A 110,927-nucleotide genomic window follows, 5' to 3' on the forward strand; every position below is an offset into this window, starting at 1 on the left:
TTTAATTAATTTTTACCTAAGCAGAACATATCACGAATACACATTTTGTTAAAATGAATAATGAGCAATGTCATATCAAGATATTTACAGGATTTAAAATAACAACAAAAAAAACATTCATCCATCTGAAGCAAGAGCAGAAAACCCAAAGTTTTTGATGTCAGAATCAAAGTGCAAATGATGGCATATTTCTACTGGAAGTTCACAACTTTCTTTTGCAACATGTCACTCAAGAAGAGATGCACTGGAGAAATATTCAGATACCTTCATAAAATATAGATACTTAAATCTGTTTTCAACATGCAGCTGCTTTTTCTACAAATTGTAGACTGTATATACAGTAATTGGATACAAATTCCTAAAAAGTGTTATTTTTTAAAATTTTTTAGCACAAACCATATCTTCCACAAATCTTTTAGGTGCATGGTTGTATCTGAAAGCATGCACCAAATTTAGGATATGACAAAATCAGGGATTGCTTCTGTGGATCTATACATACTTAAATTATGAAAACATGAATATTTTGGAGGCCCCCTGGTGGCTGAGGTTTGGTTATACCTTGTCCTGTCTTTGTCCGCTGGACACACACTTGACTGGTAGGTGTTTTCTGTCTGGGAGAAGTTATATTGCTGCCTTTCCAAAAGAATCATTGTTACAAATTTCACTGACAAAACATTCATGAATCAGCTCACACCGGCTGCTAACATACTGTTATGATTCATTGACCGTCTATATGGTTTTGAAGGCTGATATTTGTTTGAAGGACGACATCATATACTGTGCAGTGAAGCCGGCATAGAAAAGGAACCTCGAATGCCAACAATTCAAGCTGCGGAGCTATAATCTGTCTCCAAACACAAGAGTACTGAATGCCACAGCAGGCAATACCCAAACATGTACATATGTGCAGCACGAGGCTAGTATGCAACACAGATAGGAGGACCAGAATACTCCTTAGTCACCGTAAATATTCCAATTTAGCAATCATAACTCCCGGGCAGGCTTTGAGTAGTCCCATGCTGGGAAAATCTATCACACCTTGTTGATACATAGCAAGGCCTGGCATGCTGACCTGCTGACTGCATTTTCACATGGCTGCTACCAAAGATGACTGCATGAATATTCCCTCTGTTTCCCACACGCAAGCTTGATGGGATTATCAGAGAGTAAAAAAAATGCACGTACTCTCTTATAACAAGCTAAATAACCCTGGCGGAAATGTTAACAATACCCACCGTATGCAGCCTTTTTGGAAACAGAGAAAGGTTGATGAATAAACCACAAAATTAAGAGGTCGTATTTTTAATTCGTCTCAGAGCCGTGGATGTAAATGCAGCATCATGCTGTAAGTGACTCAGCAGCAGAGCGTAAAGCATAAACACCAAAATTACTGGAGCATGAAACCCTTAATAAGCTTTACTCCAACATACAGTATATGTGACCAGCAGTTGCCTTAAGTTTGTTGAAATGTGCTTGTGACCAGAGGATTGGTGACGTGAAACCCTAGAATGACCCCAAAGCTCCACAGTGGAGCTATTTGCTGACCCACAATAGAGGACTGGGTCCATACTGGGACTGTACTGGGACTAGATTGGACCACAGCAGCAATTTTCTTTCCTTCCTATCCTGTGATAGCAACTGATGTTCTGTCCTCTCATCCCTCTTCTGCCTGTAGTTCGCCTGATTAAAGTCTGTATGAAAACTGTCACTTTTGCGTTCCCTCCACTGTGTCTTTGTTGTTGTTGTTGTCCACTGGCAGCCCAAGTGTTGTAGCTATAGTTTAAAAACATAAAAAAACCTGTCTGATTCCAAAACCAAAGCTTGCAGACAAAGCAAGTGGAACTGCAGTTTAACAGGCCAGACGTGTGCTATTTAAACCTCCAAGCAATGAGCGCTGAACCATAGTAAGCACACTCATTTAAAGTGCACCACTGAACATCCACTATGCGGTCATGTTTGCTTAAGTTAAAGATTTGAATAATCCTGCCCTGAGACCTTCTAGCAATATTTATTATATACAACAGAAGTAGAGAATTTGTGATTACGATACATTTTTACCTGGAATATCGTCTCATTTATCTCTAAATAAGATAAGATAAGGTTTAAAAAAGAGACAAGTCTAGAGTTTAGAAAAATGGACAAGAACCCTGACCTTACCATGTAGCCTTTAGCAGTTAATGTTAATGCAAACAGTGTGTCTGAGCCTCTGTTGGAGATTTAGGACCCAAATTACCTACAGGACCCAAAATACCTACAGGCCTATTCAGGCCTGGGATGACTGCAAAGAGCACACAGAGAGGAGGGAGATGGAAATATAGAAAATGGAAAGTGATGCACTTGATCTCTACGTCAATCTTTAATAACGATAATGCTATTATTTTACGCTGCATCTGAGTGAATGCACTTACTCACCTAATGACTGTGTGCTCTCTGGGCTTACATATTTGCAGCACATTTAGTGTTTGTTTTATCTGTGTACAGTGAAACTCTGATATAAATCAAGCACCTCCGATTACAGAGAGACTCGCCAGTGCAGCGGCATTGTGACTGATTCTGTATATACTGAATGTAGATCAAGGGTGTGACTTGAGTGGGGAACGCAGGCCTGCAGCACACAAGTCCATAATGACTCATGGGGATATTTTTGTAAGTGAAAATAGGGTCTAATATGTAGGATATATGACTTTGAGCAGTTTTCCTGGCAGTTTCTATTGTAAAATACAGCTTTGATTAGACTTAGGATAAAGAAAGCAGCAGTTGCAGCTTGATTTATAATCTCTACAAAGTATCCTCTAATTGTAATGTTAGGAGAAGCTCTTTATCTTGCTAAAATTTACCTTGCTGAGCAAGTGCAAGAGTCCAGGAAGTGTTTTTTTTTCTCCAATGCACCACTGTCAGCATTTTCCCCCTGAAGGCTGCGCACTAATAAAGAGAACAAACAGCCAAGTTTTCCTCCTCAGCTCAGTGCTCTGATCTGCATCACCTCTAATGCTCTGCCAGAGCACAGCTCAGGAAGGCAGTCAGTGTTCAAATGCAATTTGGATAATGTAATGGTGTGAGTATGTTAGATAGATTGAAAAAAAGAATATCTAGTTTACTTCCACAATAGGGACTTAAAGTGTGTCAGTGACAGACGTCAAGGTATTTTTATGTAATAGGAAAGTATGTAAACTCTGCAGTAGAATATATAATAGATTAGATTTCTTATCAACCTGAAATATAAAAGTGAAATAGAATTAAATTAAAATAAAAAAAATAATAAAATAGTGGAGCAATAGAACGGGCTGATCCAGCAGTCAGGGACACGTGAATCTGAGAGATAGATGCTGGATTAATTGGGATGTTTTCATTTCTCTCTGAGGTTAATTGCACTGTGACTTGCTTTGTGAATGGAGCAGCCAGCCAACAGTTTCTCCTCCTCCTCCTCTTCCTCCTCCTCCTCCAGGAGCAGCAGCGCCAAATTGGAGCGCAGGATGCCCATGTGCCAGCAGTTTAAAAAAAAAAGGGGGTGGGGGGGGATTAGATCACAAATCAGTCAAGCACGGAAACAGGCTCAACTTATTTCTTTATTTTTTATTTCCAAGCCGCAGATTCAACCCATAGCTCCATCCCCCGAAAGCTCTCTGTGTCAACATACAGGAAGAATCAAGGTTGGGTGCCAATCCCTCACCTCGCTCGCCGTGCGCCCTCCCTCCCCTCCCCTTCTCTTCCTCTCTCCGTGTAATACAAACCGCGTGATCACCCATTCAGCGGTGCTTGCGTCTGCTGCTTTGGGGATAAAATAATAAGCCGGCTCGCCGTGGGGGGGGACGGCAAAAAGTGTCCGGGGGACAGACAGGTGTCGCGGAAGTTCACACTTGCGGAGGCGCATCCCTCCGCGTCTTTTTATTTTATTTTTTTTATTTTTATTTTTTCATTATCTGGGATAACGTGAAAGAGACTGTAACTGGCGGTCATCCGGCTCCCACTGATCCTGTGTAAGTGATTCTCCACATCAACTCACTGCGAATAGGTGAACGTTAGCCTACTCCAATGAGCAGGAGATAGAAATATGAACCTCAGCGTCAGGTGTCTGCTTTAGATGTGTGATTTAGAGGCTCCGTGCGTGCTTGCATACCTCAATATGAAAATACACGTTTCTGTGACATTTCCTTCATCACCTCTTCACTGCCGTTTGCTGCAAGCTGCCTAATTCACTGTCCATTTAAGGCGCTAAAGCTGACATTTGTCACCCCTTGATTTCGCGCAAACAGTCCCTGCAAGCGTGGCACTCTTGAATGAGATAAATGGGCGCTGTTTTGAAATGAGGGAAATGCGGCGCATTTGTGAGGTGGATGTAATCAGGTACATTTGCTTTGCACAGTTCGACATAGTCCGGAGTGCGGAAGGAAAGAAACCTAAAACCAGGTTCAGGAGGTGCAGAATGTGACTCATCTCTCCCCGAGTGGAGACACAAACACGTTTATATTTAATTAGAAGGAGCTATTTAAAAAAAATAAAAAAATAAATAAAATAAAGTCATGTTTTGTCTCAGAGCCATGGTTGCAGAAAACCTTTAACCCAAAGGAATGCAAGCAGAAAATCCTTATTTGGCAAACGCCTCTGAGTGGGTGTGCAGTTAGGTGAACTGGGCTCAGTGCAGTTTATTGCAGTTGTTGTTGTGTTTTGTGGTGATGACTTTCACCTGTTGACAATAACACCAGGTCCATCCTGGGAGGCTTTTTAGGGACACACCACGAATCCGTTCAACCCACATACTGGATGAATTAGTCTGCTATTCCTAGCAATTCATTCAAGGAAAACAAGACATCATTTAGCCAGAATTACAACCCATTCTTAGTATCTGTGTTACAGTAGTTCTCAACACTTTGTCACATGTGCAGTGACTCAGAGGCAGATTCAATTAGCATCTGTTTTGATTTTAACGCTTGGGGTCGTAATGTATTTGCATGCATGTGTGGTGCGTCTGCAGTGTGTGTGTGTGTGTGTGTGTGTACGTCTTCACAGATCAGCTGCAGCATTCTCACCTTCCCAGCCTCCTCTCTTGCTCTGCATAGAGTGGTAATTGGGCAGGTAGTGATGGATGTGACACAGTAGGTGGATGTCAGTCAGTGAGGGATGATCAAGGGCACTTCCTCATGCTGGTTCTCCGGTGGAGATTTGAATGCTCACCAGTGTCTAATATTTGGGTACAGTAGAGGAAGTGAGAGTTTTTATTTGGTGTGCCTTCACCAATTATGATATCTGTCACTTTTTTTTTTTTTTGTGCTGTAACCTAAGCTTTATTTTATGTAACAGTCTTCCTGTTTACAGTGTCAGCTAGGCAAAAAGCAAAAGTGGCTGACGCTGTTTGTTAGCCACACCTGTAACCATTATTTTCTAGTCCATAGTGACTGAAAATTACACATATACAATTATATACAATTTTGGTACATCTGCAGATGCAAAGCCGGTTAATCTTTTCAGGCGTTTCTTATGCAATTTTTGTTTAAGAAGTGGCCATAATAAATATTCAGCACTACTAGTGTTATAGTAAGCCTTATTTACAGTGGACATTTTGACTTGCTGCGGTAGAAAAACCACAGGTGTTACTAATAACATTAATGGTGGCTCTCCTCTGCTCCGCTGAGCCAGTAGGCCGTGACAGTATGACAGTGGCCTATAGCACAAATATTAGCAGTAGAATAGGATATAAAGGGTATGCATGTGGCATTTCCATGTGTGGAAATTGCCACTCACACACATTCAGTATCCACAGGGTACATCCACATTGGACAGTTGGTGCCAAAACCTGGATATGTATTTGCCATTCAGAATCAGGTACATTGCATTTTTGTTTTTCCTTCTTAGCTTTCCCTACCCATTGCAACCATAGCAGGATTGTTTCAGTGGCGATGAGGAAGGTTTTACCACATAAAAAAGGTGATATCAGTGCATACAGCCTGTTAGGCTGTTAATAATATTTCTTCATAAAAGTCATATCAGCCATCACTATGCTAAGACTGCTCTTCCCTGAAGGATGTTAAGTATGAATAAGGTGTTTTTTCGTTAATTGGTGTTCTCATAAATTCATTGCTAATGGTAGGCTTGTTCACGCTATGTGCTGTGCTTCTTGCTTTACAGCCAGTCAGATGGTGGAACAGTTGGAGGAAACAGAAATCTTGAGTGCAGTATATATATGTGCCCTTAACTAAAAGCTGAATCTATGGACATCCATAATCCACATTCTTTTTGCTTTTTTTCTTTTTTCTCTGACGACTCCCCTTGATGTCATCTTGACGGATAGTGGTCATATCCTGGGTTGCAAAAACAACTCGTGCACCTATGTTGCTGCTGTCACTAGGTTGTCGGAAGACAAACGACCAAAGAGTCAAAGAAAGGCTCACACACAAGAAAAAAAGAAAAGAGTTTGTTTTTAAAGGACATATTTTCACGCACAATGTAGGACAAATATTTAAGGCAGAATACCACAAATAGCTATAAATGCAGATATGCAAAGTCAGTTCACTGTATTCACCTTCGGTCCAAATAGTCATTTCACTGAAGTCGTTCTCAATCTCCTTCCCTCTGGCTGTGACGAAACGCTGATCCAATGGAGAGTGTCTAAAACAAGCAGTTCATTTAGCGCTTGGCTGCACCTGCCCTTTTAGTGCTCCAACAGGGCCTTGTCCTCAGCTTGCCTATCCTCTGCTACCTCTCCGAGGTGATAGACAGAAGCAGAACCAAGTACTCTGCAGCACTGATGTAGCATGTGGTGCTTTTTATGTGTATATGAGCATATTTGGGATGATTTAGTATTTGTGTGCCTTCATTGAAGACATGGTTGATTGATGCACGTGCTACGTCTTTTGGGGAAAAGACAGGTTTTTGTTCATACTCCTGAGAGATGCATCAGTGTGACGGTCTGTGACCTGTTTTCCCTCTTAAGCCATTCTCTCTTTCTCAGCTCTGACAGTGTCAGTCTGTTACTCTTGTAACCTGACAGCATTCTATTGGCGTGCTTCAATGTAGTGCCAGTCAAAATGTGACAGTGGTGACCAAAGTTGTATTTTTAGATTTTGTCATAACTGTCATGTGTGTTTCAACTCAGATAATTTTGCTGTTAACCGTAAACCTCTTGTCTTCATATAAAGATTGTTCAAAGGTTACAAATGATGAAATAATGAGCTGCAAAAGAGCTAGTTAGTTTTCACCAGAACTGATAGTTTTCACCTCCAGTGATCTGACTGATTGGTATCTATAATCGACTGTAACTTTACAAGGCAAATCAAAATCATTTAAATCCCAATAATTCCCTGTATGCAGCTTGGAGAATAATCTGAAATACCAGTTCCTCATGGGGAAAATGAGTTGTTGCATGACTTTACAGAAAATAAAAGTGAAAATAAAACTAGTATTTTCAATGGAGTTATACAAGTTTGGCGGTTTCATCGCCAGAAAGGTGTTCAATATAGCATTGTAGGTTGTATCTAGAATCAGTACTATGAAACTGCACCATATAATGTGTGCCAGGAAATCATATTACAATATATTTTGTATCAATTTTTATCTTATATTTGGGCAAATATGGTACTATGGGACTTTTCATGACATAATTATATTCATTTTACAGATATACACAATATAATGTACCCTATATGCAATGTTCTTGCAGGTCAGAGCCCAGTATTCAACTCTGGTCATTCTTCATCTTTGTCAAAACCTCACACCTACATTACCCACAATGCTATAGCCACAGTCTTTCCCTCAACCTAACTATACTGTAGTTTTCATGTTCAGATATATAATAATCCAGAGTGTGGTTTGTCTGTGTGTAACAAGGCTTCTGCAGCCAAAGTTATGGCTAAAAACAAGACAAGCTTTAAAGTCTGTGGTAAATGTGTAGAGCTCACTTTTGCATCACTTTACCAAGATAGTGCTTAAGCTCATAACCCGTCTTCACTAAGAAGACTGAGCAAACTGGTGAAGCTCTGAACCACTGAGCCATTCTCCAATCAGTGTCAATGATGCTGCAGGGCCAGACTGGGATCACCAAATGGCGTACGAATAATTAATTCATTTCATGTGTTATCACAACACCTTTTTTGCATGTCATTTCACCCCATGTCATTTCTCTAGTGACTAACCCCTAACCAGAACCAAAACAGCATTAAATAACACGGAGGTTTAAATGACATGCGAAAAGCTTAAAAAGCGATGACTAAATGCTCAAAAGTGATGTGCTATTTATAAGCCATCACATGAGATCACGTAGGCAGGACAGTGACAATGCTTTATAAAGAAAACATGGATTTGAGACATCATTTGCATATGTTTATATGTGTATATGTTCATGTGTTTATTATTCTGTGCGTCTCTCTGTGAATTGCCACAAGTGAAAATGTATGTACTTGCTATCTGTAGTGTCTGCCTCTGTCCCCAAGCCTGTGTGTCACTAAAGCTTCAGAGGCAGACACCCTCACAGACATAAATGATGCTTCATCCCTGTCCTTGACACCACTCACTATAAAAAGAAGGCCTGAATAATTGCTTTCCCTTGTGGCTATAAAATAATGGCCATATAGTAATGGTGCATTAATCTCCTCTACACATTAGGAGAGTAACACCGACAAAAAGACAAATACTGTATGTTAGACCAGCCAGTCGCGGTAGGTGTTGCAGATGGACGTAGCATGTAATGGTAAGTCGTTTACTAAAAGATGATATGAGAGTAAAATAATTCTAAATCCTTAAAGAAATAGTTCAGTGAGATTGATACCACTCTCATATCTGTGTGATATAAATATATGGCCATGGCTAGCAGCTGGTTAGCTTAGCTTAGCATGAAGACCAGAAACAGCAAGGGAGACATGAATTTGTTCAGTTCTTATTGAAATGTGAAGTTCAACATAGCCTAATATTTATTGATTGATTGACTGATTGATTGATTGGTTGATTGGTTGATTGATTGATTGACCCCCAAACTGTAAATACATGCAGCAATGGAATTAGGGTGGAAGTAAATAGAGTGCAGAGGCTAATGCTCATCCCTCTGTAAATGGAAACGTCATTATCACACTTAGTTTGCCAGCACACAAGCTCAGGTGATACAGACAAATCCATTACCTGTGATCTGTAGAATCACTCAGATGTGGTAAAAGTAGAGAGAACATATTCGATATGTGTGGGTACATGTACGTCCACATGTGGCTGAGTGTGTATTTTAACATTTTGTCAGACTGGGTAGCCTTTCCAGAGACGAGGGCAAGGTCCAGACCAGCTGAATGAGGAGACTTTGTGAATGGTATTGTGACAGCCAGTATTTACTCTGTGTGATACCAGATGTCTGATACTGAGAGATTTTACAGCTTTATTTTTTTTCCACTGTAGCAGAGAATGTGACAAAAGCTCTCATCAAAATGACAAGCTCACTTCAATTTTTGACAAATGAACTACACTTTATTTTACTGCATAGGTTCTCTATGAAACCCAGCAATCGTTCATAATATTAAAAGAAAGTCTTTGGAATAAATGCAGTCAAAACTTATCATAACAAACATAGTAAAAGATATAACTTCTTAAATTCTGAAAGATAAAACATAACTTCTTGTTGTAAATAAACCAAGGACTAGCTCAGTTTTTGTTGTCTGTTTTTGAAATGTAAAATTTGACCAAGTTGAACAGCAGTCTGTCCTGGTACAGGCCCTCAGCTGAAATGGGAATGAGTGATAGGCTGAGCGTGAGGAGAGGTGCTCTGTCAATGAAGCTATTGGCCCAATAATAGCACAGACATAATTGTCTGGCCTTCTGAGTCATCATTGCTCACTCCACCGCCAGTGCTCTCCCATCTTGTTTAGACTCTGCAGTTAATGGACCTTCTCCTTCTGTCCATCTCCCCATCTGTCTCTGCTTCTGTCTTCCTCCTGCCATCCCTCTGTTTTATTTTTATGGGCCGCCCCTCGATCTTGCCTCTCCATCATCCTTTCTTTACCTCCTCCTCTGTCCGGATTTGCTTATGTCCGTCGCACCCTCACAAATATCACGTGTCAGGCTTCTTTTGAAGTTTGGTCAGTCACAAACTAAATGAGATCCCTTAAAATATGAAGCCATTTACTGTAAAACCTTTATTAAGTGTGATTTACAGTGCGGTCCTTTAAAGGTCAACCATCAAAAAGCCAAATACCAAATGATATATAAAAATTTCACTAATATGCTGCATAGCTGAATATTATATTTGGTCAAAGAACATGAGCTAGTTAATGTTAGACTTGCAGCTGGATTACAGCCAAAGTGTATACAGTATATTTGCATTAGAGCACTCACGGTGCCACATGCCAGACAAGATGACCCATTTCAAAGATTAAAAAAACAAAACTGTAAAGTTACAAGCTGCTGCACAGAAACACGGCATCTGTTATTATGTAGCTATCATGTTTGTTGACAGAAAATGGACTTGTGCTCTTCACAGCTACCCGCTTGCTTTGCATGTTGTATGCAGAAATAAGATTCTGTCACACAGAGGGGCATACAGATACAAATGTACAAATGTAAATGTGTGAGATCTTACTGTACACTCTCTGGTTTAGTGCCAAATACTCTATCCATGAAAACATGAGCCAATTTCAGTTGTACTTTGTGTTTTGTGCTAATTATTAAATGTTAACATGCTCAGTTAAGCAGGTGAGCATTGTAAACATTATTGCTAAACATCAGTGTATTCATATTGTCATAGGGAGCATGTTAGAATGCTGATGTTAGCATTTAGCTCAAAACATTGTTGTGCCTAAATACAGCCTTGCAGAGGGTAATGGCTGCATGTAGTCTTGTTTGTATTTGACCAGAAAATGACACATCTTTACAACAGTTTCAACAAAAAAACTTTTACAACCTTCATTAAGGTAGGATTAAGACAGGACTGTTGTATTGGGCCTTGTTTTATTTTATACAACTGACTAAATCACATTTTAAAGATCATGATTACTGTTTATAGTACAGAAATAGCCTTAAGGCACCATACAAATATCAGAACATTTTGAATTTATCAACTTTGACTAGGACAGTATAAGTTGTTTGGGTTAACTTTTTTCTTTTCTTTTTTTTTCTTTTTTTTTTTTTTTTTTTATTCCTTCCGGGGATAGTTCAAGTATCACATTAGCAATGACCTTAAACAGTAGGAAGAAAAATCTTTCCATTCACTACACTTTGGTTTGGCTACAAACCCTCATCCAATTTTCAGCTGCTCAGAGATGGAGATTCATGCTGCAGGCAAACAACTGCATGGCGCCACAATATATTTTGTTCCGGAGTCGTAAAAGCAAGCATTGCAGTATTATTTGCATGGTGAGATAGTTCATTTTCAGTGGACCTTTATGTTGGATCTTTCTTATAAAGATCTGTTGTGGATAATGTGACTGTTCATAATAATATAAGCTGTGCTAGAGACCTATTTTGTTGTAATTCCTTAGCTCATAGAAGCTGATGAAAGTCATAAATTACTGAATGCCAGGTGTATGAGAGTTCTTTCAGACAAGTTAAGTGTCGGGCCTATTAATATTTAGCTCAAAAGGTGTGAATCGATTCCACAAATGCACGCACTGTAAATTTCTCTATCTGTGTTACTTTCTCCAGGGTTGTCCCAGCCTCGGCCCCCAGAGCAGCAGCGCCCGTGCCTCTCCTCCTCCTCCCGTCTTGGAACCAGCAGCAGCAGCAGCTCATTGCGGCGAGGCCAGGAACGATGGGCCGGAAACTGGACCTGTCGGGCCTGACAGATGACGAGGCGGAACATGTCTTGAAGGTGGTCCAGCGGGACATGAAGCTGAGAAAGAAGGAGGAAGACAGGCTGAGGTGAGACGGGATTACCCTGCCAGCGGGTTTTCTAGTGTTTTGGCACATTTGACACACACGTGGCAGTTTGAGAGGAGATGATGAGGTGGAGATGACATTTGCCTGTGAGCAGAAATGACCAGATAAAGTAGTGTACAGCTGGCTCAGAGGCACCTACCATTTATTGCCAGTGTCTAGGGTTCAAAGAGAATAGAATAGAATAGATAAACTTTATTAATCCCCAAGGGGAAATTAGTTTCTCTCTCTTACATGATCATTGCCTGTCCGGGACTGGACCATTTGACCATGTGGGAGTCACAGTGCTAGTATATGAGAGTTTAGAACTGGTGAGGATGCTGACTTTCATTTTTGGGATATGCAACTTTAGCCTCAAGTGTTTAGCGTGATATCTTTTGTGTATCCATCAGGTGCATATTCAAAACCCTTGTTTCAGGATTCTCATTTTAAAACAATTTACCTGCAAGCATTAAAAAGTCAGCAGGAGACGGATTTTTCAACTAAATCACTCTATTTTAGTTCCGCAATTAGCTTATGCTTGTTAGAGCAAAATTACTGCAAATTTCAAGTGGCAAATTTGCCACTGGTATCATAGGAACTGTGTGCGAATAGAAAGCTTAACAGGGGAACAAGGCTTGGCAAATAGTCAATTGCAGGTTTCCAGCAAACTAACAAACTAGCAAATAACAGTGGGCTACATCGGCACACCATACTTCATGGTAAATGTAATTATTCTACATAATCTGTTGGTGAAAGTAGATGATGTTACATGCAAGTCATTTATTTTAGTCCTTAAGATGAGTGTTTATCCTGCCAGTCATTCCAGCATAAAGTCCAGCGGTAATTATTATGACATCTCTATGCATTTGCAGTCAAAGTTTCACAAAGCCAAAAACACTCCTGTCTTTAAATTGTTTATTATATACTATGGGCTTTGATTGCCATGTGTAATCCATAATATTCTTATCACAGCTTGTACTTGTGACATCTGATATAAACGATGTAAACAAAGCTTCTGTGGAGTTTTGAGCTGCAGTTATTTCATGGTTTATTTTCAGAGTCTGAGGCTTTAAGGAGGAAGATGCTTGTCTTGTGTTTTCAGCTTGTTGACTGTCAAGTCTGTGGGGGGTCAGCCTGGCCAAGCCTCAGCGCTCTGCTCTGGTGTCACAGCTTCTTACTTAACATGCGACAAGTGCTGGCCCGTATCTCCTTCTCACCTCCTGCCTTTCACTCCCCCCCATCCCACTCTCCCTGCCCCTGTGACAGCCCAGTAGTCAGAGGGGATTCAGTTCAGTTGTGACAAGCCTCCATGGGGGTTTGGCCATCAAATGTGTGGTCAAATCAGTGTGTCTGCTTTGTGTTGTTTCAGCAGGACAACAAGGGGAAGTTTTAGTTTTAGAGCTCCAGTCTATCTAATGTCATGACAAAGTCCAAAATATGTTTTTTTTTTGCTGTGTTCTAAGTGTGGTTGTACCCTATAATTTTGTAAACCCAAGAATGCTCCTTTGACTACCTACCAGGCCCCAGCATCAGTTATTTTGTTGTGGAGTTTGATGTCTTTCTTCAGATTTGAATGGTGTTCCTCAGCGGTTTTGTGTTCTGGAGTGAATGCCATGAGTGATTAGGCTGCTTTACTTGGAGCACTAAACATCTTAGCTCAACTCTGAGGAGCAAAACAAAGTTGCTACACAAACCAGACAGCAGCCATTTGTCGGCGATGCTTAAAACTCAACTTATTTTCCACAGAATCAGTTTCAAAGCAAAGACGGTGTATTCCCAAATCACTGGGCTGTGAAATGTTCTCCCACCAAGCTGTCATGTATGATCAAAAATAAATGTATGCCTCTCAGGCTTGCTATTACTGCTGTTTACCACAGAAAGATGAGCAGATTAGTGTTGATGTAATCACGGGCAGATATTTATTAGACAACAGTTCTTCATAATAACAATCACACTTTTTATTTGCAGCCTTACTGAGTTATTATGACTTGTTTCCAGAGCAGATATTAGACGCTAACAGTCAAATTTGCTTGTTCTAGCCGTTAAAGCTGCTCATGTGTCATACAATTACACAACTGGCAGAGATCTTTTACCTCTCGCTTTTCTTTTCTTTTCATTTGTGTTTTTGCTGTTGTGGTTAGATTTCATTAGTTTCATCAAGCAGTTACACACAAGCTGTAGCTGATCACCGTGGAGCCCGTTTTTATATATAACCAAGATTCACTTCAAGATTTTAAGCAGTAACAAGTACTTGGTGCCGCTAAATATTGTTACTCCATCTTAAGAATAAGGACACGTCTTCCATCTGTTTCAGTCTCTGGTGAGCTGTTATGATTTGTGTTTTGCATTCATCACATTTTTATACTTATATCTTGTCAAAAACGTGCTGATTTTTTTCATACTTATGTTTAATACAATGCAACTAGCTCAGAAAGCTCAGCAAAACAGCAGGAAAAAAAAACAGTGAAAACCTATTTGCCTTTCATATGAACTGTAAAGTACCTCACAGTTTACAGTATTTGAATAGGAATATGGAAGCTTGTTTACAGCAGATGGTAGCTGAGTGTTGCAGCAGGTAGCTCTGTCGCTATGAGTTTTTCTCTTCCATGCATGGCTGACGTTTGTTTTTCTTCCTCGAATGAAGTCAGCCCTGCAGAGTTGTAAATTACCCCCGTTGAAGGATTCATGGGATAATTTATAAGCCTCAGCTGGCACCTTAAATGCTCCATTTTAATTTCCCCCCATGCTGAATAATAAGAAATGTTGAAACACTTAACTGATATTACCTTCTGTCTCATAAATACTCAGTGTTTCACATACTTTGATTTATTTGTGCCGGTTCGCCACAATATCAGCATTGACCACAACATATTGATTTTCTATTTTTTTACTAGTTCACATTGGTAAAATGTTATTTCATTGAAAAGCTGCGCTCAGTGCATTGATTTACTTGCCCTGCTCTTGCTCGCTGTCACTCTCTCAGCAACATCAGCTAGCATAACTGCTAGTCAATATGTACTGCAAGTGGATTACATTAATGTTAATTCTTTAACTCTGACGCTACATGTTTGCTCCCTTAAATAATGAAAAAATATTTTATTAAGACTCAAAAATGCTCGTGACAAGGAGACGCAAAGACAGTCTGGGACCAGAGTTGTTAGCAGAGAACATAGAAACTTAAGAAACCACACGTGGGAAATCTGAAAAGTCTATTAGCGATCCAGTTTGTTTGTTGCTTTGTTGTTTATGTCTTCTCTTGATAAGTCCTCTTATGCTTCCTTCTTTTGTCCCTGTTACTATCCTGCGTGTTTGATGTTTTCTCCTAATGGCTGTGAACCGTGAAGCACTGTGTAACTTTTTAGGAATATAAAAATAAACCTTTTGTAACTTCTGTTTTCACCCCGCTTGCTCTGCTATTGAAAGGTGAGAGCATGATTCAGCCAATTAGAGAGGGTGAGCAGCTCAACCTCTGCCCTCCACCGTCTCAGTGGCCAGCCATCCAGCTGGAGAGGCTCATTAAGAAGCAGCAGGAAGCTCAGGGGGACCACAGGCGTGGGCCTACTTAACAAACAGCACAAGCACTCCCAAGGGAGACAGACTGGGAAATGATGATAGATAGAAATATCTATCCACCACTGTCACTGTGTGAGCAGGAGATGGCTGGAGCTCCAGCAACTGGTGACTCTTATGGGTAATTTGCTTTTAGTGTTAGGAAGGATCCACTTTACACATGTGTCTGGCAAGTCCTTGTGCGGATAAGCCAATTACTGTACCTGTAATGCTCACTCCAAAACTCATTTCAGTTGCAGCTGTGACAAGTGTATCATTCATATGAAAGGCTCTGCGTTTCTCCGGTTTCCCCGTGAGTGTTGAATAAGGCAAAAAAATGATTTGGAAACTGAACAATGCTCTGTGGATAAGTCTCAATTATTTGTGAAGCCGGTGGGGGCCCGTGCTGTCGATAGTCATTCTTTCTCCATTGTAATCGTTCTCTCTTTCTTTGTGTGGAGTAATTCTTGGCTCGAAAATGCAGCCCTGCCTCCCGTAACAATTGTACCAAATTACCAGACGGTGATATTTTCCATCAGCAGTTTTAATTTGTCAGTTGAAATTGTGCATGTTTTGTAAATAACGTTGTGATGTTGTATTCAGACAAATGAGATTGAGCACTAACCACAAACATCTTTTTTTTGTTATTGTATTGTTATTGTAAAAGTAACGTGTTATAAAGTGTTTGAATATAGATTTTATTTTATCAGACTGTACCAGCAGGTCTAATATCTCTCAAGCATCCAAAGGCTTTATCTTTTTCTTTATGTCATTTGTTGTTTCTTTCAGCTAGGGTGAATGTGACAGGCAGGCAGGCAGGTACAGGGAGCAGGAGTCACACAGAGAGGCCAGGATCATTTTGAAAGAAGGTGGCAGAGGATGTCACTCTGTCAGGGAAGGAGCTGACCTCTATTTCCTCCTGTATTTATCCTCTTGCCTCTGTCGTCTGGAGACGACACAAATACAGACACACACAAACGCAGGAGCTAGCCCTGTAGAAAGACAAGGAAGTATTATTTTTGAGCCAAGGTAGAAGTCAGTCAGGTTCTGTTTGGTCCAAACGGCTCTTTATTCACGACGATCGATAAACTGATGTAATTGGATTTCAGAGCAGAAGCGGTCAAAGAATATTGCCCTTCGTTGCAGGACAGTCCCCCACGGCTGCACTGCCATCTCCACTATTAAAACAGCACTAAACAGGGACAGGGATCAACCTCCACTTTCAGGCCTGAGGTCATTTCAGGCCTAAGGTCGTGTCCTTTCATAGTGTATTCTCAGATTTCAGTTCAGGAGCTTCATGTATTAAACATTCCTTCTCCCAGTACATTCAGTAGGCAACTGTGGAATACTGAACAGTCTGTGTACTAGCTTGTGTGTTGATTTGATGATGTGTTTCTTTAATGAGGCCATTTTCCCAGACTAGTGAACTAATGACCCCAGCTTCTCTCTGTTAAGGGAAAATCCACAAATTGTGTAACTAGTCTAGCACAGCTTTATGGGTGGTTGAATAGCTCCATTGTGTTAAACAGACATGTATTATTCCTTTCTTCTTGGCTTCTAAGGTGTTTATTCTGTGCCATAATCCAGTGTTGGGTCCTATGTTAACATGTGATGTTCTTTCACATGAAACAACCCAAAGCTGCAAGGATGTAAAGTGCAATTGCACAAATGCAGATATGCCCCCCCCCCCCATCTTTATCATGAATGTATTCTTATGTAGCAGCAGAAAAGCAGGGTCTGGGTGGGGTTAATTTCAGTCTGCATGTTGTTGTGGCAGCCGTGCTCTCTTGGCTGTGGTTCTCTTTTGGTGGAGATTAGCTGTGTTACGTTATTAGTGTGGGTTATTTGTCTGAGTCATGTTGACGTGGATAGTTTTTGATGTGGAAGCGCTGTGTACGTACACTGATCTCTTCTGCACTGAGGGTGTACGTGTGCACAGTGAGCAGGAAGGGCAAATCTTTCTGACCTTTCTTTTTTTTTTTCCTGTGGCCGCATTGGCAGGTGCATTACCAGTGTAGTTGTGTGAGTCATCACATTTCATGGCCTGCCAGGGATAACATTATAATTGATACAGTACCCATTTACGCTTGCAGTGATGGGCTTGAACTGTTTACAACTGCTCAAGTGTTTTATGTGAAGACCCTCCTTTTGTCTTACATTACATTCACACATTACTGACTGCTGACTTTGCCGGTACAGAACTATAGAACCGATATTTCTTTTATCAGAGCTTTTATGCAGTGATGTTTTGATAATGTCATCCTCTCCTTGTGAGACAGGACCAAATTTTCTTGTGGACAGGAAACCAAGCAGATTTATAAAGGTCAAAGTGTAAATTACCTGCAGTGGGAAATGTTTATTTCAAGTTGTTTGCACAGTTTTAAGAAAATATTGGAACGACTCTGACATTTCCAATGACAAAATAAGCAACCCCCCCACTTCTACTCCCTTTGCTATTTTGCAAGGAGGGTTTGAAAGCCTACGGAAACAGAGAGAGTTTCCTTGCTGACTGATCAGTGCCGTTGTGCTTTAATTTGCTTTCATGTTTTCGGGGCTGCTGAGGTGATCTGTACAGCTGCCACAGACTCTGTGATTTCTAATTAGTTTTTAATATGGCCCTTAGTAGATGATATTTAATATAATTAAACTTAATTAGCAGACAGAAATATAGCTCCCCTGACCACAGCAATTATACATGGGCATGCTTATACCTACTGTCTTCAGTCTCTCTGTCCCATTCTCTCTCTCTTTCTCTCACACTCAGACAAGCATAAGCTAAACATCGTACCTCTAAAAATTAGAAAGGTCAAATGTATTTTTTCATTATATCATCCATGTATGAAACATGTTGAAATATGTTCTCATTTAACAACTGAGCACTGCAGTGAAGTGTAAGTAAGCTACATCTCTGGAGTGTTAGGATAATATGTCTGATTAAATCCTTATTTCAGTAGTAGAGCATTGTTTATGGCGCTTGCAAATTGAGTTTCCACTTTATAGCCAACAATGATCAAATTCACAATACATTTTAGCATAATTTAGACTGCGTAATATATGTAGATGCATCATATTAAATCTAACTCATTTGGATAGCTCTGTTGTTTGGTGGGGAGTCTGCACAACTGCACCCGGCTTGGCAGTCATGTGGATAATTGGTCACACAAAACAATTTTACTTCAGCGTAAAAAGAAATCTGTGTGGAGATATCAGTTTGTGTGTGTGTGTGTGTGTGTGTGTGCAAGTTACCAGACTCTCCTGAGCTAAGTGTCCTAAACATACGCTGCTTTACGACGTCTGATGGAGGAAGATTCTGATTTCCCCTGAGTGTGACAAATCAGCAGCTGCACAGCGCCGACGTCCTCTAGAGCTGCTGAGCCCACGGGATCGGCTGATGAGATAGTGAAAAATAATCCACCCCAGCTACTTGTGGCACGTTCGCTTTCGTAGTTCGTACGCCGTTTTAGCGTTTCCAGCTGACTGAATAGATAGGTTTGTCCTCAGTAACCTTGCCTGCATGAAGTGGCATTTTAGCCTTTGCTGACTGAGGGTCAAATGGAGGTGAACGGATCACTGCTCAGCTTTGTCTTCCTCTAGATGAACCAGTATACATTACCACCTAGATAAACTTTGGAGTTATCAGCAGGAAGACTGAGGCAGATGCGGAGCAATCATTTGACCTGTTACTTTCATATTTGTCCAGGTCTGCAGTGATTACTTCTGCTGCTGGCAAAATGTCAAGTGCTGTTTTGAGTCAGAGGAACATAGTTGGTTGCAACAGGAAGATGGTGTTATCTCACCCCCTGCCTCCCGAATCTATCTAGTTTTCTGCCTCTCCCCCTTTGTGATTTTCTCATCTATTCTATCTCAGCATCTGCCGTTCCCTCTCCCGTTTTCCATTTCAGTTGTCAAATCCTACCTCTGTAGATCCTCATTAGCAGTGTTCAGGTTGTGTTGAGATTGAAGTCCGTATTGGACGAGCTGCTCTCCGTCCAGGGGGGACTGAGTGATGCTTGGCAGGACAGCAAGGAGACTTTCCTTTGTCTGAATAATTGCCACACTTTTCTGACCCAGTCTGGCTCTTCATTATGTCCAAGCCAAGAGACACAAGACTCATTTACTTCCCAAAAAGCGGCTCATTCATCCCACTGGCCTTATCTCCCTGTGTGATATTGAAGTGATTGAACTTAGCCGGCCGTGTTAATTTGGAGGGTTTGTGCTGTTATGGAGGTGGGGTGGGGGGGTGTGGGCGCTTTTGGCAGCAAGACATGGTTCAAGTGCTCGGACACAGTAAGTTACCCACAGCTTCAGAGAGGGACTTTGGGTCTTTATGGGAGCACTGAATGAGAGAAAGTGAAGGATCCTCTGTGGGATTACAGCGTGAGGAGGGAGACAGGCAGTACACTCTGTACAAGGTGCAATCTGGCTCATTACAGAAAAGGAATCCTCCTCTTCCTTTTGTATGACCAGTGCACTGTGGTGTTCTTTAAACCTCTCTGTATTCAGGTAATGTTCTTCCTCTGTGGTATTTCTGCAATCATCCACTCATCCAATCATCCAATCCACAAGCATTTCAGTAAGGTGTCTGACACCATATTGGTGATGCTTTTGTGAGGAAGAAGAAAATGGACTTTACATACAGCTGTATCGAGCGTTTTCAGTTTCTTTTTTTTTTTTTTTCATTTATTAGAAAATAGCCTGTGGAAAAAAAAAATGAGTTGTTTCATATATTACTCTCTTTTTCATTTCATTTTTCTTCGGAGATTGTGTAAACAAGAACTACGTATTATAAAAATATACTATGTCAATTTGATACAATAAAAAGCTGTATTTTTACTTAATCATTTCCATCATTTTCAAAGCAAAAATGACAAACATTTGTTGGTTCCAGCTTCTGTGAGGATTTGCTACTTTTTTTTTCCATATATCATTGCAAATTGAATATCCTTAAATTTTTTTGTTTGTTTATGACACTTCACAGGCATTCACAGACTAGGATTTACTTGTAGATTTGTTTATATAACCCCCTTGAAGCCACCCTGTGAGTGGTAATGAGAATGCAAAGGAAGAATGAAGAATTTGACCATTCTTCGTGCTTTACGTTCGAAAAATGTGTTTCATATAAGTGTGCTGCAGATTTTAAAAGGTTTAGAGGCATTGTCCTTACTAACAGGGGCTTATCAGGCCTGTGGACCAATTAACTAGTAAATGCTTCATTCCCTGTGAAGGTTCTTGAACTAAGCAATACATCAGCTGAGGCTTTGTTGGCAGCAGAGGTAATCTGCTTACACCATGTCACATCATAGATGACGAAGCAGCAGAGAGATTCTGCAAAATTCTAGTTAGTAATATGTTCTGGCTTTTGCACACATGCCAGGACACACACACACACAGACAAAATTAAGTTAGCTTTCCCGATAGTCCTGTGCTCCATCCACTGAATTAAAAGGGGATCTCTCTGTCTCTGCTCCAGCATCTTTAATCCAAAACCTCAAGAGTTTTAATTTATGAGATGGCCCCTGCACACTCACTGTGTATATGACAGAGAGGCTCTCTTGTAACATTGATCATGGAGCTGATGGCGAGGTTAGCTATTAGTAGTGGTTGTGAGAGTGCCAACAGATGAATGCGGAGGGTGGGGCAGGGGAATGTTTTGCCTCATGTTAAAGACCTCTCCAGTTTATTTTTGACAGTCATTGATCCTCACTTTCTCCTCTGCTGGATACTGTGTGTGTATATGTTTGTGTGTATGTCTCTATTGTAAGCTACTTTTGGGGAGAAATTTCAGACTAAAGACTGGTTATTAAGGGACAAATTGCCCACATGGGGACAAAAGCTTTGTACCCAATTTGGAAAATGCTAATTTTTAAGTTAGTGGTTAAGGTTAGAGTTAGGTTAAGGTTAGGGCTAGGCAAGTGGTAGTTATGGTTACAGTTAGGGTAAGTCTCCAGGAAATGAACGCTAGTCTATGTAATGTCCCAAAAGTGGCCACGATCAATGTGTGTGCAACCAAGGTGTTGGGGGTCGGCTCTACTGTCACCCTTTGAGGAAATGGACAGGACCTGGACAATATCTCAATGTCTCTCACTTTTTGTCTTTCTCTGTCTCTGCCTGTGCTTGTCTTCCACTGCGGCCTGACATAGCTAAAATTCTCACATGGCTTTGCTGAGCATAATGGGCTCTCCCTTGTATTTAAACACAACACTTACAGCAAGACTCACATAAAACACATCCAATTAAAACAAAGCCACTTCATTTTCTGCTTTCTTCTCACCCTCATAAGGATTATGAACTATACTTAAATCACCTCTTAAAACCCTTTTATGATTTATTCCTGCTTTTATGTGCAGTTATGGGTTTTGATCCTGCCCACTTTTAACCCGGTGTTGTTGATTTTTAATTTTATACATCTTATTATTCCCATTTTATTATTACTCTTTTTTTTTTTTTTAGCCCGTGCTTATTTTAAGCTTTTGTGCTTCACAGTTCTGGCTTTTATTAGCAACCCTGTAAAGCATTTCATAAAAAAGTGCTTTTAGATTAATGTGCTATATTTAAATTTGTTCCTCTGATGATACAGTTTATGTTGGTGATAATTGGAATTAGTTGTTTCGCTGTTAATACATCTAGATCTTTTACAGAGATTGACTACAAAGTAACAGTCTTCTTTTAACTGCACATTTTAGGGTAAATGTAATAGAAGCCATTTAGTTGCATCAGCCCCTTTTAAGCCCTCTGAAGAGCTGTCTCCCTTCTGTGCTCTTACCCATAATTCCCTGGACTCATCAAACTGTGGCTTCTCAAAATGTGATGTTTGAAATTTTGACAGAACTCTGAAAATCTAATTAGTCTCTTGGTATTTGTTGACTCTTCAAACGTGTGTGTGTGTCTCCCCATGTTTATGAAAATGTACAGTAACTCACAGTTTTCTTGGAGCATAGCTGAAACAGTCCCTGTGAAAACTAAACAACTCTCCCTACACTTCTCATGACCTTTCAACCACAATCAGATTAAATACAGAGAAGGACATACCAGATCATTGCTACCTCCAGTTTATCCAAATTAAAGATGTCTAAAGTAATGTGTTATTGTTAGAAACTTCACTAACCACTGTCTTGCCCTCTAATCAAAGTAAAAATCCCATAAACTTCAAGAAATTTTTACCTGAAATACGCAGAAATCCAGATTTATAGATTTATTTGTTATATAAACATTCATATTTTAAGCACTCTGTGATGTTGAGTGACCCAGAAATGTATACATATATTGACATATAGTAAACAACGTGCATTTGGACTTCAGTTGGCCAGACATGCATGAAGATTTTATCCATGACTTGTAATCAAAACAACCCAATAATGACAGTATAAAGTCATCCAAAGGATCAACATCACCACCATTAAGCATTACTGCGGTCTGAGGTGAGAGGAGCAGGCGCCGACCTTTATGGCATAATATGATAGGTTAAGACACCTGTCAGTCAATACTGTCATACTAATGAAGATGTATGTAACTCATACATTAGATAAGTTTACTGAGGCTTTTTCTTTTCATTTAGAGGAGGGAATGACGTTTACTTCCAAATTTCACTCTGACTGAAGGTGGTGATTTAAAACCTTCTAAAATATGTTCAAATTCATGCTTTAAACTCTCATAGCAATTACCCTGTGTTTGTTTGAATACCTGTAATTTTACCGAACATGCTCTGCCACATGAATTAAATCAAAACGAGGTTCACTCGCTCTCTATTGTTTCGTCATATTGGGGGTGCCACTCTACCACCGGTGGCCCGTTTTTCAAGTAGTGTGTGTTTCCCAGGGGAATCATCACTGGTTTAGAGACTGGTTTCTGGAAATTATGAGTCACAGCTGGGGCTGCGGCTGGCTCGCCCTCCTCTGTTTAATGACTGCAGGAGTTGTGTGTTCTGATAAAGCTGTTGCTTTGGTAATAAACCAGCAAGCTAAACACAGATCCTGCTTTTTTTTCCAACGTGTTTGCTGATGGTGGATTGCTGGAATTCGGTTCATTGCAGGTTTTAGGACCTTTTAACCTTTACCCCAGATTACTTGCTGTGTAGAATTGTATCTAGTTCTTATAGAAAATAATAAGGGGGGGGGGGGATTAACATTTAGATTAATTTTATTTGGAAAGAGCATTTAATTATTAAATTTTACATGTTAATGTCATTTTACTAGTCATGGAGGGTACTACTAAGCCTCAAGCAGTTGATTTCAGTCGAACGCTGTGTTGCCAGTAGCAACCACTACTAAAGCAGTTACAGTTTAACTGACATTGTTTGCTACATCCACAATTTCGTCAGATCAGTGACTGAGCAAATACTGAGCAAATATTGTCTTTTATTTACTCCACTGCCTGAGCATTGTCTGTAGGTATTCTTTTATTATAGCTGTTCAGTTTATTTCTAATCATGCTATCCATTATAGCAGCGTCTGATGCTAATGTGTTGCTTATACAACGTTCTAAGTGCTTGTTGTTGGACTATTTGTTACTCTTTTTAGTGTTGTGGTCTCTGTTTATGTTTATTAGATTAATTACTGTATTGTACTTCCGATTGGTACTTAATGGATCTTTCACTGAATTTTCATTCTTCCTGGCATGAGGGACAGTGTGACATATTTGTCATTTATGGGATTGCCGTGGCACAAGTACTGCAGAAATGAGTTGTTGTTACATATAGGGAATTTGATTAGCAGTAAGCCTCGGGGCTATACCCGCTACTTACAGGCTGAAACATACACTGATTGCTATCGGTTTCTGATGATGAAGAAAGGATGTGGACCTTTCCTGAACCCCAGTGAATTCAACTCGTCTCCTTCTTTGTCTCCATGGGAGCTGGGCCTGATATCCTCTTGTACATTTCACACACAGACACAAACTAAACCAAAATTCTTCAGGAATGAGGGCTATTATTTATTGTCCATCACAGTCTGTATCCAACAGACTTTTATTGGATAAAACCTACCATTTGGAAACTAGGCAATAGGACAATGACAACCACGGCTATGACAATATCTTTTCAATTTTCCTGATTAATCTGATTGATCACCATCATTGAATTGTGTTTCTCCAGTACTGGGTAGTGCATGACCCAGCATAAAACAACAAAACAGAGTAAAAGTCAGGATATCTTGACCTCTGTGGGATCAACTTTAACCATTCTTTTGTTGATCTATGTCTCAGAAGGCCCCAAACTTTTTGTCAAATACTAAATCACTGTGCTCACCACTGTGCTTTTTTAAGACTAAATACAAATCTAGCAGCTCTTATCAGCTGCTCGGTAGCTATTATGGGAGCTTCTGTACAGTTCGACCTCCACTATGTTATTAAGATCATTTTAGATGGTATTCTCTGCTTTTAGATCTGCGTAGGATAGGATTTTAACCTTCTTGATGTCACTTATGCAGACATTTTCCGCTCTATTAAATCCTGCTCTGTTGTTGCTCTGTTTGGGTTTGTTCTTTCATTCATCTGCAGATTTATTATATTGTATATGCTTGTAGCAGTCAACTGCAAAATACAGACTGACTGTTTGTTGGAGACTGTCACTACTGGACAGGAGATGAGCTACAGCTAAACTGCGAAGTCTGTCAGTGATATGTGGTTTGTTGAGAATGTGGTGACTACAAGGACAGGCAGGAGGAGGGATGGACAGTTAAGAGTCGGAGAGAGAGAGGTAAAGGTAGCGAGAGGATGGATGGGAGAGAGGAGGGAAGTGTTGGATGTTCTTCATCTGCCCTTGATGAGACACAGGAGATGCAGATGCTGCAAGCTCTGGCTCATTAGCTGAGGCTGCTGCTGGTTTGTTACAGCAGCTGCTGTGCGTTTGAGAGTAGAAGAGTTCCTGATCAAATTTATGCTTTATATATATGTGTGTGCGTGTGTGCTTTTCCATAAACACGTGTATTTGTGTGAAGCATCTTTTTTATGGATCCAGAAAGATATATAGGGCTTTATCCTCTGCTTGATATCAAAATGAAGACGTATAGTGCAACATTTATCTCTAACTATGATTAAGTGCACAGACTGAAGGCCTTCTCTGAAAGCATATTGCATTAGATATAGCGGCTGCTGTTTTATCATACGTCTTGGGATACTTCAGGTGATTGATTACGGAGGACTGATTAGGAGTCACACCTCCTGCTGTATAATTGATTGAGGTTGTATTTAAGGGATGCAGCTCTAGTGGCCTGAAACCTGCTTGAAAGACGAAGCGTCTGCTACGATCCTCTGCTGTCATAATCCATCCCGACATGTCAGCGAGGCAGCGAGATATAGCCATGTGGCGAAATACCACAATAATAAGGAGCTGTGCATTGTTGCAGAAACAAAGTCTTCTAACTCGGGCCACTCCTGGCAGAGGAAGACTGACAGTAGAGGAGCTCCACGCTGTGATGGAGCGCCACACTTGCCTCCAGTTACTCTCTGAGTCAAAGAGTCACAGCTGATTAAAAAACTCAGGACTAACTTGAACTGTAGCAGAGCTTCTTTTGGGATGACTCTGCGCAAAGGACACCATTACACACTTTTGGTTTTGTCACCTGATCGCTGCGTTTCCCTCTCTTCCCTCCGGTTTCTCTATTGCAACTTTGGCACTGTTCTTCTATGGTCACTCTTTCCATTTCTCTCTTCGATGATGATGGTTTTGGCAGGACTGCTAATACCTTCCCCCAGCATATATTCCATTTTAACATGCTGAGTACCCTGCATTGAAGCCAGTCCATTATCCCTCGCTCTCACACCTCTGTAGTCCATCACTCCCCTCGTAATGTTCAGCCATCATAAACACTTGGGGCCGTGCAGTATATCATAGCCTACGTGGATTAAGCCTGGGGTGCACTGCTCATCTCCTGGTACGCATACTGGATCCCTGCAAGCTCTGCATCTGCAATTACGGTTGTGGTCAGGTGAAGGAAAGCAGTGGTGTAGTCGAGGACATCTGGAGACATGTGGAGTACATATGCAGACTTCTCTTTGTCATTTAGGGAAAGCCAACATTCATCTTTAATTGCGATTAAATATATAGCAAGCCTGATTTTTTTAAATCATTATTATTATTACAGTGAGACTGTGTAGGAGTCAAACTGACTCTGTCCGTTCCCTCTGTTTTATTGGAGGCTGATTGTATTTTATGACTGTGTCCTCTGTATTGAGGGTTTTGCACAGCTGCACTGCTCAGTTGCCAGGTTGTGAGAAGCTAACCCAAATATGTTAATGGGGCTCTGCCACTGCACTTCGAGGGGTTGCCAGGCACGACCGCAGGCTGGATTGTGAAAATAAAACAGCAAAGAATATGTTCTGTAAGTGAGTTTATGATCTTAAAAAAACATGCAATAATAGCATACAGTTCATTGAGTAGGTATTCAGACAATTTTGTTTTGCCTCTGACTCCACGCGCATTAGATTTGAAAGGAAACAATGAGTCTAAGTTTAAAGTGCTGACTTTCAGCTTTATTTTGAGGCCGTTTACATCTGCATTCTATGAAGGGCAAAGGAATAGTAGCCCTTTTATTTATATTTATATATGTATATATATATATACCTCCTAAGGGTGTAAAGCACCGTGAGTCCTACTGTTCACCAAATATAGATGTGAAAACCCCCAAACACCTTTAAAGCTAAAAGTCAGCACTTCAAATCCATTGTGTCTTTTGAAACAATGAAAGTGTGCTGGAGTAGAGCCAAAACAATGAAAACCATATCACTGTCCTAATACCTCCAGACTGTACTGCTGTACTCTGACTCAGACTGCACTCTGGCCTATTTATGTCCAGCAGTGCATTTTCACTCTCTCTCTTTTTTATTTTTAGAGTTTCCTTGATTAAGGAACAGCAAATAGGAAAGTAAAATTCCTCATAACCATTCAAAATGCTCTCTTCAAAGCTTCTCCTCTGTGTGCAGGCTTAGAAACTGACCTTCTCTGTTGGGCCCATAGGGAGCACTGTTGTCCATGTTAGGACAGAGCTGGACCGTCTACACATGGCTGCACTTTGTTCGTCCCGCTGGCTGACCACAGGCCTCAGACCAGACTGAGTGACACACAGTGCTCTTTTCTGTCTCTTTTTAAACCACAGCCTCAAATCAGATTTAAAAAAAAAAAAACCAAAATAAACAACTATTTTCAAGCCTAAAACAGTCCAAGTCTGTCCGTTGTTGCTAAAAAGGAAAATGCTGTCAAGATTTGCTGTCAAGACTATTTTTCAAATGTCAAATGTCCACTTATGTGAGAGAAATCTTTTTTTTAAGCCCAGTGCAAAAAGGGGTTTTTGTTTTTGCTGATTCAGAATTCCTCATTTTCTCTTTCTCTTTTTGTTACCTCCTTACGATCAAAAGTCCAACAGCTAATGTGTCATTGGAGGTTTTTATCATTTCCCTAAGAGAAAACTGTTTATAGTTTATAGCAACATTTTAATGTATAGTCATATTAATTCATCTTTAATGTCTTTAATGGGTTCTTTACTGGTTTTAGTGCCCTCCTCTGGAGTCAGGTGTCATTGCACATTTTAGTCCCCTCCAGTAGCTGTGTTTCCCCCCCCCAACTTGGCCTAATTAGCTTGATGTTTATTCATGTCTCGGGTGATCATACTATTATACGGCAAGGCTGGTTATTATACTATCAACACTGTGTGAAAAATGAGAAATGACTGTATCTGCACTTTGTCATTAGGCTTCAGTGGGGTCTCTAAAAACATATTTTTGGGAATTTTAACTGAGATGTCACCCTGAAAAATGAAATAACTCTCTTAGTAGTGCTTGGTCATGCTCATCTTTCTAAATGTGTGTGTGTTTTTAGGGAGTCACACAGAAAGCTTCTGGTGGATATTGTCCAAGTGAAAGCTAATAATGCCTCCCTACTTTCATTTCCGGGGGTCTGCTGAGGATAGACAGATACACACATACACACAATTTTGCTGTTTCAAGGATACATTTCTAAAATCAAACAGGCTCAGGGTTTCTTGGGGTTGCGTGCAGTTTTTGTTCATATGCGTTTGAGTCTGGGCTTGTGTGTTTTTCTTGCTGAAAGCAGACAACAGACAGATTGGTAAATCTGTGAAGAATTTCAGTTTTGCCTTGAAAAGATTGAATTAGAAATGCTCTTACAAGGCTAACACTAACACATTAAAGCATTTCAATCTCGTATCTATGCAAAGGCAAACTCTAGCAGACATCCAGTCAAACTTGACCATGTTTTCACTTGCCGCAAGCTATCACAGTACAGACAGGCTGTTTGCTTTGCTCAAACACAAATAGGCAGTGAATCGTATCTTTGAGCTGTACGGGATGATCGTAATAATTAGCAGGCCGAAAGAAGACACTCATATAACATAGCTCCAGACGACAGTGTAGCTTGAAATAGCCAGTCATTGCCTGAGTGCTTGAGCAGGCAGCACACCGCAGAAAGGAAGAGAGCGGGGAGGATGTGGGTGAGGAGGAGTGGTGGAGGAGGAGGAGGAGAGCAATAATTAGCTGAGCTTGTCATTCTAGTGATTAAACACTGATTTAGAAGCGTGCTCAGTGGGTGCGTGGAGTTAAATTGGCTGTACTTCTGTTAGCGGTGATGTGACATGTGAGGCCTGGGTCACTGCACTGCTGTGCGGGCAGGAAGTAATGTGAACGCACCAGATCAAGTTTGGTCCTGAACACACATCCCTTCGGTAGTGCTAGTTTTTCTACCTCAGTTTTCTATGATGACAAACGATTTTCATTAATGCTGCAGAAGGAGCTTGTTGTTCTTCTGTGTTATCTTCAAAATGAAAGATGAATCTGCTGCCCTACTCTAATAAGTGTATGTGTTCATTCCTTCAGGCTAAACTCTCCAAAAGGTAATGTGCCTACGTGCCTTCGTGGTGTCTGTGGACAATAAGTAATATTAGCCTTCTCTACAGATACCCAACCCTGTCTGACATTAAAAAAAAACAAAAGAAAAAAACTGGCAGCCCTCTCTCATAACGTTCACATTAATAACTACTGGCATTTTATTTTAGCTCCTTTTTCTCTTCTCTCCACACTGTATCCTTGAATAAATGTACAGCTTTGAAACAAGAACCTTTATTCCTAAGCCCAGCCATATTGATGAATATTGCAAGAATGCATCAAATCAGCTGTTCTCCTTATTTTCTCTTTTCTCTTAATTGTGCGAATATTCTCTGCTTTTATTTTATATGCATTTGCTCTCCCTAGACAAACTGCAGGACTAGTTTTTAGCTTAGAGGAATGTTGAAACAAACATTGTTTTGTCAACCTGGTGCCTTTAGGAACCATGAAATGTTTCCCTTATGCACAGATGCTCTTTTCTGTAGTCTGTCGTAGGCGGCACAGTATCACTAATGGCAGTTTTAGCTATTTAATGAGAAACCCGGTGCACTGAGCTAGCCTCTTGAGACATCATTCATGATTAATGCCAATGAAAACAAAAATGATATCCGCAAAAATAAATAGCAGATGCAAGTGGGAGGGATGGATTTTAACATCTTCTGACTCAAAGAGCAGGAGATGTTGTGATTTTGGAAGAATTTAATCACTAGTTGGAGTGTTCTAGTGTTTTCAAGCCATTTAAAAGTTGGTATCGGCATTCCTGGAATGATCAGGGCTGATTTTGCACCACTGTGACAAACCTAAGGCCTAGATCTCATCTCCTAAAACAGAAAATATATTTCCTCTCTTTAACCTGTCTTCTAGGACTTCTTCTTGAATTTAAAAGATTAAAATCAACAAGGCATGAGAGTTTTAATGTGCGAGACACCAGCGAGAGTTTCATGGAAACTGACACTTATTCTCCACTTGTACTTTTTGAGATCTTTTACTTCTAGTTAGACCTCTGAAAAACTGATGCAGAAATAGTGATACCTCTCCTTATTTGTAGAACTACTTTTTAAAACTATAAACACATGATTTACCTCTGGCAGAGCCTAAGGGTCTGTGCAGCAGAGCTCTAGATATTATTTAATAAATTAGGAATCATAGTCTTGTTTCTGGTTTGTCTCTACATGACATGAAGACCGAAGTTGTAATTTTATAGCATCAGTTCCCAAGGTAACACCGAGCAAAGTTGCATCCTCCACCTGAAGGAAATCATGCTGTAGAGGCTCAGATAGCTGGGGTGCACTGTAATTTATGGCCCCACTTTGTACTAGACACACTTTATTATCCTAACATGCTCCACCCAGGGTGTTGTAGCAGCAATAATTATTCTCTCTTCACCCACCCCCTCAAGTTCAAGTTGGATATATTTATGAAGTCATTTTAATAAGAGATGTGGTTTACAGAACATTCAAGTGATTTACGGAACAGTCAAGGACATAACAAACATTCTCAAACATGAGAAAACCAACTTTGTGCAGTTGACGGCACGATGTTAAACACAGCTTTTACAATTAAACACTGTTTGACTGTGGTATTTATATAAAGGGATGATTTGCCTTACATAATGTGATTAGTACAGATAAAATGTATAATAAAGTTGTCCATCCACTCTCATAGGCTTGTGACACTCCAGCATTTGTCCACTCTCTCTGCCCAACCTCTCTCCTTCCTTATCTCTCTGTACCTGTTGGTGTTGTCCTCTGAAATCATTTTCCTATATTATAGTCATGTTTTATGACCTCGGTTTGGGCTAACTGCTGATACTTTATTGTTTTGTACTCGCTGGCAGAAATTTTGTTTACCACAAGTTCCTCTGGGCCCCACATATCCTGCCATACCTGCATAGTGACTTGCATTATGATAGCTATGTTATGACCCTTACTACAGCCTGGGGATATGGGAAGTTGCAGTACAGTATAATGTAATAGCTTTGATGATACTTCGTCATAATGTCAAGGAGGTGTGATCTGTTCCAAGCAAACCTCTTGCTCTTGAGGAGCTTTGTCAACTCAAAAATTACACATATTCAACATTGGAATCATTTGCATTTTGCAGAAAGTGAGATTCTAAAGAAAAACATTATTGTATTAGATTTTGATTCTTCTGGAAGTCAGTGCTTTCAGAGCCTGGTCCATACTAGGGTCTAAGTCAGGATGTCTTAGCTGCTTTTTGATTACCCCTTTACTCCATAATATAATGTTAATGCTAAGCGAACTGGATGTTGGAGGTAGCTTCATTTTTAGCATTCAGACATGAGTGGTTTTGATCTTCTCATCTTACTGTCAGCAAGAAAGTGAGTTAAGTACCTTTCCCAAAATGTCAAACTGTTACTTTATTTTTTCCCTATCAGTCCAATAAAGACAACTGTTTGCACTTTTGCAATGGTCCCTGTCGGTTTGCTGAGAAGACAGCATAAATTTGGACCTCACAGTTTGGTGTAGAGGTGTGAGGGGTGTGAGGGCTCAGAGGTGACAGTAGAGAGGGTTACGGGGGCTATTAGGCCTGTAGCACTGTGTGAATCGAACTGTGTGGGACACAAGTGTAGCTACAGTAGCAGCAGGATGTACCAGTGATTCATACAGTAATAACAGCCCACCACTGTGCGGAGTTTCAGGCCTACAGAGCGTTTGTGTGTAGGACTGTGTGTGTGTGTGTGTGTGTGGAAAAAAAAACATGAGACAGAATGAGAATGATATTGATGAAGGAATACAGAGAGGGCAGATTAGAAATGAGGGGGAACTCCTAAATGTATACATACGGGGTTGTTTTACTGTAGTTGTGGTCTGAAAACTGGGAGCCCACTATACTTGTAATGGTTCAGGTTAGAGTAAGGTCTCCATAAATATAGTAAAACAAGGGTGTGTGTGTGTGTGTGCACACATGCAAAAGTTTTAAGAGCATGCTCCTTAATTACCCTCACTTCATCTCCGACTCATACTTATGCTACCTTGTCAGTCATTTCCTGTTGCCATAACGACGGTGGCACCTGCTAATGAGATTGGCTTCGTTTTCATGTGTCAGGAGATTTAGGATTAAGATTCATCAGCATGGTTGACACGTATGAATGCATCACCACAGTGACATGATTTTTTTCCTCATTATTGTATTACCAGTCCAAATGAAGACTCCCTCCCCTGCGTTACGTACACCACATTTATAACCATGATTATCTCAAAGAATGGACCTACAGTCCTCCAGATATTGGATATAGAATTTTGCAGATGTCTCTTGTAGAAATTACTTGTTGAAATTGAAATTTCTGTCTTCTTGTCAGCCTAAAATTATATTTGACATGCTCATACCCAGCAAGGTAGGCTATCATTACGTTGCAGCTAAGCCTGTCTTAATATAGGGATTAATGTCTAGATAAGGATTTGTTCAGCATTAAGCTGCAGCGCATGGATGCTCATCTCTGCATGTCATCCCAACTACGTGTGCACATGTCTGGTGATACAAGAACAGATGTACACATATGCAAGTGTGTGTGTTTTGTCTATGACAAACGCTGAATATTGGGGGAGGGTCTACGTTAAAACATTAAAACATTACTCCCTTTGTAGAAATCCAGATGTGAAAACCTCAAATGTGATAGAGTACAGTTTTGGATCAGGTTTATGGAGCTATTTCTCAGTACTGTAGCAAGCAGCATGAGTCCGGCTATGACTCATCCATGTGTGTTGTCTGCTTCCTGTACACACACACACAAAAACACAGACGCGCAGTCTTTCCAAATGATAATCCGTTTTCTTTTCTGCTCTCTACCCACTTTCATCTGGAAATCCCTGTTTGTTTGCTCCAATCCACTGTTCCTTCCGTTCCCTCCGTTTCACCCTACAGCAACCTTGAACTTTTCTAGACATTACCCAGAGGAACTGCATGTGTGAACGTAAATGCCCGAATCGGTTGAACCGGACATTAAACGGACTTCACCCTGCCAGCTCCTCAGTACAAAGTCGGAACGAAGCAATATGTGAATAGAGCAGGTAAATGTCCAGAGAATTCACAGACAGCAAGCTGGGTTGTTGATGTTGTTTCTATCCTGCCCCCTGCATGCTCTGCCCAGGCGCCATTCTTTGCCTAAACCCAACTGAGCAGGTGTGAACGTGTCTCACACGGACAATCTCTGGTTGCGTGCTGCACGTGTGAAAGGGCAACTCTGGACAATGTCCATATCTGAGTCTCTGAACATTATCTGTAGTTCATGCGTAAAACAAACAAACAAAAAAACCTTATCATTTCCCCTCCTCTTTTTCTGTCTTCCTTCTTTTATCTCCCCAGTGCCCATTGTCTCTCACTTTCTCCTGCTGATTGTCCCCTGTCATCCGTATCTGTCATCCTCTGTCTGTTGCAGTGTGTCTGTGGCTCAAGGCAGCAGTGTTGTCCTCTCATCACCTGTCATAACACTGATAGTTTAAGGACACAAGAAACCCCATTCCACCCCAAACAATATGTTCAGACGAGTGCAACAATGGACAAGGGGTGATTGATATCTGCCAAAGGAAGAAGGAGTCAGTTGTAGAGAACTAGCATATTTCTTTTTCAACACCGTCCCCTCCTACATTTATACACTTAGTACAGGAGTTCAAAGCTAATAAGCCTATTTCTTAAAATGTAGATCTCTTCCTTTAACCGTGAGTCGTTAATAGGATATCAGATTTTAAACAGAGAAAGGATGTAAGAAAGAAAACTCATTGATTTTTCTGCTTCTAAGTAGTCGACTACATTTTAAATGGCTGATAAGAGCCCACATTATCTGCAGTCATGCTTCAAGAGATGTGTCCGTTTTTGAGCCTATTGCTGGTGAGATAAATCAGAGGCTGATCTATAGCACCGTGTCTGAACCCATTTTGAACTTTCCCATGGAGGAGGCCCCGTAATTCTTTCGGCCTGTGTCTATGCCAGCCAAGTTAAATCCTCATTAACTCTTGGGGGGAACAATTTGTCATATGCATGTGTGTTGAGTGTGAGTCACCCACACTCTTTGTGTACACTTCCAGTCTACTGTAGGGTCTTGCGGTGTTTAATGATGATTTATTTATCACCACAAATTAGGAACCACTCATAAGTTAAGATCCCCTTTAAAGCAGTGAGATAAAGCAGCAGCTATGGCTTTAATGATTGATTGTTATGTTTGGTGGAAAAAGGGAAAAATTGCAGAGGCAGCAGGAAAGAAAATACTAACATTTTTGAATTTGCATTGAAGCCTGAGTAATTTAGTTTTTAAGACTGCTATGTGTTAAATTGCATTAGCTGTGCACCCTTTCTGGCTATAATGGGTGCTAGGACAGAAAGTGACAGAACTTTCTGTGGATGTGGAACTGTCTACCAATCCCTCCAGGGAATAATTAAGCTGCAACACAAAACAGTTTTTAATGAAGTTACACTTTGAAATGAAGTTAGACTCATTAAATGCAACTTGTAGAGAACCAGACCCAGTGTTAGTTACTGTCTGTTTACAAGCTGTGTTGCCCTCCACAGCTTTTCTCCTCTGAGGCTGGATCATAATGAATGGGAAAAGGCTCTTGTCACTTTGGAAGGTCACTTTCAGACACAGCTGAATTATTAGAAGCTATGGTCGATACACACAGTTGAAAGTGCGAACAGTTTTTTGTGGGTGTGTGATTTTTTTTTCTCTCTTATTGCTATTGTTGCCTGACATTTAGCTTTGTTTATCATGTTTTTTTTGTTTTTTACACAGCTACATTCTTGTGTAGCCGTTCAGTCTTAAATGTACATCTAATGCCATTACTGTTTTTAAAGCTAAATAAATGATCACAGCAGGGCTAAATGACCAGGATACAAACTCATAGAGGCGCAGCCCTAAATTTACATTACCCAGCTGTTGTTGGCTAAAAGCAAACAATTGCCTACAAACACATCCAGCAGACACAGACTAAAATGAGCATCCCATCTGAAATGGGTTTCTTGCCACTTTACCACTCTAAGTCCAATGTTTACTAGAGTTTTCTACCAGTATAGGTCATTGTTGTTAAATTGGTATTGGTGTAAACTGGACTACAGAAATGCCAAAGATATGTTTTGAAACTATGCCATAGTTCTGCAGTTTGCCCACCAGGGAGGAGACATGTCTTTTTCAACTGTGAAATGTCCTTTACTGCACATCTCTTGGTTGCAACTGTTTAAATTTAAGAGAACCTTATCGAATATGTTTAATGTTAAGCGTTATGTAAAGAAAATTTATATCAGCCAATATACCATTATCTGACTTTTTAAAATGATTATCTGTATCAGCCTCTACAATCCTGTGTTGGTTGGACTATATTACTCATTTTGGTTCATTGTTTAACCTTATTCTCAAAAAAAATCCTGGGTTTTTTATCTTGTTAGATGCATCACTTTCTTCACTATCCACCACTTTACTTCAGATTTTGGCCAAAACAATGAACTAAAACATGCTAAAAGACGCTAAGATGGACTTAAGAGTCCTCTTTTTATATAAATTTTATGATGACATAAACATGTTAATTAGCTAATGCGGGGTTAAATATTTTCTCTCAGTGCATACTCTCACATTTATACATTTGTTATGTCTTTCCTGCCTCCTCTCTATTTGTTATACTTAAAAGCAACTTAACTGAGCTAAGTAGTTTGTTGCTCCTTGGTGTCATTTTTTGCCCTTTCACCTATTACTTACACAAGGATTTAGAAAAGCTGTTTACATTACAGTTTGCAATCAGTCGGTGGTATTTTGCCCTTTTCGAAGGCAGCCCCATTGCTTGGCAGTGGGAGACAGCTAACGGCAATCAGATGGGGAGATAAATGGCTGCCATCGAGCCTGTCTGTTCAGTTGAGAGTTGGGGTTGTGAAGGTTGACACTCGCTGATGGTGAAGTAAACACACAGCGTGCCCTTGCATGCAGACTAGAGAAACCTGCCAAGTCTCTGATCTGCCAGTGTTGGATCGCAACTGAATGTTCAAGAGATGTGCCATATCAGTGTGAATGGAGTGTGAGAATATGCATGAGAGAGAGAAATTACATTCTTGTTAGAGGAAGAGGTAGGTGCATAGTTGTACTGCGACTAGAATATTATGAATGGTTATTGTAATAACTGTCAAAATCCTTTAAATATGTCAGTTCCTCAAATGCTCAAAAATGTTATAAAAGCTAATAGTTAGATAAGGTAATGACATCCCATTACTGCAATAACTAAAAATTGTTACTTAATAAAGAATGTAGCTGACTTAACTAACTGTATCATTATAAAAGTGCTTTTGAGGGTAATTAAACCAATTAAAATACATTAAACATATAAAGTAAAAACGCAGGGATTTATTTTATTGCCTTCTGACAACTTTATTTTTAAACATTTTTAAACAGGCTAACTCCCTGCAAAAAAGCAGCTGCTACTGCTTTTTTGTCTAAGTATGGAGAAAATATGTTTGCAGCCTGTTTAAACATTTCTGCTACACAAACTCTCTTATACACCTCCCTGAAAAACACACACAGTGGGACCTGTACGCAAGGAGCTCTCTGTCTGTCTGCTCTTTAAGGCCATAAGCTACAGTGTGACCTATGAGTCAATGTCAGGTTACCAATGACGGGGGATGGATGGACTGTCAGGGCTGTGTCAGTCCTTGTCATCGCTGTCACTGGGGTTTGTTACTTCTTTAAATTTAATTATTGAGTGGATGACTTGCCGGGGACATCCTAGCCCCAGGGCTTCAATCAAGACCGCCTCAGTCCTAGTCTAAGACTTACCACAGTCAAGGCTGAGTCTAAATAGTCTTGGGACTGAAATTGGCTTTCATGTGTGAACATAGTAACATAAACAATTTAAGTATATTTCATTTGATGGATACTGTACCACAGCTTCCATCACTACCATTTTGACTGTGTTATCAAACACAGTGGGCGAAAGAGAGGAGAGACATATTATTCCCATGTTGATTATGACAGTATTACAAATAAAAATGACATATATTGAATTAAAATATATAAAATGAATGGTAACATACACTGCAACAGATCTCATTTCAGTTTGATTATAAGTGCTGCTTTCTCTTCCTACCCTGACTGCATATCATTGATGACTCGCGCTATAAGCTGACAGGCGTTTATGCTTTTTTGCAATGAGGCAGTCTGCCGCCATAGCTGAATGCCATGAGAAATGGTTTTCTGACTGCTCTGACCATCCTGTAATGGATGAGCCATTTTTTGCCTCCAGCTCAATGCAATATCATTGTCATTCTACGTGGCTTGCGGCTGCAGAGCGTGTGGAGTGTGTCCGAACTATGTGTACGCACATGCTAGGCTGCATGGATGTGTGTGTGTCCCTATGAAAGTATCAGAATGCATGTCTTTGCTGCAAGTGCACTCTGACGGGGGAATGCAGTGAGTTAAAATGCAGTAACTGCTGGAGCAAAACACTAAGTCTCCTTTCATCAAGCAGTAATGTCCCAGGTAGTACTGGTCATTCACCCTCTGCCTCAGAGGTTGAATAACCATCCAGCTGTGATAAATCTTTTTTCCCCCTACTCATTTTTTTTCTCTCTCTCTTTTGCCCTCTAACTCAAGAAACCCAAGGTGACCAAAGCAAGGGCATAGTGTGTGAATTTGCTCTCTATAAAGCATTTCCAGTTGACGCGCTCTTTGTCTCTTTCTTCTGTATCCTTCTCTGAAGCTTATGTTTTGGTTTGGCTGAACACTAGTGCCTCCGTGTAAATTTCTGGTGTCACTGCAAGATTACACGCGGCGGGCTTCTGTCTGCACACTTCCATCTAAGATGAAAAAACCCCTTTTATCGGTTAGAGTGCCTCAGGAAATAATAACCTCTCTGGAAATGAATGTTTATGGCTTGAAAGGACAAGACCACAGTGTGGTCTGGACTCCCTGTAGTGTAAGCTGTCCAGATATCATAAATAGAGTATTACGTGTGTGTGTGTGTGTGTGTGTGTGTGTGTGTATATGTGTGTTGAGACTGAGCTAATTGTATTTATGAGTGGTTCTTTTGGGTTATCTCAGGACACTTGAACATGAAAGAGTTCACTGCAGCTCACAGTAGGCATTATAAGAACTCTGTCTTACATTAAAGCTGTTTCAATAAGATAAGATAAATCTTTATTGTCATTGCACAATCATACTTTGTACAAAAGTACAACGAAATTGAGGTAGATAGGTAGATAGATAGGTACAATAGAATGCAAGGTAACTGTATGGTGAGAAAATGCAAGTGTTTTAATGCTAACTCAATCAAATAATGCTTGTACACTAGTTTAGATTCTCATAAAACTCAGTGTTATAATCTGATTTAGTTATATTCTAATTTAGTTCTGCCATTGCGACCAAGCTTTCAACTCCTGTCAGTCTTCTTTATGTTAGAATGTGTATTATAGCTCTTAGAAAGCCATTCCTTATCTGTGTGTGTATGCAGGGTGTGCTCTAGGTGCAGGTTTTGACTGAGCCACTGAAACAGATCCAAGCACTGTTATGTTTTTTCTTCTTCCCCAGGTATATGGATAAAAAAAAGTGAATCAAGGGGTTTTTTCAGATTGCTTTTTGCTTCCTTGTGCATTGCAGGTGTGAATGGCCTGCAGCAAGTTCATAATGCCTGACATGCACAGTATGAGCATGTCTGTCTTGTTGACTCTATTGATTTGCCACCTGCTCTGTATTATCATAAAGCCAATATGCATGTCTGTTAGCCATGGGAAGTGCATTAGGCTTGTTGGTTTGTTATCTACAGTGATTTGTGAGCAAACAGGACTTCATGGACAATCAGCGGCTCTCATTTCAGCATTTTGTTGGTTCCCTTTTACCTTTTATTTGTTAGGTTTTTTTCTTTATTTCTCTCTAAATGTTTCTTAGCACATTTCTTTCATTGTGCCTCCTTTTTAATTCACTCATATACAAGGACACCATTGTGGGGTTTACTGTTGTATTGAAGCACTCATGCAAAATGCACTCGTGCTGGAATCAAAAGTGCTGTGCACTTACAAACCTCCTTTCTCAGGCTCCAATCAATAGCTTGTCTTCTACATTCAATACCGTATTCTGCCTTGTCTTTCCCCAAATCACCTCTGACAAAAGCTGCTCTCCGTGGACCTGAAAATGAACCACTGGGGTGGGTTGTCACACAACCATCAGTCACACTGCAGCTGCGCGTGTGTGTGTATTTGATTCTGTCTCTGTACCTGTGTATGTGGAGATGACATGTCCTCCTCTCGCTGTTGCCGGAGTGTGAGGCCATGTGTAACGGATTGATTTGATGTGTTGCGTGTCTGAAAGAGAGTGAGAGTTACTTGATCCATGCACTGTATGTGTTTGTGTGTCTGTGTGCATCAGTGTGGGCGTGTGGTATAATGTGACAAGTGTCAAATCTGTCACAGATGCGCATTGACTATTCTTCATCTCATCAATACACACACACACACACACAAACACTCTAAGGTACAGCAGGTGGGCTGTGGCTGCCAGTCAGGCTGCCTCAGTCTAATAGGGATCTGGAGTCCTGGTCAGTACGAGAACCCCGGCCCGTCATTATGTCAGAGCTACAGCCAAACCTTCCTTCCCCTGTAATTGAATTGGCATCTCCCAAAAATAACTCCCTCCTCTCCTCTACTCTACTTAGTTCGGCCCTAATTATTCCTCTCTGTCTGTCTTCTCCTTGTTCATTCCTCTTTATTTTCCCTCCATGCAGCTCTCCTCTCATCACAGGGGAATTCAGTGAACATTGCTCTTCTGTAGCTCTGCGTCTTTGTTACCACAGAAATAGCCACTTGTTCCCTGGCGGCTATCCCAGGCCTCCTCTTAATATACAGCAGCACATCCTTTTACGCCCGGCATTCATAGAGCACGGCTAAAACAGCACCACGCAGCATATTGTGTAGTACAGTTGCAGCTAATATTATCGCTGTGCCGTGAGATAAAGGATCACAAGCTGCTGATGTTGATGAGATTTTAGGAGGACTTTAGGAAACATGGCTGTAAACATGAAAATGAAGCTGTTATGTAATTTCCTTAGAAATAGACTCTTTGGAGACACCAAGTTGTAAGGCTTGAAGTCGCATCAAAGCAGTTACATTTGAGAAAACACATAAAAGAACATGGGAATGGGAATGTGTTACTCTAACTGCCGCACTCACTCTATATGAAACATACTGTTGTGTATTTGCAGCATATTGTAGGCTGTCATGTTTCCCTTGTGGCAGCCATTCACCACAAAACAGTTCGTTCCCCCCTGATGGAGGCACTGGTGTTGCGGTGTTGGATGCAGAAGCCTCTGCCACCCCCCCCCCCCCCCCCCCCCCCCCCGTCTCCCCTCCCTTTTTCTTCCTCACTTGGCATCTCTTGGTGTGGTTGACAGTTAAGCTGCATTCTTGGCATATTGGGTCCGATTTTCCTGTGTGAATAGAGATTATTGAGCTGAGGAAAGAACAATCTGCGCCTGTTACTGTGGCTCGTACGGGCTACAGCTGCTAATCTGAGATACAGCCCGAGACATGGGGTGAAGGGATGAATGAGAGGAGAAGTGGAGGGTTTGATGAGGGGAGTGACAGGGACTGAAGTATGGATTAAAGGAGTTAATAGTGTGTAAGAAAATTGTCATTTGTTACAAATAAAAAATATACCTGCACTGAAGAAATACTCCTAATGTAGCCTTTATTTGCTTTTTGACCTTAGTTTGTCTTTGTCAGGTGACTGTGTTTATGCACCTGGTTTCTTCTCACTTCTCTAAATATAAATTCAGTAACTGAACTTTGTCATAAAAAGTAGCCCTGCAGTCTTGTTTTCCTGTTTTTCCTATCTTTTCTCTTACACAGAGGAAATCTTGTGCACTGCTACAGCTTCAATTTTCTTGAAAGTGATTGTTCCATTTCAGAGAGGGGATGGTCAAATTAAATAGGTATGACGTCCTTTCAATTTCATTTGTCAATAATGAGTAATTGAAGGGTTGAAACAATAATACCGGAATGCAAACTTGAATTCCCTCACTTCTAAATTATCTCGGCACCTTGCTGAGTTTGCCGTAAACTGTCTACTACGCTATTTTCTCCCACTCTTTATCTCTCCCTCATTTTCTCGCATAGTTGCTGTGCAGGCAGGCCATTCTGATTGGAAACGTTATCAGTGGAACACACATTCGACTTGGATTGTTTCCCAAAGTGAGGGCTCATTATTGGCCTGTTGGATAATCGCCGCCAGCCAAAGCTGGTTCAGAGAGAAGTCTCCCCGTCGCCCCGAGGCTTCGTTTTTAGCTCGGAGTTCACAGAGAGGAGGAGGAGGAGGAGACGGGGAAGAGGATGGGTAAAGAAGCTCAAGACCCTCTAGAGCTTAGTGTGGAGTTAAGCTATAGTTTGAGTGTATAAGGCACAAACTTATGTGCTTGCAAGCTTGGATTGATGGTATCACAGGTTTAAAAAGTTGAGACAGGTAGATGACAGAGGAAGAAATTAAAGACTGTGCGTGACATTTTCTTAAACCACTGTTAGCCTGATAATCTGCCTGGAAGCTCTGTGTAATTGATTCTTTTCATGCATATATCCTTTAATAATTGCTTTGACTTTGCTGTAAAGCGGTGGCTAAACTTAGCATTAATAATACATTTGGCTATGTCAATATTAACACTCCCAGTATATGCATATACTTTAATAATATTATCACTTCATATATGCTCAAACTGTAGTTGGACACTGTAGTATGGGTGCCAAGTTTTTTTTTTATTCAAAATAAAATCAGATTATACTAATACAGTTGATTATATCCTTAAGTGCTGTAAAAATCTCTGCAGATCGAATGCATCACCTGTATGTAATTCAGTGTTGCATGACATAGACGACTGCAGTTACTTCATGTGATGTTAATTAAGTGAACTGAATTGATTTGAAAATTTGATAATCGTCCTCATATGCAGCCTTGTGTGTACTCTTTCTCTTTGTGTGTCTTCTGCCGTGCATCATAGTATCAAAATGGACTGTGCTTCAGTGTCCCCATGGGGACAGCACCATCAGTCATGGAATAATCTATGCAGCCATGTGTCTTTAAAATGTGTTCATGCCTGTCATACGTGTCCTTTATCTTCTCTTTTTTCAAATTTTTTTTTATAGTGTTTACTAACATGCCTCTTAGCTCAATGGGCTGGAAAGCCTGTAGGGTTGATGTGATGTATGTGAAGAGATGGAGCAGATCTTTATGTGTGCTAGGTGAGGCTGCAAGAATGAGTCCCTGTGGAAAAACTCACCAAGAGGTATGGTAAGGGAGGTGGGTTCTTCCATTCTGAGGTTCTGTAGGAGGAACTCCGACCCCAGGGGCATAGTTACACATTTAGTATAAGCCTACGCAGTACACAGTATCCTTAAGTTGCAGGGAACACAAACATATGCTGTACTGTATGCGCACACAGTTGTTTGGGATTCCAGACATATAGAGAAGAAAGGCAATGAATATATTGCATATAATCATGTCTCTCTCACACACTCACACGCAGACAATAGGACTAGCATTAGCAAGTAGGCTGTCAGACTCAAGGAGAGAGCTGTTCTTGCATTTAGAGTAAAAGCATACTTCTGGGTGATGATATGCAGAATCTGAGTTTTGTGTGTGTATGTATGAGCTATCTTAGTTCATTTCAAGTGAGAGAGAGAGAAAGAGAATGGAAGGGAGAGCAACACCAGCAACAGCATCACGTCACACCATACTGTGGTCACCTTGAGCTTCTCTTACATTACCTGCAGAATGATTGGCAGGTGGTCTAAAAGAAAGAGAAGACATATTGTGAATAAAAAGTAACCGCTGTGCCTGTTATTAAGGATACCTTGAAGATGAGAGAGAGCGAGGGGGAGAAGCAGCAGGACAGAGAGAAAGGAGAGCGAGACTGTGTTTTCTCTTTATTCATGTAGTGGATGAATAAACCACACCAAGGCCACCACAGAAAAATGAACACGATTAATAATGTATGCTGTATAAATTAGCCACATTCCTCTACAAAACACAGAGAACTTTGAGCTCTATGTTTCAAACTTGGTTTTTATCCCAGTGAAATATATAAATAAAAAAGTAGATTCAAAAGAGGAAGGGCTGAGGAACCAAAAAGTGATTGCAGCCACTTTTTCACCACACCAGCAGTGTAGCTCTAGGGTCTGTGTGTCGGTCGATGTACTACCAGGAGGTTGATACTCAACAACTGTTTGGATGACACTGAGTTTAAGAACATGACTTTTGGTGCACACATTCATGCTCTACAGGATGAATTGTAATCATTTTGGTTATCCCCTGACTTTTGGTTCAGCACCATCATCATTGTCCGATACTTTGGTTTATTTCCATTGGCCTCAGTTTTATTTTGAGTTTTATGCTCATTTGCAAATTTTAATGTGGTAATATGCTAAAATATAAAAGTATAAAGCCCACAGGCTAGCAGTAATTAATTTATTGACTGCTGGAGGGATATTCTGTCTCTTTACTGCCTACAGCCTTTGAGGTTTCACAAGGCGAATATTTTACTTGGCAGACACATTTTTTGTGTTTCTGCTGACGAATATATTTTTGGATAATCTGTATGTAAATCCTTAATATTTAAATTATGACACTGCTCTCGGTCAGGTCATTTTTTCATTTCATGGGAACATATTTTCATTAAATAAAAGTAAACAAGATGTTGATACCTAAATGAAAATTACTCCCGGTCACTGCTGCTACAGTAAAAACACGAGTCCACTGTGTTTAGAGTGAGTAGCCTGCAGCACACAATGGAGCAATCCTCCAGATGTCAACCACAAGAGTTTGGAGGAAGATGACATTCTGGCAGTGATTATGTATCTATCTCCATCATTTCAAGTCTCTTGGCCCCTCGATTTGTTTAGATGCTACCGGTCAGAGAAAATTACCTTGTTGGCTGAATCTCAGCTCAAACCTCTCCTCTGCTGTCAGAGATATACTTGTACTGATAATCTGGAGACTGGCTATTTATCAAACCTCTCACAGATGAAAGTCCTGATGTATAGTAACAGTCAAGAAAGTTGTATTGTGAAGTGCGAAAGGGATTTTAGCACAGATAATCTTGCAGGGTAACAGGGCAGACTTTATTGGTTACTTCACCTTCTTGAGCTTTGAGTCAAATGTTCCAGAGCTGAACGTTGTTACTTGATATGCAGACTTTTCATTTATCACTTAGAAATATTTCGAGTGAATGTCTTTGCAGATGGGAGGGATCGTTTACCTACAAGCTATATGATTTCACCTCAGCTCACCAGCTTCCCTGCACCTGCTGCTCAATCAACAGCTTGTCCACAATCCCAGTAGTCGAGCATCAGAAACCCTCTACCTTGAAATTTATGACCCACGTGCCCGTCTGCCACTGCATTGCAGAGGTGAAAGAGAGTTGAGGTTGTCAGTGGCTCTCTCTGCGCTCTCTTGGATCTGGCTTTCAAGTTGGATGAACTGCGTAACTCGGCTTCACCCAGTCGGGGTCCAAATGCAAATGTCTCGCTTCAATTGAGCCCAAATTTGCTTCGTTCTCATAGCTTTTTTCACCCCGCAGCAGATAAAAATTCCTCTAGCTCTAATGCACACGCTGTGCATAAAGATAGAAATGCATGCATGCACACGTAACGCACATTCACAGGCAGAGTGTGCTGATATGTCACTTGAGGTTGGATAAAAGCAGGAAAGGATCCCTGCATACAGACTCAGACACAGATCTATACAGAAACAGGAAAGAAACATCCTCACACTCGAAATTGCCCACTTTCAATTAAAAGCACCTTAAGCGCTTGGAAAGCCCTCGATCAATTCACAATTACCAAGTGCATTTAGCTACTGTAACACTTGAAAAATGCCCATCGACCCAGATTAATAAATACACACACGTGAACACACTCACTACACACTCACACTCACTGCACACTCACACTCACTACACACTCACACTCCTCTGAGCCAGGTGTGCTCTCACATCCCTCTGCTCTGGGGCTGTGTAATTTACTGGTGTAATGGTGAACAGTAGATGCTGGTGTTGTGGGTTTCCACTGCAGCAGTTGGATCAAAGCGCTGATCAAAGACTCTCGGGTATTTGTATGCTCATTCTCTTCAGGATCCTTTACTCAGCTGTACTAACACTGGGTTACCATCACTACAACGTGGCTCTCTCTCTTTACTACTGTGTGCTGTCTCCTCCAGCTTATTCATCTTAACTGTAGTGTATGGCACTACATCCAGAAGCAAAGTCATACTATACATGGCAGAAAGACCCTGCATGTCAAGCAGTGTATTGTACAGTATATCCATTGTTAACTGTGCTGTTATGACCTCTTCTGTGCATAATACATTTCTCTGCCATGCTGAAAAATCTATGTCCACTGCAAATTAACTTTCACAATACTCTGCATGATATTCAAACAAGGTTTAATTTATGCCGTTTCAGATTTTATTTGACTATCAATATTTGCTCTCTGGTCGTTAATTCCTGTTCCTTATGCATGGAAATGGATGGACTGTTCTCTAGTTTTATTTGGTGCATCACAAAGCATAAAGGTATGCAATAACCTGTGTTTAGGAAAGGTGCTCATGCAAAGTTTTACAGTTAGGATTGTTATTCCGATGCTAATATCTCAATTATTACTTATGAATTCAGATAACGGCCTCCCCAGAAATGTCTTCTTTTTTTGCACTTTTTTTTGTGTGTGTGTGTGTGACAGCCTTGTAAACTCAATGGTGGATGCCAGTGCCAGCCAGCTGGCCAGTCCACCACTTGGGTCCAGACTGAAATATCTCAATAAATACTGGATGGATTGCCATGACATGTTTTTTTTTGTACAAAGAATAATATTCCCTCAAGGATGAATCTTAGTCAATTTGGTCATGTCCTGATTTTTTTTTTCTCTTGCGGCACACACGAGAAAAAATCAGAACATGACATGAGGTTGACATTTTTGGTTTTGAGTGAAATATTTCAACATCTATTGGAGGGGTTGCTCTTAAAATTGATGCAGACGTTCGTTTTCTCCTTCAGGATGAATTGCAGGAACTTTTGGGTTCTCTTAACTTTTCCTCTACTTCCATCAACATTTTAAGATGTCCAATACTTTGTGGTGTGTGTGTGTGTGTGTGTATACACATATAAGCACTGCTCTGCCTGGGCACAGCCTCACAGAGCTGGTGTCGACTGCTCTTTTTGTTGTTTCGAGTTGTATTGTATAAAGAAATGAATTAGTTGTTTAATCAGTCACAGCAGGTACATTGCACTGTGTAATGAAACTACACACTCATATATCCCCCTCTTGTATAGCGGAGAAAATCATAAGATTGGTTACTATAAATACCTTACTAGGTCCCATAAAAGTACATATTCTAAACACAGTGGTGCTTACTATGCACCTAAGCTGATTCATCACATTTTGTTTCGGTTGTGTGTTGGTTAGACATGCATCAGTTTTGAAAACTGTAACTCTTAAGCGCTGCACTGAACAGGAAAACAGCTGCTGAGAGGGCAATACATCATTTAAAAACACTGCAGTTGTTGTTGTATTTTTTTCTGGCGAGACTGCAGCTGGACCTCGAAATACCATTATCTTGATTACAAATCAGGCCATAACATAATTCAACTTCACCCGTAAACTTAAGCCTAAGCCGGCCTGTTTGCCAGCTGAAAGAGAGAAATGGACAGAAAGTAGAAGGAGAAATGAAGGGACTCTGAAAAATAACTATGTTAATAGATGGCTTGCAGACAGGAGAGAGAGACAGAGAGAGAGCGAGAGAGAATGAGAAGGAAAAGCAGGGCAGAACTGATGGAAAATGAAAGATGAGAGAGACCCGAGTTAATAGATCTTCAGCACAAACAATATTTGCCAGGAGTGACAGGCTGTCAGAAATACACTGCATATCATTAAATCCAGATATCATTCTGCTGCCCTGATTTGAAATTACAAAATGCATTGGTATTCAGCTGTGTGTGCCCTGCTCCCCTCTTAAACTCACTGTACCCTCAACACATACACTGCAGTGACATTATTTGCATAATCAATAGTTTTTAATTCAAAAGTCTGGGCTTCTTGTAAACTTTCGGCATGCACAAAACTTTTCGTGGTCCCTAATTTATCCAGAGCTGCTGCAATAGATCATGCTGACGCTCATGCAAGACTCGAGTAATTAATGGTCTAATAAACATGTGAAATTCCATGAGGTGGCATAGTGGATCTCTTTATCTTTAGAACGCCAGCATTCTTGTAAAGGCTTTGATCAGAGATCGAAAGAAACTTTAGTCACAATATCTGACCGTCTTCACTCTCTGTCTTTGTCCAAACTGCTGGTTTGGACAAAGTTCCAGTTTTAACTGTTTGGTCAAACATAATGAGCCATTTGAATCTATCATCTTGGGCTCTGGGAAATTATAAAATGCATTTTTCACTATTTTCTGACATTCTATTTGCAAAATTATTGTTTTGTCCCTGATGTATGTAACCATTGGTTGCAGCTCTAAGGCTGACCATTACCAGACTTTTGTAACAGAATTTCAATGCACATCTTGAACAAACCGAATCGCTGACCTTGATTAATAAGTAAAATTTTATGGTTTTCCCTTGACTTAAAGATGTAAATGTGAATGTTAATGAGTTCAACTTCATTCTTCAATGATATATAAATAACTTGATAACTGACTTGGCCATAAGCCATCACCAGGCTTATCTCTGGACTGAGCGCGAGTCTGCTGCTACTTTCCTCTTTAGAATTAAACAGCGCATAAGTAAGAATAACCTTCAGACTGAAACAGAGTACACGACATTGGTAAATAAAAAATACAAATATATCAGTGCTTTGAGTGAGTAGTTCCACCCGTAAATGTTTAAACTTCCCCTCTTATTGCACATTACAGCCATCCTGACCTAAGAATTGCAAGTTGAGAAAACAAACTCTCGTCAGTGTCCCTTTAGGAGCTTATTTTAGCTTAGCATTTAGTAGGATTTACTCTTAATTCATAGATTTACTTTTAAGTATTTTCACAAAATGATCTGTGTTGTTGTTAGTGCTGACACTACATTTCTATAATGGGAACATCTGTGTTGCTTTAAAGAACGACATTTGTTATTTCTTGTGAGCTAATTGTACCTTACTGGCACCTGGATGACCCACATGTATCTACAGACATGGCTACTAGATAAGCTCTGGTGTTCATGTCTCATTAACAGAGATGTGAGTTAATTTGAAGGGACGTCAGGCATGACGAACCACTATTGTCCTTGGATATAAGTGTACATTCACCCACTCATCATCCAACTGGGCTGTTCATTAAACCGGTATCACAGTCACAGAGAGAGAGAAAATGGATCCTGATCCTAATCAGGACTGAAGGAAATTATTTCCAGGCAATGGCGTCTTGGAGTTACTGACACAGAAGTGTATGCTGCATATACTGTATTTGGCTCGCTCTGTTTGGTGGTGTATATATATTTTGGAGCATTTTTGGATGAACCAGATGCTGCCGCTCAGATAAGCGGAGTCTGTTTTATTTTATATTGCTGGGAGGTTCTTTTCATTTGATTGAAGCCACCATTTCCCCAGCAGCTATGATCATGTATGTGAATGCTCAATATGAAACCACTTGATCATCTTGGCATATTAGTGTGTGTATATATCAGTATCCATGCATATGTGTACCGCTGCCCTTCAACTCCCCCCCGCCCCCCTCCCAAACCCACATGACTCATATGACACTGTATATGAAATGGTTTGTTCATCTTGGTAATATGCTGCATCTAATGATGCATATGAAAAGCAATCAGTGAGGCAGCAGAGGATCCGCTTGAGGAGCAGCGTTAATAACTTAGAGAAGCGGGAGATTGCAATGCCCCCGTGAGCTCCACAGACGCACGTACACACAGGAAATTCCCAATATGCTGCATTCAGCACGTTGTTTTGCTATACATTTAATTTTCCTTGTATGACTTGGTGGTTTTATCAAGGTGGGGACACCAACATAAATCTCTGGAACATAAGGAGATGTTTGTGTATATTTTATGTGTGTTGCATGTATCACACATGTTTGGATTGGCTTGTTCTCTCAGTATAAAGGATATTTTTTTGTGTCGTGCACATATATTTGTTTGGCATCTGCTCCGAGTCTCTGTAGGATCAGTGAGAGCGCTGTAGGCTGTAACCTAGCTGTGTGTGGTGTATAGAGGAGCAGCTTAAATAATTAACTCACCGTCCATTTTAGCCGAACCCACTTTCACACCTTCAGCAACTGCAGCCACAGCTCGATCTCTGCGTCTCAGCCGCCGTTCACACCTAATGACAACTGATGGCTGACGGTGCAAACATGGATAAATGTGTTACTTAAGCTCTCTCCCCAGTGTGTGTTATTCTAAATGGAATTGACACAAGTGCAATATGTACTGATGGTGATATGTTTGTGATATAAATGCAGAACATTACATAATTTATCGTAGCCTCTGCCTATGTTACATTGCGCAGTCAGCACAAATTCTACAGAGGAAAAAAAACCCCATGTACATAATTTATGTGAACAGTTGAGGACCGGCCATAGATCGGAAAGCTGCTTAACTGCTTAAAAGACTGATTAACAACTTGCATTATCTTCATTATCTTTTTTTTTCTTTTGATCAGACCTTGAATATCAAAACTTAGCTCAAAAGTAATGAGAAAATTGTGGATGAATTCATATAAAAGGATGCACAGTTAGCTGTATACAGCTGCCGGGATGTGGATTTTGTTAAATTTTTAAGCAAGCTTTGGTCAGGTATTTCACTCAATAATTCTGATAGTTCATTAGTCCGAATAATTCTCTTAGGTGTTGAGATTAGTGAAACTGTATCTCTCTGTCGTCCTCCCTTACTATTGTAGTTTTAAAGTGTAATTTTTGGACTGTTGCCCAAGCAGCTCTCCAATATGACTGTGGAGGGTTTTACATTAATGCTGTTTTTGCTCTCCAGCTAGTTTGTGTGTGTTGATAGTGAGGTCTTCAGCGAGTGACCTTCAACTTAGCACTATTCAAGCCAATTAGTTGTCATTATTCTCATCCTCATAACGCCTTAATCAACAAGGCTACAATGCTTTTTCATTGGAGGGAAGCGGGAAGGCGCGCATGCCGTGCTCTCCTCAGCTGTGTTTTGACTGATGTGGCCAAACAAGGCATGACAGGTCCTCCCAAATTGAAATGTCAGCCATCACGTTAATTCCACAGAATCAGTGTAAGAGAGAGAGAGAGAGAGAGAGAGAGGAAGAGAAATGGGGAGTGGGGAAGTGTTTTCGCCAAACTCACAACCCCCTCTGCCCTTCCCCCTTTCTTGTTTTATTACCATCGCTACCCCTCCACCCCCTCCATTTAATTTTTCATTTGCCACTGCTTCTTCAGTTATTCCACATCACCGTTCTCCGCCGTGTTCACGTTTCTACCCCTCGACCAGGCGCTCACCACCCTCTCACTCTCTCTTCCCCTCCCCCTCCTGTCCTCTCTCTCCCCCCCTCTCTTCCTCCCTCTCCCTCTCTCTCTCTCTCTGTTTCAGTGAGATGAAGCAGGAGCTGGCGGAGGAAGGCAGCAGATGCTCCATCCTCTCCAAGCAGCACCGCTTCAACGAGCACTGCTGCATCCGCTGCTGCGCGCCCTTCACCTTCCTGCTCAACCCCAAGCGCCAGTGCCTGGACTGCCAGTACAACGTCTGCAAGACCTGCTGCACCTACAGCAAGAGGGACAAAGCCTGGCTCTGCTCTGCATGCCAGAAGGGCAGGTTAGTGTTTTCACACACACACACACACACACACACACACACACACGCACACACACACACACACACACATTCAGATACACACTGGCGGCGGAGACAGGAGAGATAAGAGTAATAGCAGAGGAATGAATGGGAACAAGAGATACCGGAGAAACTGTGAATTGGTTGATTGGAGGACACTCAAGAAAGGGGAAAAGTGGGGTGGAGGAAAAATAAATTAGGGCCACAGGAGGAAAAAAGGAAAGGATTGAGAGCGGAGCAGGTTGAGGGAATATGGGAACTGTAGGAGGCAGATGTGAGGGGAAAAAAAGTGAATGAATGAGAAGAAACGGGGGACTTTGCCCGAGTCTGAGCTGCCAAGATGGGTGTTTTTAGGATTTTGTTTTTCTACACTTTTGAACATCCAACTCTGTACTCATTTCTAATGCAAATAATTGTTTTCAGTTCTGTTTTCTTGTCTTTTTAATTTCACTGCTCGTTGTTACAGCAAATGAGGGAGAAGATATGGGGCCATTAAGGGAGACAGTAATGAAAAGGGGGGGTGGGAGAGGGGAAGAAATTGATGGATATGTGTGAAAAGGGAATATACACAGTGCTACAAGGACACAGACCAAAATATGTAGACACAGCAGGGCAGGGAAGATAAATAATTAGGAATGTGTCAAATTTTCAAGCATTTTGATTTTTGGCATGCAGCTCCTGTTTCTTGTGGGAAATATTTGTTTTCTTGATCTTTTATTATTTCATTCTGCTGGGTTTGAGTCCCGTGGTCACATGCCTGTGAGTAAATATCACACTTTTATAGAAAAGAGGAAGAAAATTAACGTTTATGATTTATAGAACACGGGAAAACAATCTGAGGAGCGGAAGAGGCGAGGGAATGCGCTACAGCTGGTTGTATTTGCAAATGAGCTCTCTGTGTGTGCATGTGTATGTGTCTGTTAAAGCTGTTTATGCATGCATGTCTGTCCAAAGCCTTGGGAGTTGTTCTAGTGCCCCCGGCTCACCATTGGATGAATATTAAGCTCTCTCTGTCTGGACAGCAAGGGTGGGGTGTTGAAAATACTATTACACTGGGCTGTGTGAGTCAGTCTGCTGTGGATTTATGGCAAAATCAATTGAGGGATTGGAATATTAGACATATGAATGCTCGTCGTGTACATATATATGACTTTAATATGTCTTTTTGAGGGTCCACATGTGGCATTGCCATTAGTCAAGTAGTAATGGTGTTTATTTCCCACCAGAGCTTTTGCTTTTAAAGGCTGATGTCTACCTAAAAAATATTATATGACACTTAGCAAGTACACAAGTGTGATTTTGTACCTTTATATATTTAGAATACAATATCACAGGAGAGATGGAAAAAAGATAGAAATGCAGGTGTGCTGGTGGTGCGTTTTGGAGTTTCTGTTTGTGTGCCTTAAGATGGAGGTGGACAAGATTGCAGAGCACGTCAAAGCTGTCCAAAAATGTGTTGCCCCCTCCATTTGGCCTTATTTCTTCCCCCCCTGCTCCGTCTCTTTCTGTCTTTCATTGATTTTTGCTGCATGTTGTATTGAGTTAGACCTGCTGCCCTGAGTCCTGGTGTTATGAGACAAGAGGGAGGCGGAGGGGGCGAGTGGGAGAGCGGGAGAGACGGGGAAGAGGAGGAGGAGGAGGGAAAGGGATGATGGCACTCAAAAGAGGTGGCAAGGTTTGCATCGATCATCTCTCTTCTCACACTCTCCTCCGCTCCCTGTCTCTCTCTGTCTTTCTCTGTGTGTGTCTCCGCCTGGGGCTCAGTAATGTTCTCATTAGGGGTTTAGACTGAGTCACAGATGAGCCTGATGTCACAACATTGCTGACTACCAGCTACATACAAATACAGCACTTTTCATTAGCGCATTAAACAGGCTTAAATCTGGTTTTAGCATGAATTACTCTCTCTCCGGGTGGAGTCATGTCATGTGGAACGGTGATTTACAGCTCGTACGAGAGAAGCGCCACATTATTTTAGAAATGGCTTGTAGCCTACTGTCGAGGTGCATGATTGCAAAGAAAAGGCCTTGATTTGATGCTAAATAGTTGGGTGATTGGGTGTTGAGAAATAACGAATAATGAAGAGGGATGCTTTCTTAAAGAAGATCTAGTTAACTCATTGTGCAGTAGACACAATACTAATTGATTTGTAATTTTTTTCTTATTTATGCTCTCTTTTTGGAGAGAATACATAAAATAAAATGAAGGATCAGTCTATGTCAATTTATTTGTCTGCTTTTTGGGGTATTTTCGAACCATTTTTTGAAGGGTTTCTGCTGAACATAACTGCAACGTGAATTTGGGAGGGAACAGGCCGACAAATGGTCTCCCTCACATGCACCAGCTGTCCATCAACATTCACAGTGGCACGGCCACGCTGCTCGCAAGTGCGATGTGTCGAGGGAAAGCAGATTTGTGATCATCGGACACATGGACACACTCGGAGACTAAAGTCACCCACTCACACATGGATGGATGCACACGAGAATGTATGTGTATACGTCCTGCAAACAAACAGACATGTGAGCTCATGCATTGGTTTTATGTTGTGTAATTACATTTATGAGCAGCAGCTGTACTTGAGATGGACATTGCCGTGAGTGGTTGTTGTTATGAAGACAACCACTGGTATGAGATGTCTGCGTGTTGAACAGATGGTATATGAAGAGAAAAGACTCAGTGATTCAGCAGCTTTGTCATAACACCTTTCTAGTCCTGTAAAACACTCACACACACTCATACACATGCACCAAACTCAGCTTTCCCACCTGAACGAGTGGGACAAGCATGACCATTTGCAGTCTGGTGGGATTAATAACATCCTCAGCCCATGGTCCACGAGCAGTACGCAAACACTCCACACTTAAGCACACACTTTGTAACACAGACACACACCCATCACACACCAATGGTTTGATCAGAAAAAAACATTTTTAGTGGAAACTGAAAAGTCTTTTTTTTTTTTGCTTTGGCTTTATACGCAAAAGCAGTAGGGAGAGTGTTAAAGGGGAAAAGCAGGAGAGGAGAGAAGAAAGATGAAGGTCAAGAGAGAGAGGAGGAGGGGGTGGTAGGAGGATGAAAAAGACATTAAGAAAAGGGATGAAAGAGCATTAAAGGACCTTTCCCAATTATCTGAGAATAGAAATGCCATTCAATTCTCCTTTTGTTTTGACTCTCAAATTGTGTTGTTCCTCCTGCGACTTTACTTCCCCTTTTCCCCCCGCTTTCTTTTTCTTTCTCAGACTTTTTATTTTTTGGTCCTGTTCACTTTTATATTTTAACTCTCCTTCTCCCTGTCACTTCCCCCGCTCTCTCTACCTGATGAAGTCTCCATTTTCCGCATTTACATTTAAGGTGCTGCCCCTCGCTGTGCTTAATCTGCAGAAATGTACTGCCGGGTGCCTCCCTATACAGTCCTCAGGCCATAGAATGATGTACTTATACAGTGTGCACAGAAATAGCAATACACCAAAGTGACAGACTGTTCTTACCACTTTATGGCTTTCATAATCTCATCCTAAGGCATGACTGCGAGGAGATTATGGCATCTGCTAAAGACCTATACTATACTGTACATATATACAAACGCATAAATAAACAGGAGTGCCTTACACACAAGCACATGCACACTCTAACTTAAGTGCACACCCTTGCATTTTAATTCAAGTGAATTACATTTTTTTTACATTAAATTCCTTTTTAGATATTTTAATCAGTGCCGTTTAATTCTCCTTGCATGGAAGCAAACCATTGCACTGGTGGTTCAGTGAATGTGCCGTGTGCAAGCACAACTGCAAACAACCTGTGCATACACATGCAAACACAAACACAGAGCAAGACATACTTCTTTATCCACATAAACACAGACATGCGCACACACTGCTGCAGTTACAGTGCGACACTAATTGTCTGTCCTATTTTAAATGTGAGCCTAAGTGACCTTTGGCTTTGATATGGTGGTGTAAGCGCACTAGCTGATGAACAGCTACACACGACAACACCACATTTGGTTATTTGTTTCACTTTGCGATGAGGCTGCCTTTTTCTAAAGGCCAGGCAGAAGGTGATTGGCTCAGGGGCATCAGGACACAAGCTAACAAGCACGTACAAGCACTCTGAAATTGCGCTAGCAGTAACAGTGACTACCAGTAAATAGTAGTTTGTTTAACAGGCAACCACACAAATACACACACATTTACATGGATGTCACATCCATTTATTGTGACAAGTAGCGGCTCCTGACACTTTCTCAGAAACTGTTTGTGAATACAGGAGGTTTGCTGCTTGATTCTGGCAGAAGTGAATGGATGTATTTCACCACATAAAGAGGATTCAAACATGACAGGTTGTCAGTCACAAAACAGAATGTTGAGTAAGGGATAATCCACGGGGTGATCAAAATCATTTACAGCCGCAGAGATGTACCAGCTGATCATGTAAATCCTCTTTTTTTCAATTTAACAAAGTGTGCATCAGCAGCTGTGTGTGTGTGTGTGTGTGTGTGTGCAATTGTGTAGTTTTACATTAATTTAATAAATGACATTTGACATCTTGAAGCTATTTCTTTACCCATTTAACTCTTGTATCGATTTAATATTGTAGATGTTTTATCACTTGAATGAATCTCCTTGTGGCTACGTGCTGCTGGTTTGTTGTTTTCCACAAAGTTTTATATTACTGCAGTAAAACTTTCTTAGCTTTTCATAAAAACAGGTCCTATAACAATTTAACTGATATTCTTTAACTGGCTGACAAAGCCAAGGTCCTTTCTGGCGTACTAAAGCAGATTGACCTATGTACAGCTTTAGATTTAGCTTTTTTCTTTTTACAGTGTGTTATATTTGCATCTCAACACACGGTGTGTTAAGATGCAGGAAACGAACCTGGTGACATTTTCCTTGGACTGCACAATATTTATGACCTCTCACCTGTTAGCCTGCTTCTATCCCATTCATCTGCCACCATATTAAGCTACCTCCATATAAAAGTGTTTCTCTTTTCTTTCTTTATTTCATGCACCTGAATATTAATTTTAATATCTCGAAATGATCCCACAACAACAGCAGTCTCTGTGTATTTTATGAAGACACCAGTGCTGTAAACTCCATGAACTTGCTCGCTGCTGCCAGACAAGCACCTGCGGCTAGGAGAGGCAGAGAGTCACAGTGTTATCCTTTTCTGTCCTCCTCGCGGGGGTATTTTTATCAGTGTGGGAGAGCAAGGCTAGTCTTAGACAGAAGGGCTGTGCCCCACAGCACCGGGCTGCAGATGAAATGTGTGTACACCGTCGCTGACTTTTCAGCTTCAATAAGGCATTTACATGTCTGCATCAGCGTCTTTTGCTGCTTGTTTGCTCTGTGTTTTTTGTTTGGTTTTAGTAACTGGAGGGACCACGGATTGCAGGACTTATTTTTGTGTGTTTTTCCAATAAAGAGCTAAAACAGCAAGCTGCAGGACTCAGTAGATGAGGAATGGAAGTCTCTGCTCTCATTCGTCACACTGCTGCGCTATCAATTTGCAGGTGTGGAACTTTTAAATCACGCAAGACAACATTTGCGGCAAAGAAAGTTGATATATGTAGCCATATTTCATGTTACAGTCACGGCTTGCTACATGTAAATGTGCTCAGGGTTTCAAAACAACTATCTGATTCTAATGAGCACACAAAATTGACAACATCGGGTGTCTGAACATTTCCATGCTTGCAGGAAGCTTTTTATCAATTGAAAACAGCTTGAAGAATGTAGGGTGCAGCTGAACCAAGCTGCAGGCACAGGAAGGAGAGCCACTAATCACCCTCTCTCCTTCCATCCCCTCCACTTCTCTGCGTCCTTCTCGGCCTTGTCTCGTGTCCAACCCAGCTGACACCGGAGCCACCAGTCGATCGTAACTCTTGATAGTGATTTGCACTTTATACACAGTCAGGCACAGCAGCAGACACATACACACACACACACAGATATGGACCACAGTGGTGATTTAGGTTCCGACATCTCCAGGTGGTCCTGAGTTAGATATTTAAATAATTTGTTCTCATTAATTGAAACAGTTTCCTTTAAAACCAATTACTGCTGAGTTTTTCAGCCTTGAAGCAATCTCAGTGTGTATGCAGTACCTGTCTATGCGTGTCTATATTGTGCTGTGTATCTATGTGTACTGTATGAGTGTGTGTGGATGCCTGCGTTGTAACTGCTCCCCATTGTGTGACCCCTTGTGTTCCATGAAAGCATTTTTCTCTGTAGGGGATGAGGTTCTATAGCAGGTGATAAATCATTGCTATCCAGGTAAACACACACACACACATAGAAAGACACATGCACAAAAAAGAACCTTGAATGTTCCCTCTTGCGAGTGTGTTAATTCCTGTCAGTCGTGGGAATACCATTGTGTGTTATTTTGTAGTTATTGCTCTGAGTCATTAATTTCTCTCTGACTTCATTTGTCGGCCTCCAGCTCCCAGCCCTCCTCTGTGTGTGTGTGTGTGTGTGTGCGTGGTGGGTTAGACTGAATCAGTTCCACCTTTGATCTGAGTACCACTCCAGGTCCAGTTGTGAACTCAGTTACAATGAAGCAGCACAGTCTGCAGTTTCTGTGATGTGTACCTGCAGGTAATTCCAGACATTTCATGATTGAGGAAACCGGCCGCTGTGCCGGAGGGCTCCACGTGAATGGGGTCATTTGTGGCTCACGGTGCTCACGCAGCTGGCCTGCAGCACAGAGGTGATTGGAAATCTCATGATTCCTAAATCGGTTTATGCAGTAAGTTGGCTACTGGATCAGAACAGAAGCTAAAGCTGTAGTTGTTTTTATTGTGGGTTAGTGGGATTGGAGACAGAAATTGTTTGCCACAGCGTGGAGCAAGATGCAGGTAACACCCAAAAGCACTTACACCCTACAGCTTGTAGTAGCCTAACACCCAGTAATACTGCTTTATAGTTTTGTGTGTTGCATTCTGGGATAAAAAAAATTCATTTTGCTTTGAGTCTGATTCCTTTCTAGATGGGTGACATTGGTGGGTGCCATAACGTTTAGAAAGTCACGGGAACATAATTGGTACAATTAATTGTCTGTAACTAACTACTCCTCTTAATTTATTTCAATTATCTTAAAGTTGAACTGTAATTAAAATTCATGTTTGTGAAGAAAGTATTAGGGTATATGTATTATTGGTTTTTGTTTTCCCTTGTGAAATTTTATGGCTTAAAATTGTATTTATCAAAAACAAGAAATTCAAGTATCATTTGTTTTTCTACTGATAGCTCCCACCTACATTAGTGTTCTCCGGGGGCACTGAATTATGGTTCCAGCTGACAGCACCAGTTCTGGTAATTTGATTGGTGCAATATCTTTGTGGGCTAGCTCTGAAAATAGCTCCTATTAATACATCACCAGGAAATTAACCAGCTGGAGCAGTAGACGTTGCCAGCCATTGCTATGTTATTTTAATTCTTCCTATGTCACTTCCCATTGTGATTTGAATCTGAGGTTACAGGACTAACTGTTAGCTGTGAGTTTTCACAAACGAGATCACCACAACTAGACCATAAAAGAGAGATGGATAACGATATGGTCTGCGCTTATGCTAGCTAAAACACCAGTGCACAGTGGGTTCTCCTTAACGTTGAATGTTGTAAAGGGGCAGATGTCTTAAATCAGCATTTGTAAAGCTATATGACAATTGTAATTTTAACAGCGTGTCTCCTAGCAACGCTGGCCCTCAAATGTCAGTCAACTGCTGCCACGGGAAACACCCACTTATGGGCCTGAAACACACTATGCCCTCAGATATGTCCAAAAAATGCTCTTGTCTTCTTTTGAAAAATAATAGCTGCGGAATCATTATAGTTTCTTTCCTTACACATAAAGTGAGAAGACTTTAAATTTCAATTTGACTTTAATGTAGTAAAAATCAAGCAACATTTGTCCTCCAAGAAGGTTAAAACAGATACTACAGATTTATTTGCAGCTACTGTTTGATCCGGCTTCAGTGTATTGCTGCTGCGAAAGAACATAAGTCAGTTATGTTTCAATCATGGCATCAGAGGTCGTCACTTCTAATCCATTCTACAAACGTTTGCAAAAGGAGCGGCCTTGTATCTCAGTAACCACTGCACACACTGATTTACTCAAATAGAAATTTTAATGTCCATATTGAATCTCTATTCCCTGTGAATCCTTCCCTCCACACGCTGTTGGCTCAGGGCTACAGTGGCTGGTTCTGCAGATGTGATCTATCAAAAACATCTCCAGCGTGGGAGACGCCCCACAGCGCAGCCAGTCGTGTCTCACATCCTGGTGGGCTGGCAGGAGAGGATTTGAACTGCAAGATTGGCAGATCAATGAAGTGGATCTCCTTCTGATTAATAAACAAGTTTAGTGTCTTTCACAAAACTTTTGTATCACTAAATTATAACCCGTTTCGTCCTAGATAGAAACCTCTCTAAGGTGCTGCATGAATAGTAATCTTTCTTCCCCTCCCCTAACTTCATCCCTCACTTATTCTCTCTCTTGCGCCCTCGTGCCTCCCTCCGGCAGATCACACCGTCTGATCTGCTGCCACAGTGAACTCTCTGTAGCATGAAAGAAATAAGATATTGGCACCGCAGGATTTTCATACTCATTGCACGTTCCACGCCTGTCAGCTGTCGACCCGTGAACCCCCTTTAATGAATGAGAAATATTAGTTTTTTTCCAATATCCCAGTATTTGCACAGATACTGTCAACACTGGATTATTTTTTTTTTTTTTTATCAAGCATTGTTTAAGCAGCATTTATGATAAAATGACAGCTTAGAAGGATCCTTGGGTCCTGAACTGGCTAATCTGAATATGTGTCATGGATTATTTCTTTAAACCGTAGAACTACAAATCTGAAACAACAACAGCAATAATAATAATAATAATAATAATAATAATAATATATCACATCCTGATGACCTCATGGATCAAAACTGTATTTGGAGGACATTTTATGGCCCATTACTCATAACTCACGAGCGGGCTGAGAGTGATAATGAGGCCTCAGGCCGTCACAGTAAACAGTACGTAGGCTCTTGTTTTTTTTTTTTTAATGCATCAATAAAGTATTTGATATCTAACCACTAAAAGTCTTCTTGTTACACAATAGCACAAACCAGTCCTTATAAATATCACCATAAATAGGGCTGCAGGAGGTTTTTATTCTTATTTTATTTTTATTGGCTGCACCAAGAAAATTATGTTTTCACCCGTATCTGTTTTTTTTTTTTTTTTTTTTGCTGGTAGAATTATGCAAAAAGTACTGAGCCGATTGGATGGGGCAAGGACTGGTTAAAGGGGTGAATCCAGGAATGGCCCCTTCTATTAACATTGCGAGATTCCTCTTGGTGGAGATATGCTCTCTCCTGAGTGCCATTCTAGTTTTAACGAGTTTGATTTAAGAAAATGTTTTAGATTATATGTCTTTGTACCGTAGCGCACAATACCTTTGAAAAACCCTAAGAGAGCTGGCTGGGTTTTATGAGCTCTCTTTGAAGCGTAGGCACATGCATGCTGAGAAATATAATACACACATCTCATACATGGACTTAATGTTCTGGGAAATAGAGCCAGTGTAATTGAATAACAATTAGCTGAATATGCTAATGTCGGTCTCTCACTCTCCCTATACCGCTGGAGTTCTGAGGGACTTCAGATGGTGTGTATGTACACACCCTTATTGCTCCCTCTTTCTCTCACTCGGCTGCATATCAATGGTTGCTCATCGCTCCAGGCCTCTGTCTCATTGCACCTCCTCTCCCATTTTTCAGCGCTTTAAATGAGGCTTAGCTGGGCTTCGCTGCAGAGCTGACTGCACACCGCTCACCTTGTTTAGTCATGATTTCCCACCTGAGCGAGGAGTGCTGTTTGATCTCATTTGTTTAAAATCATTTGATGTTATTAAGTCTGTACCTCCTGGGCTTCTGGGACTTGCAGGTTGGTGCTGGCCAGCACCCTGTATGCTTGTATTCTTGCCCCCCCCCCCCCCCACATAGGCAACAATGAGAGTGTAGTCTGTGAAGATCTTGCATGTTATTCATGCCTTAGTCCTATTTAAATTTTGTAAATAGTGCTTTTTTTTGGGTTCTATGGCAACACAGCTAAGAATGAGAATTTTTTTAATTCATCCATATATTCATAAATTATTAGCCATCTGTTTATTAGAGTAAATACAGAAATAATACAGAAAGTTGAACATTTGTCATGCTTGGAGACACTCCATAATTAGGCTGGTGTTGATTGGCATGTCATGCATTTCACACCATGTTGCTATTTTCATGCACTCAAATCAAGCATAAATCATGTCATCAGTTTTCCAATAAACAAATAAACAGCGGAGAGGGTTCCACGACTCTTCCACCATCATTCTGCTGCAGTGGATAATAATGTGCAGCAAATTACAGAAATGCGCTTTAACTTTCTGTCCAGAAAATGAATGCCATATCATATGATATATATAAAGGGGGCAGATCAGTAGTATTAAGCATTTGCAAGCTTAAATACCACAGGACATCTTGCAGCATCTGTTATTCAACTGAAACACACAGTGGCCCAGAGCAAAAGAAAACAACTGGGAAACAATAGGAATCCTGGCTTCTGTCCCTCCCTCTCCCTGTCTCCGTCTCTGTCTTTTGGGCTATTTGTTCAGAGCAGCAGCAGAGGAACTCGGCTGATGCTGTCTGATTCAAACAGGATCAAAGCGGCCGTTCATATCAGGGCTGCCAATAGGAGAGATATCAAAGCAGCAAGCACACACACACACGTGCATGCATATCCAGTTGACACACATTCACACAACACAAAGTGAGGCACTGTGTGCACATTCAACCTGCAGACTCACATAAGCACACAAGCGCACAAGTACACAAAAAGGTGCACAAATGCACTACTGCTAAGTGTATCTGGTCTTAAATTTTTTACAAGGAAAACAGAGTTTTGGGGGCCAAGAGGAAAGAGATTTTGTGTATGACCATGTACAGATGTGTGTACTTGATTCTCCAGTCTTATTCAGCAGTGTGCTTTCTGATTTTTGAGTGATGTGATACTCTGACGACCAGAACCAACCCTGTCTCCTAGAAATTACATTTATATTGTACTAAATTGGTTTTTCAATGATGTTAGGATAGCAAATGTCATCACTGCCCGGATTATGTTTTTGAACGAATGAATAGAGACATTTACGCTCTGGAGTCGCAGGGATGCAGGTGGTTTGGGTGGATAGCAGGTGTACAAAGCAAGTACTGTGACACTAGAGCTGAAAATTGTTGATTTTGGGCTGTATACATAAATTTGACTTGACTTGACATAACCATAAAAAGTTTAATAATACTGTAGTTCTTAGAAGAATATATTGTATTGCAAGATCAGATACCAGATGCACTTTTTTTGGAGTTCCTTCAAAAAATATTTGCTGTTGCAAATGAATTGAGTGACTCTCTGACTGGCTAGCTGGTCCATTTATATATCGGTCATTTACCGTTTCGAGCTGAAATGATTAATCAATCGGCTGGTTGATTAACCCGTTTTGATAAATCATGTCAACATTTACTGATGACAGATTTCAGGCTGTCTTTTCTCCCGTTCATAACATTATGAATTGAATGCCTTTTTAGTTATTTACATGCTATCTTGCAAAGGGTATTTCTCACATATTTCGACATTTTACAAATGAAATGATTAAAAAATGTGTGCTGATCCCAACTGAATGATTTGTTGATAATGAAAGTCAACCATTAGTTTTGACCTTTACGTAGGTTCTTGCTGCACTTTATCTGTGCTGTACTATGTGTGTAAATGCCATTTGTGTCAAGTGTATGTGCTCTCACCTGCAGAGGTGAGCTGTGGGAGCCCTGCAGGTTCTGTAGTGACTTCCTCACTTGTGGTTTCATGCATTTTGAATGAAGGTCTCTCTGTACTTTCTCCGGCCCCTCTTTGTCTCACTCTGCCTGTTCTTCGTTCTTACTGTCTCACTCTTTCATTTCATACCTCACCTTTCCCCTCTCTGAAGCATCGGCTCGTCTCCACTTGTCTTCGGCTAAGATCAGTTTTCACGCCACCAAACAGCCGCAGGATGCACATCTCAACACTCTGTTTCTGTTTACTTTAACACTTTCTGAAACGTACACATCTTGAGTAAATTGGATTCCGCAAACTATTTTCCCAGCCAGGGAGAGAGAGAGAGTGAGTTTGGCATCCTCTGACCCAGCCTGCCTTCTCTTTCTCGGTTTGTGTTGATGCACTCATGGTAAATATCCGATCGCCTGCCTACCTGCAGTGGACATGCACCCACGTAATGGCCTCAACCTGGTGTCAGTGCCTCAAACCTGCAGGCAGATAAACACAAATCTCTGCTGTCTGCAAGCACACAAACACACACACACACACACATATCCTCTCTCGGACACGCAGAGATATAACACAACATGTAGAATAAAGTACAAGCTGCAAAAAGCATATTCAAACACACAGGAATCTCAGCACAAAGACAGAATGAAACAAACACAAAGACACAAGAGCACAAACAAGAAATGGAATGAAGAAATGAGACACAGAAATGAGAGTGAAGGCTAAACGTGTCTTTGGGTAAGCCTGTCATGCTCGCTAATCCCTTTCCTCACCACCTCCACACGCCACAAAACACACACTCACACACACACACATCAAAACACCTCCCTCCATCCTGTCATTGCTGTCGTTTTTGTGTGTGTGTGCGTGCGTGTGTGCGTGTGTGTGCGATAGAATTGAGAACACAGGTTTCCAAGATTTGTTTATTACTTCATCTCACCACAGACCACATTTACATCTGTTCAGTTGCTCAGGATCATGAAGAGAACATTTGCTTCCTCCTTTACGATACATTCAGTGTTTACATTCCTTCCTGTGGGCCATCACTTTAGTATACCGATCCTTACAGTCAGGTTTCCGGCATCTAGATTCACATTTTATGCATTTAGCTGATGTTTCCTATCCAGTAAGGAGAGTAGAAGACGAAACCACAACACCCAGATGATAAACTGTGGCTAGGCTTTTTAAATAAACATGAATCAAGTAGAAAAGTTAAATTTTCCAGGCTGTAGTAGTGAATTGTTCTGTCTTGCTACAGCTTTAAACACCTGCAGTGAGCACTCTGTAAACACAGACCAAAAATACAGATATATACATTTTTTTCTATACACATATCAGTATGGTGTTGTCATTCTCCACAATTAAAGGTATAACTTTACCATATCCAGCTAAATATGATTTTTAGCCTTTTGTGCACAGCTCTGTCCCTTTAGCTGGGTCTTTGGCCCCTTCATACATACACCTCATTTCATTAACGTAATGGTAAATTTACATGTCAGTCTCATGTCTGAATAAGTGGCCAAGTCACCTTTACTTAAAAGTCATGACTACAGTCTCACTAGGTTGGACATAGTAACATTTAGTAACTCATTCGGCATGGCTCATGTCTGAATTGAGTGCTGTCAGATTTACATTAAGGCCACAGGAGCACATGGTTAAATACAGTGTGCGAAGCAAGAGATTAAATGTATGCCATAGTAAAGGCACAGTAATTTATTACTTGAGTATAATAGCTAATGCACAAAGAAAACCAAAACCACATAACACTGTGAAGTAGTCCATTTTAAGTTGTTGAGGGGATTCTTCTTATGACACATTACTATATATTTGTTTCTTCCTAGCCTGGACATTTAGGTAATGGATACGTATGTCCAAATGACAAAAAGCCATTAATTTAACATAGAGATGAAGGCAGCAATGTTGTGTTTCCCATGTCTGAAAATGGTTTCATATTTCCAGTAAGAAGCATAAGCAACAGTCTGCAGTGCAGCTACATGTCTCTATGTGCACCGGCTTCCCCAGTATTTTTCAGTATTGACTTCGCCTTCAGATGGAGAGTATCACCTTGATGTCTGCACTGATCTCTCTCAGAGGTCACTGATAATGATCAAAACAATTTCTACGGAGAGGCAGAGAGTGAGAGAGAGAGAGAGAGAGAGAGAGAGAGAGAGAGAGACGGTGTCTATACACCCCCGTCTTCCACCCTTCATCTCCTCCTCTTCATGACTTCAATTACTCAGTGTGACGGCATTGGCATGAATAATGCAGTGGTCCCTTGCCCTGACCTGGAGTACTATATAAGCCTGTGTATGCACACTGACATGAAAGACAGAGGTCAAAGGTTCTCATGAATGATCAAAGCCAAGCCGGAAAAATAACGGCAGTGTGTTAAACACTGGTCATCCAAATGAGCTTAATCAGTGAACTCATACATTCCCTTCAACATGTAACCCCATGTGATCTTTGTACTCCCTGGGATGTTTTTGCTTCTCCTCTGAAGAGAGAAGATTTATCCTAAAGGCTGGATAAAATATACTGTACATAAAAAACATTATAACCCAGGCTCATGGGGAAACAGTTCCAAGGCCAAAATTTGGCCTTGAAACTATTTGTTAAACTCTGTGAGTTGAAGGAAGGAGTGCTTGACTTGAGCAGAAGCATCTATTGCAGCTTGATGTGAACAAGTTAACCATCCCAATTCTGCAGAAAGTCCTAGGCATGGTGTATTTAAACCCAAGTGTCCTGGATGTTTACATCCTCCTCTGTACCCTACTCGGGCTTATCTTATAGGGCCCCAGCTGTAGCCTTGGTTGCTATGGTACTGCTGATGGGAGAGCAGAGCAGCTGTGCCCTCACAGCCAGGCTAGAGATAAACAGTGAACTATGGTGACATATGAATGACCTTGTGTGCGGACTCTCACTGAGTAAGAGAATACAGCCTAACTGAAAGAGAATTTAATGTAAGGAAATTCATTCACAAACTCCTCCCAGCGTGGCGTTGAGATCCGTGGGTCATGTGCAGTAGAGTTGACTGTCACAGTGGCCATCGGATGATGGATGGCGCTGTATTTCGTCTATATGGCATCCATCTCCACATGCAATCTGTTATCCGCACACCTCCTTCACACCATCGCCCCTCTCCAATATACAGTGGCCATCTGTGCGTGACCACACTGTTAGGCTGACTCGCATCATTTACATCAAACAAACACATTTTTGAATATTTACTTTTTTTTTTTTCAAATTTCTATACTAATAAAGCTCAAGGCACATTCAAAATCAAAATTTGATGCAATTCTCTCTTAATACCTTTCACACTCTGCTGCAACATTTTGAAACTTTAAACCCCCTCTCTCTAACTTTTATAAGCTAGATATCAGATTCTGAAGAAAAACAAAGACAAAGCGACTTGAGTGAGGGAACCAGGAGGAAAGCAAGGACATAGAGGCAAAAAAAAGTGACAGAAATGCAAAGGCAGAAATGCAGAGGTCGACAGCAGCTATTAATGTTATCTTAACTCAAAGTAAAAATGCAGGGGGAGAGTTCTCCTCTTCTCTTCTTCCTCTTCTCTTCTTCTGGTGAGCCGTACCCCTCTCAATCCCTCCATCTGTCTCTGTCACCACAAAATCAGTGATGGCACAGAGAAAAACACCACCCTGTAAATGGGAAAGGACGGATGAGTAAGAGAGAGGACGTAAATGTGTTTGCGTTTGTGTGCGTGTGTGTGTTCGTGCAAACTTGCATCTGGTGTGTGTGTTTTCTTTTTTTTTTTTGTTTGTGATCTGTGCGCTGAGCATCAATGATTCATCGTCATCCGTCTCCCACGCCCTGTCTGCCAGACTGAGCCGCGCAGAGTGTTGTTTGCTCTATACCAGCGCGTGTGTCACGTGAGGGCTCAGGGTATGGTCACCTGTGCCTTCGGTCCAATGAGACGGCCCCTCAGTCAGTGCAAGAAAAGGACGTGATGTCCTGTCTCAGATGGAAGTAATAAATAATATTGAGCTGAGCGATCATAAATTGTAAACAGTGTATAAGAGTGCTGCGGCAGTTTGTAGTCTCGTAGTGTAATTCACAAAACAGGGCACACCACAAGAATAATTACCCTTCATTTTCAAACCCAGTATACATCAACACAACACTGTTTCTTCTGGATGACCATCCAAATGAGCATGTTGAATAATGGTTAGCTTTGACCTCCGAGTCAGCTGGATCTAACACAGAAACAGGAAACACATTCTATAATTTCTCACTTGCATGAGCTTCAATGAAAGACTGAGGCAGATGTGGCTATGTCCTTACACTCCATGCCAGGAAAACAACCAAGGACATGATTCCTGACTGGGCTTCCCACAGCCAACTGTGTTCCTTGGATTGCACAGCTACACTGCAGTGTCTTTGCGGTGATACACCTGAACTACTTGCTTTTTTGCCTCTGAGCAAGAGTAAAATCTGAATGAGAAGTGCCCGACCAGCTGAACAGATACAGCTGTATTCACAGCCACCTTGAACTAAAACCATCAGCAACTTTCTCATAGCGTGAGGCCACGTTGCTGAGTAGCTGTTTCTTGATGCCTGATGTTGCATGATTAGCAAACGGACTGAGAACACCTTTCTTAGCAGCATAACTAATGGTGAAAACAGCTGCCTTCTAATTCACCATCACTCCTGTTTATCATTGCTAACTTGACTTATGCACTTTCAACAGTATCTTGTCTCCCAGCTGGAGAGATCTCTTCACCAAATTTTGGCCTTTTCTCTCTATTCCTTTTTTGTGCACTGGTGCTCTTTTGATTTGAGTGAATAGAGTCTGTTGCATGGATCTATTCAGTGAACATTTTTTCCACATGCTGGTCTTTTCATACCAATGAAAGTTGCATTTTTAACACAAACATCAAAATAGTTTTTGAGGTTTCAGCATTCTTGGCCCATAATGTGTGCACATTAGTTATTTTCTCTGGCAGCGCATATATTGGACTGCCCGCACATATAAATTGCACACAGTAAATATGCTGATAAGACTCTTGGTGGCTTTATATACACATATATACATATATTTTTAGCTCCTTTTGTAAGGAATATGTTATGCAAAAAGTCTCTATGGACCAGGTGGTGGAGCACAATCTGCATTTCCATCCATTCTCTCTATGCCAAAATTGCTGTACATTCCAGCACTGTCTCTGGGAGCTTTGTTTTGGCTACTTCCAACAGTAAACCAGTCTTTCAATCCCACGATTAAAACATTCAAAATTCCAATGTGCATGAGACTGATAGAAAATTGTGTTTAATTTCAGGCAGTTTTCTTTTCCTGTTCATGTATTCTTTCCATGCATGTTTGATTATACATATTTGCGTGGTAAACACTAATTTGCAGGGTTGTGTTTTGAGAGGAAATAAGGAAAGAGAGAAACGTTCAGTCAGACAGTGGACAGGCAGCAAGACTGAGAACACGTCGGAAAAAGAAAGACAGGAGTTGTAAAAGGAGCCTGCTGTTCCAGCTGTGATCTTTGTTTCTCGGTTGGTGTTGTGTGACTAACTTGATGGGAACTGCTCCCAGGATGAGGGCAGCCAGCGGCTTGTTTGGGAACCAGCCATTCACTGGTTTCCTAAGTAGTGGGAGTGCAATGAAATGGCCAACTTTATTGGCCAGTTTTTTTTTTTGGCTGCCTTTCCTCCAATGAAACACACTCAAGAGACTGGAGAATGTGGCCCTAGGGTCACTGCTACACAGGAGTCATTTCAATAGGAAAATACTTGCATGGTCACTTAAATGTAATAGGAGCTAATTTGTCATAGACTATTCAAATGTCTTTATCAGAGAAAAACAGAGGTCTCCCAGGGAAGTGCCATTTCTAGTGTTCACGAAATGCTGGTGTTAGTGAACAGATTTGTGGATATGGATTTTAAAGCCATGTGCTTCTTCTGACTATGAGTCTTTATTCCCCCTTTTGTGTTTGGATTTCAGACACAAAGCACTGCAGTGTTTTTCATCTTTGACAGGCAACAATCTGCACTTAAAACATTTGCAAATACTCAGTGTTAATCTGATCTCTCATCAACTGCATGTGACCTTTTTAACACTAAAGCTCGGGCAATGTTATACACTACTGGTCGGCTTCGTTTTTAATTGGAGTTTGGTTAACTGTAAGTTAACCAATTTCTTAATCCCTGAAAAAGGATATTTTTATATGAAATTTACATGCTTTTCAGTTTTTGGTGACCTAAACTTTTTTTTTAACCACCTACAGTAGCATTTAGGATTATTCAGTGAAAATGAAGGTTCTTAAACTTTTGACTGATAGTCTAAATAACACTGATGCATTAATGACAGATGTCTTCAAAGCCAAGGATATGAGCTATCTCAGCAGCACAAACGCAACTCGTTTGTGCTTTTAATCTGGAGTGTGTTTTTTACTTCTCCTTAAAGCAGAAAGTGTTTTACGGGCAGTTTCCCTATCAGGCAATAAGAAAGTGAGTCGAACTTTTACATTTCCATTCTAGTCAACCTTTCTGTGGTCACACTATAGGTCATTGCTTTAGAGAGGCGCCTGCCACAAATGTCAAACTTTGATGTCTGGAGCTGTTCTGCAACCTTCTGTGAAACATTTCCCATACTTTATGTTCTCCTTCTGTGAAGAAAAAAAAAAAAACTTTCTTTCACAGTTTCCTGGCTTATCAAGCACATACGCGCACGCACACACACACGCTCAAAGAGATCTTAAAAGAGCAACTGCGGCCAAAGATGGTCTCTCTGCTTTCCCATTGCTTTTCCATTGAAGATCGATTCCCATGGATTATATACACTGAGGATGTGCTTTGAAAAGAGGACTTCTAAAAATAGATCCCAGGAACAAATGCCCCATATACCAGTTAACGCAGTGACCCTTTTTCTTAAAACCCCCATTGTGTCTCTCTTTCCCCCTTTTTTTTTTGTCTTTCCTTTTCCCTGTCCTCCTATGTCCTTTCCCCTCCATAGCTCTTCTCTTCGGTCTCTAACAGGTGACAGCAGTATACAGTATCTGGTCCGGTGTTCCCTCTGCTCCCTAACAGGCTGTTAAGACTGACACTTCAGTACACTGTGCTCTGGCAGCTTCAGTATGCTATTCCCCTGTTGTCCTGTTTGTCCTTTTCACAAAGTGACTTGTGTGCAATGTCAAGGGTTTGAATCTGGTTAATGATCTTTACCCAGTGCCCCCCTTTTTATTTCTCTCCACTGAGTTTTACATTTTATATAGTGCAAGAATTCAGCTAACATTATTATTCAGCTGAGCTTACAATCACTAAGAACACAGGGAGTCAATAGTTTGCAAAAGAGCACAGAATACATGCTTTTGATGGATAAATTGGCACTCTGATCACACAACAATCTCAAAAACAACTTGCTCACATAAGACACTCTCCCACCCTGTATGTGGTGCACTAGAAAAAAAAAAAATCTTAAAAAAAAAAAAAAAAAAAGCTTTCTTGTGCACTCATTATGTAATCTCTTAAATCCTGTTATTTCACTGGATTTTCATTTCCTGGCTGAGGTGTTTGATGACACTAAGAGGATAAAACTACAGTTCCCACCCTGAATGTGACCTAAAAAAAAAAAAAAAAAACCTACAAAAAGCCAGTGGTTCCACCTTATTGTTCTTTCACAAGACATCTAACAAATTAATTATGTTTACAGACTTTTGCCTCTTTCAGCCTCTCATCATAGTGTCTCTTCATGATTTTGGTTCCACATAATTGCTCAGATAAAAGGCTGCAGGGAGCTGCGGTTTTCATTATCCACACAGAATAGCCAGATGGAGGAAGACTTGAGTGGTGGAAAGCATAACCACAGTCTATTCTATCACTAGATTTCCCACATTGCTGGGCTGCTGCAGAGCTCAGCCTCTCCGCATGCTCCCCTTAAAATCCCATGTGGTGCTCTGGCTGTGCAGAAGCAGGAGGCTGAGAGCAGATTATCTCGCTTTCCCATATGTTCTATACATCCAGGCCGAAATATACCTTAGGGTCCAAAAGTCTGAGACCACATTGAAAATCTTTTATATTTTTGTGTATGTCATGTAAAATTAAGAAGAAAAATGTCAGATTTGGCTCTATTTCTAGGTCATCAATCAAATTTAAGCAAATTTGGTGCATTTACCAACTCCCTTGTACAAAAGGTCAGTTTCCCTGAGTTGTATCCCTTCCCCTGATGCGTGCATTCAGAAGACACTCAGGTGGATTTGATCTACTTATCCGATGCTTGGTCAAGCATCAAAACTAAGTGAAAGTATCAGAGGTCAAATTGTTATTCTAAGCAAAGAGAGACTTTCTCAATGGCAAATCGTGTAATTGTGTATATAAGGACACGAAAAAGGAGAGAGAATGATACTGCAGTGTATCAAACCAGCAGTGAAATGTGGTGGTGGGAATATTCAAGTCTGGGGGTGTTTTGCCTACTCTGGAGTTGGACCTGCACCGAATTGATTACACCCTGACCAATGAGAAGTATCACTCCATTCTTCAGAGACATGCTGTACCCTCTGGTTTGAAGAAGATTTTAGAAGGATTCATACTGCAGCAGGATGATGAACCCAAACAAACCGCAAAAGCTTTGCAAGAATTACTTGGAGACCAAAGAGGACCAAGGAGTCCTGATTGTCATGGACTTTATTCCACAGGCACCTGACCACAACCCCACGGAACATTTATGAGGGCACTTTAAGAGTGAGAAAGCTCAGCATTCTCTGACGCCACAAGAAGATCTTTGGAATGTTGTCAAACCATGCTGGGATAACATGGCTTATCAGGATTTGCACAAACTCGTGGAATCCGTGCCAACTTGAGTGCATACTATCATTAAAGCGAAAGGGGGACAAACCTAATACTGAGATATTCTGAAATTAATTTGAAACAAATGCAAACTAGATGAGTCATGACCAGAGGACTCAGACATTTGGACCCCACTGTATGATAATACCATATACTGCAGCCTGTGAAAAAACCTGTCTGTGTGGCTTTATCATTTCATTAGCAGATTGTTTTGATGTTTTAAAGTGGCCTATATCTGATATCATTTTGAACAGACTTCCATCCTAAACTGACCCACATGTGCAGCTGAACAACAACAACAAATGATGTGACATCTGGCCAGCTGTTAGGGGAACCAAACTGTGGTTCATGCCCTAACCTAATTGTCTCAAATGCTCGATTACATTACTGTATGAATGCTCTAGTTTTGCTCGAATTGAATCATCTATTCAGTTTTAATTATATTCTATTCCATGCAGAGTGACAGTGAAACTGACAGATGATTTTGATTTCTGGTAATTCAGACTTCAGGCACATTGATAAGACACGTACCTACAGTAATAAAACAAATGGGAATACTTTCAGCTGCAGTTTCACTGTACCCTAAAGGCGCCTTTACAACAACTACAATCATGTAAATTTATTGCATGTCACACTGTGCGAGATGGGTCTAGTAAAAGTTTGTTTTCAACCTGATTGTACAATATCATCTGAGGCATGACAGATTGCTCAGTGTGGGCATGGGGAATCATAGCTTTGCAATGTAAAAAGAAAGGCACATAATGTACTGGAGCAGACTCACATTATTGTACTGGAGCAGACTCAGATTATTGCCTTATGTCATCCATTTGCACCACTCTTGTGTTTTGAAAATGCAGCAAATAATTCATAATTGTCAAATGCCATTTTGCAGTGATTAACTGATACAGTATAGAATCAGTGTAGGCAGTGTAAGGTGGCATACTGTAGGTCTGACAGCCAAACTCCTAAAACCACTGCTTTAGGAAACCAGACACCATGTGAGCAGTTTGTAATTCACTTTGGCCCCTCTATCCATGCTCTGACTGAGAGCACTTTGGCCCGATATAACTCATTTCCACTCTTCCATACTGTGCCACAGGCTCTCCCGGCTGCCGACACATTCATCTGTAACACCCTGGATGGTGAATGTCTGAAAAGAGAGCGGGGTGAAAAAGAGGAAGATAGAAACAGAGGAAAAGACGGAGAGAGAGAGAGAGAGGGGGAGAGTAGAGATGACAGCTTTAGGTCTTGAAAGAAAGAGCTAGCAGGAGGGAGAGATGGCAGAGTAAATTGCCTGACCGCTGCCTGGAGCTCTGCTGCTCCTAAATTTAGACTTTTTAAAGACGTAGGTAAGTGAAGAGGTTGTAGGAGAGTGTAGCAGAATACCTTACAGTGAACCTGCAGTAGCTTTCCAGGTTAAATGTTGCAATATACCAGAAACGTAGTGAAAATTGTGCAAATTTAAAGTGCTGTGGAACACTGCATTCAAATACGTCTCCAGCCATAGAAGTCTGTTCATTTAATGACCCTCTGCTCTGCATGGGAGAGTCTGCCAACTGCTGGGTTATCTATAAAATAGAAATGGACACTCAGTGTTTTCTATAGACCCTGCTCATATGGTCATATACTCAGATTAATTAAATTTCTAAATGAGCAGCGTGCAATGGATCATTTCGGTTGCTGTCTGGAATTTTACCTGTATTTGAACGTAATTAGTTTAGCCTTTTGTGTAATATACATTCAACTGAGATGTGTGTTTATACTGAGTGCAATACATCTCTATCCACCTTATTATACAAGATTAATTCTTTTTATATTGCTGTACTTCTTCCTATCTAAATGTCAATCACAGAGGCGCAGGAAGGTGATCAGATCTCCAGCTGCTTCCTAGAAAGGTTATGTACAAGACCACTTGCTGTAAGAGAGTTGTTTACCTTCCTCCAGCAAACCAGATGCTGTTTTAAATCATACGGACAGGTTAGGAGAGCTGTGCCCAGGTTTGCGGAAAATCTCATAGGCTTTTCAGCAGTTGACCCACGACCTTATTCTTTGTCCTTCAGCCTTATCTGCCAACACTGAATATATTTTAGAAGCGAGTCTTTAGTGCTGTGGTGTAGCAACACAGGTGGTATGGCTCAGAGAAAATCTCTGCAATAAATATGCAAAAACAATTCCTAAATGTGCAGGTATTTTCACAGCATTTTACTCATACAACACATCACATTTCTTGGCCTGTGTTTTCTTATAACAACCCCCCCCCCCCCCTGCAATTTACAGCATGTATAGACAGCAAATGATCCTTTTTCCATTTCTCCCTGTTGCACAAGTCTGCTCAGACATGTATAAATACACGACCACAGCAGCTGCAAGAGATGTGGATGGAGGGCCATTAATTCTTGTTTGGAGAACAGAAATTAATCAATATTAATATCTGGCTAGGTGCTACATTTGTTATTGAACAGATCTGCCTTCAGATGAGAATATACAGTATTTTGGGAACAGTTTACATTATTTTGTAATGGATCAGGAATGGTAATGTCCAAAAGCTCTGGATGAAAGTTTCTTTCGGTGAGAAGGGCCAAATATGATTCATAGCATAACTAGCACCCTGCTTAAGTGTTGTTGAACAGAACAGGACTCTGAATTTATTTTGCTTTGCACAGATGAACTGGTGACATTCTGTGCATCCTTGCAGAGGGTATGATAGTAGTTGGATAGAGATAAACTAGAAATAAGTGAGGGTCCTGAAAGAACAGTCATCTGAAGAAGGAGTGATTTTGTTTTGTCTGGGGGGTGTTGCATACCCTTGATGATTGCCACCACAACTGTTCAGTGATTTTTGAAAAGAGTAAGGGGAAATGAGGGCAGTCTTGCGTTGCCCCCTTGTTTAAAGTGAAACTATGAAAAAATTAGCCCATTGGTGGCAAAGGTGGGCATGGGTGACATGTTTAAAGCATTTTCAGTGAACCCACATTTTTGGAAATGTGCAAACAATAATTTCCAGTTGATTTTCTTGAATGCTTTTTCTGCATCAAGCCATTAAGGTGAGTAATATAAATTTTGGTAACTAAATGTTTTCATTCAGTAATACCTTTAAAAAATACTGTTAGTATTACAAAATATACAGAGACACCAACTAGACCTCTTTGGATTTCAGCTGGTATCTCTTCAGTTGTTCACTACTTTCTTTTTCCCTCATAAAAATTGATTTTTATTTTGTGTGCAGAAAAGTTTTACCCATTGTACACAATGATAGAGAGAATATAAAGAAAGCAACACTGTTCTAGTTGCAATAACTCCAGAATTTCTCTCATTAAGACCTCACAACTCGAGGGTTTTAACTTCCCGAACATCAGGCGCTTTGATCTAACCCTGGAGCTGAGAACGATACATATTTTTTTGTCTTATTTTCTTCTATTAACAAGAACAGTCACTCTGCAATTCTTCAGAAGAAGGGTCTATTTGATGTTCTGTTATTGTCAGCCCCCACCCTTCTTTCTTCTCCCTTTGCTCTTCTGTCCTGTCTCTAAAGCAGCTTCAACAGAAGCTGAACCAATTCATTAGAAGGCTCAGAAAGTCAATTATGGTAATAGTTCCCTTTGCCAGGGGAGGTGGAAACTCAGCAAAGCCAGATACTTTTTATTGCACCGCTTCGACATATTCTTCTATATATTTTATTTAGACCTCATTTAGATGTGCAAATTGGTCTTCTGAAGTATAGAGGGCAAAAGGGTTGGAGGGAAGAGGAGGGGAGAAGAAGGGAAGCGTTGGTCCCCAAGCCTTCATGTGGAGCTGAGCTAAGGAAAGTGAAGAGATGAAGGAGGAAGGGTAGAACCAGTGTCAGGAGACCATCCACAGGAATCCCTCTTACTTATTCATGCAGCAGCCGAGCATCAGGGAATCTCCCAACCTCATTATGAAATGCGTATTTGCAGAAGCTCACGCAGCAGTGCAGCTCTTGCTTGAAAGCCTCTGCTTATCCACTCCACTCTCCTCCCTCCTTCCTCACTTTTTTAGATCAGATCACTCTGGGGAAGCAATGTCATGCTTCATTCATCGAGACGCCTCTCCTACTGTCCTAAATCCCTCTCTCTCTCTTTTTTTTCTGAAAGGGAAAGCTTGGCTAATTTCAACAAGTTTGCGTAGCTGGCATAGAAGGAAGCAGATGCCTGCGCTGAAGTTTGTATTTCCTTATCCTCTGTTTCTGTGCCAATTTGATTGACAGGCGGAATGGAACGAGAGCAGCGCACTACTATGAAGCTAAGCTGCATATGAAGACAAAACATATGTATGCATGCTCATTAAAGAAAATGTGTAAAATGTTTACATATGGTTTGTATGCTGCAGATACTATAAATAGGCTTGTCAATTGACCATGACTTTCTATCTCCAACCATAGCTTAGCAACCGTAACTAGGCACAGCAGGCCTGCAAGGCTTTGAATATCTCAGCATGTTGAGGTGGTGTGCGTGGGGCTGTAGTGACAGGGATACTTGGGACTTAAAAAGTTTGGAGCAAAAAGTTTAGGCAGTGCATTCAATTTTCTTTATCTGCTCTAATGTAATCTGCAAATGTTAGCATGTCTGGAACCAGCTTATTACTTATACTAGTAGCCTAACCTAGTTCCAAGATCAGGGAGCTAACGGCATTTTGAGGGGACACTGGATGAGTTAAAGGAGTCCCTTGAACAATAGCACATCCACTGTGTAGTATTATATTTGAGAAATTTCTCTGTGTGGTCCAAGCTCATTTCAGGGTACAGATGAAACTATTTGTATTTTGTTCTTGTATGATACCACCTTGAAGCTCTTCTAGATTAATTTCTGTGCCTTCTCCCTCGCCCAGAGGGAGATAAAAAGAGCCAGGCCCCTTCACTGGAGCTCAGCAGCCACCATTAGAGTGACTAGATTGACCCGTGGCATGAAATTAAGGAGGTAAGGCCCATTTAGCAGCCCAGCTGATAGAGGCAGAGGACAATAAATCCACTGAGAAAGAGTTGGGGGTGGGGGGGGATAGTGGAGGGAGGTTAATAAGGAGGGAGGGGATGGATGTGGCAGCCCAGGCAGCCTCAGGGACACTCAGGATCCCTTTATTAGCATGGCTATTTTCACCCTCTCCTTCAATGGCCTGTCTCTTCATTGAGCAGGAGCATCAACATGTACACACACTCTAAGACACTCCGTAACATACTGTTTGTTCTCTCTCAGTTCCTCCCTGCTCTTTCATAATCTGGGGGATATGTAATCTTTGATTGACATATGTGGCATGTAGTTATGTATGTAGAGTCATGTATGCTGCAGTCCCCAGCCTTAGCTCTCAGGCTCAAGGCTGATTCTGAAGGCATAAATCCTTAAAACAGGTCATAAATATATAGTTCTGGTTCTGGAAATTCACTTACAGTGTCAAAGTCCACTCATTCGATTAATTAATATTCCAATAAAGCAGTTGGCAGAAGCTAATTAATAAACAATGAAAGTACAGCAGGCACCATAGGCTTTCAGGATACTGAAAACTATTATTATTAACTACGTTTATTTCAATGCTCTAAATGTTCACACATAAAGAAAACAGACATAGGTAACACTTGGAAATATAGTCCCTCAACTCATAGTTGCACTCATATATACAGTATATGAATATACTGTGTGTGTGTGTGTGTGTCTCCTGAGGGTTTTCCTGAAGTTGTGGTATTGGAGAAGAATGAGATAAATGGCAGTTTTTGTGTATGAGTACTGACAAGGCAAAGCATTGGTATATTGGTATAGCATCTTTCAACAACGAGAAAAAAAGGCAATAATGTGTGGAGAAAGATAAGAAACAGTGTGTAAATAAATAAAGTGTGTGTTTGTGTGATTTTTCCTTGAACAGCAAACTTGTCTTTGTGTGTAGTGTTTGTTGTTTCTGCTCACTAATGTTTATGACAGTGGCATGAAAAAGCAAAAGGATTGACTGCGAGATTAAACACAAAGTTGGCAGAGTTTCATGCAATCCGACAAAACACTGGCGCAAAGGGAGCACTTTTCTGAGGGCTTTTCATAACCCTCTCCGTTATGAGTTTCAGCTTATGTAATCATCTGTTCTGTGCTGAGGTCTGAATGGCTGGCGTTCAAGCTGCGACCGGCCTGTCCACCAAGAAACGAGGAAAAGCCTGGAAAATGATGCGTCACATTAGAAAACCCAAGCATTCTTTGCAGTAATGCACACAATACACAGCTTGGATTCCACATAATAGGGCTGTACATAAGTACTTTTCATAGCTTTAATACAGCCTCCACAGAAAGAGAGAGGCAACGCTGAATCTACTTAAAAAAGCCAATTATTTGCTTCAAAGAGCAGGGCTTTAAAAATACACTACAACATACCATTACTGTCCTAAGAAAGGCTTCATTCTTTCTTAAAATTATTGAAAAAGTCTATAAGGTCTGGTTATGTACGCTTTAATAATTAAAAGATGCTCAGCTGAAGCAGATTTTAATGAAAGTCTTGGCTTGAACTCTTAAGTCATAATCCTGTAATTATAATAAAATCTGATTCATGCCAGTTTCTCTGCCATCTGTTCTTTTTGACTTAATGTCATCTTTTCTTTCTCTTCTCCCTTCCTTCTTTTGTTTTTTTTTTTTGCCTACAGGATTTTGAGAACGCAGTCCCTGGAATGGTATTATAACAATGTGAAGAGTCGCTTCAAGAGGTTTGGGAGTGCCAAGGTTTTGAAGACTCTGTACAGAAAGCACATTATCGAGAGAGGAGCGCTCTCTGATCTCCCAGGTAACTTCATCCTCTTGCTTTTTTTTTTTTTTGTAATCAGCCACACATGGCCTCTGTGTAGTTGCCATTCTTTTGCTGTTTTTTTTTTTTAAATCTTTTAATCCTTCTCCTCCGCATCATCTTTGATTGCAGAGCAACCTTTTGTCTCTGTGCAATGTTGTGCCATGTTGTGATTAAAGCAATTCTACCGATTTGACCAGAGACATAATATTACTCTTCCTCCAGTTTAAAGTAAAATGCCCTCTTTCAAGATGTGAGGTTTTGTTTGAACGTAATCACAGGCTGACCACAGACAAGATCACTTGATTGCTAACTAGTTTTCTTTGTTAAATGATGAGTCACTTTGTTTCACACATTGTGTTCTGTTGCTGACTGATTCACTTAATTACTTTCTCAGCCTTATGTGGAAACAAAGATCTTTCCACAGACAAAATACACATACGCACAGACACACACACACACACACACACACACACACACACACACACACACACACACACCTCAAGGGTTAAGTTTGTTGTGGTCGCATTAATTTTCTCACAACAGTGTTTATTTTATTTGAGGCAACCACTTTACTCCATGGCTGCAGCTTAATTTTAAAAAATTCTCTGTCTTGCTGTTGCACCTTTGGATGTGATGTGAACTATTTGTGTTGGTGCCTGTGTGTGTGTCACTGGTGATAGTGACAGACTATGGGAAAGCTGCCCCCGTGGACTCATCCTGCCAGTTAATCCCTGCGGTGGCTCAGGCCACTTTGCGTCCTCAGTGAATTGTTCCTGCATCGGACAGTGGCAGTAGCAGCAGTGCAGCTTTCATCCTGCGTCCTCCTCCTCCTCCTCCTCCTCCTCCTTCAGATAACATTGTTTTGACCCGGCTGCAACATGATCGGTCTGCCGCTGTGGCTGTGACCGCAAGGCATTATTTCAAACCCTGGTACATGGGATTAAATGGATGAAAAGAGCACAGAGGGGATAAATCAGGTCAAACTTGAGGCGGAACTGGATGAGATGGAGATGAGGGGACATTTAGGGATACACCGTGACCATAACTGAGTGAAGTTTATTTCGGCTGCAGTGGATGAAGTGATTTGGTAGGCCTGAGTGAAATGGACAAAGTTAATACCACCATAATCATAACAAATGATGTCCTCTACTTTGCAAATAGAGGAATGCAACTACAATAGCATGTCTAGCCACTGTAAAAGCCAATAATCATGTATATCATGTGACTCGTATTGTGGTATATGAGTGGACAAATGATTCTCCATCTAAACCTCCAGTTTTCTGATTCCTTATCCACTCCTCCCCACACCCCGACCTGTTCCCACTCCACTTGTGTTAGCTCTCTACTGTCCTCTATTTTCTCCTCTCCTCTCCTTTCCTCCCTTACATCATATGGGGAGGAGGAGGAAGGATTATGTGACTCGGCTCCTGGTCTCCCAGCTCACATGAGCCCAACAGATTAGACCGGTTCCAATTCTCTCAGTACTCACATCACCGCTCCCACTAAATGGCTAGCTGCCTTCCCATATGATTATGGATATACTGTGATGTGTGTGCATGTGTAAGCAATGTATGTTGCTTGTGTGTATTGAAGCTTTTGTCAGATATTGTTGGTTTTTTCCTTTTTGTGAATTGCTGTGTCTTTTTACATGAAAATATCTTGTTTTTTCCATCGTTCACCCACCCTTCTCGTGTTATATATCAGATTAAATTAAAAGGGATTGTGAAAATGTCAAAAGGAAGCCGAGTCTACAGCTGTCAAAAATATGATTAGGTTTTAATGTACTGGGAAAAAAATGCCTTTTAAAGCTCTTTTGCAGCAAATCAAGTATCTTGACAAGTATATAACGGCATCAGATTACCATGATGTATATCAAGACCTCTGTGCTTTCAATTGAACAGAATGTAATGAGATTTTTAGTTCAGCAACTCAATCAGCACTAGATTGGGAAAAAAATTAAATTAGATCAAGATGTTGCTCATTAACAAACTGATGTTACACCATCTCGCTTGGTCTACTTTGCGCTGAGAAAAAGAGATTTTATTATGTAGCCCTGAAACTCCCTGAGTGTTAATATGCGTCTCTTCTCCTCAATGCATATAGAAAAGCAGCCACAGAAATGTGAAACATTCTCATAAACCTGTTTACATCTATATGTGAAATACAGCTGCCTTTATACGCATGCTAGTAAAGAGTGTTTCACATTTTTATTTATCACCAAGGGGCCATTGCTTGTGAAATCAGCTCTAGATGAGTGTGAAATGCCAGCTGACGAGACGGTCGGCGAGAGAGATGTGACCGTTTTACATCTATCATTTCCCCAGAGAGAATGTGTGACCTTCAAACCAACAGGAAGAGAACACGGAGCGAGCTATTTGTACTTCAGTGTCCATCATTTCCAGTGGAAGGGAGTAATGTCTCCGTGTGACCTGCAGCAAATACCATACCATCCTCTGTGTATATGTGCACAGGAGGAAGTGAGAGTGTTGCGCTACGTGATAGATGCGGCCCCTGGAGAGTTTTCACATTAAACATGGATGAAGTGTCAGTGACCACAAACTGTAAAAGCGAACAGATAACATATCAGAGAAGACCAAAAGAAATCCTCCATCTACAGCTAAATTTCAGAACTGATCCAAGTACCCCATCAAGAGGATCTGTAGATGCCAAGAACTGATCCAAGTGTGTTAAATTAGTAATTAATGCTTTTGACGGCAGTATAGCATTAAATGAAGCACAGAAGTGTGTGCAGTAGTTGTATTTACTCATACATTAGCCTCTCTTAAACACTGTAGCCTTAAACACTCTTAGCCTGCGGTGCACAAGAAGCTATGTGTCAACAAACTTATGTCATTAGATGTGACAGAAAACAGTGGAGCCACTGTGCAGTGTCTTGGTAAAAGGTTAGAGGGGGAAAAAAACAGTTCTTTCAAGTGAAATAGTCACATGGAGCATGTCACTATTTATTTTAAATGAACTCAAAACATCGAAAACAACTTTATGTGTAGTCACTATACAACACATTACATTTTGTTTGTTTAATCCATACAAAATCCAAAGTGCAAAAAGAACATCTAGTTTTATGTGGAGTCATGTGCTGGACAACCTCATGGTGACAACAAGATTCCAGAAATCACAGCACAGCCAAGAAGTAGTCTGGCACATAATCCCTTGTAAAACACACTTTGTTTTTTTTGTATGGATTAAACCAGTGTTGTAATTAGTGAGCTTTAGAGGTGCTAGTGGGCAGATTTTGATACCTTTGGACATAGCCAGGTTTGCTGATTCCTCCTGTTTAGTGTCTCTATGCTAAGATAATCTAACCAACAGCTGGCTGTGGCTTCATATTCACTGCACAGGTATAAGAACGTAATCAATCCTCTCACCTATCTCTCAGAAATAAAGCAAATAAATGTATTTTTTTTTTAAAAAGTCACAGCATTCATTTATAGTGTGTATTTCAGGACCTGTGTTAATGAGCCAAAACGGCAGATATTTCAGGCACACCTCTCCTTTTTCGTGCTTCTTACCCTTTGCACTATATTCATGCGCTTTGCTGTGGCTGCGCATCTCTCTAAAAATGTATCCGAGGATACATTTATTTACATCATAATAAATGGGTACAAGCACAGCGGCTAATACTTGTAATTTCTGTAGCGGCTCAGCTTTGTTCAGTATCTCCATCACAGTATAATTTTTTTTATACATCACTTTCCACCTCTCTAGTCTGGTTTTATGGTATAGCATCATAAAATTTGCCATGAAATGCAATGTGATGAGTCTGTTATGAAGAATCAAAGGCTGGAGTGATGGATTTTTTTATTTTTTTTTTGACAACTTAAATCTCATTCATTTCAAACGAGGGATTATTGTTGTCCCACTTTTTTCCCTGCTCTTTGTGTTTTCTGTCACATCCCTCCATGTGGCTGTGGGAGGCCTCCTACCTATCCAATAAGATGACGGCGACTCGAGAAATGTTCAAACATATTATGACCTTCAAACATTCTTTTCTCTGGAGAGAAAATTGAGAGAGATGATGCAGCGCAGCACACAAGTGCGGTGTTTTGAAGCTTTCTGTGGTTGCAGCCTGTGGTGACAAAGGAAGAGTTTGTGTCTGTGTGTGTGTGTGTGTATGTCTGACATTAATACTGCCAGACAAAGATTCAATCAAACCACATCAGAGAATGCTATGATGCACTTATAACCTGGCAAAACAGGTTTCAAATAGACAACATTATTTGTCTTTGCCTTTAATGTATAATTACTGTAGATTTCTATTAATAACAAACAACAAAAAAAGACATCGCTGTAGTTTTTCGCTGTGTTATTCATGTGTGCTTGTGGTTTGTTTTGTCTGCATGCGGGTTTGTCTATGTCTGGATGGCCACACATGCAGTAAATTAAAGGATGCGTAGAAAATTAGTCAGTGGGAAAATTACTAAAGACAAACACATGTACTGCATCAGGTTCTGTGTCTATTCTCAGGGTATTTATACTTTAGAGTTTACACATAAATTTGGTGGTGAGCAAACATAAACTGCTAACAGAAGCTGCCACCCTACAAGCAGGATCATTGTTCATCCTTGTTTAAGGCTAGCCCTCCACCGATTGGGTTCTGGAGGTGTGTTTCTAGTTCTCTATTCTCCCCAACTCTTATTTTGTGTCATTATGCTTGACATGCAGTTGCAAATGTTACCATTTAATATGGACCTGACAAGGTCAGATAATGAAACTCCAATGCATTTACATTTTTCTAGCTGTGGGAAAAAATGTTTTTGCAGCTGTTGGGTGCAGCAAAGCTAAATAAATACAAATGCTTTCATGGAAACTCAGAGCAGTATTGTCTCATGTCTGTGGTTATACCAAAAAAATTGAATAGGAAGTGAGGGGAATTACTACTCTCAAGCAGAGTGAGCATTGTGCCCCATGCTGGTGTGAGCCATTTCTGTCCAGTATGTGGTTACTTAGCCAAAAACTGTCTCAACCCTTGACATTAAACTACAGAGCAGAACGTTAAATGAGGCTAAACTACTGAGTCAGTGCCAGGACAATGCAAACAGCGACCTTGGTTGTACTGCTGTTCTCCTCTGCCAAAATAGCAAAGCAGAAGCATAATGTAGAAACAAAACCCAAAGACCTCCTGATTCTCTGGGTCTTTCAAGAGATTTGTGCTCATTTAAGGCTTTTCAATAGCACATTGAAAGATAAACTCACTGTACTATGGCTTAAGTTTTGCAGACACTCATGTGTGTATTGTCACTTGGGATCATTTATGTTGTCTTTGTTCCTTGAGCTGAAAGCTTGGTGACTCAGAGTACAGTGCTCTGTCTGGAGGGATCGGAGGGCAGAATGTTAAACAGATGCCCAGAGCCACTGCTGTCAAAACGCAAACAGCCACAGGGCTTGGACCACGTTAGTGTCAAGAATGCAACTGATATCCATTTGTGTGGAACTGACACTGTTGTGCATATGCGCATGTTTAGGGACATATGTGTGTGGAATTAAGAGGATGCACGAAAAACTCTGACCTTTAGCAGCTGTTCCTCATTTTGACTTTACAGTCTAGAGTCACAATCTGAAATACAGCTTCCGGCATGTTTTCTTGGTCATGTCTTTGCAGCATTGTTCTTGCACAGGTTCATGCACAAGCAAAGGTTCCTTTTCAGTCAGGTATGGTGGCCTGCAGGTGACAATAGTTGCTTTATGAAATTGTAATTTAAATGAAACACTAAAAACTCTGAACTCTAATTACTAGGAGATGTTTTCCTCCTTCAATTCGCATTCCACCTCCATCGTTTGAACTTTAAAGGTCATGTTTGCTGTGGGACCAATTAACCTCTACACACACACCACCTGGATGGTCAGTGTTATGGATAAAGTTATTTATAAATTTAAAAGATTTATGTTTTGTCTTAAGACATCCCACTTCATTTGTTTTATAGCTAATTTTTATGACATATTTAAATTACACTGGCGTCTCCTCCACAAAAGGTGAGTAAAACCCTTATCTCCCAAATTAAAGAGGCGAATGAATTGAGTCCAAGTTTGTTTACTTTCCACTATCTCCCAGCCTGTTGTGATGTAAACAGACATCCTGTCAGTTCAGCCGTTGTTCTGAGGACGTTGTTTATGAGACTGTGTGCTGCCAGATGCTTCATTGTAATTGAAAAGAAACCGTCTGGACTCTCCTTCCTCCTCCTGCTGCTGCTGCTGGCACTTCAGGAACGTTAGCTCTAAGTGGAGCTTTACTGGCTCATTTATTTATACGCTCTCATTCTCCTCCTTTTGTTTTCTCGTGTCTCATATTCTCTACTTACTGTCTACATATTCTGTCTTTATGACATATTTATTTTACTCAACTTAATCCCCACATTGAACATGCATTTTGCCCATTTCAAGTTTTTAATTTTTTCATAATCATATTATTCTTAAAATTTCACTTTTGGTATCCTCGTTGGTAGTGAAGCAAGGGCAAAATATATCCTAAACCCTGACATACACACTCACTGTTGGTGGGAGAGGGGATGCTAACTGTGGCGCCTGGTCCAAACAACCACCCCAACATCCTCCTGTGAGGTTTTAACAGCATCACATGGCATGTGGCAAGTGGGCCAAGCAGCTGAAACACTGTGAGACAGTGAGTGAAGGCTATAGACTCCCAGGTCAAGATGTCGGAGGCTCAGCTGCAGGATCCAAAGCAGCCTATTTCCTGTCAAAAGGAGAAGGTCAGGCTGGAGACAGAGACCACAAAGTATCTTACCACCCTCCGTCAGGAACTGGAGAACCTGAAAGCAGAACTGGACAAACTGACCCTAAGCCACCTCGAGCTGGTCACCAAGCTCAGGGCTGAGGAAGAGGTGAGTCAGGCCATTTAGAGGGAAACTAAGCAGATAGAGCAGGAGGAGGAGTCCCCCCACATTTTTACAGGCCCTAGAACTGGAGCCTCTGACGAGAAACTCCAAAAAAAAAAAAAATCCACTACTTCCACTGTTTGAGGAAGAAGAACAAGAAGACAGAGTCCAGAGTGAGAAGGAGGCTCAGCATCTTCCACTATTAACAGCTGATTGCAGCAGGGCAACACAGTGAGTCAGTAGTTAGCACTGCAGCCTTACAGACAGACCTCAGTTTAGCTGGGCATTTTCTGTGTGGATTCTCCACATTTCTCCCTCCAAAGACATGAAGTTCAGATGAACTGGACACTCTAAATTGCCTCCAATCGATCGGCTTTAAAATAGCCAATAAAAACACTTCAAAATAAAAGTTTTGTCTGGGTAGCTGTTATATAGAAATTAGGGAATGAGTGAAAAAATGACCATAACACATGTAAAGGATTCAGTAGAATTTTGACTCATGCCAGTGTGGTGTAAAAGTTGCTTCACTAGGTGCTAGCCTAGCAAACAGTCGTAAAAAGCAGTTAAAATTCTTTAATTAAACATCAGTCAGTTGGAAAGCAAAGCAATTTGGTTGTAATAATGACACGGAAAAGGCATTCCAATACACAACATGCACTTGTTGTATCTTGTTCATTTTCTTTTAAGAGAAAGGTAATTTAGTTCTCTCGCTCTCTCTCTCTCTCTCTCACACACACACACACAAACACAAACAACACACATATGCACACTCGCTCAGACACCCTCAGATTCAGGCCACCACTGTCATCCCTGTGGTTACCATGGTGATATCGAGCGATATCATCCTCCACTTCCCTGAGCGGCGGAATGGCAAGTGGCGAGGAACAAAGGTGAGACAGTGGTTGTGGCTAGAGAATTACGCCACGTCCAGTTGGACGTGAGGAGGAATATACTGGAATGAAGCACACACGCCAACCTTCCATCACCTCTGGCAGCTGTGCCATTCAGGGCCAGTTAATGACAAATGCATCGTTCCATTGTCTCTCACTAGTCATTGTATCGTAGTTGCCTTGTCATCAAGTACATGAGTCATGGATGAACAGCAGGCACGGATGGAAAGAACAACTAAAACCAATGATGTGGTGTCCATTTTCGGTCTTAGTGCTTAGTGCAGTGTTTAGCCACATTTACTCGTGAGTGGTGTCTGAAAAACTGCATCTGACTTAAAGCCGCTATAATCGATATTTTTATGTGAACAAAGTCTCAAAAGACTGTGACAAACCCACAGAGAATTATTTACCTTTAAAATTTCGGTTAAGTCTCACTGCTCTTGTCGGCCTTGTTTCGAGATGTAGCAGGCACCCGCTTTTCGCAAACAACAAAGTTGGCGACTAGCTGGTGAACCTAGTGGAGAATGTATCAGCCAAAAATCCAGATATTTCCCTCAGGAGTTGGTGAAGAGCAAAACAGAGCTAAAAGAATGAATGAGAGTGAGTGCTGGAATTACAGTATCTAAGCACATTGGCCAGAGACATGACTTCAAAGATAAGTATACACTTAAAGGGCACCTTGCTGCAGACTGCATCCATATGCATGTCAGGTGACATTCGGGACTTGTTCTTGCTGTATGTCTCTCACCGATGGCTATGTTGAAATGGCAGACTGTTGTGACAGAGGTTGACATTGGAGTGTAAACAGTGCTGAGCTGGTGTTGGCATGGGATGAATTGTCATGATGCTCAGTCCTCAGAGGTTTCTCGGTCTGCGTATTTGTGTATCATCTTCCCTGTGTGCCTTTTTGTGTGTGTGTGTGTGTGTGTGTGTGTGTGCTGCCCATACCTGCTCACCCGCTTGTCTGATTCTTGCGAGGCGGCTCACTTTCTCTGACAGCAGTCCTTTTGTGTCTACATTGTCCTGAGCTGCTGCAGGTAATTTCCCCCACCTATTGTCCCCTTTCCACACTGCCAGGAACTATAATTCAGCTCTAACCAAGCGAGAACAGTACAGCTCTGTCGAACGCTGCTTCAGAAAAAGAGTGAGACAAGTCTGGGAGTGAAGGACAGGTAAAGCGTGTAATGGTTTGGGGGCTTGTTATGTTGTGCTGCAACTGGGAAGACTGGGCCTGAAAATCCAGATACACAGGGCAACATTAAATCTAATAAGCACTCCTGAAAGTGGATGCACACCTCACACACCTTCAGGCTGTGTGAGGTGCTGCTATTGTTAAAGCAGCTGTTGCCTATTGTTAGATGTGTGGGGAAAATATCAAACACTGTCTTTTCTGGTTGAGTTACTACATGTCACTGCATGTCAGAGCAAAGTAATGTAAGAGTTTGTGATTGCTGGCTTACAGGCTCTGCGCTAAAACATCACGGAGCTTTGAGAAACAGCAGTTCGTGCAGTAGGGTTGAAATAGTATATCTGACAGATAGCTCTGTTCCTGCTGCTACCAAGGAGCAGAAAAAGAAAACGGCTTCATATTTTCTTGAGTTGGACTCAGTAAACCCTTTGTTAAATCATTTTAAGTGCATTGCTTTTATATGCAAAATATATGTATTTACACTTGTGGGAGATACCAAGTCGGCATCCAGTAGCAACAGTGTGGTGTGGAAGAGTGATGGCTGTGTAGTGGCGGGCTGTTTTCTTGGCTGTGTTACTGTTAGCTATGGCAGAGTGAGTCAGTCAGTGGCTGTGGCTGCCTGAAGCCAGACTCTCACCAAACCACCGGGAGCTTTCAACTGTCTCTGTGGATTCAGCCAGAGACTGCACCCCGTCCGGCAGCAGCAGCAACAACAGGACACTGTTGAGCAGATTAATGGCGAGGAGACAGGCCAAGGATGGAAGTCAAAGAGTTTGGTTGTGCTTGTGTTTTGTCAACAGCAGGGGCCGAAGCACTGGAACACGGCCTAGGTTTGGGTTTGGTTTTGTTTTGGCTCTGGTTAGTGGATGGAAATGAGCTAAAGTGAGGAGCAGAGGTGGAACTTAAGCCAAGGGGTGCCCTTGTGTTTTGTCTGGATCCGTGTTTGAGAATGAGACAAGGGGACAAAATGGAAGTTTACCTGGAGCGCGGTCAGTCAGAGGACCTGCTTCTCTTTTACAGCAGTGTTATATTCTACCTTGGTGGTCTGGCAAATCCCTCTCCTGTGCCATCTGACAGTTTGTCTTCTTAATAAGCTGCGTGTCCAAGTACTCTCTCTTCATTTTTACAGCTGGACTGATGAGAAGGCCACGATAAATGGGGAACCGCAGGAGAGATATCTAACAGTAGTTAATGGGCCACTGAGGGAATATGTGGTTTTGAGGGCGGGGATGTTGTAACCACTACACCTTCTCTGGGCTTTCACTCTCTCCAACACCCCCCCGCTCTAAAAGTAGCCCTGTCTTAAGAATTATAATCACAAAATGTCTGTTTTGGGTCACATGAATGCCCCTTTAACTTTAGATTTTGGGGTTTGTTTGAAAGACACTTGCACCAATATAGCACTAACTCATAAGAGACTTGGCCTGAATGAGCTAAAAACATGGTGATGCTTACATGTGCTGAGAATATGCCTGATTTAAGTGCAAGCCTGTGATTTGTTTGAAAGGCAAAGCGAATTATCAGATGATTTGTCACTTTCTTTCAACTGTCACTTTGGGGTTTTTTTTTATTGTTTGTTTTCTTTTTATGCACAATACAGAGAGGAAAAAAAAAATAAAAAAAAATACAATTGCCAATATGACAAAATGGAGTAGGGAATACAGCTGACAAGAGTACAAAAGGGGGTTTGGTGACATTGTTTGCAGTGTAACCTACTTTTAACGTGGCAACGGCACAAAGGGAAGTATGCAGCTACATTATCGAATGGTATGATATGAGCAGAATATTAGCATTTCTGTGACAGGTGTCAGTTTGAAGGATGTTAACTGACGGCTTCATTTGTCTTTCAGAAAGCAGTGTTCACGAGGGAAGCACCGGCAATGACAACGATGGCAGCGTCTGTGGCAGTGACTCCGCCTTCTACAAACAGAGTGAAGGTGAGAGATGGGGAGATGAGCGGGCAACGATTTAAGGCAGCACAGATGGGTTATTTCAGCTGCAATTATAATCGACATTACAGTTCTTTCTTGCCAGTTGGGTTTGCCATATTTTTCTTTTTTTTTCGCCAGTTGTCCCTTTTTTCCATTTTTGTAAAAGGTTGAGCTTTTATGTTTATTGCCCATCAACTGTTTCCTTAACAAATGGAGACCATTCTGTAAAGGGCACGAGTGTGGGGGGAATCTCATCGCTGCTACACAACACTAAAATGAAGTGCAAACACACAGACAGTCCTCTTTTCAACATTAAACTGCACTCACATTAAAATTCGCACATACGCACACAAGCTTACCGCTGACGTGCTTTTACACAAATGCGCACACACATAAAGTAATGACCTCTTGTACACCACAGACAACACTTTTAGACACACGCACTTGTGCTATTTACACACACAAACACATATGCAAATAAACATTCAAATAACTAAATAGTCCCAATCTAATGATAAAGCTAATTTCATTTATTTGTCACTAATTATGAGGTGTTTATGCAATGATCAAGAGCTGCCATTTAGATAATGGCAGCTCTTGAGAAGCCCACAAACAAACACTCTTTTTATGTGTGTGTGTGTGTGTGTGTGTGTGTGTGTGTGTGTGTGTGTGTGTGTGTGTGTGTGTGTGTGTGTGTGTGTGTGTCATACTAACAAAAAACATTTTCTTTCAGCTAATGGTTTAAACCTTGCACAGAATCTACATTTTTATTTACGTGTGGGTTAAATTAAGCACCGTAATTCACAGCTGCTAAACAGGTTCATAGAAGTGCATGAAATCCTGCAGAAGAAAGTGTTTTCCTGCACAGTCGGCATCAGTTTTATCGAAAATGGTACTTTCGGGTCATGGACTTTCATCAGGCAAAGTAAACCCAGCTCTAGCTACTGTTCATTATATTTCCAAAGTTTTTTGTTGTGTGTAATTTTAGGCTGTGACGGTCTTTGTATCAAACATCGCTTCATTTTCCACAGCCGTTGGTGAGTGGGCCAAATCAGCAGGTCAAATTCTAATCATTTACAAATCATCCTGATGGAGACATGAATATCTGTACCAAATGGCAAATCAATACATGGCAGTCAGTGAACCATTTCACTATATACTACAAATGTCTACAAATTTATGGTGGCACAAGAGGAAAAGTTGGGGATCTTTAGGAATTAGGAATCATGCTCAGGAAATTGCAAATGTCTCTACAGAATTTAATGGTAATTCATTCAGTATGTGTTGAGACATTGCCATCCTCAGAGCTTTGCCCTTAGCACCAATGAACTTGGTGCTGACTCTGTGCAGGAATCACATTTTCCTCTGTATGTTTATAGTGTGGGTAAAAAGTAGAAGTAGGCATGTGTGCTAGGGAATTAAATAAAGTCTGTAGTCTTGTCACAAAGGTGTATGTACATGTCTCCCAGATGTTTATGTACGGTGTATATGTATTATATCAGGACACAGTATGGCAGAGACACTCACAGTCGCCTTGCGTGTTGCTGAGGAGGCTATAGAAGAGGCCATCGCTAAGGCAGAGGAGTTCGGTGACAGCTTGGTGAGAACCCCTCTTTTCCACGTCGTCTTACGTCTCTTTCCATCTCCCTTCTTTTTTGGTTTATTTTTATTTTTATTTCCTGTCTGCTTTTCATTCTTCTTTTCCGTCCCCACTTTCTCTGTCTTAGCCTCTCACTTCTCCTCTCCTCTTGCGTCTCTCTTGGTGTCAGCATCAGCAGGATGCAGTCATGGTTTTTGGCTAAGACGTCTGCACAGACCCTCTCCTGGTAATTCACATTCACTTTGAACCGAATATATTTATGTACATCAATGTGTATATGCCTGTGTGTGTGTGTGTGTGTGTGTGTAGGAGAAGCAGAATGAGGCTCGGTATCTGCGGGACCACAAAGAGGAGCTCATAGAGGAACTTGCCACAACCATTGTACAAAAAGTAGGTTGAGTAAGAGAGAGTTTTATTTTTGCATGTTTACTTTTCCCCTTTTATATTAATATATATATAAGTATTAAGTGTTGTTAACTTTATTCAAACGTAAAAACACATTGGAAAATGAAGCTAGATCCCATCTCTGTCTTCACTTCTGTAATGTTTAAGAAAAGCATTTGGATTGATGTTACTTTTTAGTTGAGAGACATCTCAGAAACAGAAAATTAAAGTTCTTTTCTCTTTTTAAAATTGGTATTATTTGAAAAAAAAGGCAGAAAAATCTTTGAAAATTATATTTAAGTTTGACAGAACCAGCATACCAGTACGTTAACTGTATTACTGTTTAACGAAACTGTATTTTTATCTCTACTTCAGGGTTTTTGGCACATAATATCACATGAAAATTCAAATGAAAACTGGATTAATGCTTTTAGAGTTTCATTATAACAAATTATTCATGGCTAAATAAAAACTGCTGTTGTGGAATTGTATTTTCATTTTCCAATTTGCATGTATTATTACATTTCATTATTTAAATAAAGCTTGCTTGTACAGTTACATACCTCACAGCTCTCTCACTTTGTCTTATTTCACCTTCTTCTTCTCCTCCCTGTCTTTTCTTCTCAGATCATTCAGAGGAGGAAGCGTTCAGAGATGCAGACAGAGTATGACTTTGTCTGGCCTCAGCCTCAGTCCTTGATCCAGCCCAGTGAACTGCCCTCTCCATCTCAACCTCACACTTCTTCACAAGGACCACAGGACCCCCTCAAGACCTCCTACTCCCTCTGGGTCAGTCTATACTTCCACTCAAACTGTTGAAACTCAAAAACAAATGCAAACCATATAAAGTCAAAACAAAATACTGGGTGTAAACTGCTGACTCTTGAGAAGAAGAAATTGCTCTTTGATTGCCTAGCATGTGTTTAAAGAAGAGTGGTTTGTTTTTTTCCAGTGTATGTTTCTCACTTCATTTCACAGCACATACAGTATAACATTCCCCTGTCTGTGTTTTGGTATATATTGCCCTGGGTGGACCAGCCGTTGTCTCAGTGTGTGTTTCCAGGTTTGAAAAAACACAGGAATGTTGTGGTTGGCAGAATATGACTTTAACTTTTCAGCAGCACCGGCCACATGTGTGTGTTCTCAATTGGGTCCCATTTAGCATTGTGACTTTGGTGTCTTTATTTGCCTGGTGTCTTCCAGGGAAATCTTGTAGTTGTTGTAGTGAAAGCCCGTGGTTATGAGTCTGTCTCACTTGCAATGAATACTTTTGCAAAGCAGTGATACTTCCTGGATTAAGTTATATTCCCTTAAATCAGCACAATTTTTATTTTGAAGCTGTTGCGGAGCCAGATACAGATTATAAATGTCAAAACTTTGATTTGAACTTTGAAGATTTTGTGGACTTGGCAGAGATGGTCTTCATAAATAGAGAAATACACTGTGAGGCAGTAAAGTAGACCCACAGCTGTGGGGCTAATTGAACTTTTTGCAGTGTTTTGAAGAATTTTACAGTGGATAAAAGCAAAACATGACAAGTACTGCAAATGTGATTTGAACCATGTATGAGTCAATTAATGATTGATACATTAAGAGTGGGCCAGCAGAAAAGTCAAAGAGACAGAAGAGTTTACCTAGCTTGTTTGACTAAATGTTCCAGTTTTTACAGAAATACAAACAATACAGCAACCACACAGTTTACACAGACACGTAGAGGGACGTAGTACTCATAGTTGTGCATACACGCAAATCAGCAGTACGCACACACACCTGAGAGTGGTTCACGCTACTAGTCAGCAGGGATTCGTGGAGATTTGTCATCGTCCCATGTGAGAGAAGCATCAAAGCTGCGCTCCCCGGGCCGCTCCGTTCTGTTTCCTGCTGTTTCACTCAGCGAAGATCAAAGTCCCGTGAAATACGGAGGGATCCTCCTCAACTGCTCTGCCCGCCATGGGACAGGCTCTGTTTATCAGCTCTCTGCAAAAACACTCAATGAGACACAAAGCATGCAAATACACACTCAAATCTGTACTGGCTTAGCATTTATCCATGCTGTAATCGTAATGGTGCACTTTAAGAATCGTTATTTTTTTTGTAATTTCTCTGTGCCCTTGCTAGACAGTTCAGTCTATACTTGAACATACATGTATGTACATCAGTCCTTTTATTTGGATGTTAAATTAAGATCCTCTTCATATGCACCAGTAAGATTTTTAGTGTTAATTTATGCACCCGAATGATGTTTAAATCCCCTCACGCTGCCCCTCACATTCTCAGTGGAGCAGCTTCTAAACCTACATCCCAATGACATTCATGTTTGAGGATGACTTTCTTTCTTTTTTGAAACAGTTCATATCCACAAACACTGACTATACAGTGGGAAACATTCCTGTTTAATCCAACTCTAATCTCTCCTGAAAACACAGTGGACCAACACAATGTCCTTCTTTCATCATGAAGACACTTATAGTTGTACGTTAATGCATTAATGTAATTGCACAAGCTCTCCCTCTCACATACACACACAAACATGAAGAGAGCTTCTGTCTGCTTAGTTGTTTAGTTGTTTTTTAGCTCCACCTGCTGACGAGAATTATGACTCACAGCTACAGGGTTACAAGTGCTTTCCTTCATTTTATTGTAATTGCTCTGTCTATATACTAGTGGATCTGTTCCTGGCTACTGTGCCACTGCAGTATTTATCTGCCTGGAGCTTCTTTGACTGAAAGTATGTGTGAAGGGTTTGCTCAGATTAGAGTGAAAAATGGTCCAAAATTGAGAAGAAGGCCATGTCTTTGAAAAAAGACTATTCATTCTAACAGTTTGATAAAACTTGAATCTGTGTGTGTGTAGCGGTCAAGGTCAGCGTTCTCCCTCACCAGTGACGACTCCCCAGAGAAGGGTCCAGAGGAGGAGGGCGCCGGAGCAGGTGGCGGCTTGCAGGAGTACGCTTCTCTGAAGAGGGACGCCAAGGCCACGTCTCTACCCAGCTGGAAGAGTGTTGATCGCCTGGACAACTCCAGTAAATATCACTAAGGCTAAGCAGTTTTCATTCGATTTCTCCTGCTGCCAACGTTGTTGCAGAAGCCGATGCCCATTCCTTCTTCCAAGCATTTGGCCTAGGATAAGTCTTTGGATGGATTAAAGTATTTCCTCCAAATGTCTTGCTAATACGTCACAATGGACTGATATAGGAGAGGACACCAATGCTTTGTACTAACATAACATATCTTTTATGTTTTTCTAAAATTCCTGCTGTCCGGTTATGTTCATCCAGGTGCATCGTCAGTTCTCCAGAGCCCAGACGGTAACTGGATTGCACTGCACAGTTCTCAGCTGTCTCGGCCCAGCCTGCTAACCAAGAGGAAGAGCCTGGTGTTCAGTGTGTTGGAAAAGGAGTCAGGCGTCGTCTCAGCCTACGACGAGATGGGATCTGACTCTGAGGAGGACAATGAAGGCTGGGGCGCGGCATTGAGACAGTTCCGGCGCAAGCTGTCCGATGAGACTTACTACACGGACTCACAGCACGACCCGGAGTGGACGTACACCCAGCACCTTCCCATTACCTCGCCATCCTCTGGCCAGTACACCAACACAGAGACTCTCAACTCAGACTCGGAAGCTTCGTCAGTGCTGTCCGCATGTCCTCGCAAACCACCTCATAACATGCTGAGGAAGAAAGGACCACCGGATACACACCTGCACCCTCATCACCAACCCCTGTACCACCAACACCTCCACCAGAACCTCTCTCCTTATCCTCTCCATTCAGAGGCACTGGATGTGAACTTTAACCCCAAGGTAATTTATCTTTACATTATAACTTTGGATCATACAGTATTACAAAGTCTGATTTAAACATACACCACAGTAGATCATAAAATAACTCATTTCAGTTGTTCACGGATTATTAATGAAATATATAGATGTAGGGGCAGTGGTGAAAGAAGTATTCACATCCTTTGCTTAAGAAAAATTTCTAAAAATTACTTAAGTAAAAGTACAGAACTGTTATTAGCAAAATGTACTTAAAATATCAATGTAAACATGCTCATACTGCAGGAAATATGCCCCCTGTAAGTGATACAGTACATTATTATGTATGACATTATTAGATACTTAATACTGATTTATCATTGTATAAGCACCAGTTATAACGGGTGGACACAGAGCTAGTTTTAGCTATGCAATATACAATCAGGTAAGTAGGTCCAATGAGGACTTTGGAGGGGGCTAGAAGATAAATCTAAGCAATCATGATGTGATTAATGAGTTAGGAAAGTTCTCCTAAACAGTTTTATATTCAGTATGTGTATTTTTCTAATCTTATCTGGTTATATGTTAATTCTAACAGATAAATAACAAAATAATCTTATTTAGATGAAACCATGAGATACGTTTAGAAGGAAAATGTCTCTTTGATAGAACTGCTGACAGCTCATAGACATCTGAAATGTGATAAGAAGCCCAAACTATTCTTAATCTGAGAACTAACTAATAACAGTCAGATAAATGTAGTGGAGTAAAATGTGCAATGTTTCCCTCTGGAATGTAGTAGAGTAGAAGTATAAAGTATTGTAGCATTAAATGGAAATATTCAAGTAACATACAAGGACCTCATAACTCTGTTTATGTGTAGCACTTGAGAAAATGTATTCAGTTACTTTCCACTACTGTCCCTAGGTGATGGGAGACAGCAGTGAGGCCGAGGAGAGGCAGAGTGACCCTGTCAGGAGGTCACGGAGACGCAGGAAAAGCAAGAGAGAGTCCTCAACGGAGCAAAGCAGGCCTGCAGGCCAGGGCCACACACAGTCCATATACCCAATAGTGCAGGTAAATAATACACAAATATAATATAATAATAATATTTGACTTGAAATTTCTACCAGAGAAAAAAAAATCCTGTATGGGTGGTTGTACAATATTGTTCTACCACTTGGAGGCAGCAAATCATATTTCTTTCTTTGATGCTGCAGTTCAGGCTCCCTCGTCTCTTCAGCAACTCTGTAGTCTTTAGTACTGTTTACCTTCGATGTATATTTTGTATATTTTATGCCAGATATTTATGATTTCTTTGTCTGAATTCTTGTATCTCTCTCTCATTTCAAGGAGAACAGTGGTTTTCTGCTCAATGCCCTGCTGAAGAGGGGTTTAAGTGAGGAACAGCCAGTGCCAGTGGCCACAGCTGCACTAGACGCCTTCAAATCAGATGCCATGACACCAGAGCCAGAAGACTTGGACACGGTGGCTCCGAATTCAGCGGCCCTGAGCCCACCCCAGCCCCACTCTCTAGCTCCAGGACCCCAGCAGTCGGCCAGCAGCTCAGGGCCTGGAGACCCTCTGGAAGAGGAACTACGCTCCAGACTCAGCCAGCTGGTCAACCGTGCCAACAGCAAAGACAGCAGCTCATCTGAAGAGGAGTGCGCGAAGTGGCCTGTGGACAAACAGACAGATAAAGAAAGTGACAGACAGAGAGAGAAGACAAGGCCGAAAGACACGGAAAGAGAACGGCACAGGGCAAGTGACAGATTAAGAGAGAAAGCAAGTGAAACAGTGGAACAAGTGAATGGACAAGAGGTGAAAAGAAGTGAGAGACTAATAAAGAGTCCCTCGGTGAGAGAAGAAGGTAGACTTAGGGAGAGGAGGTTAGAGAAAGGAGCACAAAGCTTGGAAGCAAAAGTAGATGACCAGGAACAAACAAGAGGAAACAAAAGAGACCCAAATAGACAAAGTAAGAGGCAACATAAAAGAGATGTGGAGAGAGAGGTCGGACAGAAAGGAGGAGGAGGAAGGAGAAGTGGATCAAGCGCAAGTTCACCTGCTATTACACCCTCTTCCCAGGAGGGTGTGCTGTCAGACAACCAGGTAAGGAGTTTTAAAAGAAAGTACCATAGGTGTGTTTTGGATCCACCACTTACACTTATGCTGCTTTTGTCGCTACCCTGCTTTTGTTGATGTACTGTACAGTCTGTTTGCCTTTTGGTGAATTTCTTTTTCTTTCTTTCTTATTTTACCCTCGTCATCTTCTCACTTTCCCTTCTTATCCATGTATTTGTGTAACAATCACTGCTGTCCTCTGTCCCTCATCCGGTGTTTTCCCTCTTTGTGCTTCTCTTCTTCTTTGTTGCTGGTCTGTGTGTTTTTCTGTGTGGAAATGTGTGCGTGCGTGCGTGCGTGCGTGCGTGCGTGCGTGTGTGTGTGTGTGTCAGGAGGGACACAATGACTTGGAGCAACAGCAGAGGCTTCAGTTGCTCTCCTCTCTCTTACAGCAGGTGAGATATCGGCTAGAAAGCAAAGGCATCCTGTAATATCGTATGCAGGATGCCATGCTTGAGGACATACAACCTTAATTAAACCCACACCCCACCTCAATGCACACACATTCACGCATGTATGCATGCACAGATAAGACATCTTACACCTAGTCTGACAAAACATCCATTCTCACTTAATGCCTTGTAATGTATTTACTCTCCCGTGAATGCACAGACATGCTGGCCGCATAACTGTTTTGCGCATGTGTTTGAAATGGCCTAACTGGGTTGAATGTCACTTTTGTTCGTATTATATTTCTGTATTTCTCTCTGCAAATGATGTAGACAGTGTGACATGACATCAAGAAGGTTACAGTTGCAGCTGCACGACCATGTAGTTGCGGAAATTGTTGCAGCTGTCTAAAGTGGAAACAATGTTTCTGCCATCCCTTAAAATAAAATGGCCGTGACTGTTTTCTAGAGTCACAGCTTTGCATGAATCATACGGGAAAGCATCTCTTGTAGAAGGCCTGCAAATTTTATTTTTTCATTAATAAAAACCACAATAGGTCAGAATGCAAACCAGCCACAGGCCCAGTTGTGTTTCGCATAAGAAGCAGCTTTTACTCTTTTTGACTAAAACAACTGCTTCTGTTCTATCACTGGCTCCATCTAAAGGTTTAGCCGAACACGAGGTTGAGTTGAAATGGGTTAAATAAATTACAAATAAAAAATATTGCCTGAAATGTAAATTGAACATCTTAGATGGAAGTAAAGTGAATTAGCCAAAACGACTTCCAACTAAAACAACTAAAATGTAGTACAGTACAAAGAGAAACTGTTCCATCACTCTATCAATAGACAAATTACATCCTGTTATATTTAAGTCAGTTTAACACATTACACACATTACATTCACTACATCATGATAGCATAATAATACACAATAATTCAAAGCAGGTCTTCTGAGTGTGCTGTAACTATATCCTTCTCTACCTAAAGTAAAATATGTTATTACGCTTATTAAATCCGCTTGATTTTTCCAGAATGTTTTGTTGATGTACGCTATTGTCCAGCATGCAGTGCACAAAGGAAAGAAATTGGCTTCTGCTTTTTTTATTTGTGAATTTTTATTGGCAGTGTCATTCTGAAGTAGTGGTTTGATTGAAGCCTGCTGGCGCACACGTTGCATTGTTTCCTGCTTAAAATGATAAAGTCCATTGATCCCTTTTATCCTGGCAACAAAAACACCTGTAGTATGAAAGAGTGTATGTAGTGCATACTGAGTATTATCTGTCACTTTGCAAAGTAGATGTTAAATCTATGGTCCGCTGGGTTAAAAGCAGTGTTGCTGAATTGACATTTTCACATAGACATTTCGCTCCATTCATGAACATATGGCCAAGTTTAAACCCACACAAGGCTGAGCAGAGAGACACGTAACAGACACTCACACACACACACTTGGACATGCGCTTATGAGCTCACCTCCTGTACTAGTGTTGCATTTGAGGCGTGTGGGTCGATGTTGATCATTAGCCAGACTCATTATAAGAGCTCCTATGAGTAATGCTGGTCTCTTATAATGTGTATGACACATGAGTAGTGTGGTCTATTTCTGCTGGTTTTCACAGCTCCCTTTGAAACTTGCTAGGATGGCTCAGTTTGACTTGAATAGGGGAAAACGTGACAATGACAGTCATACTAATGGCTTGTTAGTTCTGGTCCTTTTTCTTTTTTTTCTTTTTTTGCATTTGCATCAAATTTACATTGTTTTTAAGAATAATCTAGAAAGAATTTAGTTTTTTAAAATATGACCTCCTGCACACTGTCAAGCTCACCAGTGGTATTACAGCATTTTTATTACGTGCCATTGTTAATCAGGTAAATGGGTCAATATCACAACTACTCCTCATACATATACATGCAAATGCAGAACTGTGCTGTTTATATATGTTTTTAAATGCTCTGCACCTGACAGTCAAAGCACAAAATAACACTGATTAATTAGTTTGATTGATTGATTATATTGGCTAGGATAAAAAAAATGACCACAAAGAGACGCAAAATAACCACAGAGAGATGCAGACAGGCCAGGAAAAAAACGCAAAACAAAATGCAAAATGAGACATAAAACAACCACAGTGAACCTTTTACATTTCTGTGTCCAGGGACCCCTTGTGTCATAATCTGTCCATGGCTGTAGGCTATTTGGACAAAATAGCAGCTATTTATTAATTTTATCTCATTTTAGAATATTAAAACTATGCCATTCTTTTGTTACACTGAATAAATAATGTAACTAAATAATTATTTACAGTTTGTTACTGCCTAGAGTGAGGGCTTTAACAGTCGTAAAACATTTTAACACACTTTACAAATGTAACCCCCCTTTTTTAAATCTTTGCCCCAGTCTGTATTCCCATTTAAATGTGACTAAACCTGCTCCTGCTGTTAACTTTTCTCATTTTAAGATTACACCTCACAACTCCACTTTCCACTTATTTATATTATATTTCTATCTTAATATGGAACGCAACAGGATTTTTTTTAGTTAAGTTTCAACGTCAGTAGCAGTGAGATGTGTGTGTGTGTGTGTGTCAGACTGTTTGATCTGCACAGTGACGGCCTGGTCCTATCGGAGTGCTTGAGAACATCAGACTCTCACCACACATCCATTTCTCCATCGACCAACCCAAGTCAATAATCTCAGAACGTCCATCTGTGCTTCTCAGTCTTTTTAAGATCACTGAATGGTGATTTAAAAAAAAAAAGTAGATAAAAGGTTTGGTCCCCCAGCCTCTCATCTCCCACCTAGTTCTATATCTCGTCTTTACCAAAGCACTGCCCTTCATCTCTTGCTTATCCATACCTGCCTCTCCTGTCACCAGCTGAAACTCGACCTTTCAGACTGTCACACTGTCTGTCTGGCTGAGCGGGATCAATACTCCTCCGATCCCAAAGCTTTAGCCAGTGATTCACTCATTATTGAATTACATCTGTCTCTCTTTTACAGCCCTTCCCTTTTCTTGCTCTGTTTTTCCATCTATTCAGGAAAAAAAAAACAGCAGCTTTCTTTACAAGGATGCATTTACAGAAGTATTAGTTGTCACAGACAACCTAAATGTGGAAAGATTTGAATGAACAAGCTGCTCCAGTTAATCGAAATACTGACTGGCAGTAAACACAATGACTAACATGGTTTTTTTTTTCTTTTATCTGTCAAAGACATTTTCCCAAATTAATTAACTGAGCCTGTGACATTAAACAACTTTTTTTTTTTGGAAACTTTTGTAACAAATGGCTCAATTTTTTTAAAACCGAAAAGTAAAAACTGTTTTTTTTTTTTTTATCAGCACATTCTTATGTACTTTTGTGCAATCTATCTATCTATCTATCTAGGCTTTATCTAGGCTTTAGATATTCTGTCCATTGTAATGTCTTTTAACTGTTCAAAGCCCAACTAACAAAAGATCAATCACTCCTTTGGCTTTGTCATGAAACCTTCTTTGCTTCCTTTCCTTCTTCCCCTTTCAACGCTGCATTTTTTACATCCATTCCCTTTGTTCTGCACCTTCCGATTAGACGTCAGAGAAAGTGTTAATATAGTATGCTTATGTGTCACATGTCCAATTTTCTTTCACGCACCTTTGCAACTTGAGCACATGGGGTTGAGACACTGATAAAAGCACAAATGTTTTAAGTGGTAAAGCTACATTAAGTTTATTTGCTTCCCTTCATTTTCAAATGGAGATTTTAAAATGTTTGTTCCCACACGAATGATTTTATAATGCCCCAAAATTATGATTTTGTCACATCCGTCCTCATTACTGTTTGATGTCATTACACTACATTAAGCCCTTGTTTTATCCTTAATGTGGTCTTCATAGATTTTATATATATGCTTCCCAGTTTTTTCTCATACATTTATTCCTTTGTCTCTTAAAAACTTTCTCAGTTAAATACCGATCCCATATTTGTTTAGCTCTTTCACTTTTAATCATGAAAATTAAAATGTTTTTCCTCTTTAAGCTTTCACATTAAGCCTTTCAGGGTGTTACAATGTAGATTACTGACAGTTGTACTCTGTGTGTATGTGTGTGTGTTCTTTAAATGAAGCAGAAGTACTCGGCGGCCTCTCTCTGCAGCATCACTACAGAGGTGCTGAAGGTTTTGAATGCCACAGAGGAGCTGATCGGCGAGGCGGGAGGTGAGAGCTACACCCCATCTGAGTCCATGAGCGCTTCTCCCATCTCCAGCAGCTCTGAGACCCGCAAGCTGGACCAGAGGCTGACCAAGATGGAGGAGAATGTAAGCTAGGCAGCAGTTACGGTCCAATATTTTAACCTCCGTATAATTTCCACTTAGTCGTTACGAGATGAGGTGAATCAATCTTAATGGGAACTAACTGTCATGGTCATCTTCTCTGTGCAGGTGTATCTGGCTGCTGGTGCTGTGTACGGCCTTGAGGGGGCGCTGGGGGACCTAGAGCAGTGTGCTCGCAGTATTAGCAGCGGCACCACAGACACAGAGCTGGCCTTCCTGGAGGACCAGGTGGCCACTGCAGCCGCTCAGGTCCAGCAGTCTGAACTACAGGTACTGAAAGATTTTTTTTTTCTTTTCTCAGACAACACTTGTCCACCTTGTATGCAGCTGTTTTGTTCTTTAGTTTAATTTGTGACCCAAAATATGGGGGGATGTTTTTCTATGGGCAGAAATATGTGTCACTTGAAGCTGAATTGGAATCAATCATAAATGATTCAAACTCAGTTTTGATACCAATTAGCCACAACATTAAAACAGGTTGCCAGTTCAGTAACTCAGTATACTCAATGAAATGTCATAGGTAAAATTCTACTGTTGAACACTATAACAAAATTAGCGACTGGAATTCTGAAGGTACAGCTAATGGCACAGTAACAACTTTTTTTGTCGTAATTCTTGTACATTATCTTCTGACTAAAATTAAATAAGGATTATACGAAGTATTGCATGAATCATGTTGTTTTGGGTTGTATTTGTTCAATTAAACCTTTTTGCCCTTTTTAAGATCTCAAACATTGAGGCCAGGATATCAGCTCTGAAAACAGCTGGGTTGAACGTGACTGTCTGCAATCGCTTCTCCAAGTATAAGCCAAAGGCTAAGGTATCCCTCTTCCCTGGACAACTTTCACACACAGCCATGCATACAGTGTTCTTAATGGGTCACCTACAATATGTGGCAAGAGTCTCAGTATCTGTGACAGCAAATGTATTTGTCTGATTGTGTTAACTTTTTATCATAGAGATATGTGACGCAACTCCAGGTAAATGAGGACATACAGCAGCTCTGAATCAGCACGATCATTTTTAAAGTGATCGAAGTGTATAATACAAAATCTCTGATTGCAGCCGCAAACTCTGGACTCATCACGCCATCAAAGGAGGAAGCTTCCAGCACCTCCACCGAAAGGTACAATAAAGTCTGCACAAAGAAGAGCTATGTGTAAGCAGAAAGAAAAAGTGAACAATAAAGAAAAATACCATTTCAACATTGACAAATCTGGCTCCAAATCCAAATATTTATTGAGATAAATCTACATTTTTGACAATCATTTAACAAATTTTGATGTGAATAGGGATTGTAGTTTAGCGTTTATAATTAAAACATAGTTTTTAGTATTTAATTGAAACTAAATAATTGGACTAGCACTGGTCTGGCGTGTAGAATAAATGTTATCAGCAATATCAACCTGTTTAAGAGGTGGATTCTGTCTGAACTCGTACTTAAGATGCCCTGTGTATGGAGGAACTACAGCGTGAGTAATTTTCAGTCATGACCAAATAATAATAATTTCAGTCTTGATATTGATGTTTATTGAAAGGGGAAAAGCAGTTATCTGTTTCACACCGTAGCAGTCAATGTAATGATCCGACATTTGGATGGTATGTACTGCTGTGATGTCTGTGAGTCTGCTAACCTGCACTGACTTATTCAGTCTGCCTCATCAATCCACTCTCTCCTGCACTGCTCAGCAGCCTTGTATACTCAGTGCATGAAACAGGATTGGCTAGAGATGGAGCATGAGACAGAGAGAAGGGGACACTTTTATTCACCCTTAGTTAAAAAAAAAAAAACACATTTTACGCTTTGTCCTAAAAGAAGAGATTGGCTGCTGAATGGATGGAAAAAGTGAATACATCTGCTAGAAAGGGACTAGGTAACTGAAAAGCTCCATTAGATGTAAAGCAGCCAAATGGACACACACACACACACACACACACATACACACGGTACAGGAGGGTAAGGCTGTTTTATCAGCCAACAAGAAGTCGGTTCCTTTTCATGTCAGTGAATGGCCTTTTTCTGTTGGGGCTTTCTTTATTTTCTTTTTGTCTTATTTTTTTTCTTCACCAGCATCCACGCGATAGCTGTGATTCAGGGTGGCTTTTTCAGCTCCTGCACAGCTACAAAGACAGCACGCTGGACAATGGGGCAAAATCAGTGACCAAGACATGTAATCATATCATTGATTCCAGCTTAGAGTGTCCTTTCCATCAATGCATCATAGAGTGTGCTCTAAATTTATGCCAGGAAGACCTTCCTGACATTTTAGATATGTCAGCCATGTTCATATGAATGAGTCAAGTTGGATTTTTTTCCTTTTTTTTGCTGGAGATTTGTTTTTAAAATGCTACTTTTCTTATTTGGCATTTCAGAAAAGTTGGAGCCAGAGCAGCAGGTGAAAGTGTTTCGGCCATAGTGACAGTCAGCAGCACAAGAAGTCCCTCAGGGCCACTTCAGGAGCCCCCAGGGACAGGGGCCGTTCTCATCCAGTGCCTTGACCCAGTGTCCGTGTCCAGCTCCAAGCAGAGCAGGGACCAACACCCGCCCTGTGTGACCCACCAAGCACTCAGCCCTGAGCCAGGCACTGTACTGCATCAGTCAAACACCTCACAGAAGACATGACTGGCTCCACCCCTTTTTCCACTCTGTCCTCTGTTTTCTCGTCATCACCACACACTTAACACGTCAAGCAAGGATGACTCGACAGTCGGTATCTCTGCCTTAAAATCTGCAAACACTCCTCATGACCCAACTCCAAAAGAATATCTGTACAGAAAAAGAAAAACTCTCATTTCCTTTTTCTATCTGTTTGCAAGAGTATTTGTGGTTTAACGTACAATGAAGATGTGGAAAAATCATGTGAACCTTTCTGTGATTCAGTGTCCCAAAAAGAGGCTGAGCCCTGTTTTATACTGCATCTTCTTTCTCACCAAATGAAATGTCATGAGGAATTTTAGCATACTGTAAGCCCCTTCAGAGCTTTTTTTTGGATGATTGTCAGTTTTCATCACACACACACTCAGCTATCAGATGGTAATCCTCATTCTGGGGATGATTGTAACATTGACATATTAACCATTTAAAAGATTAATGCACTTACCAGAAAATGGTGTTTAAAGGTACAAAGTATCAGGACTGAAGTGTTTTTGTCGTTTCCTGCCACTGAAATTGCTAGATGGCAGTAAACGAACGCAAAGCACACTTGAGAGATATGTCGCTCCCTACCACTCTTTGTACTCTAAATATAAAGAAAGTACTGTATAGCCAGCTGCTGGTTACTTTAGCTTAGCATAAAGATGGAAAACAGGAGGAAACAGGTAGCCTAAACCCTAAAGTTGTGGGTCAAACAGCTAAACAGTTTGCTGAAACTTGCTATAAAGCTCCATAAAGTCAAGGGAAGCTGCAGATTTGGGTCATAATGCTCTGAAGATTCATCCTTACAAGTGATACCTTTTGCATTATCACATTATTTCCACATTGTCATTTCATACATTATTAGAACATTATCAATTATAGGCTCTTTAAACCATACTAAAAGGCAGATCATGTATACTTTTGGGCAGGGCCAGGCTAACCGTTTCCCTCTGATTTCAGTCTTTAAACTAAGCTAAGATAACTGGATTCTGGCATTAGCTTTTATTTAGTGTACAGACATGAGAGTGGCAGTGGTTTTATCAATTAACTCTCATCAAGAAAGCAAATTAATGTATTTCTCAAAATGTCAAACTATTCCTTAAATAAATTCCAACTGTAACAGTGTTTTTTCTGAGGAAGTGAAAAAAGAAAATATTGGTAAGACCTGATCAGTAGACACACTCGTACACTAGAGCCTTAATGTGGAAGCTTTTATGAAATGAGATCAAATAAGGTTTGAAAGAGCCTGAATGTCAAACCCATATCGAGCTCAGCATAAACCTCTGTAGGTCTGGCATTCAGCTGAGATCTGCAAATGTTCTCATTTTTATATATTTATATTTTTAATGCAGTATTCTTCAACCCAAAGTCACTTTCTTCACCTTCGTCATTTTCTTCCTTTACTTGTGGCCTTTTGTTTGAACAAAAACAAAGTATCTTCATGTTTTCCCCTTCTCTGGGTCATGTCCTAGCTTTTGTGTTGCATTCAGAAAATCTTGTAAAGATTTTTACATAATGAAGTCTGAGGGGCGATATAACAAATGCCATGAAACCATGATTTTGTTACAAGCAATTTATTTTTGTACTTACAGAACGTTTTTATGCAATACCACTGAAATAAGTACTATTGCAAATTAAAGGCTTTATTCTCTCCTCAGAGGAGCCCTCCTCAGTCAGTCCTATTATGTGTGATGACTCAAAGTGCTTTCAGTGTGTCTGCATTTACCATTTGATATTCCGCCAGTAATGACGATGGTAAATGCTACAAAAACACGGGTGACAACAGGCATTTTAGGAGCGGCTAGTACGATTCATACTGTGTTTGTACTTCTTAAACACTAGATTTGAGAATACTGCCTTACTTTTTTTTTCTTTCACTTTTAATCTGTGTCAACTCACATTAGTTTAGAATATCAGTTAGCCATGCACACAGTCGTCAAAGTTTTTGGCTACAGCTTAAAAGCAGGGTTGGATTTCCTGCTGGACTGCTTGAACTAAAAAAAAGTGTGATGATCTTCTGTTTGAATGCTCCGTCCCTTCTATTAGTGATCTTTTCATCCCAGCCTTTCACATCTCTGGTTTGGCACATTGATCCTGTACTTTTGTCAATCTTGTTCTCTGGAGAGTGTCGATGTATAAAAAGCATGTTTCTGGTTTTATCAAATTGATGTAAAATTTCCCATGAGAAGCACAGCCACAAGGGTCCAATCATCGGTGTCCTGTATTTTTCTAATGTAAAAAAAATATATATATATACTATCTCATCACAGAATTTGTTAATATATGTATATGTGTGAAAAGATGGATATGATATAGAATAATGTGTGTATTGCCCAATCATAGTTGACCAATCTTTCAGTGTTGTGTGCAAGAGACTGTGTATAACTGTCATGACTTGTAAGGCTGGATTCACACAGGAAGTCTAATTTTCTACTGTAACTGTGTCCCAGATGCTCAATAATGAGATTCACACAGCTAAAAAAAACAAAACAAAAAACAATATTACTTTTGTTCCTGTTTATATCCAGTGTGAATGACTATGAAGAGGTTCGCTGTGCACAGCTCCACAGGCGGGGCCGTTCACTTTTCTGTGCAATCGTTTGTTGCAATCCATATGACATGTTGGGGAAAATATTAACGTGCAAAAAATACAGATTCTCTATGTGCCACAGTACTCTGAGAAAAAAAGCATTATGAAATGAATAAAATTTGCAAATGTAAAGCTCCCTCTTTGGACAGAAAATGTTTGTTATGCACCTGCAAATACAGAAAGGGGATCAACACTTTTAATCACAATATCCTTATTTATTAATCAATATAGAATACATTTTTATGTACAGATACATTTGGAGAGGGATTTCATCAAGGATCCTATCAACCAAGGCCTCAGAACAGACACCAGAGGGAAATACAGTTGAGTGCTAGAGCAAAAGAGTAAATAACCTTGATCGAGATAAAAAATAAAGACACTCAGGGTTTGTGGATGGAAGGAGGACAAGCTGTCATGGTAACCAAGCCCTGTCTTCTCCGTCCAGGTCTTTCCCCAGGTTCTCCTTGTTTTTGAGGTTGTTGAGGAGTAGCTCCAGCATCCTAACAACAGGCTGCATCCGCCCGCTGCCCAGAGCCTCCACACCGCTGTGCCTCTTCCCAAAGCGCCCGATGGGTCTCACCCCACGCCCCACATACCAGAATGGGTCTATCTCTGGACCTGGACCACACACGAGTACATCATCATCATGTGTCAAAGTATGTGGTCTATATTAACAGCTCTGTTTGGGGACAGAATTCACATTTGGGAAAATGCTGTTGCGTACTCAAAAATCATCTCTTTGCTGGAAACAAGGGAACCAAAAACGAGTGATCATAATGACCACAAACAGAATGACTTTATGATGGTTAAACAGTCCTAAAATAAAAAAACAAAAAACAAAACACAAACTTAAGCATTGTTCTAATCCATAAACAAATGGTCAAACAAATGGCCATTCTTAGTATATCAAGTTTGACTTTTCAGGTTTTTATCTATTTATTCAGTTTATAGATTTTTGTCCAGGTAAATGTAGATTATTTTCTCAGCTGGTTTGGTGCTCCTCTGAGATTTATATGGAGAAATTATTTGTTGGTTTTCCATATTTATTCTCCCATTCATTCATTTAAATGAGAATAGGAGAGATCCTGAAGCAGCACTGACTTGTATATATTGTCATATTTACTGTAATGTTTCTTCTAAATAAAATATAAAGTACATCTAAATATACATTTAAAAAACATAAAAATGGATTATAATGTGTGTTACAGTAGAAAATAGAATAGTAACAAAACGTTCACTCTTCAACTTGTGTGCAATCCAAATCAAATCATTAAAATTATGTAAATAAATACATTTAATAAGCTACATTAATTATTAAAGGTGGAACAAATTAGTTGACTCTGACATTTCCTCCTTTTGAGCTAAATAACGTTGAGTTGAGCCTTTATTTTTACAATCTAATAATAATAAGATGCAGTAAATGGTCCGTTGAGATTAAGAAAAGTTTTGTCATCCACCGACAACATCTGGATTCCCATCAAGGGTCAGTGTAAACTCACCACTCACACCACGCTAGGTCACAAACAGACTATAAACATATATAAATAATTTTTTAAAAATCAGCGAATTGTTCGTCCTTTTCAAATCATCCTCCTGTCCAATCTCCACACTTTGTAACGTCAAATTTTCCCTAACCAACATTAAGATGGTAGCAGATTATAATAAAAAATAAATCAAATCAAATCAAGTCTTACTTCTGTTGTCGACATTGTGAACGATGTGGAAGTCGTGCTCCACCGTGGTGCTGTGAGCGCTGCTGAAGCTGAAGGAGAGGAGGAGGAGCAGCGCCAGAGCTGCGGGCAGCCAGCGGCACGTCAGGACGCAGTGCCGGACATCGGTCGCTCTCCCAGGCAGCATGCTGTGGAGTCGCTCAAGGCACTGAAATAGGAACGGAGGGATGCTGATGCTGGTCAGTAAACGCATCACACGCTGTGAGAGAACGCTCAGAGCAGAAAAGACAAGAAGGACTGAAAAAAGCTGAAACTGATACAGTTAGAGATCAAAAATATCTTTAAGTCAGGTCATACTATTATAAATTCTATTTTAAATACCATGCAAAAACTACTTCCTGAAAGGAACACGATAGAACATTTGTAAGAGATGAAAAAAGCTCATACAGAAATACATATTGAATTTACTAGAATTAAAAAAAAACATTACAAACTCATTTGTCATTATAAGTCCCATAGAAATATCAGTCAATCTTTATAATATCACCCCATCAATGATGTAGTCATGCATTTATAGCTGTTAGAGTATACAAATACACCTGGAGTATCTAAATATCACAAAATAATTGTCTAAAAAAAGATAATAATTTAAGCTATCCTCATTATCTTGCAATTAATAGAACTAATTGGTCAGGCTGTAAATATGTATAAATATATAATGCAATCTCCAAACAGCAGCCTCTTACCCTAAACTTTGGTAACAGACTGAGGTCAGTTGGCGGAGGTCTGAAGTCGTTATTGCTGAGCAGGTGTGCTCCACCTTATATATCCATGCTGACCATGAGGTTGTTGAATGATGAATCAAGAACGTCAGTCACACACACACACAGTGATCCCAGACTACAGGATGCAGCACCCCCTCCCCTCCCCTCCCCTTCTCTCCCCTCCTCTCTCCTGCTCTTTAAACCCCCTCATCCCTTTGACAAAAGAGGTCTGGTTTTGGAGTTTTCCTGATATGTGTCACGCAGCAGAGCAATCCATCAGGAAGTCGGTGACATGTGGGTGACTTTAAATTAGTGAACATGGGGAGACCCACCACCTCAAGTAGGTCTGTCAGACTGTGGTGACGGTGGTGGGTGTTTTTAGGGCCCGAGCACCGAGTGGTGCGAAGGCCCTATTGTTTTTGTAATGTTTATTATTATTATTATTATTAGGGCCCGAGCACCGAGTGGTGCGAAGGCCCTATTGTTTTTCTAATGTTTATTATTAGGGCCCGAGCACCGAGTGGTGCGAAGGCCCTATTGTAATTCTAATGTTTATTATTATTAGGGCCCGAGCACCGAGTGGTGCGAAGGCCCTATTGTAATTCTAATGTTTATTATTATTATTATTATTATTATTTGTCCTCCCAAACAACTGCATTTTTCAACCCCTTCCCATGCTCTAAAACGCCTGAAATTTTGCACACTCATCAGGTCTGGTGAAAAATTTGATATTTTGTGGTCGTTGTAAATGGGGGGGGCAAAATGGCTCCGCAGCGCCCCCTTGAAATTTTCAAAACCCCCCTCCCATTGGGCTTAGTTTGTCATAGGTGCATGAAAATTGGTACACATGTTGATCATACCGAGACACACCAAAAAGTCTCTTGACACCATGACCTCAACCCAACAGGAAGTCCGCCATTGTGGTCGGAAGTTGGCCATTTTGGCGAATTACACCATTGGTATGCGGACGAACTCGTGCTAGGGATTTCACCCGATCCACTTCATATTTGGTGGACCTCACCTCAAGACCATGATGATCAAAAGTTATCACAGAGTTTTCTCTAAGTTAAAGGGCGTGGCCTCTGTGGCCCGCCAAAGTTTGCTGGCGTTTGGTGAATTTGCCATGACATTTTGAATGGCTCTCACGTCCACATACTTTATCCAAACATCTTCAAACTTTATGAGCATGATCAGGGCTCTGCCCTGAACGCCTCCATATGTCAAACTCCCGCCTTGCTCGTGGCGTCCCCTGCTGGTAACAGGAAATGACCTATTTTTACTCTGAAGTGTACTGCTCCTTAATAGTTGACACCATCGGCTTGGTTTCTGCTCTACAACCTTCCCAACTACTTGGTGAAGCTACATTATAAAGGCCGTGAAGCTGGGTGCAATGGCATCTGTGTGGCGGCGCGGCAACTGATGATCCCTCGCCGTGAAATTACGTTTG

The 110,927-nt window shown here is 40.8% G+C and overlaps 2 protein-coding genes across 8 annotated transcripts; one reads left to right on the forward strand and one right to left on the reverse strand.

Moving 5' to 3' along the window:
• The first annotated feature begins 3,819 nt into the window (after positions 1-3,819).
• On the forward strand, positions 3,820-107,118 carry LOC121200831 (myosin VIIA and Rab interacting protein). Of its 7 annotated transcripts, none has more exons than XM_041066344.1 (18): positions 3,820-3,977; positions 11,608-11,823; positions 50,725-50,946; positions 78,257-78,393; positions 89,177-89,263; positions 90,760-90,857; positions 91,167-91,247; positions 91,869-92,030; positions 94,095-94,263; positions 94,519-95,042; positions 95,925-96,074; positions 96,351-97,106; positions 97,451-97,513; positions 101,615-101,806; positions 101,930-102,091; positions 102,546-102,641; positions 102,887-102,947; positions 104,195-107,118. In XM_041066344.1, the coding sequence occupies exons 2-18, from the start codon at positions 11,714-11,716 to the stop codon at positions 104,236-104,238; spliced, it is 3,114 nt and encodes a 1,037-aa protein (XP_040922278.1). In that variant the 5' UTR covers positions 3,820-3,977; positions 11,608-11,713; the 3' UTR covers positions 104,239-107,118. The 7 variants fall into 7 exon arrangements, with proteins under 7 accessions (XP_040922278.1, XP_040922279.1, XP_040922282.1 ...); XM_041066345.1 differs by having other exon boundaries at positions 101,618-101,806; XM_041066348.1 differs by lacking the exon at positions 97,451-97,513.
• A 340-nt stretch (positions 107,119-107,458) lies between these two features.
• prlh2 (prolactin releasing hormone 2) lies at positions 107,459-108,903 on the reverse strand. Its single transcript, XM_041066113.1, has 2 exons — positions 108,741-108,903; positions 107,459-107,664 (listed from the first exon to the last, which is right to left on the reverse strand). The coding sequence occupies exons 1-2, from the start codon at positions 108,901-108,903 to the stop codon at positions 107,459-107,461; spliced, it is 369 nt and encodes a 122-aa protein (XP_040922047.1).
• Between the last annotated feature and the right edge of the window lie 2,024 nt (positions 108,904-110,927).

This window comes from Toxotes jaculatrix, chromosome 20 (genome assembly GCF_017976425.1).
Source record: "Toxotes jaculatrix isolate fToxJac2 chromosome 20, fToxJac2.pri, whole genome shotgun sequence".
Classification (NCBI taxonomy): Eukaryota; Metazoa; Chordata; class Actinopteri; family Toxotidae; genus Toxotes; species Toxotes jaculatrix.

Bases quoted from the DNA above. Each gene is read 5' to 3' on its own strand.
- prlh2 (XM_041066113.1), bottom strand. From the start codon at position 108,903: ATGCTGCCTGGGAGAGCGACCGATGTCCGGCACTGCGTCCTGACGTGC. The intron at 107,665-108,740 runs GTAAGACTTGAT...TGTGTGGTCCAG, and splicing joins TCACAATGTCGACAACAGAA to GTCCAGAGATAGACCCATTC.
- LOC121200831 (XM_041066342.1), top strand. From the start codon at position 11,714: ATGGGCCGGAAACTGGACCTGTCGGGCCTGACAGATGACGAGGCGGAA. The intron at 91,248-91,868 runs GTAGGTTGAGTA...TTTTCTTCTCAG, and splicing joins CCACAACCATTGTACAAAAA to ATCATTCAGAGGAGGAAGCG. The intron at 97,514-101,614 runs GTGAGATATCGG...CTTTAAATGAAG, and splicing joins TCTCCTCTCTCTTACAGCAG to CAGAAGTACTCGGCGGCCTC.